The sequence below is a fragment of the Bufo gargarizans genome, chromosome 6 (genome assembly GCF_014858855.1).
Source record: "Bufo gargarizans isolate SCDJY-AF-19 chromosome 6, ASM1485885v1, whole genome shotgun sequence".
NCBI classification, from domain to species: Eukaryota; Metazoa; Chordata; class Amphibia; order Anura; family Bufonidae; genus Bufo; species Bufo gargarizans.
Window position 1 is genome coordinate 63787287 of NC_058085.1, and position 144179 is coordinate 63931465.

At 46.3% G+C, this 144179-nt stretch overlaps 1 protein-coding gene and 1 pseudogene across 2 annotated transcripts; both read right to left on the reverse strand.

Moving 5' to 3' along the window:
* Positions 1-39729: 39729 nt before the first annotated feature.
* SLC16A5 (solute carrier family 16 member 5) lies at positions 39730-72876 on the reverse strand. 2 transcript variants are annotated; one of them, XM_044297809.1, is made up of 6 exons: positions 72671-72876; positions 62840-63107; positions 58500-58723; positions 47787-47930; positions 44007-44807; positions 39730-40340 (listed from the first exon to the last, which is right to left on the reverse strand). In XM_044297809.1, the coding sequence occupies exons 3-6, from the start codon at positions 58684-58686 to the stop codon at positions 40117-40119; spliced, it is 1356 nt and encodes a 451-aa protein (XP_044153744.1). In that variant the 5' UTR covers positions 58687-58723; positions 62840-63107; positions 72671-72876; the 3' UTR covers positions 39730-40116. The 2 variants fall into 2 exon arrangements, with proteins under 2 accessions (XP_044153744.1, XP_044153745.1); XM_044297810.1 differs by lacking the exon at positions 62840-63107.
* Positions 72877-86916: 14040 nt separating this feature from the next.
* LOC122942904 lies at positions 86917-87118 on the reverse strand (annotated as a pseudogene).
* Between the last annotated feature and the right edge of the window lie 57061 nt (positions 87119-144179).

Consider the following 144179-nt stretch of genomic DNA (forward strand, 5'->3'; position numbering starts at 1 on the left):
ACCAATGCCCCTGCTGTCTTCCAACATTTCGTTAATGATATTTTTAGTCATCTCATCGGCAGGTTTGTAGTCATATACCTAGATGATATCTTAATTTATTCGGCTGATCTGAAAACACATGAAGTACATGTCAGGCAAGTACTGCAGGTCCTACGGACGAATAAATTATATGCGAAAATTGAAAAATGTGTCTTCGCCGTTCAGGAAATACAATTCCTGGGATATCTATTATCTGCTTCAGGTTTCCGTATGGATCCTGGGAAGGTCCAGGCAATTTTAGATTGGGATCTTCCTGAGAACCTTAAAGCTCTACAACGGTTTTTGGGTTTCGCAAATTTCTACAGAAAGTTTATTAAAAATTATTCAGTGATCGTTAAACCCCTTACTGACATGACTAGGAAGGGGACTGATTTTTCTAAATGGTCTGACGCCGCTAAAATTGCATTTTCCTCTCTAAAAGAGAGATTTACCTCGGCACCTGTTCTAATTCAACCTGATGTCTCCCAGCCTTTTATTGTTGAAGTTGATGCGTCGGAGGTGGGAGTGGGGGCTGTATTGTCTCAGGGTCCGTCTCCTGGCAAATGGCGTCCTTGCGCTTTCTTTTCCAAAAAATTATCTGCAGCAGAAAAGAACTATGATATTGGAAATAGGGAACTGTTGGCGATTAAACTGGCGTTTGAAGAGTGGCGTCACTTCTTAGAGGGAGCAATCCACCCCGTCACGGTAATTACGGATCACAAAAACCTTCTGTACCTAGAATCGGCTAAGCGTCTCACCCCTAGACAAGCTAGGTGGTCGCTATTCTTTACCAGATTTAACTTTGTAATCACCTATCGTCCTGGGGCAAAAAATACCAAGGCAGACGCATTGTCTCGTAGTTTCCCTGGAGGGGGTAATGTTAGTGATCCGGTACCTATTTTACAAAGAGGAGTGGTTGTCTCGGCTGTACACTCTGTTCTAGAGGGAAAGGTGTTAGAGGCCCAGGGGGACGCCCCGGCCTCTTGCCCCTCAGAGAAATTGTTTGTACCGTTAAACCTGCGTCTTGAGTTATTGAAGGAACATCATAATTCGGCACTTGCTGGGCACCCAGGTAGTAAAGCAACCTTGGAGCTATTGTCTCGTCGTTTTTGGTGGCCAAGGTTGCGTCAGGATGTAATAGATTTTGTGTCTACTTGTTCTACTTGTGCACGCGCGAAAGTCTCTCATACACGTCCAGCAGGGTCTTTATTGCCACTTTTCATCCCCAATAGACCATGGACACATCTATCAATGGATTTCATCACTGACTTACCTTTGTCTGCGGGTAAAACAGTTATCTTGGTAGTAGTAGACAGGTTTAGCAAAATGGTACACTTTATTGCGCTACCCGCACTTCCTAATGCTAAGACTCTTGCTCAGGTGTTTATCAGTGAAATCGTGAAGCTTCACGGGGTCCCTTCCGATGTGGTTTCGGATCGGGGAACCCAGTTTATTTCTAAGTTTTGGAAAGCTTTTTGTACCCGTTTAGGGGTACACTTATCCTTTTCCTCAGCTTTCCATCCTCAGTCGAATGGACAGACTGAGCGTACCAACCAAAACCTAGAAACATATTTAAGGTGTTTTGCGTCTGAAAACCAAGAGGTGTGGTCATCATATTTACCGTTAGCCGAGTTTGCCATAAATAATCGCCGTCAGGAATCCACTGGCAAGTCACCATTTCTTGGTGCATACGGTTTTCATCCCCAATTTTGTACTTTCAAAGAGGGGGGGTCTTCTGGGGTTCCCGAAGAGGAACGGTTTTCTTCATCTCTTTCATCGGTATGGCAGAAGGTGCAAGCTAACTTGAAAAATATGAGTGGTAAATACAAATGCATGGCCGATAAGAAACGGTCGCCAGGTCCGGACCTAGGAGTGAATGACTATGTGTGGTTGTCTACTAGGAATATTAAGTTGAAGGTTCCCTCTTGGAAACTGGGTCCTAGGTTCATTGGTCCTTATAAAATTGTAGCCGTCATTAACCCTGTGGCTTTTCGCCTGGAGCTACCTCAGACTTTTAAGATCCATAACGTCTTCCATAAGTCGTTGCTCAAGAAGTATGTTCCACCTCTAGAACCATTACCGCTGCCACCTCCTCCTGTTGTTGTGGATGGTAATCTGGAGTTTCAAATATCCAGAATTGTTGATTCTCGTCGGGTCCGCCGCTCTCTTCAGTATCTGGTGCATTGGAGGGGGTACGGTCCCGAGGAAAGAATGTGGGTTCCAGCGTCAGAGGTAAACGCCAACAGGTTGATTCAGGCTTTCCATGTCTCTCATCCGGAGAGACCTGGTCCTGAGTGTCCGGAGGCCCCTCGTGAAAGGGGGGGTACTGTCACGAGGGTGTCAAGAGCCACGTCTGACTCCGTTATACCCGGGGTCAGGAAGTCGCAGCGGGTGGCTGCGCGCTCTATGTCTAAAGATCACTGTGTTTCATAGTGTTTGTTTTCTGTGTTTGCCTTGCTATCCTTTTTGTCTCGCTCAGGGATCCGTAGCTTCTCCTCCTCAGCTGTTTCTTGTCTGCCACTCCCAAACTCCTTATATTCTCCTCTCACACTTCTCTTGTTGCCAGTTATAGAGCTTCCTGCCTGGACATCTATGCTGACCCACTGGAGCTGAGAATCTGGTTGTTGTTCCAGAGTGCTACCCTCCGGATCCCTGTTGGGCTTTTGTTGTCTCCTGTTGTTGCCCACCTGGGATTATATGTTTAGTTTGTATTGTCTGTCCTCCCCTTGGTGTTTTCCTCTAGAGCTAGTGGTGCGGACTAGTGTTCCCACCGCCCTGTTCACTATCTAGGGCTCATCCTAGGGAAAGCCAGGGTTTTAGGCACGTGATCGGCGTACGGGTGAGGAACCCGTCTAGGGACGACAGGGCAGCCAGGTGCCAGACGCAAGGTGAGTCAGGGGTCACCACCTTCCCTCTCACTAGGGCAGGGCCTCCCTCTTTTCCTCCCTCCGTGTTACGTATGTGACAGTTACGCCGATCGTGATAGAGGCAGATCATATATATCTGAGATGAGACCTCTAAATGATGGGCCACAGACGCACAATTTCTCAAAAAAGGTGAGGGGGGATATTGATCCGGAGGTGGTGAATGAGAGGCAGAAATTTGCTATTTGGTTGTAGTGATAGTTGGAGGAGGAGGGTAGGCTATATTTAGTTTGTAAATCTGCAAAGGATAAAAGGCGGTTTGTTAGGGGATTACGTAAATCATGAATACGGAAGAGTCCAATAGGTCTTGAAACACGGACACTGGTGAACCCCTGAAGTCCAAGCTGCGAATTGAGCGGGCTTTAGACATTATATCTTCTTTCAGAGTATAGTCATTGACGTAGCATATTATGTCTCGTGGGAGTCCATTCAAAGATTTAGGGCGAAGGGCCCTATGTGCCCGGTCCATCTTGATGGGGTGGATTAATGGGCGGTCCAGGATAGTGTTGAAGATATGATGCAGTATTACAGGAGCATCTTTACTTTCTTTGGTTTCAGGAATCCCTCTCACCCTTATATTATGACGTCTACCCCTGTTATCCAGGTCCTCTACATGTCGCTGTAGGTCCCGTAGAAGGAGAGACTGTATGGAAGTGCGGTCTTGAAGATGGCAGATCACTGACCTAGCAGTATTGTGGTCTTCTTCCGGCTGATTGAGGCAGAGACCAAAATTCTGGATGTCTTTTCGGACAGCCTGCACTTCGGCTTTAATGGCGTCTTTAACTTCTAATATTAGGGCTTTAAAGTTCTGCTTTGTCGGAAGCTGTTGTATATGTGACCACCAATCAGGAGGGGGTGATCTGGGGGTATTTGGATCTGCAGAACTTGAGGATGAGGCTGATCGGTGCTAGGAAGGGGATCTCAAGATCCGCGGAATGTCTGAGCCCTCTGCTGGCAAGAGCATAGGCATTTCCTCAGGTGTCTGGTCTGTGATCTCTCTAGACCTAGGAGCCCTCTTAGATAGCGGGTTGAGCTGCTGATGAGATAGTTCAGAACTGTCAGCAGTATAAGGTAGCGAAACCCCAGAGGGGGGTGGGGGGGTCAGCGCGTGCATCCCTGCTTGAGAGGCTATGTGTCTGTTATCTTCAATAGAGCACAATGTCTGTTCTGGAGCAGGAGGAAGTCCAGTGTCTGCAGCACTGCAGCCCTCAGCTGGGTAAAAACATGTCGGTTGAGAAGTTGACCCTGCATATGACCTCGGGTGGAATGTGAAGAAATGTGCGGTGGACTGGCAGCTCTTTGAAACTGCGCTCCTCCCCCATCTTCTCCTGCCCGGAAAACCCCCAATGCCCTCTTACCTCTGCTCCGGATGAAATGGAGTCTTCTTCTCCGTAGGGGGCTCCCGATTGAGAATCGTTCATTTCTAACGATAATTTGTTTTCCCTTAGTCCTAACAGTGGCACAGATGGGGTATTCTGCCTCTGTGGACTGGTTAGGACAGGTGGAAGTTTTAATGAAATAAAAAAACAGAACATCTACACGCCCTCCCTGCCCCCAATAAAGAGGGGTGTGACCCTCAGGACATCGTGTAATTACAAGTAGACAAAAAATAACCACAATTACGATAAAAAAAAGGGGGGGGGGGAATTTGTGTGCCACTGTTAGGACTAAGGGAAAACAAATTATCGTTAGAAATTAACGATTCCCTTACGTCCTAACCAGTGGCACAGATGGGGATTTAGCAAGTAGAAACCCCCGTGGGAGGGTCCTCATGCCTGGCGGAAGATAACACTGTCTGGCCAAATAAGGAATAACTATGTATTCTGGTATCCACTCTATAGTGTGAGATAAAAGTGGAGTGAGAACTCCAAGAAGCTGACTTACAAATCACGTCCAATGGGATTGAGCTTCTCTCTGCAAAAAAAGTGGCCACTGCTCGAGTAGAGTGGGCCCTTACAAATTCAGGGGGCTCTGAGCCCTGAGACATATAAGACTCCCGAATTGCCTCTTTGATCCAACGACTGATGGAGGGCTTAGAGGCTTTCCTCCCCTTATGGGTACCGGAAAAAAGGATAAGGATGTTTTCATCCTTCCTAAATACCTTGGAGCGTTCCAGGTAAATCCTAAGACATCTCGAAATGTTGAGGGTATGGAGCCCTTATTCCTTAGAGGAGTGGGGTGGAGCCAAAGTTGGCAGGGAGATCACCTGGTTGATATTGTCAAAGGAAGGAACCTTTAGAATGAAGGTAGGCAGAAATTTGAGAAGTACCCGATCCTGCAGGAACTTTGTATAAGGCTCAAAGGCAGAAAAAGCCTGGAGTTCCCCAACTCGCTTTGCAGAGGTAACAGCCAACAAGAAGGTGATCTTCTAGGTCAGGAACTTGAATCCCGCCTCCTCTAGGGGCTCAAAGGGGGGAGATGATAACCCCCTGAGCACGACCGATAAATCCCAAACAGGGATAGGTCTGATTACTGTAGGCTTTAATCTTGAGGTTCCCTTCAGGAATCTCTTGATAAGGGGGTCTTGAGAAACAGCTCTGTTGAGACAAGCAGAGATTGCTGAAATCTGCACTTTAAAGGTAGCGGGTCATAGCCCCTTGTCCAGACCGTCTTGTAGAAATTAGAGAATTATTGTGATGGAAGCTTCAGCGGATGTTTGCTGATGCCTAGTACACCAGGATGAAAAAATCTTCTAGATTCTGGAGAAGGCCTTATTGGTAGCTTCTGATCTGGAGTGCTCCAAGGTTCTCAAGACAGACCCTGAAAGCCCTTCTATCCTTGGAAGGGACTGATCAACCTCCAGGCCGTCAGGTTGAACATTTGAAGATTTGAGGAGATCTGGGTGTCCCCCGACACCAGTACTCTCTCCGGGGGAAGCCTCAGAAATTGACCCCGACTTATCTGTAAGAGTTGGGTAAACCAAGCTCTTTTCGGCCAGTATGGGATAATGGCGATAACTGACGCTTGGTCCTGCCTGATTTTCATCAAGACCCTTGGTATCAAGGAAATTGGAGGGAAGATGTAGGCCAGCCTGAACCTCCATGGGATTGACAGAGCATCTATAGCCACCGGGTTGTCCTCCCTGTAAAGGGAGCAATACCTCTCCACCTTCGTGTTGAACCTCGTTGCCATGAGATCGATCTCTGGCATGCCCCACCTGAGCATTATCTCATTGAAGACCTCTGGATGAAGTGACCATTCTCCGGTTGGAAGACCTCGGCTCAGGCATTCCGCAATCACATTGTGAACTCCGCGAATGTGAACGGCTGATAAGTGGGTGAGGTTCAGTTCTGCCCAATCCAATATCACCCCTATCTCTCTCAGGAGACTTTGTGACCTCGTGCCTCCCTGCTTGTTGATATACAGTACAGCGGTCATGCTGTCTGACTGTACCTTCACTGCCTTCCCTCGAATGACAGGAGCAAAATGAAAAAGAGATTCTGATTGCTCTGATCTCCAGGATATTCGATGACAATAACCTCTCCTGAGGTGTCCAAGTTCCCTGGACTGTCTTGTCCTGAAGATGCGCACCCCAGCCTACTAGGGATGCGTCTGAAGTAAGTATGATCCAAGAGGGCTGGATCAGGGACTTTCTGTCCTTGAGGTGGGACCACCACCTTAGAGGGGATCAGACTTTGTAAGGCAGGGAGAGCATGGAATTGAGTCCCACTAGACTGTGATTCCACTTGGCTAGTACTTCCGACTGGAGCGGACGTAGATTCAATAATGCCCAAGGTACCGCCTCTGCGGTTGAAGACATTAGTCCCAACATCTTCATCCATGTTCGAATCGTTACCTGTTTTGGTACAGAGAGAGAACGGGCTGTCTGTTGCATGGATTGCCTTCTTTCGGGAGTGAGATGAATCGTCATAATGATTGAATCCACCATGAACCCCAGGAACCTTACCGAGGTGGCTGGTTGAAGTTGCGATTTGTCCCAATTGATTATCCATCCCAACTGATGCAGGAATGTAACAGCCTGTTGGATGTGTTGGGACAGGATCACTTGGGAAGGAGCTCTGAGGAGCCAGTCGTCCAGGTATGGAACTATACTCAGGCCCTGGAGCCTTAGCGCGGCCACCACAGAGACCACCACCTTGGTAAAAGTGTGTGGGGCTGAAGAAATCCCAAACGGGAGGGCCACAAACTGAAAATGTCTTAGGACCCCCCGATGTTTACTGCAATCCTTAAGAATCTTCTGGATGGGAATATGGAGATAAGCATCCTTGAGGTCTAAGGTTGCCAAAAAATCTCCCGGCAAAAGAAGATTGGTCACCGACTGGATAGTTTCCATACGGAACTTCTTTTGTTTTATGAAACGGTTGAAGAACCTCAAATCTATGATCATCCTCCAACCTCCGGTATTCTTGGGTACCAGGAAGACTGGGGAGTAGATACCTGTTCCCCTCTCTTGGAGAGGAACCTCTTCTAAGGCCCCCTTCTGAAAGTATTCTAGCACGTAGTTCTCTCGAATCTCCTGCTTGTTGCTGGGAAGAAGCCTTGTTTGGACGAACTTGTCCGGAGGTGGACTGTTCAGGTCCACAAGGTAGCCCTGAGAAATTATGCGCAGGACCCAACTGTCCTGGATATGGTCCTGCCAACAAGGCAGAAAATGCTGTAGGCGACCGCCTACGGCAGGGGTGGCCAACCTTACAGACACAAAGAGCCCAAAAAAAAATCTTATGACTGCCAAGAGCCACAAGCTATCCGTTTACACAAATATGCGTGCACACGACAGTATTACTGCAATTGAGTTATCAAACATTTAAAAGTGCATTTAAACCACCTTTCCTACCTGTAGTGTAGACAGCTTTAGTGAGACTTCTGGCAATCTTTGTTTTTCACAATGTGTTTCAAGATTTCTCAGATGACACCCTCATGCTCAGATGACCGCCCATGCTGAGATGACCGCCCATGCTGAGATGACCGCCCATGCTCAGATGACCGCCTTATGCTCAGATGACCGCCCATGCTCAGATGACCGCCTTATGCTCAGATGACCGCCCATGCTCAGATGACCGCCTTATTATCAGATGACGCCCCATGCTCAGATGACTGCCTTATTATCAGATGACCGCCCCATGCTCAGATGACCGCCCATGCTCAGATGACCGCCCATGCTCAGATGACCGCCTTATTTCAGATGATGCCCCATGCTCAGATGACACCCCATGCTCAGATGACCTCCTTATTATGAGATGGACGCCCCATGCTCAGATGACGCCCCATGCTCAGATGACGCCCCGTGCTCAGATGACGCCCCATGCTCAGATGACGCCCATGCTCAGATGACTGCCTTATTATCAGATGACCGCCTTATTATCAGATGACGCCCCATGCTCAGATGACGCCCCATGCTCAGATGACGCCCATGCTCAGATGACGCCCATGCTCAGATGACTGCCTTATTATAAGATGACCGCCTTATTATCAGATGACCGCCTTATTATCAGATGACGCCCCATGCTCAGATGACACCCCATGCTCAGATGACGCCCCATGCTCAGATGACGCCCCATGCTCAGATGACGCCCCGTGCTCAGATGACGCCCCATGCTCAGATGACGCCCATGCTCAGATGACTGCCTTATTATCAGATGACCGCCTTATTATCAGATGACCGCCTTATTATCAGATGACCACCTTATTATCAGATGACGCCCCATGCTCAGATGACACCCCATGCTCAGATGACGCCCCATGCTCAGATGAAACCCATGCTCAGATGACGCCCATGCTCAGATGACTGCCTTATTATCAGATGACCGCCTTATTATCAGATGACGCCCCATGCTCAGATGACACCCCATGCTCAGATGACGCCCCATGCTCAGATGGCCGCCCCATGCTCAGATGCTCAGGGGTGATTTGACATAGGGGAGATGTGAGCATGGGGTGTCTGATATTTAGTGTCTTATGTGAGCACTGGAGAGGCTTATTTTGTGGGTCTGATGAGGATTTGGGGGTCTTATCTGAGCTCATACTACCCCCATGTCAGATAAGACCCCCAGATCAGTACTTTAATAAAATAAAACTGTGGAGGCTTATCCTACCTCTGCTGCCGCTGCTCTGATGACTGTGGCGACCTCTCCATAGTGACCTGACGTGCAGGTCAGAGCGAGGGCCTGCATGGTATTAAGGGGGGGGGGCACTACGCCACCAATGACAACCTTTAATACAGATACAGGGGGCGGGTGCCGGCAGAATCTCATAGCCGACACCTGGCCTCTATGCTGCGTTCCCCAGTGGAAACAGCCCCTCCCCTCCTCTTCCTCTCTTAATTCTCATTGGTGGCAGCAGCACAGGGAGGAGGGGACTGCTTTCTTCTTCCTTCTCCCGTGCTGCTAATATTTTTAAAACCTGCGACATCCCTGGCCCGCATATGTAGAGGAGACCGCGCTCCTCTGAGAGCCGCAAGTGAAGGTCCGAGGAGCCGCGGGTTGGCCACCCCTGGCCTACGGGAATGTGGGGAGAAGGGAGCCTGGGATTTCCAGTCAGACCGGCTAAATACCAAGAGCCTCGAGGAGGCCCGCAATCAGAGCGTCGAGGATTTTTTGGGGGGTCTAGAACCCTGAGAGGATTTTCCGCCTCTACGGGAGCCCCAATCCCTCTGGGCTCTGGGTTGAGGTTCCGACCTGGAACCAAACCCTTTGCCCCGACCGCGAAAGGACTGCTGGGGAAGGAACTTGCCCTTCTTGTCCGACAGTCCCTCCATTATTTGGTCAAGCTCTGCACCAAAGAGTTTGCCGGGCTCATATGCCATGGCACAAAGATTGTGCTTCGAGGTCGTATCAGACTTCCAAGGCTTCAACCAAAGCGGACGCCTGACCGCGGTTGAGAGCGCCATGGACTTAGATGTCAGCTTCAACTGTTGTGGAGCTGCGTCACACAGGAAGTCTATGGCAAGGCTGTCAGTTTAACATGAGGCCAGAATGTCATCCCTAGAGACCCCCTGTTCCAGGTCAGACTGAATTTGGTTAAATCTTGTCCTCAGAAAATTCGCCACTTCAGACGAAGAAATCGCGACCGAGGCGGAGGCCGAGGCTGAGGAACAAGCGCGCCTAAGGGCGCAATCCGCCTTCCGATCCATTGGGTCTTGCAAACTTGACCTGTCGTCTGATGGGATTAGGGTCCTTCTCGATAGCTTTGCAATCGCCATGTCCACTTTGGGGACAGGCCCCCAGGAAGACACTTGATCTTCTTTGACCGGAAATACTGCCTTGAATCTTTTGGTCAACATTGGACCCTTCTCCAGCTTTCTCCATTCCGTCTTCATCAGAGATAGGAGAGAGCTGTCTGCTTTAAAGGCCCTAGGCCCCTTAGAGGCAGAAGATGAGGCTTCCCCCGGATCAACGTCCTGGTCCCCCGACTGGATGGATCTTAGTAGCCGCTGAGCTTTCTCCAGCGGAAAAAAATACGAAAACCCGTCCTCCTCATCCGAGGAGGAAGAGGCTGAACCGTCTCTCGCATCCTGAACCCCCGATACCTCCATTGCCCGATGGGGGGAGGAGGGACGACGGCGTTTAGAAACCAGGGCATTCTTCAACTCTTCAATGGAAGCGTTCACCTGGTTCATATTGGTCTCCATATAGCCCTTTACCCAATCGACAACGTCGTGGACCGATGGCTCCAGCTGAGGGAGTGTCTTGGCCCTACAGGGTGGGCACCGGGAAAAATCGTAGGAGCCCTCCAATACGATCGGGCAGTCATGGCACTGCAGGTGGTGTCTCTTGCCAGAGGACTTCCTGCTGGGCTCTCGCTCACCGTCCCCGGTAGAAGACATGGCTGAAAAATAGAAGAGATATGAATTAAGCATAATTCAAGAAAAAAAAAAAGACCTTTAACAGCAAGCTTCAGGATCTTTACCCAGAAGATCCTAGCAAGTTCTATTATAAAGGAAAAAGTTTTTTTCAGCAATACAGAGGTTTTGCAAGCAAACCGCTCCAGCAAACCAACACACACGGACTGAAGGTTAACAGAAAACTGCGCTCCAGGAAACAGAACCTGGAGCCTCACCAAGTTTAAATAGGGTGTTTGGCGCCAAAAACCAAAGCTCTGCCCACTAAAGGGGCGGGGTAACCTCTTAAAACCTAATCCTTAGATTTATGTACAAAAAAACCCCTCTGGAGCCCATGAATCAGATAAAGGTACCCAACAGCCCTAACCAGAGAAAATACTCCCCGGCCGACGCTGCTGAGATCGGCCGGAGGAAAACCGGAAGTGACGTCACCTGACGTCACTTCCGCAAGATGGTGGCGCCCAGCAGAGCATGCGGGACGCCGCTACCGCTGCTAAGGGAGCCCTAGATCTCAGGCGGCATAGGAGGAGTGGAAGAAAACTCTCCCAACAGGAAAATAAAAAACACTCTCTCCACCACAAAAGGTGGAGGAGTGGACCACCCGTCCTGTCCTGTCCGCAGGACAGAAAAAAACATGATGTCCTGAGGGTCATGCCCCTTTTTATTGGGGGCAGGGAAGGCGTGTAGATGTTCTGTTTTTTTATTTCATTAAAACTTCCACCTGTCCTAACCAGTCCACAGGGGCAGAATACCCCATCTGTGCCACTGGTTAGGACGTAAGGGAAACAGCTTGTGCTCCGCAGAGCGCAGGGAGTGACAAGGGAGGTAAGCTATTCTGGTGGACCTTATCAAGATGTGATTCTCCTCTAGCTACTTTCACACTCCTGGAAATCCACCAATCAGCAACCTCACACATAGTGACACGCCTCTTCAAATCCTCCAATCACTATCCGGAAACTTTTTACTATTTGCATGTCCTGACACATCTATATTAAAATACGAGGAGACGCCCAGGACGTCTAGGACCCGCCTACATTTGCATAATCCTCAGTGTCCTGTGTGTGGAAAACTGCTGTATCAAGCTAGTAGTCCTAGGTGAGAGAGAGAGACGAGGGGGAGGGGCTCTGTGCTTATGTGATAGGGGAGCTCTGTGTTTAGGGGGGGCTGTGTGTTCATGTGATGGGGGGCTCTGTGCACTTATGTGGATAGGGGGGCAATGTGTTTAGGGGGGCTGTGCGCTCATGTGATGGGGGCTCTGTGTTTAGGAGGGCTGTGCACTCGTGATGGGGGCTCTGTGCGCTTATGTGATAGGGGAGCTCTGTGTTTAGGGGGGCTGTGCACTCATGTGATGGGGGGCTCTGTGTGCTTATGTGATAGGGGGCTATGTGCTTAGGGGGGCTGTGCGCTTATTTGGATAGGGGGGCTGTGCGCTTATGTGATAGGAAGGCTCTGTGTTTAGGAGGGCTGTGCGCTCATGTGATAGGGGGGCTTATGTGATAAGGGGGGCTCTGTGCTTAATGGGGCAGTGCGCTCATGTGATAGGGGGGCAGTGTGTTTAGGGGGGCAGTGTGCTCATGTGGATAGGGGGCTCTGTGCGTAGGGGAGCTGTGCGCTTATTTGATAGGGGGCTCTGTGTTTAGGGGGGCTGTGCGCTTATGTGGATAGGGGGGCTCTGTGCTTAAGGGTGCTGTGCGCTCATGTGATGGGGGCTCTGTACTTAGGGGGGCTGTGCGCTTATGTGATGGGGGCTCTGTGTTTAGGGGGTTGTGCGCTCATGTGGATAGGGGGGCTCTGTGCTTAGGGGCGCTGTACGCTTATGTGATAGGGGGGCTCTGTGTTTAGGGGGCTGTGCACTTATGTAGATAGGGGGCTCTGTGCTTAGGGGCGCTGTGCGCTTATGTGATAGAGGGGCTTATGTGATAGGGGGCTCTGTGCTTATGTGAATAGGGGGGCTCTTTGCTTAGGGGGGCTGTGCGCTTATGTGATAGGGGGGCTCTGTGCTTAGGGGTGCTGTGCACTCATGCGATGGGGGCTCTGTGCTTAGGGGCGCTGTGCGCTTATGTGATAGGGGGCTCTGTGCTTAGGGGCGCTGTGAGCTGTTGTGATAGGGGGCGCTGTGCGCTTATGTGGATAGGAGGTCTCTGTGCTTTGGGGGGCTGTGCGCTTATGTGGATAGGGGAGCTGTGCTCTCAAGTGATAGGGGGGCTCTGTGGGGCCCCCTGCCGTGCTAAACACACGTTCAGATAATACACTGGCTGCAGGGCAGACCAGCACCTCCAAGGCGTAAAGGGCAAGCTCAGGCCATGTGCCCAATTTGGAGACCCAGAAGTTAAAGGGGGCAGACCCGTCAGTCAGTGCAACACGCCAGACCTGCAGGGTATTAGCGACAGTGAGGTCACGGTATGGGCAATCGAGGGTTACTCACTTTTCTGAGGAGAACCCTGGGCAGACATGCAACAGTGAAGGAGAGGTAGACACTAGTTCCTCTGGGGCACACTCTGTAGATAGGGACCAGGCCTGATGGTGTGTGAGGTGCCCTGGATGTTGTAGGTGTTTTGAGTGCCTTAGGTACGGTCCCTTTAAGGATCGTGACGCCAGTGCCTGTAACGGTGGCACACCGGTTTGCAGGAGGATTAAATGAGTACACAGTTGGTGAACCAAACGTTGCTTTACTTGATGAAACAGTCCAACTTTATACATGCAGTTACAGTAGATGATAATGCAGTCCTTTACAGTTCATATGCACAGCAGGTTTACGTCACAGCAGGTTTCAAATCTTGCAAGATACTTGGAGGGTATATAGTTAATGCTTTGCAGTGCAATGCTGCTCTATCCCCACAGCTATTCTAGCTGGCTGGATCCCAAGGCCCGGATGCCTAATTGCTGGCTTTAATCCTTGGTGTATAAATTCCTTCCTCCATTATTGGCACTTGCTTAGGTTACAATACCTTCTTTTCCTAGCTGTCTCACTGCTTGATGTGAAAGGTGGCTGCAGGTTTCTCCCAGGAGGTGCTTTCCTACTACTGGGGTATCTCAACTGAGCTATCCTTAGCCTCAGGAGCTTCAGGCTGACAAGGTGACTCCTCTAGTCCCCTGGAATACACTCGGTCTCCAAACAGGCTGTACTCCATCTAGCCTCCTGGTGCAGCTAGGAACCAGGACTATGTAGCTGCATGTCAGGAGGAGGCCCTCAGCATATCCTGGGCTGGTGCCTCCTCACTTCTGTCTCCACAGACTCCTGACTATGACCTAACCCCTCCCTGTCTGGGCCTGGACATTTATACTAGGGGCTCCCTATCTCCCTCTAGTGTCTGGAATGTCTAATTACACCCAACTAGGCCTGATACGCATGTAACAGTGAAACCATACATGTAAAAACACATGAAAAATACATTAAGTGCATAGATTAATATAATATCACTGTCCCTTGTGAGCAGAAGTAACACGTTACCCAATTGACCCTTGTGTAGTGCCCACTCCTACCTAGTGGGACACTACATCAGTACGTGTAGACGTGTGCACACATACTGCTCCACCATGTTGCTGAAATGCTGCCTCCTGCTAAGACGTTCCATATCAGCTGGTGGTGCTGGTTGCTGTGGCGTGCTGACAAAGCTTTTCCACATTTCGGCCATGCTAACCCTGCCCCTAAGTTGCTGGCGGTGCCCCGGCTGCGTTGGCGACCTCTTCCTCCTCCTCTGCCTTCGCCTTATGCTTCCACTGTGCCCCAGTTGTCAGGTGGGAATGTCATCAGCAGCGCGTCTACCAGCGTGCGCTTGTACTCGCGCATCTTACGATCATGCTCTAGTGAGGGAATTAAGGATGGTACATTGCCCGTGTAACGGGGATCCAGCAGCGTGGCCACCCAGTAATCAGCACAAGTTAGAATGTGGGCAACTCGGCGGTCATTGCAGAGACACTGCAGCATGTAAACGCTCATGTGTGCCAGGCTGCCCGGAGGCAACGACAAGCTGTCCTCTGTGGGAGGTGTATCGTCTGTGTCCTCTGTATCCCCCCAGCCACGCACCACTGATGGCCATGAGCTGGTCTGGGTGCCACCCTGCTGTGAACACAGTTCCTCCTCCTCCATCTCATCCTCCACCTCATCATCCTCCAGAACTGTGCCCTGGCTGGACAATTGTGTACCTGGCGTTTTTGGATGCAGGAACCCACCCTCGGAGCCACTTGGGAATGACTGGCCGGAAACCCTACTGAAATGATCCCTCTTCTTCCTCCTCCTCCTGTGCCACATCCTCTTCCATCATCGCCCGAAGTGTTTTTTCAAGGAGGCATAAAGTGGGATAGTAACGCTGAGAACGGTGTCATCGGCACTGGCCATGTTGGTGGAGTACTCGAAACAGCGCAACAAGGCACACAGGTCTTGCATGGAGGCCCTGTCATTGGTGGTGAAGTGGTGCTGTTCCGCAGAGCAACTCACCCGTGCGTGCTGCAGCTGAAACTCCACTATCGCCTGCGGCTGCTCGCGCAGTCTGGCCAGCCGAAAGCGAGCACAGACGGCCTGCACTTTCTGCAGCAGCTCTGACATATCAGGGTAATTTTTAAGAAACCTCTGCACCACCAAATTCTGCACATGCGCCAGAGCTGCTACGAGATTTAGCCCCTTAATCGCACACCACCGGGCCGGGTTTGAGGCTCACTGGCACCAACCACTCATCAGTCTGTTGTTCCATGCCTGTCCACAGCTCCTGCGCGGTGTGGGGTTTGTCCCCCAAACAGATTAGTTTGAAAACTGCCTGCTGTCGTTTACCCCTGGCTGTGCTGAAGTTGGTGGTGAAGGTGTTATGCTGACCGGATGAGGAGGCGGTAGAGGATGAGGAAGCGGAGTAGGAAGTGGATGCAACAGGGGGCAAAGAGAAACACCCTGCAATCCTCGGTGGTGGAAGGACATGCGCCAAACTGCTATCCGCCTCAGACCCAGCCACCACTGCATTTACCCAGTGTGCTATTAAAGGGCTTCTACCACCAGAAATACTGTTATGTAGCTGACTGACAATAGCGATGCGCTAATGTCAGCACTACATAACAGTATGTTTCTAACATTTGTCTCTGCAGCCGTTTTTCTAAAATAAGCACTTTTATAATATGCTAATGAGCCTCTAGGTGCTATGTGGGCGTAAAATCAGCACCTAGAGGCTCTGTCCACTCACGCTTTATCCCACCCAGGTCCCCTGTTCTGCCCGCCCTGCTCCTCTTGATTGATGCCACGGTCCACCGCATCGTTGACAAATTCCCGTGCCTGCGCAGTTCAATTCTGTCTTCGGTGCAGGCGCAGTGAGTAAAGGCCGCTCTCCTGATGCCTGGAGCGCCTCATTCACTCACTGCGCCTGCGCCAAATACAGAAGTGAATGGCGCGGGCACGGGATTTCGTCAACGATGCAGGGAAGTGTGACATCAATCAAGAGGAACGGGGCTGGCAGAACAGGGGACCTGGGCGGGATAAAGCATGAGTAGACAGAGCCTCTAGGTGCTGATTTTACACCCACATAGCACCTAGAGGCTCATTAGCATATAATAAAAGTGCTTATTTTACAAAAACGGCTGCAGGGACAAATGTTAGAATCGCTAATCTCAGTCAGCTACAGAACTGTATTTCTGGTGGTAGAAACCCTTTAAGGAGATATAACGTCCCTGACCGTGCTTACTGGTCCACGTATCTGTAGTCAGGTGCACCTTGCCACAGATGGCATTGCGCAGTGAACACCTGATTTTGTCCCCCACTTGGTTGTGCAGGGAAGGGATGGCTCGCCTGGAAAAGTTGTGGCGGCTGGGCACGAAGTACTGTGGGACAGCCACCACTATAAGGCTTTTAAAACTGTCCATCTCTACCAGAAGGAATGACAGCATTTTAAAGGCCAGTAATTTTTAAATGCTGGCATTCAGGGCCAGGGATCGCGGGTGGGTAGGGGGGTACTACCTCTTCCGCTCCAGTGTTCGGGAGATGGAGAGCTGAACGCTTCCATGGGACATTGTGGAGATGCTTGGTGACCCAGGTGGTGGTGTTGCTGGCAGATCCTCTGTTTGCGGGGTGGCAGGTGCCACTGTCACTCCAGAGGTGTATAATGAGGCCAAGACTGCAGCAAAAGAGGAAGCAGGAGGAGCCAGAGACCTTTCTTGGATTTTGAGGTGTCTACTCCACTGCAGCTCGTGCTTTGCTCTTAAATGCCTGGTCATGCAGGTTGTGCTCAGTTTGAGAATGTTTATGCCTCGCTTCAGGCTCTGATTGCACAGCGTGCAGACCACTTGTGTCTTGTCGTCAGCACATTGTCTGAATAACTGCCATGCCAGGGAACTCCTTGGGGCTTGATTTGGTGTGCTCGGTCCCTTGCTGCGGTGGTCAGTAGCAGGCGTACTGTCTAGGGGACGGCCGCTCCGCTTTTGCACCCTGCTCCCTCTTCTGCTGTGCTAGTGGCTCTGTGCGACCACTGCCTCTTCCTCCGAACTAGACAGGTCACTCGAATGACCTTGATTCCATGTGGGGTCGAGGACCTCATCGTCCTTCACATCATCTTCCACCCAGTCTTCACCCCTGCCCTCCTTGCCGGTCTGCACACTGCAGAAAGCGACAGCGGTTGGCACCTGTGTTTCGTCATCATCCGAGACGTGCTGCGGTGGTCTTCCCATGTACTCATCTTGAAACATAAGTGGTTCGGCATCGGTGCACTCAATATCTTCCACTTCTGGGGCAGGGCTAGGTGGATGGCCCTGGGAAACCGTGCTAGCAGAGTCATCAAAAAGCAGAAGCGACTGCTCCATGACTTGGGGCTCAGACTGCTTGGCTGATTTGCAAGGGGGTGAGGTGAAAGACTGATGGACATCGGCTGCAGGTGCCAACTCTGATCTTTCAGCAGGAGACTGTGTGGGAGACAATGTGAAGGAACTGGATCCACTGTCAGCAACCCAATCTACTATCGCCTGTACTTGTTCAGGCCTCACCATTCATAGAGCCGCATTAGGCCCGACCAAATACAGTTGCAGGTTCTGTCGCCTACTCGCACCTGAGGAAGGGGTTTCACTTGTGCGTGTAGCTGGAACAGATCAACCACGTCCTCTCCCTGCAACAGGAGCTCCACCAGCAGCACCACGACCAGGGCCACGGCCCTTATTTGAAGCTCTCCTCATTCTCTGCAAATTTAGGATCTTGCCTAAAATGAGTGTTTTTATAAGAACAGAATATAACAGCAGTATCTAACGTGTATATCTCACACTGACAGATGCAGCAAAGGCTGCATGTTGAGTATTTTGCCCAAAATGGGTGCTTTTTTTTAAAACCCTGAAAATTATTGCAGTATTTCAAGCTTAAATTTCACACTTACAAATGCTGCATAGGCCCCAGATGGAGGGTATTGCCAAAATGGGTGCTTTTTTTTTTAAACCCAGAAAATTATTGCAATATTTCAAGCTTGTATTTAACAATGACAAATGCTGCAAAGGCCACAGATCTTGGGTCTTGCCAAAAATTGGTGATTTTTTTAAACCCAGAATATAATTGCAGTATTTCAAGCTTATATTTGACTGTCACAAATGCACATATGCTGTGCTGGTGCACTGAAATGTCAGTCGCCGCCCACCTAACTAACAGACGGATAAAAGTTATTTTTCTGGGTCACTGGGCTCAGGGCAGAGTAAAAAGATTGTGCACTGCACCCACAAAGCAAAATCTAGGTAGATTGCTAAGTTAACAAGCACTTCAGATTAAAGATTCTGTCCTATTCTCTCCCTCACAGCAGCAGCATCCTATCCCTACACTGATCAGAGCAGAGTGATGTGCAGCGCTACGTGACTCCAGCTTATATAGAGGCTGGGTCACATGCTGCACTGGCCAATCACAGCCATGCCATTAGTAGGCATGGCTGTAATGGCTTGTAAGGGCACACAAGTTAAATGTTAGTTGACTGGCTACTCTGCAGCCTTTCAAAAAGCGCCATTAACTCGCCGAACCCCAACCACGAACTTACTAAAAATTTCGGGTTCAGGGTCCAAAAATCATAAAGTTCAGTACAAACCCGAACTTTACAGTTCGGGTTTGCTCAACCCTACTCAGAATAGTATATTCAAATATAAAACAAGAAATATCATATAGTGAAGTATGTTCTGAGTGTAAAAGAAAATTAGCGCACGCCTGCCTTGCGCCTAGGGAACTGCGTGTAATGATGTCCGATCCGTCAAACTATATATGTCGCCATCAGACCATCCACATGGAAGACCACCACATCTCAGTCGTCAAGCATATGTATAAAAGCAATCACAGGTAAGTAAAATTATTTGATTCAAGAGAAATGTCGCACCAAAATGAGAAGGGGATCCAAGAAGAGGTGCACCCACTAACAGACAGCACCCAGTCTGATAGAGATAAATAGATAAAAGAGTAGAAGTGGGGCACTCACTAAAAGTATAGGGATCTTGAATTTATTAGGGTAATGACATGGTAAAAGTACAATAAAGTAATAAAATATAGTAATAAAATATCACGTATCAATATTGCATTGAAATATCAAAATAACAATAAAAGTGGAGCGAATAAAGTACTATCAACAATGAGCAATAAAATATAACTATAATAAAATGCAGTAAATAAGGGTTGAATACAGTACTATATAGATATATAAATTAATATGGATCCCGATAAATATGGTTAAAAGTAGTGAGTTCATATGTCAGCCATAGGGACATTCACTGATTAAATCCTGAGGAGTATTCCATGTAAGGTGATCCGTTCCAACAACCAGTCTTTAAATGGTTCTCTCAAGCAAGTAAGGTCAGAGTCCCAAGCGTATGCAGCTAAAGAAGTTTTACTGAATGTCAGTTTGGCTGCTAATACGCACAGCGGCGTCCCGCTGTAATAATGCGATCGCTTATGAGTGGGGTATACAAGTGCTTACCCGAGGCTTCTGGATAACGATTCCTCGACACGGTGCGTTGGTGTACCGTGTCGAGGAATCGTTATCCAGAAGCCTCGGGTAAGCACTTGTATACCCCACTCATAAGCGATCGCATTATTACAGCGGGACGCCGCTGTGCGTATTAGCAGCCAAACTGACATTCAGTAAAACTTCTTCAGCTGCATACGCTTGGGACTCTGACCTTACTTGCTTGAGAGAACCATTTAAAGACTGGTTGTTGGAACGGATCACCTTACATGGAATACTCCTCAGGATTTAATCAGTGAATGTCCCTATGGCTGACATATGAACTCACTACTTTTAACCATATTTATCGGGATCCATATTAATTTATATATCTATATAGTACTGTATTCAACCCTTATTTACTGCATTTTATTATAGTTATATTTTATTGCTCATTGTTGATAGTACTTTATTCGCTCCACTTTTATTGTTATTTTGATATTTCAATGCAATATTGATACGTGATATTTTATTACTATATTTTATTACTTTATTGTACTTTTACCATGTCATTACCCTAATAAATTCAAGATCCCTATACTTTTAGTGAGTGCCCCACTTCTACTCTTTTAAGTAAAATTATTTACTAAAAAAACTAACATAAAAAACGTACATTTGAGTTATCATATGTCCAGTGTACATCCGTTCACAATGGCCCAGTGTGATGTTACAAAGTCAGCTTGAAGGGAAGTGTAGCCTTTTGGGGTTTCTGTGGTCCGGGCAGACTTTGGAACAGCACACTGGGCCATTTTTAATTAAATATTTTTTTAGTAACCCCTATCACATAAGCGCACAGCCCCCCTAAACACAGAGCCCCCTATCACATAAGCCCACAGTGACCCTAAGCACAGAGCCCCCCTATCCACATAAGCGCACATCCCCCCCTAAACACAGAGTCCCCCTATCACATGAGTGCCTCTAAGCACAGAGCCCACCTATCACATAAGCGCACAGCCCCCCTAAGCACAGAGCCCCCCTATCCACATAAGCGCACATCCCCCTAAACACAGAGCCCCCCTATCCACATAAGCTCACAGTGACCCTAAGCACAGAGCCCCCCTATCAACATAAGCGCACAGCCCCTCTAAGCACAGAGCCCCCCTATCACATAAGCACACAGCGCTCCTCGTATTTTAATATAGATGTGTCAGGACATGCAAATAGTAAAAAGTTTCCGGATAGTGAGTGGAGGATTTGAAGAGGCGTGTCACTATGTGTGAGGCTGCTGATTTGTGTGGGGCAGGCATCCTCAAACTGCGGCCCCCCAGCTGTTGCAAAACTACAACTCCCAGCATGCCCGAACAGTCTACAGGTATCAGCCTACAGCAGGGCATTGTGGGAGTTGTAGTTTTACAGCTGGAGGGCCGCAGTTTGAGGATGTGGGGGCACAAATGGGGCTTAACAAGAAGCTCAGGCAAATAAAGGTAGGTGTACTGAAATGTGAGAAAGTGAAGTGTGTACATTTGTGCCATCACTCCTCCTTGAGCTAACATTCACAGATCTTCCTTCAACGTGACTTCCAGTGGCATTCCTCATTGTTCTCACAGTCACACTCCTCCTAGAGAAGACAACCTGACCTTCAGTCAAAGAAGCCTGCACTTTATACACATATACTGTATACTTCTCACTGAGAAGATCCAGCTGGGGTTTCAAGGGCTACTTACAAGCAATTCTGCATGGGAGAAAAAAAGTATGCAAATAATCTCTCCTCCAGAAGGAAGAAAACTACCTCTAATATGAGTTTACTTCTCATGTCAATGGGGCCTTAGCCTCAGCATTCCGCCGCGGATTTCACAGGCAAAGTACGGATCATATTTTTCCTGAACTGTATTTTGCCCATTATTTTCAGACTACTGAAATCCTGACAAGTCTTGTGTTTCAGAGTAAAGTGGTTTGGAAGCAGAAATGTGGCCTTCAGGGTCGGACTGGCCCACCAGAGGACCTGAGGATCCTCCGGTTGGCCCCAGTTCTGACAATAATGGAAGGTCCTATGTACACAGATGGTGGACCCTCAGAATCATTTACACTGAGTGCCCAAGGGATTTCAGTCTGACGCCAAAGAAAAATGTCTCTCACCGTGTCATCAGGTTAGCCCCGCAGGGGGTCAGTAGACAGGTCTTAAGAGACAGGTGGAGTTTGAAGCAGGGGTGAAGCTATAGTGGAAGCAGCTGCTGTGGGGCCTGAACTCAGAAGGGACCCGCCCAGGAGGAGGACTGTAAGATTTTATTGTCAGGGCCTCCTTAACAGTATTGTATACAGTGACATGACATACAGTATATACGTGTAGGAAACGGATGGAGCAGTTGGCGGGCCTGGTCTGAGAGAGTGATCTTGAGTAGCCGCAGGAGTGATGGTTGCACGAGGAGGGGGGTTGCAGGGAAAAGAAGGTCCATTGAAAAATTTGCTCTGGGGCCTTAGTCAATTCTAGCTACGCCACTGGTTTGAAGTGTGGAAGGCTCTGAAGGACATGTGTCTTCTGCTATTATCTGAACTATTGACCTCTGTACTAAGTGTTAACAAGGGTGGAATCTGAAGTAGGCGCTGTGGTAGTGGACAAAGATTGGAGGCCTCAAGAAAGGAACCTGTCCACAAGAGAATGAAATAAAAAAATGGTATCCTTTTGGCCTCCTTCAGGAGAGAATATTTCTGTATACTGCAAAAAAAAAAGGTATATAACAGTGTAGTAGAGGACGTTATTCCAAATAACAGTGTCCAGTAAAAGAAAAAAAGAAACATGCACATCTGTTTTTTAACATGGAAGCCTATGGCTGACAGAAGCCACTGTATGTCACCTGTCACAACAGGCCTCCATCGGATGTATGCAACCAGAGCCTATGGTGATGTAGACCAGGCCATATACTACTAAACCATTGGTGGCACTCCAGAGCCCTCTCTCTGGGCACCCGCACCCTGGAAAAAGTCTATGGTGTACCAATATGCCTTAGATTTTTCCTGCCATTCATTAGTGCAGGGCGCTCTATAAACGGCCTAGGCAGCTCACTGAATGTAGGCAGGTTATTATTCAGGTGAAATTACAGTGTTGGCACTTTGCGATAAATAAGTGGGTTTTGGGTTGCAGTTTGGGCACTCTGTCCCTAAAAGGTTCACCATCACCGTACTAAGCCTACGTGTGATTATTTCCACTTTAAAGGGAAATACCATTTAAATTTACATTTTGGGGGGCATTATAGGGGTTGGATAACTCCTTTAAGGCCCCTTTATAGTGCCCCCAGTATTTATAATGTCCCATATAGGACCCCTAGTGGTTACTGTATAATGCCCCCTATAGTGCCCCCGGTAGTCAAAATTCCCCATACAGTGCTCCCTGTAGTTAAAATTTCCCCTATAGTAATTATAGTGGTCCCAGTAGTGCCCCGATATCTACAATGCCCCTGTAGTGCCCCTGTAGTTATAATGATCCCCACAGTGCTCTAATAGTTATAATTTCTTTCTGTAGTTCTCCAGTAGTTATAATTCTCTCCTGTAGTGTCCCAGTAGTTATAATTCCCTCCTGTAGTGCCCCAGTAGTTATAATTCCCTCACGTACTGCCCCAGTAGTTATAATGCCCTCCTGTAGTGCCTCAGTAATTATGCCCCCTGTAGTACCCCAGTAGTTATAATGCCCTTCTGTAATGCCTCAGTAATTATGCCTTCCTGTATTCCCCAGTAGGTATAATTCCCTCCTGTAGTGCCCCAGTAGTTATAATTTCCTCCTGTAATGCCTCAGTAATTATGCCTTCCTGTAGTGCTCCTGTAGTGCCCCAGTAGTTATAATGCCCTCCTGTAGTGCCCCAGTAGTTATAATTCCCTCACGTACTGCCCCAGTAGTTATAATGCCCTCCTGTAGTGCCTCAGTAATTATGCCCCCTGTAGTACCCCAGTAGTTATAATGCCCTTCTGTAATGCCTCAGTAATTATGCCTTCCTGTATTCCCCAGTAGGTATAATTCCCTCCTGTAGTGCCCCAGTAGTTATAATTTCCTCCTGTAATGCCTCAGTAATTATGCCTTCCTGTAGTGCCCCAGTAGTTATAATGCCCTCCTGCAGTGCCTCAGTAATTATGCCCTCCTGTAGTGCCCCAGTAGTTATAATTTCCTCCTGTAATGCCTCAGTAATTATGCCTTCCTGTAGTGCCCCAGTAGTTATAATGCCTTCCTGTAGTGCCCCAGTAGTTATAATGCCCTCCTGTAGTGCCCCAGTAGTTATAATGCCCTCCTGTAGTGCCTCAGTAATTATGCCTTCCTGTAGTGCCCCAGTAGTTATAATGCCCTCTTCTAGTGCCTCAGTAATTATGCCCTCTTGTAGTGCCCCAGTAGTTATGATTCCCTCCTGTAGTGCCCCAGTAGGACGGCGATACAGTTGTATAGTCAACGGACACAGCATTCAGTGCCCTGTACAAAACATTCAGGGCTCATGACCTGGAGACGCCCCCGACTTCAGGTACCTATTTTGCTAGGAAAAAAATTAAAAATAATAAAGTATATTACAAATATTATTTTTATCACAGTATATTAGGTTTTAATAAAGTTTATGTAAAAGTTTAGGCACACTTTAATTTAACAGCAGAGGCTGCTTTAAGACGTTGTCCTTGGTTGGTCATTGGGGACATAGAAGAATATCCCCTGTCACTGTTATTACATCATTACCTAAGCAAACTGGTTTCTGCCACTCAATACCAGTAAGCATAATAGGCTAGTGTGTTTGGCAACGCACATAATTAACTCTTGCCTGTGTTTCTCTATGACTGACTAAATCTAATTGATAAGTCTAAATGAGAAGGAGAAGTGCAGACGCTCAGTTATTTCATTAGTGTCTTCAGGGGCGGACTGCCATAGACCCTACATGTAATCTTTCAGGTGGGCCAATGCCCACAGGGCCACCCAAGCCTTCCTCGCTGCTGCTGGCCGGTTCATACTACAAGGGGAGCTATATGGGTCATTATTAGAGGAAGCATGGTTAAGGTAAGGTTGGCTTGGTGTTGTGGTCTCCTAAGCCCCTGCTCCCTAGATAGAGACAATTGGAGGAGGAGGACAGAACATGGTGGCTTCTGTCCACAGAGGGTCAGCTCCTGGGGAGGTATCTTGTGCTGCATTGTAGTATTTGGTTTTGTGGGATGGTATTCTGTGCTGCACTATGGTATTACTGACCCTGCCAACTTGTATTGGCCCCATCTACTTGTGTTTTCCCACCTTCTGTCAATGTGGTTCCACCTACGACATTGGGGCCACTTTTAGTTTTTTTTCCAGGACCACTTTAAGTTCTCAGTCCGCTCCTGAGAGTCACTTTAGGTTACATGTACATGGGCAGGATTTTGCGTGTTTAATGGTAGGTTCATACCCTAATTATACACTGTGGATTTTCCAGAGTAGAAAATCCATAGCGTATTACAGTGGCGCCAAAATTGATGGGATTTTAACACATTTCATTCATATGTCCTGGAGCAAAAATGTTACCATGGGTTTCACCCTAGGCAGGGCATAGGTTAAAATCTGCATCAGAATTTGTGTCAAAATCCACAACCAAGTTTTTACGTATATTAGCGCATTGGCATGATGTTACAGTGTAGTAAAGGAGGAGTTAAGGGTTTTCCAAGAGGGATAGACCTTTCTACTGGTGATCTATCCTCTGGATAATCTGTGACGGAATTAAAGTGCAATACATGCAGATTTTTGTAGTAGATTTGGTGTAGGATTTGCTGCAAAATTTTACGGGTGTGGACTTCACCCTAAAGGAGTTTTCCAGTTTGCATCAACATCCTGTAAAATAATCATTTATGAAGGTAGAGTAAGATGGACATGAGGTAAGCAACTACATGAGATTATGTTATAAACCATGTTAATCCCAGAGAAGCGCTTTAAATGCATTCTTTTGCCATATTTTTGGGCATGCAAAAGTGGTGCAGCACTTCTTATATGTGTTAACGTATCCTTATAGGTCTGTAATGCATACACTGCAGTTGGTAAATTAGGGACATGTTCCCGCCGCAGGAACGTCCACAAACCCAGTGTGACCATCAGTTTATGGGTGGGGCTCATATAAACCACCCCCATTGGAGTATATAGGAGCATTTTATACTGGCACACATTATGGGGGCACTATATAGGGTATTTTATATGGGCACATTATCGGGGGCACTATGGGGAAGGGGGAGAGGAGCACTATGGGGGCATTTACTGGGGGCACTATATAGGGGCATTTTATACTGGCACACATTATGGGGGCACTATATAGGGTATTTTATATTGGCACATTATCGGGGGCACTATGTGGATGGGGGAGAGGAGCACTATGGGGGCATTTACTGGGGGCACTATGGGGAAATTATACATTTTATACTGGCACACGTTATGGGTGCACTATGGGGAAATTAGCTCAACTGGGGGCACTAAAAGGGGTATTTTTTGGACTGGGACACAGAACGGGGCATTTTTGTACTAGCTCACATTATCAGGGGGCATTTTTTGCACTGGCACACATTATAAGGGGAAATTTTCTTACTGGCGCCTATTTTAAGGGGTCATTTTTCTACTGTCACATTATCAGGAGAATTATTACTACTGGGGGGCATTATGGAGAGCGTTCTTGAATAAAAAGTGATGAAAAAGGTGTATGTATGGACAAATGGTAAAAACTACAGCTCGTCCCGTTTTGTTTTTTGAATATATATAATAATAATAATACCTGCAGCTTTATTGCTTCATGTTGTGTAAAATGTCACAAGGCTATGGGATTACTGAATGTGATGGAAACAGAAGACCCAACAGACATATATTAATTACAAAGCAAGGAGAGGGACAAAAGAGAGACAATATGCATCAAACTTTTTAATTCAAAAAATTTAATAATTGTGCAATACCTAATACCCTATTATGTCAAGAATGAAATTAGATAGGCTTCTGCACTTTGCCCTGCAAATCTTATAATCTACTTTCCTCTGCACCGTAAAGGTGCATTTACACTGCGTTTGCAGTGTACCTGTGGCGTAACTAGAACTGACTGGGCCCCACAGCAAATTTTTGAACAGGTCCTCCACCCCAGAAAATCCCTCATCCTATGTAACCCTCACTCCTGCGGCTAGTCAACATCGCTCTCTCAGACCAGGCAGCCGTTCTGTCCGTTTCCTACATGTATATAGTTGTCACTGTATAGAATGTCATTGTATAACACTGTTGAGGGGTCCCTGACAATAAAATCCTTTAGTCCTCCTCCTGGATGGGCCCCTTTTTAGTTCGGGCCCCAAAGCTGCCGCTTCCCCTGCTTTCACTATAGCTACCCTCCTGCAGGGTACAAACAGGAAAGCTCCCGCTGTATATGTCTAATATATCATAGGCACCCATTTACCTGATGGAGGCCTGTTTTGACTTCCATTAGGTCGATATACAGTACTTTGCAAAAGTTTTAGTCAGGAAAAATTCAGCAGAGTAAGAATGCTCTAAGAAATAGAAGTGGTGATTTTTATCAATTTAAATGCAGAGTGAATGAAGAAAAGAGAAATCTAAACCCAATCAGTATTTGGTGTGACCTTTGTCTTCAGAACAGCATCACTTCTTCTAGGTACACTTGCACACAGTTTTTGAAGGCAGGGGTGCACCTAGCCTTTCAGCTACATGAGGCGAAAAATTAAACCCCCCCCCCCCCCCACTTCCCGCCAATGCTAATTTGGCTAAAACAGCACACCTAGTAAGACAGTGGTGGGTACACGTCTCCAGGCAAAGTGGTCAGCTTTCCCGTATTCGGTAGGGTAATCCACATATGAAGCAAAAGAAGGCGATGGAGACAGCACGTCCTTGTGTTGGAATTTATTCCAGATGCAACGTTTTGTCTTGCTTGACAAAGGCTCCTAAGCCGAAACGTTGCATCTGGAATAAATCCCAAGACAAGGACGTCCTGGTTCCATCTCCTTCTTTTGCTTCACATGTGACGTGTGAATAAGGCCTTACACTGAAACTTGTAAGGAACCTCCACCGTGTTGCCTGCAGACATTCATTATTGTTCCACTCTCGTCTAGTCCTTTGGAGAACAAACTGCCTTAAGTTACAGCCACATTTTTCAGATTTTGACTTATCAGTCCAGAGCCCCTGCTGCCACTTTTTTTGCACCCAAGTTCCTATGTTTCTAAGCAAAGCCAAAAACTTAGGCATGGTGAAATTTCCACATCTTTTCCAACATTTTTGACATCTTCTCTGTAGGGAAAAAACCCAGGGGTCCACTGTCTTTTAGAAAAAAAAAATGGCATAAAAAACACATGAAAAAAAAAACCTGCGGATACTGCGTAGATGTTTTAAGCGTGTTTTTCAAAATGCACATGACAGTATGTTTGGTTGCTTTTTTGTGAGTCGGATGGGGACCCATTCATTTTATTGGGGCCGCAAAAGATGCGGACAACACACCGTGTGTCAGTTCCACGCCCCCACAAAAAGATAGTGTAGTGTACGGGAGAGTAATACCCCGTCACTACAGAAGGGTCACTTGGGTATTGTCGTTCCCCCTGTATTTATGGGGAGGTTGGTATGGAATATCTTGTAAATGTAATGCTATGTACTTCCTGTTACTGTGAAATGTGCATGTGCAGGCCGGCTAGGGTGTCATTCCAGCTCTGAGTCACTAGAGGGAGCTAGGGAACCCTAGTTTATATAAGGCCCAGTCAGGAAGTAGTAGTAGGACAGACAGTGGGAGCAGAGGTCAGAGATGATCCTGTGTCTGAGTCAAGGCCAGGCTATGGGCCTGTGAGAGTAGCGCAGGCCTGAAGCCTGCCGACTAGGAGAGGGTGGTAAAGGCCCTGTAACCGGGTTCCGGATCCAAGGAAAAGGTTCCCCTCCTGAGTCATCATCCGTTTAGCTGAAACAGCATAAGCAAGCCACAGCCAAGACACAGAATACCACAGAGGCCGATCAGATAAAGCAAGAGGTACTCAAGATAACAGAGGAGGTACTAGATAAGGACAGCTTCAAGGGTACGCCAGATAAAGGGCATTAGACCTTGGAGAGAAAGTCACATGTTTCAGGACCAGTCAGGAATAGTGCATGTGCAAGCCGCCTGTACTGCATCTCCTGTAATCAACACTCTGTATAAAACATTGCTAAGACCGGCCATTCTGTACTTCCAAGAACCAGCTGTATTCCAATAGTCACCAACTGTCTTTCATGGAACTGCGCTTCCAACTGCGTCCATGTATTATACTCACTGATATTCAGTAAAAGTTCCAGTTTTTGTTGGCTATCCTATGCTTGCTTCATTCTTCTACAATACCATACACGGCGTGTCACCGTTTAATTGACACTGGCGTCACGAACTCTTAAATACCTGCCTGTTCCAGTATTTGCCCCAATTGAAGACGACAGTGGATCCCAGGTTAGTGAGTCAATCTGCACTACAAAGCCCAGCATACACTACTGACCCCCTGGGACACTGCATCGCTCTTTTTGGCGTCACGAACAGGATCCGCATACTTCTGAAGTGCAGAGAAGTGTGAACTGTGTGCTTTAACTATTCCACCACCATATTGCAAAGACTGTAACCTTTATTCCCAAATCTGTGGATTACAATTGTGCCTGGGAGGAATCAGAGACGCTGTACTGTGTTGCGCTACCCCCAGAGAGAAAATCGCATTTGTGGACTGTGTTTTATTGGACTTTTCATCATCCTGCTTGCTGTCAGTGAATTGCAGCATCAGGACATCTAAAATGGCCGCCGACGCCATGAGGCTTTTTACTGCGCCATCACGATGTGCAGAGGCGCGAATATTTGGCGCCAACATCCCCCAAGAAGGAGGAGGAGATTGCCCTGGAGCGCCACCCACCTTGAGGAGTGATGACGTGGCTGAGTTCCTTGGTGAGTTACGCCTGGGAGGCGGGCCTCGGATGGAGGTAGACCGGCCCAGTCAGAAGGAGGAGCCAGTGTCGACTCTGCACCCAGTGAGAGGAGAGATAGTGGAGTATACCCCCGCCGAATGTTTACGGGGCCCCTACGCTACCGCAGTCACTCGCCCGAAGGCACCGGCTGAGACCTGGGACCCAGAGAAAGAGGGGACAGATCTGGGTGAGACAGAGGGAGTGAAAGTTGAATCGGCCCGAACCACCCACCTGCATAGCCAGGTTTACTTAAGTCCTGATGTCTTCTGGGAGCCCATCGTTTTGCAGGGGCTGGAGGAACGATATCCCCCTCCTGATGCGGTGAGGCGAGAAGAGGAGAAAGAGCGGCAGGACAGCTGCCGGCGGGCGGACGAATGTGCAGAGGCCCGACGTCAAGCAGCAGCTGCCACCGTTACTCCAGAGGCCACTGTCACCGGACCTCCGGTAGCTCCGACGACCTGCACCAAGGCTGACCTAGCGGCCCTACGCAAGAGAGTGTATTGGGTGGTGGACCTCGGGTGCGCAGGAGGCGTGCGGTGGTTCCCGTTTCCTAGGACGGATGCCGAAATGGAGGCAATGAAGGACAAGCCTCCCCCTCTAAAGATTGTCAGAGGAGATGGTTTCCAGATGTGGCCGGCCTTGCCAGAACAGTTGCTGCAAGTTCCGTTCATCGACTCTTCATCAGAGGAAGAATATGACACTCGCCTGTGAGTACGCCTTTCCTCATGTCCGTCTCCCTAATGGCCGTTTTGTCCCTCCGGTTGGCAGAGCTGGTGAAGCTCGCTGCCAGTTACACACGGCCGGTGGCATTCTAACTGAATAATAGTGCCACTGCATACCACTGCTTCCAGCTGCCCTTGTTATGTTTGGGACATCCGGTCTGCTGCTAATATCCCAGTTGTGCCTTAAAGTTTGCACCAATTTCCCTTTTTACCCCCATTTCAGGTTGAAAAGACATTTTTATGTCAGCACTATTTTAAAGGGTAAGCAGGACTTGCCAGGATAACATGGCCCTGGTATTGTCAGAGACCTGTATTGTCATTTTATATATGTGCTGCTGACAGTATTTAATAACCGTTTTTTTTTATTCACGCCTATGTGCCCAGAGATGGACTTCCTATGTGCAAGCCTCTGAGATGTTAATTTTATTATGGACTTATTTATTGTCATGGACTATCCTGGTTTTTAAACATCCGCTGTGCCAGGTCAGCGCCCCCGTTCCACTCACTATCCTGAGAAGAAGAGAACGACGCCCCTTGTCACCACACTTCACCTTTGCCAATTGGGTCTGATATGAGTGTAATTGACATATATGTATGCATGCATGTGTCTTTCTCTATTTCAGGTCATGATTCCAGTTGGGCGGGCCCTGATGGAGTACGAGGTCGTACTCAGCTTAAAGCAGCGGGGTATGTAGTGTACGGGAGAGTAATACCCCGTCACTACAGAAGGGTCACTTGGGTATTGTCGTTCCCCCTGTATTTATGGGGAGGTTGGTATGGAATATCTTGTAAATGTAATGCTATGTACTTCCTGTTACTGTGAAATGTGCATGTGCAGGCCGGCTAGGGTGTCATTCCAGCTCTGAGTCACTAGAGGGAGCTAGGGAACCCTAGTTTATATAAGGCCCAGTCAGGAAGTAGTAGTAGGACAGACAGTGGGAGCAGAGGTCAGAGATGATCCTGTGTCTGAGTCAAGGCCAGGCTATGGGCCTGTGAGAGTAGCGCAGGCCTGAAGCCTGCTGACTAGGAGAGGGTGGTAAAGGCCCTGTAACCGGGTTCCGGATCCAAGGAAAAGGTTCCCCTCCTGAGTCATCATCCGTTTAGCTGAAACAGCATAAGCAAGCCACCAGCCAAGACACAGAATACCACAGAGGCCGATCAGATAAAGCAAGAGGTACTCAAGATAACAGAGGAGGTACTAGATAAGGACAGCTTCAAGGGTACGCCAGATAAAGGGCATTAGACCTTGGAGAGAAAGTCACATGTTTCAGGACCAGTCAGGAATAGTGTGCAAGCCGCCTGTACTGCATCTCCTGTAATCAACACTCTGTATAAAACATTGCTAAGACCGGCCATTCTGTACTTCCAAGAACCAGCTGTATTCCAATAGTCACCAACTGTCTTTCATGGAACTGCGCTTCCAACTGCGTCCATGTATTATACTCACTGATATTCAGTAAAAGTTCCAGTTTTTGTTGGCTATCCTATGCTTGCTTCATTCTTCTACAATACCATACACGGCGTGTCACCGTTTAATTGACACTGGCGTCACGAACTCTTAAATACCTGCCTGTTCCAGTATTTGCCCCAATTGAAGACGACAGTGGATCCCAGGTTAGTGAGTCAATCTGCACTACATAGCCCAGCATACACTACTGACCCCCTGGGACACTGCAATAGAACATGTCCTATTCTTGTCTGTTTTGCAGACACGGATAGGACATTTCTAGAAGAGGTTGAAAAAAAATGGTGGCATGCACAGGGCCGGGATCCGTGTTTTGCAGATCTGCAATTTGCAGACCGCAGAACGGATATGGTCATGTGCATGAGCCCCTATGATTTCGGTGATTGTGTCCCTCCGTCTGGTTATAGTCTTTTCCCCTTCATCTTTTCTGAAGGATATTGAGGAGAAGATCAAAACTGGTGTAAAGGAAAACTGGCTTAGTTGCCCATAGCAACCTATCAGATTGATCCTTTTATTTTCCAAAGGAGCTCTGAAAAATGAAAGGTGGAATCTGATTGGTTGCTATCAGTTTCCCCTTTGCACCAGTTTTGATAAATCTCCCCCACTGCCTTTTCTAATGCATTTGGTTTCCTCATCATGCATCCATAATCATCCTGGCATAGGAGGAAAGTTACAGTCTGAAAATTTGAAACAGTCAATGATTTACCCGCTCTTCCTGTTTTCTACATTATTTTCAAAAGCAATAAAGGGGTATTCCCATCTGAGACACTGATGGGATATCGCTAGGAGACGCCATCAATGTCAGATAGGAGCAGATCCTAAGTCTGGAACCCACTCCTATTCCCAGAACTGCACTCCAGAAGTAAACAGAGAGAAGCTGCGCATGCGTGTCCACCCTCTGTTCACCACCATGGATGTCCCGAAAATATCCAAGCTCTGGCTTAGTTATTTTCTGTAGTCCCAGAGCGGTGAATGGAGAGGTGGCCGTGTGTGAGCAATTCATCTTTATGGGAATCCCATAATGCTAAATGGAGAGCACTCCCTTTAATTCAGGGGCTCCGTTCTCTAGATAGGAGTGGTTCTCAGAGGTGGGACCTGAACCTATCTGACATTTGTGCCATATCCTAGCCTTCAGCACTCCAACTGTGGTGAAACTACGACTCCCAGCATTCACACTTGCTTAGCTGTTTTTAGAACTCCTATAGAAGTGAATGGAGAATGCTTGGAGTTGTAGTTTCACCACATCTGAAGTGTCGAAAGTTGCTGACCGCTTTCCTAGCATGCTATCAATGTCCAGACTTAGCAATGTTCCAGTGGCATATAAACCCTGCTCCGGGAACACCCCGAACCCACCCAGAAACACCCACTCAGGGACAGTCCAGACAAATTTGGGACAGTTGGCAACCAGGAATATCCCAGATGGGCAAGCGCCTTTAATTATTTTCTTGTGATGCTTGATTGACCCACATTTCTCATCCTCAATGGTCTTGTTCACACATGGTCAAGATGGTCAGTGTTTCATCCATGAAGATGTCTGTGAAGGTTACATTGGTGGCCCGTCTTTTTTGCCCTTCATGTGTCATCCGTGTCCAACATGAACTGCCAGGCTGGAAAAGGGGTTTTCAGAATATCTCTTACCGATGGTCAGTGAAAACCACTGACAGGACACAGATGCCATCAGTGGACCCACAGACTTCAGTGGGCATATTTGGTCAGCATCATGGACAACAGTACTGCTGGTCACTCCTGATCAGTTGAAAAAACAAGGATCTGTGAACCAACAGAATAAAATCAATCAATGGATCTGTGCGCTGTGTGTAGAGAACACGGACAGTCCATGTCCAGGATTCACTGACGTGTGAACGAGGCCTCAGACATCTTGATATAGACATCGATAAATCTGAAGATTTTTCATCATTTCTCTTGGGCCATTCTGTGCTGTATTTCCTGGTTGGAATATCTTACTAATGCTATGTCATTAGCATAAATCCTGGAATTAGCCAGGTCTCACGGAGAGGAATTTCCACTGCGGCAAAATCTGAGACAAACCCCTTTAACGTTGAAGTTCCTGCTTGGTGGTGATTAGGGTTCCCTTGATGTTAGGTGTATGGCAGGATGTAAAGCAGGAGGTCCAGAGTTGAGGGGAATGGATGATGCAATGACCAGTTTTAGTTTAGTGGAAACAGATAATGGTCTATTTACTGGCAGAATGGAGATACCCATACCCATTGCTTCCGAGAGAAATGCATCTAGCTGTGCAGCTAAAACAAGGAATAATATACCTCAGCCGTGTTAGCCCCCCCAGAATAATATGGCTGAAAGAGACTTTATGGAAGTCCCCCAAAAAACACCAGTTCCTTCACAGTTATGATTGTGCAAAGGAGTACAGCCATTATGCTAACTTTTTTTTTATGTATTGCCCCGTTTGCTTTTTTTTTTTTCTTATTCCTTTGTCCAACTCACAAAATTATTTCTGATTTTCATTTTTACATTAATCAGGAGATAACCCCTTTAAAAAAAGGGCCATCTAAAATACGGTGCATTTTTTAAAAATCAGAGCAGACCAATGAACAATTAGTCTTTTCTGTCTACGTAGGTTACACAATGTATTCAGACCCAGAAAGGTGTTGGTGATAGATAGATAGATAGATAGATAGATAGGTGCACCTAGCCTTTTTGCTGCCTGAGGCGAAAAACTGAAACAGGACCCCCCCCCCCCCCCTTCCTAATGCCAATATCTTAACCAAACCCTTCACTTCAGCCCGTGGCTCTTAGACTGACCCCCCTTTGCCCCCTACATGGTGCTGCCTCAGGCTATCGCCTCACCTGGCCTCATTGGTGGTGCTCCCCTGGATAGATAGACAGACAGATAGGAAAAATATATTTTTATATGTAATGCTTTTTACACACAGAAACATGTTACAGTCATAGAAGGAAATATGAAGCGTTGATAACGTCTTATTAATCTCATATTTTAATGTTCGTTGTTCCAGTTCTTCCCATTAAGAAGGCGACAAAATAAAGTGCATTATAATCATATTCATTACATGAACAGGTATAAAATTCTTTGTCTGCATTCATATCTTTGGAAATGATTGTAAAGCTACAGCAGCAATATATTATAGAAAATCAGGAGAATGTGATGATAATTGAACACAACCTTCAAGTGCAATCTCTAACTGGGAATTGGCAAATAAATAAATAGCTCTCACTCACAGCTCTATCTGTCTGGTCTTATATCATAAATTATTACATGTTCCACTATCCAGCACCATCAAAAAGAATGCCGCTGCTCTAGATGTAGAGGCAGATGGGGGGGTTTATGGGGACAAAATGATGACACACAGACCAAGAGAATCTGAGAACATCTACACCCTGCACCCCTGCTAATCGGCAGTAGTGTCGGTGTGAGAACAGCACAGCGCCATCCATTGTGTAGTGGTCAGAGCTGGTAACTGAAGTGCTGCTCCCACTGAATCGAATATACAGTACTTCTATGTCATTGAGCTTTTAAAGAGGACCTCTCCCCTCTCCTGACAGGTCTGGTTTAGTAACTACTTGCATCCCCATGTAATAACAATTCTGGAGCATCTATTCTTATGGCTCTATGTTGTCATTCCTTTATTATTCCTGCTAGAAGTCATGAATGAATTCCTAGGAGTTTGCAATAAAGGTCCAGATGGGTGTTACCAGTTGGAGGTGTGTCCCTGCACCGTCTGATATTGGCAACACTGAGTCATAGGAACAGATGTTCCAGAATTGTTATTACAGGGGGAATGCAAGTATTTACTAAAACAGACATGTCTGGTCCTCTTTAAAAGCTCAGTTATATAGAAGTACTGTATATTCGATTCAGTGGGAGCAGCACTTAAGTTATCAGATCCGACCACTACACAATGGAGGATGGCGCTGTGCTGTTATCACACCGACGTCACTCTGAAACGGCTGATTGGCAGGAGTGTGGGGTGTTGGACCCCTGGCAATCAGATACCGAGGATAGGTCATCAATAGTAAAATCCTAGAAAAACCCTTTAAACTGCATCTGTCAGCAGATTTGTCCCTATTACACTGGCTGACCTGTTACATGTGCACTTGGCAGCTGAAGGCATCTGTGTTGGTGCCATGTTCTTATGTGCTCACATTGCTGAGAAACATGATGTTTTAATATATGCAAATGAGCGACTAGGAGCAAAGGGGGCGTTACCGTTACACCTAGAGGCTCTGCTCTCTCTGCACTTTAATTGATAGGGCCAGGCAGGCATGATCACATTTTCACTGCCTCGTCCTGTCGATCAATGCGGAAAGGGCACGACAATTGCAGAGAGAGCAGAGCCTCTAGGTGTAACGGCAATGCCCCCATTGCTCCTAGAGGCTCATTTGCATATATTAAAACATCATTTTTCTCAGCAATGCGGGCACATATGGACATGGCACCAACACCGATGTCTTCAGATGCCAAGCGCACATGGAACAGGTCATAGGTACAAATCTGCTGACAGATGCCCTTTAATCTTTACCATAAATATACACTCTGGGGTACTGCTGTGTGACGGTTAATATAGACCGGGAGAGAAGTCCGTTATCAGTGTTATGGAGTCCCCATTACTTCTTTCTTACCCCAGCTTATATGAAGAACATCTCCAGGAAATGTACCGATGTCCTATGTCCTTTGATCGCATTGTGTTCCATGTTCCCAATGTCTTTGTTCTTGCATTATATTGCGTTATAATAATATAATCACTTAGAAAACTCATGGCCATGTGAATGTTTCCATGCTCAGTGTTAGGCTACATGCACACGATGGCCGTTTTTTTTTTACGGCCGTTTTCAGGACGATTGCAGTCTATGGGGCTATCTACATAGCTGTTTTGTCCTATTTTTGGCTGTTTTCAAGGCCAGATGGACCCCATTGAAATCAGAAGGGCACTGCTGGGGGGATTTCATATATAATGTGTCACTATTTGGGGGGGATTTTTCATACAGGGTGGCATTGTTGGGGACCTTATATATACTGGGCCTACTATGGGAGGCATTATAGACCCTGGGAGTATTACAAGGGGGTCATTATAGATACTTGGGGGCACTGTGGGGTGTACTGAGGGCACTGCAGGGGTTGGGATGCTAAAAATAATAAGCCAATGAAATTCATCCGTTTTTCATGTCCGTTAAGAATGTGCATCCACTTTCTTGCTGTTTGTTCATTTTTCATGGCAAAACAACCATTAAAAACGGACAAACAACCAGAAAATGAATGCATATACAGATGCAGAATGGCCATGAATAACTGCTTTTAATGGCCGTGTGCATGCTTTTACACGTGCTGACTGAGGAGGCAATTATTGGAAAGGGACCAGCCCAGAAACAATGATTTCGGTGTGCGCATAAAAGATGATTTCACCCAATGAACAAGCATTTCCACGGGCTAATTATCAGGAACGAGCATTCGTACTAATCCTCCTTCCCAATCATTGGCCTTGTATAAATCCGCAATAGCTTACTGAACTGCTTACTACAGGAGCACATTGCTGTAGGCCCAGTTCACACATCAGTTATTTGATCAGTTATTTCCATCAGTTTTTGTGAGCCAAAACAAGGAGTGGAGGCTACACAGAGATCAGGTATAATGAAAAGATCTGCAACTGTTCTGTGTTTTTGACCAGCACCTGGTTTTGGCTTACAATAACTGCTGGAAATCACTGATCAAATAACTGAAGTGTGAACAAGGTCTAAGCCCTTTAAAGAGGTAACACCCATCTGGACCTTCATTGCAAACTTCTAGTAAGTCATTTATACCTTCTAGCAGGAATATAAAAAGGAATAACACAACACGGAGTCATAAGAATAGACGCTCCAAAATTGTAATTACATGGTGTAGGAAGGCGCAAGGGTCCGTCATTGACGGAAGGTATGTGTCACTGAGATTCCTGGCCTCAGTGAGGTAAGAGCCGGTAATTTCATGTGTCCGCGGCAGCTAGTGCTGGCTGACATGGTTTTGCTATTTAGTATGGCTGCAAAGCCGGCTCTTACTGGGAGCAGCCAAAGTACAGGGTGGGTGGCTTATCCCCATGTTTCTGGCCAGGTCTTGCTTTGGGCTATAAAACACAGGCAGCACTGTCAGGTGGTAGGAATTTACTCCTCTCTGACAGTGAAGCTCTGTTAGTCTCAGTGTTGGGACCTGGGTAAATACCTGCTACCTTGTTGGCGTGAAAGCAGGTGTTTTCTGCTATGTCCAAGGACATCTGCATTGCTGCCGGGTGTGAACAAACACCTGACTCAAGGTGACTGTTTTCCTTGAAACTGACTTTTTGTTTTCTTATGCTTTTGTGTGATTAAACACCGAACTATTTAAGTTAAAGACGTTGTCGTTGCCTCTATACTGTGTCCACAAGTCTGTCTACCAGAGCTAATCCCCACAATGGGTAAACAAGTAGTTACTAAAACAGACATGTGAGGAGAGGGGACAGCTTTTATTATTTTTATTTTTTATTTTTTTACATAAATTCCTGGCTGTAAGTAAGTTATTGCCCTCAGTGCTTTGTCTATTGTATAAGATCCTGTTTTGCAGTATTATTTAAAGCGACCTGCACCTATTCCTAGAATGGAGCGCCCAAATGAAGGAGAGCACATTTACGGCCGTCCTCCAATAACATCTATAGGATCGCTAAAAATAAGCGAGCGGCGCGCTCAGCTATTTTCAGAATTCCCATAGAAATGAATGGAGAGCGCACAGCGCAAGCGCGGCCTCTGCTCCATTCACTTCTATGGTGCTAATTACCTTATAATAACAGCTTTCATTAATGTCCTCTGTCCCTTTCCACTGCTCCCTTAAGAGACAGTTGCTATGGCTTGTCTGTCTCTGCCTAAGACAGGAAGACAGAGGGGCGGTCTATCACACTGCATGCCTGCATTAGGCTTCAGAGTGAGGAGGCGTGTCTCTCAGTAATCCAATCTGATTGGCTGGCAGGGAGCTGCTGGCTACAGCAAGTGTGTATGGGAAGTGAGGGAAAGCAGTTTTGGCCTCAGAGAACTGGTAGAGGAGCCATCTTGAGAAGGTCCTCATATTGTAAATGTTTAAACAGCCATAACTAAGGGAAAAACTGAAGGAAAACAGTGGTATGTGAAGAAACTAGAGATTGCTTTATGCATAATGCTGCTGCAGCAGTAACGTATGCTAATATTGTTTATTTTTTTTAAATGAAAACATGACAGTTACACTTTAAGGGTACTTTCACTAGCGTTTTTCTTTTGCGGTATTGAGTTCCGTCCTAGGGGCTCAATACCGGAAAAAAAATGATCAGTTTTATCCTAATGCATTCTGAATGGAGAGCATTCCGTTCAGGATGCATCAGTTCAGTCCCTCTTATGTTTATTGGCCGGAGAAAATATTGCAGCATGCTGCAGTTTTCTCTCCGGCCAAAAATCCTGAACACTTGACAGAATGCCGGATTTGGCATTAATTTCCATTGAAATGTATTAATGCCGGATCTGGAATTAAGTGTTCCGGAAAACCGGATCCAGTTTCCCGATCTGTGCATGTGCAGAACTTTAAAAATTAGAAAAAATAAATACCGGATACGTTTTTCCGGATGACAACCGTGAAGACGGATCCGGTATTGCAATGCATTTGTCAGATGGATCCGCACCCGGATCTGTCTCACAAATGCATCCATTTGTGTCCGGATCGCCGGAACTGCCTGCTGGAATCCTCTGCCACAAGTGTGAAAGTAACCCAAGTATGGGGTTATTCACACAGCGTTTTTTTTTTTTACATGTCCTATTTTGTCCGTTTTCATGGACCAACAGCCGCCATACAATTAAAGGGGACCGTTTTTTTAACATCAATTTCTCAGTGAACGAAAATGGCCATTACAAACATGTGAATGTAGCCTAAAAGGGATTTCATGTTATAGTATAACAGGTAATTTGTGTAGGATTTCCATTGACACTTAGCGAGACCTAGCCAAGTCAGACTTAATTAGACGATTCCAGACAGCGGCTGCTCAAGACATAACAAGTTGCACAGGCTTCAGATTTACAGTACTTTGCAGCACTTTCTTTATAGGATAGTAACAGTTTAACACTGTGTTGTAGTGAAAATTTGTAACATTAGCTAAAACTGGCCACACTTTTTTGAGCAAAGCTCCACAAATTTTTTTTGCTTGTGTGTAAATTTGCACTTTATGGTATCCGTTACAGGCGCCTGATACCCTTCTTCTTCCTCTTGACCTTCAGTTGCATAGGTTTGGTTCTCCACGTCTAATTTTGGTAAAATCAAACATGTTGACTCCCTGAGAGAAGAACATCACCTCGTAGACCTGTGAGCTAAGGTGCGGTGCATAGATTTCACGAAAACGTCTGACCCTCACAGACGTCAATGTCCATATTGTCCCGGCGGATCCTATCAGTGGTCACTCATATTACAAAATCCTCTTGTTTTGTCGCTGGGCGATAAATAACATTGGGGTGCTCGGTAGTCCCGGATGTGTCATTTTGGGCAAAGAGATTATTTTTAGTCTCTCTTTCTTTTTTGTCGACTATATAAGATGCCACAAATATAAAAAGTCCAGATAAGGTCACAGCAAGGCAGGTGAAGTAGAAAACCAGCTTATATTCACCAGTGATATCTACCAGCAGACCTGAGGGATGAAAACAGAAAGGCCCATTAATAAATGTACTAATGGATATATATTTGGGGAGAAGGGCAGTGGGGCAGATATGCTACATTTTTTTCCCATCTAGATTGTGCAGGTGTAACATCTACAGAATATGAGAGTTTATATATAACTTACATTTATTAACCACTTCAACCCCCCTAGCTGAAACACCCTTAATGACCAGGCCACTTTTTACACTTCTGCACTACACTACTTTCACCGTTTATTGCTCGGTCATGCAACTTACCACCCAAATGAATTTTACCTCCTTTTCTTCTCACTAATAGAGCTTTCATTTGGTGGTATTTCATTGCTGCTGACATTTTTTCTTTTTTTGTTATTAATCGAAATTTAATGATTTTTTTGCAAAAAAAATGACATTTTTCACTTTTCAGTTGTAAAATTTTGCAAAAAAACGACATCCATATATAAATGTATTGTTCTACATGTCTTTAATAAAAAAAAAATGTTTGGGTAAAAAAAAAAAATGGTTTGGGTAAAAGTTAGATAGCGTTTACAAACTATGGTACAAAAATGTGAATTTCCGCTGTTTGAAGCAGCTCTGACTTTCTGAGCACCTGTCATGTTTCCTGAGGTTCTACAATGCACAGACAGTACAAACACCCCACAAATGACCCGATTTAGGAAAGTTGACACCCTAAGGTATTCACTGATGGGCATAGTGAGTTATAGAACTTTTTATTTTTTGTCACAAGTTAGCGGAAAATGATGATTTATTTTTTTATTTTTATTTTTCTTACAAAGTCTCATATTCCACTAACTTGTGACAAAAAATAAAAACTTCCATGAACTCACCATGCCCCTCACGGAATACCTTGGGATGTCTTCTTTCCAAAATGGGGTCACTTGTGGGGTAGTTATACTGCCCTGGCATTCTAGGGGCCCTAATGTGTGGTAAGTAGTTTGAAATCAAAATGTGTAAAAAATGACCTGTGAAATCCTAAAGGTGCTCTTTGGAATGTGTGCCCCTTTGCCCACCTAGGCGGCAAAAAAGTGTCACACATGTGGTATCGCCGTACTCAGGAGAAGTTGGGGAATGTGTTTTGGGGTGTCATTTTACATATACCCATGCTGGGTGAGAGAAATATCTTGGCAAAAGACAACTTTTCCCATTTTTTTATACAAAGTTGGCATTTGACCAAGATATTTCTCTCACCCAGCATGGGTATATGTAAAATGACACCCCAAAACACATTCCCCAACTTCTCCTGAGTACGGCGATACCACATGTGTGACACTTTTTTGCAGCCTAGATGCGCAAAGCGGCCCAAATTCCTTTTAGGAGGGCATTTTTAGACATTTGGATCCCAGACTTCTTCTCACGCTTTCAGGCCCCTAAAATGCCAGGGCAGTATAAATACCCCACATGTGACCCCATTTTGGAAAGAAGACACCCCAAGGTATTCAATGAGGGGCATGGCGAGTTCATAGAGATTATTTTTTTTTGGCACAAGTTAGTGGAAATTGATTTTTTAAAATATTTTCTCACAAAGTCTCCCTTTCCGCTAACTTGGGACAAAAATTTAAATCTTTCATGGACTCAATATGCCGCTCACGGAATACCTTGGGGTGTCTTCTTTCCGAAATGGGGTCACATGTGGGGTATTTATACTGCCCTGGCATTTTAGGGGCCCTAAAGCGTGAGAAGAAGTCTGGAATATAAATGTCTAAAAAATGTTACGCATTTGGATTCCGTGAGGGGTATGGTGAGTTCATGTGAGATTTTATTTTTTGACACAAGTTAGTGGAATATGAGACTTTGTAAGAAAAAAATAAAAATAAATTTCCGCTAACTTGGGCCAAAAAAATGTCTGAATGGAGCCTTACAGGGGGTGATCAATGACAGGGGGGTGATCAATGACAGGGGGGTGATCAGGGAGTCTATATGGGGTGATCACCCCCCTGTAAGGCTCCATTCAGACGTCCGTATGTGTTTTGCGGATCCGATCCATGTATCCGTGGATCCGTAAAAATCATACGGACGTCTGAATGGAGCCTTACAGGGGGGTGATCAATGACAAGGGGGTGATCAATGACAGGGGGGTGATCAGGGAGTCTATATGGGTGATCACCCCCCTGTCATTGATCACCCCCCTGTAAGGCTCCATTCAGACGTCCGTATGTGTTTTGCGGATCCGATCCGTGGATCCGTAAAAATCATACGGACGTCTGAATGGAGCCTTACAGGGGGGTGATCAATGACAGGGGGGTGATCAGGTAGTCTATATGGGTGATCACCCCCCTGTCATTGATCACCCCCCTGTAAGGCTCCATTCAGACGTCTGTATGTGTTTTGCGGATCCGATCCATGTATCCGTAAAAATAATACGGACGTCTGAATGGAGCCTTACAGGGGGGTGATCAGCGACAGGGGGGTGATCAGGGAGTCTATATGGGGTGATCACCCCCCTGTCATTGATCACCCCCCTGTAAGGCTCCATTTAGACGTCCGTATGTGTTTTGCGGATCCGATCCATGTATCCGTGTATCCGTAAAAATCATACGGACGTCTGAATGGAGCCTTACAGGGGGTGATCAATGACAGGGGGGGGTGATCAATGACAGGGGGTGATCAGGGAGTCTATATGGGTGATCAGGGGTTCATAAGGGGTTAATAAGTGACAGGGGGGGGGTGTAGTGTAGTGGTGTTTGGTGCTACTTTACAGAGCTACCTGTGTCCTCTGGTGGTCGATCCAAGCAAAAGGGACCACCAGAGGACCAGGTAGAAGATATATTAGACGCTGTTATCAAAACAGCATCTAATATACCTGTTAGGGGTTAAAAAAATCGCATCTCCAGCCTGCCAGCGAACGATCGCCGCTGGCAGGCTGGAGATCCACTCGCTTACCTTCCGTTCCTGTGTGCGCGCGTTCACAGGAAATCTCGCCTCTCGCGAGATGATGCACGGATGCGTCCAGGAGGAATGAATCGACCGCCTCCCGACCATGTAACGCATGGATGCGTCCGGGAGGCGGTCGATTAAAGAGGTTGTCCCATGAAAAATATTCTACAGATTTTAAACTAGCACCTGGATCTGAATACTTTTGTAATTATATGTAATTAAAAATTTAGCATAGCCACAGAGTTATTCAATAAAATGTATCTGTATAGCGCCACCTGCTGTTTGTTCTTTTCCTTATTTGTTTGTCCTGCTCACTGAGATTGCCGCACATGCTCAGTTTCATCCTTCACCTGCCTCCTGAGCTGTGATAGGGAGAGCATGGACACGCCCCCTGAGCTGTGATAGGGAGAGCATGGACACACCCCTTAGCTTCAGCAGAAAAGACACTCCCCTTGAGCGGTCAGCTTGCTATAAATCTAGCAGAGCAATGAATGTGGAGATCTCTGGATCCATGTGAGGTACAGGGCTGGTTCTAGCTTTATTAGAAAGACATTGTCATGTTCTATATCAGGGCTGGCCAACCTGCAGCTCTCCAGCTGTTGTAAAACTACAACTCTCACCATTCCCTGCTGTAGGCAGACTGGGCATGCTGGGAGTTGTAGTTTTGAAACAGCTGGAGAGCCGCAGGTTGGCCAGCCCTGTTCTATATGATGTCTGAGATTAATTTTTTACGTTAATCATGGGAAAACCCTTTTACATGATATTGACAGTCACTTTTTACCTACCTGCCAGTGGTGGTCCCAACAGGATTGTAACACTTTCCATGATGGTAAAAAGTCCAAAAGCTCCAGGAAATCGCTTCATGCCAACTATATCCATCAGCACTTGGAATAAAAGCGATCCAATGACACTCATAGAGATGCCATACATGACACAATAAACAATAAGGACGGGGAAGGAGGCAGAAGATGCACAAATCAGGTTGCAAAGTCCATTCACAATTACTGCCCCACTAAATAGGTAAATCAGCTTCCCAGAAAATATCCGCTGCTGGGACACCAGTCCGGACAGTGGACGTGTAAATATATTGATGAAGCCAATGAGGGAGAGCAGGAGGGCAGCGGTCGAGTGATCTATGCCATTGCTGGTAGCGTACGGTACCAAGTAGAAAAGAGGCAAGACAAAGCCCATAACCATCCCGCTGACACCTATTGTATAAATCTGATATCGTCTGTGCCGAAGCAGTAGGTCAAAAGCTATGTATCTTTGTAGACCTTTACCCTGTTCCAATTCTTCAACGCCTTTTGTGACCCCGTTGGCTCCATCTTTACTAGGGGCAGGTGGTGGAGCTTTCACCGGCCTCATGATAGCACCACATACGCAACAGTTGAGCAACACGCCGCCAAAGATCATAAAGGAACCTCTCCAACCCATTGACTCCAAGAGATGCTGGGATGCGATGGGCCAGAGAGCCATGCCTATTGATGCTCCTGTGGAGGCCAGAGAATTGGCCAAAGTCCGACGCTTGATAAAGTAGTAACCAAGCACCGTGATTGCTCCTTGGAAGGAGAAACATAGTCCTAAGCCTGTGGGTGGAAAAAAGATGGAGATTATTTGGGTCATTTAAAAAAGGTGGAAACAACATGCCCAGTTGGAAAAAAAAAATGCAAATTGTAAGTGGAAACCAAAAATATGAAGGTGCAGTCACCGTATATGGAGGGGAATTGACATTAGTGTCAGTTCTTCTATCATCTCAACTTACATAGACCAGGGGCACTCAATTTGTGGACTGTAAACCAAATCCAGACCGTGGTTGACAACTGTCTGGACTTCTGCATGCCCTACTTTGAACTATATAGGGTTATTCACTTTAGAAAAAAGACAACTGAGGGGCGATCTAATAACTATGTATAAATATATCAGGGGTCAGTACAGAGCTCTCTCCCATCATCTATTCATTCCCAGGACTGTGACTGTGACGAGGGGACATCCTCTGCGTCTGGAGGAAAGAAGATTTGTACACAAACATAGAAGAGGATTCTTTACGGTAAGAGCAGTGAGACTATGGAGCTCTCTGCCTGAGGAGGTGGTGATGGTGAGTACAATAAAGGAATTCAAGAGGGGCCTGGAGGGGCTAGGGAGTTATTCTGATTGGAGTCAGGAAGGAATTTTTTCCCCTAAAGTGAGGAAAATTGGCTTCTACCTCACAGTTTTATTTTGCCTTCCTCTGGATCAACTTTTAGGATGACAGGCCGAACTGGATGGACAAATGTCTTTTTTCAGCCTTATAAACTATGTTACTATGTTATAGCTGCATCCTCAGGATGCAAATACAAGAGCTCCCTGCTCCACCATTCCCCTGCCATCAGTGATTCAGCGCTGACGGGTGCAGTGATGTCATCAGACTGCTCCGTTCTGTGCTGTCTGTGGCTCAGCATGGCACCTGCCACGCATTGAATCACCAATGGAGAATGGAGAAGCAGGGAGCTGATGGCAGGGAGAATGTGGCGTAGGTGAGCATTTGAACTGTAGGAAATGCAGAGCATCACTCAGTGAGCGGCTCTTAAAGGGGGCACCAAGCGGGGGGCACTTGAGGGAACATCACTCTGAGGAAAACAATAGGAGTGAACATGAAATATCCAACTTCTTTGACCAATGAAGAGCTGAGATGTAAGTTGCAGCTCATGGGCCCTAAACCAAAATCTGTATTAGGGCCCCACCTACGATGTGCCATGTACAACACTAGTTCTTTTATGTGGCGCCTGGGCCAGAAGTGACGGCTCCCTTGGCACCTGCTACACTGCTGCCTGCCAGGCCCTGTACCCATGATACTGCCTACGTGGGCAGCTAGACATATGAATTGCCATCTTGTCTCACCTCTTCATGTGGCTTAACATATGTACCGGTTCAGTTGACGGCGTGTAGCTCTGACAGCTTACTGAAGTGCCATGAATACAAGCTCACGGGAGTACTGACTCTCCTTAGGGGGAAAAGCAGGTAAGTGGAAACACCGCTCTCTGGAAAAATACGCAAGTGGCTTTCTTACTGTCTCCAGAGTGCAATTTACAGGACTATCTGGTAAGTCAGTGCTGAGGTGTGCAGACGCTCTAGACTGAATGTCTCCCTTTATTGCATTCACAGTGTGCAGGAAATCTTTTAAATACATATAATGACCTTCAAATGGTTGTCTGACCTGGACTTTTTTGTTATTAAGGGTCCATTCACACGTCCGTTGTTTATTTCCTGATCTGTTCCGTTTTTGCGGAACAGATCTGGACCAGATCTGGACCCATTCATTTTCAATGGGTCCTGAAAAAAATCGGACAGCACAATGTCTGATTTTTTTTCAGGACCCATTGAAAATGAATGGGTACAGATCTGGTCCAGATCTGTTCCGCAAAAAACGGAACAGATCAGGAAAGAAACAACAGACGTCTGAATGGACCCTAAAAGGCTCAGAATGGCATAAAAAATAAAGAAGTGATACTTACTCACCGCTCCCCCTCTGATCCCGTTCGGACACTTCCCAGTTCCCACAGGATGACCACATAGCCAATCAGTGGCGGGTCAACTTCATTTTTTGTGCATCAGGAAGGACCAGAAAGTAAAGAGAAGCGGGAAGGCATTGGTACGGGAGCAACGTGGGACTGGTGAACATCACTTCTTTCATTTTTTTTTTTTTATGTCATTCTGACCCTTTTGAAAATGTGCAGCCAGATAACCCCTATCATTTTTTGACCTGGATTTTCCAGGAATACTGGATATTTTTTTAGGAAGTTTCCACAGCCTGCCTTGGTAAAAAGAAAATTCCTACCTGCTTCCTGCCTCTTTGCTGCTCCACTCTGCCTCCACTGTGTCCCCGACTTGTTGCATGGGCATAGTCACATGCTCCACTGCAGCAAATGGCTAGGTTCAATGGTGACATGACAAGGTTGCTGAAGCCAGTCCTTGGCTGCAGTGGAGCATGTGACCGTGCCCATGCAGAGCCTGAAGAAAAACACACAACGTGGACTGGAACATGGTCACAGTAGAGGCAGTGTAGAGGACCACAGTGGTGGGGAGCAGGTAAGTATGAATCTTCTGTTTACGGGGCAGGGTTCAGGTGCTTACAAAAAAAAAATCTGTATTCCTGAAGAACCCCTTTAAAAATAAAATTAAGTTGAATATTTATTAGAAAGATCTAAGTCTCTGAATATAGTAAGCTGTACTAGATACAGGGGCGTAGCTATAGGGGGTGCAGAGGTTGCAGTCACTACTGGGCCCATGAGCCTGAGGGGGCCCAAAGACCCTTGTGCCGCATAAGAAAACACCAGTAGTATAGAAAGTGCATGCTAGTCAGGTTACACCTCTGGCTGGAGGGAAGGGGTTAGGTCAAGAATTTGGCAGGGACGGGGGGGTTCAATTTTTGCCTCAGGCAGCATGAAGGCTATGTGCTTCCCTGCCCCTGGCCACAAAGCACTGAGGGAAGGGGGGCCCAGCTGAACTCTTGTACCAGGGCCCATGAGCCTTTAGCTACGCCCCTGACTAGATACGTCATGGTGACAGTATGTATTATATGAACTCACCTCCGATAATTCCAGCGCTTAAGTACAGGTGAATTATAGTCTGAGAGAAGGAGCTGGTGACCATCCCAATCCCACACAGGAGACCACCGGCCATCACTGCCACTCTGCAGCCAAATTTCTCCACTATAAAGCTGCATAATGGACCTAAAAACATGAAGAAAAAAACATTTAAAAAGATGTTATATTGGTGATAGAGAGTGACGTCTCGAATCTTATTCCATCTGTGTGCAAGACATATGTTTGAAAAGGGGATTGGAATGTCTGGTTTAATATCCTAATTAAAAGATTTCTTATACCACCAGGTGTAATCCTCAAGGAATGTGTTCATGTACTTGTATTTTCTTGTCCATAAAATGGCATGCTTGCTATAAGCTCAGCATTAAAGGGGTTGTCCAGGACTGATATTGTAGACCTATCCTCAGGAACACTGGCCACCGGAACTAGCATAGTGTACGGCACTGAAATCAGACATCTTTGTGCACTGTGTAGTGGATGTCCTGGATGCACCTCAGTGCCCATTCACTAGAATGACTGGCCTCAGCGGTGATGTGTCCCCAAGAAGAACATGACCCAACAGTGGTGTGCCGCTTATAGACACGTCACTGCTGAGGCCAGTCATTGGCTGCAACGGCGGAGAGCAAATGAGTATGGATTTCGCAACAGTTACTGCGGGCTGGGTGCAAATAAAAAAAAAATATCCTGGACAAAGGGCTTTAACCTGCAGGAAAAACATTTTGGCACAGAGTGGGTCAAAAATGCAAGTGATGCTCGCCTCCACAATTCCCACAGCTCACGTTCTGATTCTTAGGGGGTACTTACTGGTCCTATCTCGACACACAGGAATTGCCAGCTCGGCTAATCACTGTCCACAGACTGGTGCGAACTATTGGCTGAGTGGGCATTTTCTGGCATTTCCTGTGTTGAGATGGGAGAGTTAGGGACCATAGCGTTGGGACGAAAGTGGAGGAGGCCCTTTGCCCAAAATTAGGCCTCATGCAGACAGCCGTTGCCGGCTGTGGCTTGTATTGCAGCCCGCAGCATGCCGTCAACGGCCGTGTGCACCGTGGGTGTCATGGTCTTACCTCCTTGCTGTTCTCCTTCGTTTGACATGTGCTGGCGGCCATCTTGGTTTCTGGGTTTCTTGTAGCCTCCCACCCTGCGGCTCCTCCTTCCCACTGGGAGGAGCTGGATGCCTAGCTCATATATATAGGAGGTCTGTGGCTTCAGTTCCCTGCTTGGTCCTCCTGTGCTCACATGCTTCTAAGACTGCTGCTGCTTCTGGTTCCTGATCCTGGCTTCATCTGACTACCCTGCTGATTCCTGATCCTGGCTTCGTCTGACTACCCTGCTGATTCCTGATCCTGGCTTCGTCTGACTACCCTGTTGGTTCCTGATCCTGGCTTCATCTGACTACCCTTCTGGTTCCTGATCTCTGGTTTCGCAAGACCCTGCTTCGGTTTAGCCACTTTTGCCTTACAGCTTTATTTTCAATAAAGCCTTCTTATTTCCACTCATCTCTTGTTGTACGTCTGGTTCATGGTTCCATGACAGTGGGTCTGGAACCGTTGTGGCAAATAGCGGTCTCCAATGCACGAAACGGCGGTGTGCATGAGGCCTTTACTCCCCATTGGACAACTCCTTTAAAGCTGAACCCGGACATACCCATAATTTCACCCAGGCAGCCCACCTGACAAGAGCATTGAAGCATTTCTTGCTCCGATACTCTAGTTTGCCCTGCGTTGAATCGTGCAGGGCAAAGGCATTTTGTGGAGTTCCGGTGACGTACCGGGCTCTTCTTTGGGCTGCCAGGCAGAGGCTTCCACCCAGCAGTGAGCCCGGTGACGTCATCGGCACTAATGGGCGGGCTTTAGCTCTGCCCTAGCCTGTAAAACGGCTAGGGCAGCGCTAAAGCCTGCCCATCAGAGCTGGTGACGTCACCAAAAACACTGCTGGGCGGAAGCCTCCGCCCAGCAGTGTGTTATAGTAAATAAAAGAGCCCTTGCCCTGCGCAATCCTGCATGAATTGCTCCAATGCTCAAGTCAGGGGGGCTACCTGGGTGAAATTATGGGTATGTCTGAGGACATATTGCTAGCTGGATTTTGTAGTACAAGCAGTACTTTTTTTTCTATCTAAAAAAATCGGATCTCAGATGCCAAATGTGCATAACTGGTGCACGAGATCCGTTTTTCTTTTTTTTTTTTTTACAAGATCCTGGTTTTTTTTTTTCTTCTGACGAATCAGAAGAATGGTAATGTGACTTCTAAGGGCTCATGCATATGACCATATGTACTTTGCGGTCCGCAAAAATATTTGTGTTACATCCGTTTTTGTTTTTTTTGCAGATATACTTTAACAACGCCTGTCCTTGTCCACAAAACAGACAAGAAAAGAACATGTTTTTGGCAGAACGGACTTGCGGACATACGGATACGGATTCATTTCCTTTTTCTATTAAAATGAATGGTTCCGCATACGGGCCGCAAAGAAAACAGAACGGACACGGACAAAAAAAATACGTTTGTGTGCATGAGCCCAAAAAACCACAGACTTAACCTGCTGGGAAAAAGCTGATTTATCGGATGTACCTCTGTTTCTGGTTAACAGTGGATTCTTTATACCATTGTAGCTGCAGAAGACGTGATTATTGAAAGGGCCTAGTGTGGGTTATGGCTTACATCGTGCCAAGGGGAAGAGTAAATGCAACGTGTGCCTGCCTGCTCCTGGCAGCTGTTATAATCTATCAGCAACAGGATCAAGCCTTTCTACGTAGTTTTACTTTTTTTAACCCCTTGAAGAACAAGCCAATTTAGGCCTTAAAGGGGTATTCTGGATTCTTAACGTTATCCTCTGTCCACGTAAGTGTAAGGATGTGGGGCAAGGGACCTTAAATGTAATACTCTGCTATGTTGTCAATTGTATAATTACTGTAACATCTCACTTTGGTCAGTAGAAGGCAGCAATGGATAAGATGATAAAAGTCTACATTGGAGCTGTCTATCAGAGGAATACTAATAACCTATTTAGTTAGCAAAGTTGGAAAATAGCCAATTTATGGGCTGTTTTGGACCCTTACAAGTGTGTTAGCAAACTGAATATGCAGGTTTGACACTGGTAAGGAGGTTCCTCTCGAAGCAGGAAGTGAGCAGATGGAGGCTGTGCTTGGTGCTGCTACAAACCACAAGGGATCATCTCTGCTAAATCTGGAAGGGAATGGACCGGCTCACGGTGGAGACTGGCGACGGCACGAAGAAAAGGTTTGCAGCGACGACCCCAGGAGTGTCGTGTCTGTAGGATCCAGTTCTGGAGTGGACCAGAAAATAAAAAAAAAGCACCAAGAACCTGCTCAAGGAACTGTAAGTGCGGCTTTGCTGCGTCACATTGCACCACACTCTTGAAGTGACATTTGGACATACAATAACGTTCCAAGTACAGTTACATTGCGGTGCACGGGCTGAAAGTTAATGCATAGCCCTAAGGGACTCATACGCCGACACCTTACTATCTCACTGGCGGCTCATAGGGTGTTATATACTGTGAGCTGGAGTAAGGATTAAAGTTACAAGAGACAGACATCATTTCCCTGTGGATTACAAATAGCATTGTGCAATACTTAGGCTGCACCCCAACGAGGAACTTGTCCAGGAACATACAAGTGCAGCTAGGCCGCTACTGGTTTATTGTTAGACAGTGTTACATTTACTGTTGGTTTATTCTCTGTGTTCCAATCTGTTTTATATATTCTCAGCTTCTTGTTCACTACATTGTTCAGTAAACTCGACTGCTGGGAAAGAACCGTTGTCTCTATCTGTGTGGCATTGTGTACCCTCTATACCTGTGGGCCCAGGCCTCGGTCTTCTTTCATAAGCATGTAAGTTGAGTTAGGGCTCATGCACACAAACTTATTTTCTTTCCGTGTCTGTTCCGTTTGGTTTTTTTTGCAGACCATATGCGGAACCATTTATTTCAATGGGTCTGCAAAAAAAAACGGGAGTTACTCCATGTGCATTCTGTTTCCGGATGTCCGTTCCACAATTTTTTTAATATGTCTCATTATTGTCCGCATTACGGACAAGGATAGGACTATTCTATTAGGGGCCAGGTGTTTCCGTTTCGCAAAATACGGAATGCACGCGGACGTCATCCGTATTTTTTGCAGATCCATTTTTGCGGACAGCAAAGTACATATGATCATGTGCATGAGCCCTTAAAGGGGTTTTACCATCAACATCTGATCAGTGGGGGTCCGACTCCCGATATCTCAGCCTATCAGCTATATGAAGAGGCTGCGACCACAAGTGACTTGCAAGTTAATAGGACTCAGCTGAAATACCAAGGACAGCCACTATACAATGTAGGGCGCTGTGCTAGGTATACTGTGAGTAGGCCGCAGTGCTTAGCGGAGCGCCACAGCCTCATCAAACAGCTGATCGATGGTGATGAGACCCACTGGGCAGATATTGATGACCTATCCTGAGGGTAGATCTTCAACATGGTACTCCTGGAAAACCGCTTAACGTTTCATGCACCCATTATTTGCGGATCGCGCACAGATCCATTCATTGCTTTGGTACCACAAAGAAAACGGACAGCACACAGACGTCTTCCGTGTGCTGTCCTCATCCGTCTGGCCATTCGGCAAAATATAGAACATGTCCTATTTTTGTCCATTATGCGGACAAGAATAGCTAGTTCTAGTGAAGGAATAGAGAAAATTGCCCCAGGCACGCAGCAGGTGTCCGTATTTTGCAGATCTGTGGTTTGCGGACCATAAAATGGATATATGGTGCCTTAAAGTGTAACTATTATTTTTGCCCAAAAACTTTTTTTTTCAAATATGAGAAGTTGTAATCAATGGGGGTCCCTCACCAAGCACTTGAACGAAGAGGTTGAAGCACGCAGCTGACATTGTGCTCTGTTTTTATAATTGGCTTCACCCAGCTTTCCTCGATGGGGGGAAATTTATAGGCCAGTCTCAATAAAGAATGCATTAAGAGCTCCTGCATATGACCTTTCCCAGTTCCGCATTTTGCGGAATGGAACATCCAGGCCATAATAGAACTGTCCTATCCTTGTCCGTAATACGGCCAAGAATAGGACATGTTCTATATTTTTGCAGACAGCATCCGACCCTCAAAGTGAAGTGAATGGGTCCACATCCGACCCACAGAAAATGTAAATTAGATGTGGAAAATAAATATGTTCATGTGCATGAACCCTAAGGGAGTATTTTAACATAGTGTGAAACAATATGGGGATCATTTATTATGCCCCCCCCCCATGGCGAAAAAACTGGAGTAAAAAAAACTATAATAATCACAAACCGTGACTAATTAATTTAGTTGCAGTTTGCCTTTCTATGCGGCTCTCACCACAGTTATCATCATTTATGCCAGTTTTCTGGTGTAAATTGTGACTGAAATCCAAGCTAGCTATGAGCTGATAAAAATAAAATAAAAATCTTACATCATTTAGTACATGACAATACCTTTCTAACAAAGCTAGAACCAGCCCTGCACCTCACATGGACCCAGAGATCTCCCCATTCATTGCTCCAATTGCTCTGCTAGATTATCTTCAGCCTGGCAGCTCAGGGGGCATGTCCTTTCTGCTGCAGCTCTCCCTGTAACCGCCACAGCTTCTAACAGAAAACAGAATGGCTGGTGGTGGCAGAAGAAGATTTAAACTGAGCACGTGCGACCAACTCAATGAGACGGACAAAGAATAAGGAAAAAAAACAAACTGCAGGTGGCGCTATAACAGATACATTTTAATCGGATAGCTCACTGGCTATGCTACATTTTTAATTACATGCGATTACAAAAGTATTCAGATGCAGGTGCTGTTTGAAAAATGTAGAATATGCTTTGTGACACGGCCCCTTTAAAGAGAATCTGTCACCTATTTCTACAATTTGTAACCCATACCAACACACCGTAGTTCTCTCAAATATCATTCAAACCATACCATATCTTTTTCCAGGTTTCTCAGCCCTTAGAAAATGCGAATAAGGCACAAAGGGGGACATTTATTAAAACCGGCGTTTTAGCCGCCAGTCTTAATAAGCCCCTGCGCTGACTTTGGTTCTGCGGGAGTTATGTAGAGGCACCGGCCTCTTCATAACTGTAGAGGAACCACTGCCGCTTCTAAATCTACGCCAGCTCCCTTGCTAGCGTAGATTTAGACCAGTTTCTACACCTAAAACAGATGAAGAAAATTATGAATGAGACGGGCCTTCCAGCCCGTCCCCGCTCACGCCATGCCTACTTTTTTAGACCTGGCGTGAGTGGGGACAAGTTGCAGCACAACGAATGTCTGAGCCGCAATCTGCGACACAAAATACGCCTCATATAGATGTATTTCTGCTAGTAAATAACCCCCAAAGTGTCCAGCAGGGCATCTCCTCAAAGACCTCAAGCCCACCTCCTGCAAGAACCCAAGACTGCTACTCATAGACCGCAAACATCGCCTTTGGAGGAAAGCTGAGACAACCAGGAATAAAGGGTCACGCCGCTCGCTAGTAATAATTAGGGGTCTGAGCGCCTGGATCCCCACTGACAACATGTCCAAAGCTTTAAAAAGTTATGAGTGGAATTGAGTGGGTTTCAAATAGGTGCATGTTTTTTTTAAACAGTTTAGCAACTCTTTATTTCATAAAAATTATCTATCTATATATCTAAATATCTATATCTATCTAGCCATCCATCTGTAACAGGGGCTGCTGTGCGCCGCTGTTCCCCTGCTTACTGCCGCGGTCCCGGGCGCCGTGTTTAGCAGTGATCTGCGGCCGGTGCTTCCCATTCACCGCTGCAGTCCTCGGCTCTGTCTGTGTGGGTGCTGTTGTTCTGGGATTCGCTACACACTTTGCTCTCAGCCCTGGCTACAGCATGCTTGCTGCTTGTTTTCTGCAGCACTTCCTTAAGGGCCGGTGTGCGTCACTTCCTGGGCTTTATGGGTTAGGTCATGTGACCTCGCTGACCTATCCTAGCCCTCATGTGCATATATAAGTGGCTCATCCACCCCCCTTCCGAGATGCAACAGTGTCAAGGTCCTTGTGTTCTGCTAAGGTTGTTGGTTTCCGCTAGTGTTCCTGACTTGTATTTGTATTCCTGGACTCTGCTACCTGTTAGATCCCTGCCTGTTTGACTCTCCTGTTGCCGAGCCGGATTGCCTGACCTGTACCTGTGCCACCTGCCCTGACCTTTTGCCTGTCTGACTACGCCTCTGTCTCATCTTTCGGTCCTGCACCTCTAGTACCTTTCTCAGGTACCTCCTGGTCCGCCTGGACCAGCTGCCTTGTGTGCCTATCCTCCTCAAGAGGTAGCGACCTGGTGTTCCCTTTGGGAAAGTCTATCCCCACCATCAGGGGTACTGTGAAGATCCAGGGGTTCACTTAGACAACGCTCTTAGAGGAGGTAGGACACGTGGCACAGTGGGTTCACACCTGCTGGTTCGTGACACTATCTACAGTATCTCTCCATCTTCTATCTATATTTTATGTTTTTAGGCTACTTTCACACTTGCGTTCGGGGTTCCGCTTGTGAGTTCCGTTTGAAGGCTCTCACAAGCGGCCCCCGAACGCATCCGTACAGCCCTAATGCATTCTGAGGGGATGCGGATCCGCTCAGAATGCATCAGTCTGGCACCGTTTGTCCTCCGCTCCGCTCAGCAGACGGACACCTGAACGCAGATGGCAGCGTTCGGGTGTCCGCCTGGCCGTGCGGAGGCAAACGGATCCGTCCAGACTTACAATGTAAGTCAATGAGGACGGATCCGTTTGGAGTTGACACAATGGTGCAATTTCAAACGGATCCGTCCCCCATTGACTTTCAATGTAAAGTCTGGACGGAGCCGTCTGAGCAACTTTCAGACTTAGTATTTTTTCTGAAATATAATGCAGCCGGATCTGTTCTGAACGGATCCCAACTTCTGCATTGTAGGAGCGGATCCGTCTGTGCAGACACCAGACAGATCCGCTCCGAACGCAAGTGTGAAAGTAGCCTTAACAATCATATATACACTCACAACTGAGTGATAATTCACATCGTGTTGATTGTATGCTTTGTTTATGATGTTATTTCTTATATCAACATGACAATATGATAGTTTTATACTATTTACTAAATCTCACTTTGTCCAACATTTTGCTGGTCAGTATTCCACCTATTTCTAAGCTGATCCTTGTTATCACTCAGAGCTGATTACACAGGGAAATAATCTTGGTTTAAGTTTCACCTAATATTGAATTTTCTTCTGGCTTGTTCTGTCAGCTATCAGTCATGTAAGGTTATGTGGAGATTGCCGCTGATCTAAATCTGCTTTTTAAAGGGCATTTTTTACTAAGAAAAAATAAAAATCCTGCCCTGGCCTCTTACATAATTGAAAAGCTCTTTCCACCTTTCCTGCGATTGTGTATGGCTTCAATGCATCTAAAATAGAAAACGACACTACTCTGCCTATAATCCTGATTAAACCTCACTAACCGGTTTGTGTCTACAGCTTCTTGCCGGTGTAGTGACGTCCACTTTAGTACATTAGCTAAAAGTAATGGACGGAAGTAAATATAATTACTGGATAAAACCACTGAATATTTGTTTGTGGTCTGTTACCATGGAGACCTAGAGGTCTGCACAGGAGCTGTAGACAAAAAAATAGTAGGGCAAGTTTAATTTTTTTGCAAAGTGGCTTCCTTTTTTTTATGTAATGAGTCGCTGTCTTCACAGAAAGAAGAAAATTAAGTTTTAATATATGCAAATGAGCCTTCGAGGAGCAATGGGGGTGTTGCCGTTGCACCTAGAGACTCTACTTTTTCTGCAAGGAAAGGGCCAGGTCTGATGACGTTTTACAAAAAGAGTCACACCTTTTCTGTGTATTTAACTATATATGAGTAGTCATTACCATCTGGGCAATAATATAGGCACTATTATTTTGTTGGGCTTATCTATTTGGCACTTTTGTTTTCAGGAGTACTGTCGGCACTTTTTGGGGCAACTATGCTTATGGCACTATTAAACATGAAGTACAGTATCTCAGGGACACTGTCGAACACAGCAGGTACATTAAAGTGGTGGTGCCATGAAAAATATTTCACACAGCACCCGGATCTGAAATTTTTTGTAATTGCATGTAATTCACTGAGGTATTCAATAAAATAGATCTGTATAGCGCCACCTGCTGTTTGACAAGGATCCAAATATTGTCTGGGCAGTAAACTCTGCAGATACAAGTCATGGCTGGAAGAAGTTGTCATGGCGGTCTGGTCCAGATTGAAAAGTCGGGAAAAGTAAATGAGTCCCATCAGAGAAAACCACAGCTGTTAAGTCACTAGATTTTACTGTAATATATTCATACGGTTTGTAGATTGCTTATGTAAAACTGGTATCTATCACTATACTGTCACAGACTTTTTTTTCCCCATTGTGTTGCAGTTGCTTACTATTTTCAAGATCTCTTCTTGCAGTCTGTGAATGGAAACATTTTTTGTTCCACTCAAAGGCTGGAAGACTATGTGACCTAGTCCTGCCCACATGGCTCAGTTGGGTAGTAGCTAGGCTTCAGTGCATCGAGCTTTGGATCATAGATCCGAAGTTGATTCGATCAAAAACTTTGTTGCTAATGCTGTTTCTGCACAGCAGTAGGCTACATTCGCACGACCGTGGTGTTTTGCGGATCCGCAAAACATGGATTCCGGCCCCTGTGCATTCCGCCGCTACCATAGAAAATGCCTATTCTTGTCCGCGATGGCAGACAAGAATAGGACATGCTCTGTTTTTTGCGGGGCAGTGGAACGGAAGTACGGATGCGGACAGCACGCGGTGTGCTGTCTGCACCTTTTGCGGCCCCATTGAAATGAATGGGTCTGCAAAATTGCGGGACGGATGTGGACTCATTCATACGGTCATGTAAATGTAGCCTTAAAAAGTATAACTTCCTATTGCCCAAAGACTTCAGTGAATTTACATTTTAAAATAGGAATACGAACTGGGCTTTGGTACCGAGGTACCAGCCAATACCAAAGTTGGCAGATAGAAATATAGTAGTAATTCACCAAAGACTCTTGCGACTTCGGACGAGACGCTACATGGAGCCAATACATTTTAATGCTGTAAGGAAACGGCATTAACAACAAAGTTTGTGAACGAATCGACTTCGGATCTATGATCTGAAGCCCGATTCGCTGAAGCCTAGGTATTCAGTTTCTGAATGTAAAAAAGATTTTCCATTTACTGACACCAGAGATCTTGGAACTAAAACATAAAAACAGTTTTTTATAACTCTTCACAGTACAGTGCAATATCTCTGCCAGTCCCATAAAAATAAATGGGGCGGTGGTCACACATGCACCCCTGCCACTCCACTCTCACAGAGAATTCTGGTGCCACCATTTTCAAAATCGCTAGTGGTTCCAGCAGTCGGACCCGTCCCCCAGTGATCAACTACTAATTCCCTATCCATTCAGGCTAATGGAACCCTATGGATATGTTTAGCGAGTACCCTGGGAGTGTACATACCTAGCGTGATATTTAAAGGGGAACTCTCATTTCAGCAGTGTATAATGTGATGGAAAAATGAATGAAGCCAGCAAAGGAGGCAATATGGACAATCACAATACATTAGTAAGTGGCTTGTATTAACATGATAAATGCTATTTGCTGAGACATCATATCGAAAAATTTCTTTCTTTTTTTTCTAACCATAACAAAGATGATACGAACCTCCGGCGTGCAGCACAGCCGTGATAATAGACGGGAACCAGGAGATCTCTGAGTTGGAGACCTGGAAGGAGTTCTGGAGGTCTTTATAAAAAACTCCAATGCAGGAAGGAAAGCCGAGAGTCAATCCATTGGTTAGCAATGCCGCAACCAGCACACCCCATGCCCAAGGCCCGTCGGGGGTCTCCATTCTGTCTCTCCTGACAGGCGGCTCCTTAGGTTGTAATCTGCACAATGAGATGAGTTACATGTAAATATTCAGTATATACCTGTTGTGAAACCACTCGCTTCCTATTTTCACAAACACACATTTAGTAACATGGGATGCTGATTGTCGTCAGATGTTGCGCGTCGTCTCCTCAACGTGTGTCCACTGAGCCTCTCTGTACAAAGAGCTGTAGAGTGACGGCTAATGTACGTCAGACCATCACAGGAGGAGGCCTCCAGACTGACCAGCATCATCAAGTTGTGTCTACATGTGCGTGAGGAATGTGGATAGCAAGACATCTAGGGCAGATACGTGAAAATGAGCTTAGCCAGGCTGAAATTCTGTAATATAATTTTTTTTAGATTCTTTTTCTATGACCCTGTAATCGGAAATCTGAGCATCGCTAAATCCCAGTGAAGCAGATTTTCACAGGTTCGTGTCTATGCTTTCAAACCTCAGCCCATGTCCTAAGACAGGACCCCATTTCTCAGGGACAGTGGAAAGCCTGAGTTGCAGACCATATAGAACAGTCAGGGGCAGACTGGCCAAAGACCCTACAGAGAAAGTTCCCGGTGGATCGATGCCTATGGGGCCGCCGGAGCCCTCCTCAGGTACACGATGATCTGATGCTCTCAGCATTAATTCATGCTAGGAGTATCAGGTACTTATGCACCTGGCCGGCATCCACAGGTGCCGTCAAGGATTTAACTATATCGCTTTCCTCAGGCTGGTAACACAGTTGAATACTACAGCAGGGGAGGCGGTATTTTGTACTGCCCTGTGGTATTTGGTTCTGCTGGGGCGGTATTATGTGCTGCGCTACAGTATTGCTGCCCCCGACACTTCTGTTGTCCCTGACTACTTGACTTCTGTCAATTTGGACCCGTCTACAACATGGAGCCACTTTAAGGGCTCATGCACACGACCGTACGTGTTTTGTGGTCCGCAAAAAACGGATCCGCAAAAGAAAACGGATGACATCCGCGTGCATTCCGTATTTTGCGGAACGGAACAGCTGGCCCCTAATAGAACAGTTCTATCCTTGTCCATAATGCGGACAATAATTGGACATGTTTTATTTTTTTGCGGAATGGAAATACGGAAACGGAATGTACACGGAGTAACTTCATTTTTTTTGCGGACCTGTTGAAATTAATGATTCCTCCTACGGTCTGCAAAAAAACCAGAACAGACACAGAAAGAAAATACGCTCGTGTGCATGAGCCCTTAGGGTTTTTTCCAGGACCACATTACGTTCCCAGTCTGCCTCTATAGGACACTGTGGGTAATCTCTATGAAGTGTCCATTGGATGTGATACATGATCATGGCGCACTTCTCTTTCTCCTAATAATGGCTAGGCACTAATGCGTTTAGATCAATCAGCACAAAACAATACAGTAATATGGTACTTCAGTGTAGTCCTGGGACTGTGAGTGCAGTGCTGAGAATCTGTGCACCTGGTGCCTATAGAAGAGTCTAGGAACGCAGAGAGTCACAGCGTAGTAGGTGATCATATGGGTATCATAATGTGCATTGTGTATCATTGTGATTGAGTACAGAACGCTTTGAGATGAGGAAAAACATGGCTGCCCTCTTCTAAAAACCAAAAACAACACCCCCCCCCCCCTCCACAGGTTGTACATGATATTACAACTCGGTTCACTTTACTTCAATGGGGCTCAGCTGCAGCACCAGACTCATCCTATTGAAAGGTGTGCTGCATTTTTAAGTAAGAAAGCCGTCACATTTGTCTTATCTTGGACAACCCCTTTAATTTTAGATGATTAAACAAAAATGATAATTGCACTTTGCTATACAATGCAAAATATTACTCTTGCCCACAGGGGTCCACCATCAATGAGGCGAGGTGAGGTTATTGCACCAGGTAGGGGCAAGAGAGGGGCAGCGGAGGGGGGATTATCTGTTTCTGCACTATAGTATTGGGAAGCACAGTATGTGTCAGTCAGTGTTGGACTGGGGGGGCCTAGGGTCCACCAGTAAAATTTATTTTGGGGGCCCACCGTATGGATACATTCAAATATTACCGGCTCACACAGCAGCAAGATGCTACCAGATGATTGAATATGGGGGTCCCTGCAGTGACTTTGAGAAGGTAGGTCCTGGGGAGAGGAGGACACTGGCAGCTTTCCTCTATACCTAGAAGTCATCTCAGCTCTGATCGTGTCTAGAATAATAAACTTGGGAGTTTCTGGTTGAGGTTCTGTACATTGAATATACTGTATGTATGTAGTGCAGTAAGTCTACTGTGTTATGTGCCACTTGTGCAGGGGGTGGGAGACTAGGGGCCCACCTTGCTCAGGGGCACACCGGGGGATTCACCTGTACCCCTGTGGGCCAGTCCGAGCCTGGTGGCAGTGTATTACCCTGTATGTTTTGTAGCTCCGTATGTAATGTTTTTCGAAGTATGTCTTTAACAGTAGGGCTGGAGGGAAGGGGTTAGGTTACGAAATTGGCATTGGGGGGTTGGCGTGCCATTTCAGTTTTCGCCTCAGGCAGCAGAAAGGCTAGGTGCCCCCCCTCCTAGCCTGCAAAACAGTATAGCAGACTAAGCATCATAAGTTATTGATTTTGTATAGACATTCAACACAACCTTACACATACAGCCTATGCAACCACATACAGCTCTATGGGAAGAAGCCTACACAATTACTATCTGAATAATTCCTATGGTGTATTTCTAAAGTTAGAACAAGTTGCTTTACAGAGTATATGTATATATATATATATATATATATATATATATATATATATGTGTGTGTATACTGTATATACATTAAAACCACTTGCATAATATTGCCTTATTGTGTAGGGCCCCTTGTTCCACCAAAACAGCACTGACCCATCAAGCTAAGGATGCCACAAGGATGTCCTAGGGTTTCTGAACTTAGATGTTACTAGCAGATCCTATAGGTAGCAAATGTAGCCTCCATGGATCAATTTTATTTTAGCTGCACATGTCACAAATTCTCAATAGGATTGAGATCTTGGAATTTAGTTCCTCAAACCATTCCTGGACAATATTTGCAGCGTGGCCGGAGCATTATCCCGCTGAAAGATGCCATCACCATTAGGGAATACCACCAATGAAGGGGCGATTTCTTATCTGTGCAGTGTTTAGGTAGGTAGAACGTGTTGCATCCGCATGAATGGCAGGACACAAGGTTTCTCATTAGAACGTTGCCCAAAGCCTCACTGCCTGCTGGTGTAGTGCAGCCTGGTCCCATCACCTCTCTAGGTAAGTGACGCACATGCACCCAGCTGTCCACGTGACATAAAAGAAAAAGTGATTCATCAAATGGGGCCACCTTCTTCCATTTCTCCATGGTCCAAGTTCAGGTGATCACATGCCCACTGTAGGGACTGTCAGCAGTGGACAGGAGTCAGCATGGGCAGTCTGCAGCTACACAGTCCGATACACAGCAAGCCGTGATGTCCAGTGTGGACACCTGTCCAGCAATTTGTGTTACAGTAGATCTTCTGTGGGACCAGACCAGATGAGCTAGCTAACCCATGCATATCAAGGAGCCTTGGAAGCCAATGACAATGTTAATGGTTGACTGGTTGTCCTTCCTTACTGGGAACACTGCGCAAGACCTGCAGTTTTGGAGATGCTGTGACCCAGCTGTATAGCAATCACAATTTGGCCCATGTCAAAGTCACTCAGATCTTTACGCTTGCCCATTTTTCCTGCTTCCGACACATCAAGTTCAAGAGCTGACCATTGTATAAACATAACTATACACACACACACACACTAATAAACCATTCATACCCAGACATACCCATATCCACCCACCTTAAAAAAAATCTAAAAAATGCGTCAGAAACAGGAACTTGCATAAACTTTAGATTTGCTTCCACCTACAGTTTATCCTTCACACAAAAGCTGAAGAACATGACTAATTCACATTCTTGCAAGTTCTTCCTGGCTACGGTGTATAGAACAGTTATCTGAAGAACACATTGTGATCACTTAGAAATTCACACAGTCTTTCCTGCTGGATCCCTCTCGTTCTCTGTCCCTTCTTCGCCCTCGCTCTCTGTCGTTTAAAGCTCCGCATTGCACACAACACACACAACACTCCCTCATTCGAGAGGCTTTCGTAGCAGTACCTGTTGTGTCATCCCCAGGTCACCTGTAGCTATGCAGCTAGGTCTGAAGCTTTCTTCTTCTGTGTTACCGGTGTAATTTGTCATGGCTGTTCTCCTCCCTCAGCAGGACACACCTGCGGTGCCTGGCCCAACGTTTCCTCCCCCTTTCACCTGAATCCCATGGACACCTGGCGTCAGGTAACGGTGACACAGCATCTGCACAGCTCACCCATATCATAGGTTATGTGGGTTATAGGGCAGGGCATCACCTCTCACACACTGCAATCAACTGGAAGGAGAAACAGTCATTTATTTTATGTGCTGCAGTTATACCTGTTATTTGCGCACACAAGGGTTGTACAAGTCCATGTAACTAGGCCAAAAAAATTTCCATGCACTTTATATGTTTTTTTTCTCAGTAGAAGGTTTACGAATCAGTTCAGATTCTCAGATGTAGATTTTACTGATATACAGTAAAAGTAAGTGCACGCGCCAACATCAAACCCAACTGTGAGGCTTGAAGGAAGGAGAAGCATGGTTTGGGGCTACTTTGGGGCATGGGCATCATGAGATCATTGAGGGATCAATTCTAAGGTGTATGAAAACATGTAAGGGCAGCGGCTATAGCAACACGCTAAAGAGACGTTGGGTGGTGCAACAAGACAATGACCCATATACAGGCTCGCAGGGGTACAGGGGAATCCCCCGGTGGGCCCCTGAGCAAGGTGGGCCCCTAGTCTCCCACCCCCTGCACAAGTGGCACATAACACATTAGATTTAGTACACTACATACATATATTCAATGTACAGCACCTCAACAGCTTATGTTCATATAAAAAAAAATGTTAGATTATTTATTATATTTAAATGTATCCGTATGGTGGGCCCCCAAAATAAATTTTACTGGTGGTCCCTATTTTACTGGTGGTTCCTAGGTACCCCAGTCCGACACTGCCCATATAACATAACATAAAAGTAGATCGAAGAAAGAATGACTGAAAAGATTTGTGTTTTGGATGGAACAAGTCATAGTCCTGACCCTTATCCTATAGAGATGCTGTGTCATGACCTCAAGAAGGCTGTGGACGCAAAGCATCCCAGAAATGTTGATGAACTGAAACATATTTGGAGGGAGGAATGGTCCACAATTCCTCCTCAACCTTGCGCAAATCTTATTCGAAGCTACAGGAAACATTTGGTGGAGGTGATTTCTGCTAAAAGTGATCTACGGGTTATTAATGGGCATCTGTCAGCAGACTTGTACCTATGACGCTGACTGACCTGTTCCATGTGCGCTTGGCAGCTGAAGGCATCTGTGTTGGTCCCATGTTCATATGTGACCACATTACTGAGAAAAATTATGTTTTATTATATGCCTATGATCCTCTAGGAGCAACGGGGGCGTTGCCATTACACCTAGAGGCTCTGCTTTCTTTGCAACTGCCATGTCCTTTGCACTTTGACCTGCCAGGCAGTGTAAATGTCATCACACCTGGTCCTGTCAATCAAAGTGCACAAGGCGCGGCAGTTGCAGGCAACGCCCCATTGCTCCTAGAGGATCATTTGCATATAATAAAACATCATTTTCCTCAGCAATGCGGGCACATATGAACATGGGACCAACACAGATGTCTTCAGCTGCCAAGTGCACATGTAACAGGTCAGTCAGTGTCATAGGTACAAATCTGCTGACAGATGCCCTTTAATTAGATTGAGTTTGTCAATAGTTTTTAGTAATCAATGCAGAAATCCCATTAAAGGGGTTCTCCCATGACTAGTGTAAAAAATGAAAATCAGACATATAGGACATGACAACCTCTTTCTAACAAAGCTAGAACCAGCCCTGTACCTCATATGGATCCAGAGATCTCCCCATTCATCGCTCTGCTAGATTTATATCCAGCGGACAGCTCAAGGGGAGTGTCTTCTCTGCTGCAGCTACGAGGGCGTGTCCATGCTCTCGCTATCACAGCTCAGGAGGTGTGTCCATGCTCTCCCTATCACAGCTTAGGAGGTGTGTCCATGCGCTCCCTATCACCGCTCAGGAGGTGTGTTCATGCTCTCCCTATCACCGCTCAGGAGGCAGTTGAAGGATGGAACTGAGTATGTGCGGCCATCTTAGAGAGCAGGTCAAAGAAATGAGAAATAAATCCAAACAACAGGTGGCGCTATACAGATACTTTTTATTGGATAACTCAGTGGTTATGCTAAATTTTTATTGACATGCAATTACAAAAGAATTTAGCTCCAGTTGCTGGTTTCAAAACCGTTGAATATTTTTCATGGGACAACCATTTTAAATTCAACAGGATTTACTTCCTTTTTTCGACACCTGCATGTTATGCTCTGAATAAACTACTTAGGAGAACCCCTGAAGTTTGCTCTATTTAAGACGTTGGGAATGACAGAATTCATCAGGAGCAAATGCAAAGAAACACAAGTATGTTTTTCTTTTTTACAAGGGTAAGATGAGTGATGCCAGTTTGACCAACCCCCCCAACAAGCAAGCTTGTTGCCTTCATAGCCTTAAATGACCAGTATAGAGTTACAAGTGACACTACTAAAATAGGAGCACATTTCTAGCTGATACAGATGGACAGGTGTCCGAATCATTTAACTGTGGAAATAGGCAGTAGATTTGTCTCCTCAGCAGGACTTCACCTGTGCGGTGTTGTCTCCGCAAGTAAAGAAGTGCCTCAATTTGACGGACATTTAGCCCGGCCCTGGCAATTTCCTGCCTACCCTGCTGCTCCAATTAGAGGAACTGGATTCAGGGGGGCACCTGTGGCCACTGGCCAGGTGCATAAACACCTGATGCTCCTACATTAACTAATGCTGAAAGTATCAGATCTTTATGTACCTTCCTGGTGGTATGAGGAGGGCTTGGGCAGCCCCCTGGGCATCGGCCCACCAGGAAATTTCCCTGTAGGATCTATGGCCAATCTGCCCCTGTACATGCTAATACAATGGGCTGTGTATGGATGCACTGGAGGTGGTAGATCAGAAAATCAATGAATGGACTGTGATTTTATATTTTTCAAATTAACCTTTTTTCCCCATAGTGTTTCAATGCAGAATGAGCAAACATAATGCTGCAATAACATTACGATAATCACATCCCTACAAATATGACCTAATAGGAAATATGGATATCATTACGAGGGGGTCATCATTCCATGATGGAAAGCAGTGACTCTCAAACGGTATTACATATATGGTCGTACATCTAAAAATGCAGTATGACATACTTTGGGGGCCCCCATTTTAAAGAGTCTGCCTGTGATGAGATCCTGGTGTGTAGAAAGACGGTATTCATCTAGTTGTCTTCCTTCAGACCTCATTCAGAAGATCTGCTCTGCCACGCATAAAAAATGGAAATGGAGCTGAGTATCAAAAAGAAGGGAACAATTCCCGAATAAATATTTAAAGAATATTCCCTTCTCCTTTTTACTAGGTTCGGTTCCCACTTTTCTATAAAAAGACTTATAGGAGAGCAGATTTCAAGGACATAAGAACATTTGGATGAACAGTGGAACTAAATCAAAAATGAGGAGAAACGGTGGGAAACGACTATTGTAAACTTTGTATAGGACTGTTCTAGAGTTTGGCTTCTTTGATCGAACCTTGTAGAAGTGCATGACTATAATGGTACATGCCAAAATCTATTTGTATATTTCTTTGGTCTTTAGAATCAGACATCACCCCCAGGTTCTAACATGTGGCCTCCAAACTAAGAGAGTCCTGCAGGTGAACTATGTTCAATAACAACATCTTGTTTAGTCAGAAACAGGAGAGCTCTAGGTCTTACAAAATCTAGGGATTGCCACATAGCAGTGCGCTGTGATGTAAATGACCTTGGCAACCAGTAAAGGAGGGACTATTGGACTTGGGTTTGTAAAGTAGTACGTAGGCCAAATAGAACATGGGTTAAATACAGCTCTCTCTCAGCAGAACCTTCAGTTTTAAAATTGTAATTTTTTTTTAACCTTGTAAATGAAATCCAACTTTTATCAAATTGAGTTTGCGTGGCATGGAAAACCACTTTAGCACCAAATAGTATTCAGTGCTACGTGAGCTGCATGTCTCGAAAGAGGTTTTCTGGTACTTGATTGCCGATCCTCGGGATAAGTCATCAATATCAGATTGTTAGGGGTCGTACACCCGGAACCCCTATCGATCAGATGCTTCGGGCAGTCATGGAAATTATACAGTGATTGGAGCTGGAGGCAGAAGGTTACATCCTTCGAAGCCGGAGGCAGAAGGTTACATGTGTAGTGGCCCTGCCAGGGTCAATGGCAGCTAAGCTGCAGTACACCGGTGCCAGAAACTTCACTTCATCATTCACAGTATGATTTCTAGCGCAGGCAGCTGCCCAAAACAGCTGATCAGTAGGGGTTCTGGATCCCCCCCACCGACCTGATATTAATGACCTATCCTGAGGACAGGCCATCAATATCTAAGTCATAAAAAATACTTGGAACATTTAGCAGCCTGGAAAATCCTATGTCCTGCATTTCATGAATTCTGGACAAGAATTAAACAAATGGCACCCCACAGTATTAATAGAGTGAAACCTTACCAAAAGACCATGTCTTTAAGAAGACCACCCCATTTGTCAAGACCAGACTTTCTTTTCGCCTATATCGTATGTAGAGGAGTGGACATGTCTTTGAGTAGATTACTCCTTTTGAAGACCGCTTTTGAATGTGTGATTTATGGTGGCTGTATTAAAGAGGTTTTGGTGTACACAGTTGAGGCTAGTTTTCATTGAAAATAGAGAAACTTATTTTGTGTCAACATTGCCTGTACCGTATTAAGCAAATCTTATTTTGTGTCTCATTATAACCACTTATCAAGATCTGACATGTAGCCATGCTGAAGGAGACGTATGCAGGAACACTAGGGCTCTCTGGAACAATGGTCACCAGGAAAGTGTACATTTATGGGTGAGATGGGCTCCTTCCCTCCTAATTATTTTTAAAGGAATTTGACACAGGGCATTAGGGAATTGGGGCACTCATTTTGGACAATAAGACCTTGTTTGGTATTTATCATTAACCCCTACCTTTAGCTCCAGACCCAGACCTTCATTTCTCCTCCAGCTAACCTTACATTTGTAACTAGTCATGTAGGAAACGTTCTCCTGGTGTTTGTCAGAGCCCTTGTTCATCTAGCCCACTACGAGATAGTGAATATGAAGAAAGAATGCGTTTCCAATGCTCTGTAATGGAAACCCAATACATGAAGCTCCCTCAGAACAGTTTTTATGCTGATGCTAATTAAAGAGATAGCTTGGAACCCAGAAGTGAGTGTTGCAACCAAGACCATACCGTTTTTACATACAATCCATTCAGAGGATGTCTGTGGTTCTTTGCCACAGAAAAAGATGTTTGATCCAATAGGCTAATAAAGCACAAGTGCCCATTTGGGAGTCAAGAGTCCAGACCTTTTCTAACAAAGTCCTGCTGCTCCTGATTGACATGTCCCTCTCCTCCCAAGGGCAGTCAGGCCCCACGTTACCAACTGAGGAGGTCAGGCATGACATTAGGAGGAGAGGAAAATGTCAAGCAGTAAGGCCTCATGCACACGACCGTTTTTCGGGTCCGCATCCTAGCCGAAGTTTTTGCGGCTCGAGTGCGGAGCTATTCACTTCAATGGGGCCTCAAAAGATGCGGACAGCACTCCGTGTGCTGTCCGCATCTGTTGCTTCGTTCCAAGGCCCCCGTTTTGCGGACAAGAATAGGCATGTCTACAATGGGCAGCCCGTTCAGTTCCGCAAATTGCGGAAGGCACACGGGTGGCTTCAGTTTTTTGCGGACCGATATGCATGTCGTGTGCATGAGGCCTAAGGGGGAGGTACGGCGCTTGGTTAGGAGAGGGCCTGTGCTCTTGCAATGTTATGGACCTCCCAACTAGGGGGTCAAACTGCATTTTTGGGCATGGAACCATGGAAAAAGTTGTTGTGCCATACAAGCTGTTTATGTAGCTACAGTCTTCTGGTAATTTATTAGGTGACTATGAGCTTAGAGACTCCATTTACCATGGTGTTTGGGCCCCTGAGGTACCAGGGCCTTGGTGCGCCTGCTAACTCTGCTCCTCCTATAGCTTCATCTCGGTTGGAAAGTCATTTAGTGTCAAACACAACCTATTCTTATTACTAATGTTTGTCTATAGAGATTACATGGTTGTATGTATCATGGGTGTGGGTAAAATCGCCAAACACACTAATTAAAAAAGGTGTACCCATACTTCTATCCATGCAGCATGTGTGTGTATTGTAAAAAGCCTCTTCTACAGTGTATGCCCATTCAGGGGTCATGCCCCATAGACGGATGGATATATACAGGTGAAACTAGAAAAATTAGAATATCGTGCAAAGTTTATTTATTTCAGTAATGCAACTTAAAAGGTGAAACTAACCTATGAGACTCATTACATGCAAAGCGAGAGATTTCAAGCCTTTATTTGTTATAGTTTGGATGATTATGGCTTACAGCTTATGAAACCCCAAAGTCACAATCTCAGGTCCCCTTTGCTCAGGGGGTATGGAGTAATTAGCTGACTAGAGGGTGACACTTTGATCCTAGAATATTGAACCTTTTCACAAAATTCTAATTTTAAGCTGCATTAATTCAATTCCTTTTAATTTGCATTACTGAAATAAAAGGACTTTTACACGATATTCAAATTTTTCGAGTTTCACCTGTACATACATCTCAAGAAAGATATTTTAATATCTTTGAATTAGAAGAAAAAGTCTGGTGCAATCTTTTTGTTAAAGGAGTTTTCCAACTTTGTGGGCCTTTCAGGCAATTCCCCACCCTCCCCATGGCCAGACCTGCAGAGGGAAGCATACTTACCTGCCCGCCAACGCTGGGTTCAGCCTGCTTCGCAACTGCAGCACTCTGGCTGCAGCGGCTGTCAAGCTGGATTTTGACACGCAGGGACTAATCACTGGCTGAAGCGGTGATGCGTCCCACTTGCATCACACCAATAGGTTGCATGATGCAAAGGGGAGGGAAGTGTCACCCCTGAGGTCAGTGATTGGCTGCAGCAACTGTCAAAACGGATGTTGACACGTTGGGATCGAAGTGCTGCAGCTGTGGCAGAGAAGCAAAAGAGCTGGATGGAACCCAGCTGCGGGGAGCAAGTAAGAATGCGTTCCTCTGGGTGTAGGTCTGCCTGAAAAGCCCCCGAAGATGGAAAATGCTTTTAAGGATGTAACATAGAAGCATCAACTTAACCTGCTAAATACCTTCCATTAAAGGGAGACTACCATTATATTTTTTACTTACATTTTAACAACCTATATGTGAATATTACATGGAATTTTTCACCAAAAAAAAAAACAAGTGGATGGTGGTCTGGATATAATTTTGTGTAGTCACTCCATATATTCTGCTTTCTGTCTTGGCTCTTCAGTGTTTGCCTTGCTTAAGGGCTCATGCACACGACCGTATGCCCTCCGAGACATTCGGTCCGTGAGCAGGCCATATGTCCCGGAGCGGCCTACATCATGCGCACGGGGGCGCACACAATCATAGGTTACAATGATGTTGTGTGTATCGGTCCACCTGCGGGGCTATTGTCCCACACTCATATGATCTTATAAATGCAGGACAATAGTCCCGGGGGCAGGCCTGATGCGCACCGCATCATAGTAACCTATGATGCTGTGCGCTCCTGTGCGCACGATGTATGCCGATTCCGGATATATGGCCTGCTCATGGACCGAATGTCTCAGAGGGCATACGGTCGTGTGCATGAGCCCTAACTCTCAGCCAGACCATCACTGAGGCCAGAGAGGAAAGGAACTCAATTAGATCATCATACATTACACTGAGTCAGGGGGGCAACTAACTCTCCTTAGGTAGAGAGCACCTTAATCAGTGTGAGGAGACTTATAGGCCACACATGCTCCTCTGGAATTCTGGGAGGGAAGGGAATAAGCTCTTAACAAGCTCTGCCTCGGGTGCCACCAGATGTAAGGCAGCTATCCTATAAGTCAAGGTTCAGATCTTAAAATAAGCCTTGAGACATGACTTGGATAATAAATAAGCCAGCACCTCATCTGCAGACAGCTGTTTCAGGGTGATTGCCTCTCATCAGTGCAGAGCAGAGAGTACTGGCTTAACTGGGTGAGAGGCCTGTGTCCGGGTCAGGGGGGAACTAACTCTCCTTAGGGAGAGAGCACCTTAATCAGTGTGAGGTGCTGGCTTATTTTATATCCAAGTCATGTCTCAAGGCTTATTAAGAGCTCATTTGCATCCCTTCCCTCCCAGAATTCCAGAGGAGCATGTATGGCCTATAAGTCTCCTCACACTGGGCATTCTCTCCCTAAGGAGAGTTAGTTCCCCCCTTGCTTGGACACAGGCCTCTCAACCAGTTAAGGCTACTTTCACACTAGCGTTTGATCGGATCTGTTCTGAACGGATCCGCTCATATTAATGCAGACGGTGGCTCCGTTCAGAACGGATCCGTCTGCATTATAACTTAGAAAAATTTTCTAAGTGTGAAATTAGCCTGAGCGGATCTGTTCAGACTTTACATTGAAAGTCAATGGGGGACGGATCCGCTTGAAGATTGAGCCATATGGTGTCATCTTCAAGCGGATCCGTCCCCCATTGACTTCCATTATAAGTCGGAACGGATCTGCTCGCCTCCGCTCGCGGAGTGGAGGCTGAGCGCGGGCAGGCGGATGCATTCTCAGTGGATCTGCCTCCACTGAGAATGCATTAGGGCCAGACGGCTGCATTCAGGGTCGCTTGTGAGCCCCTTCAAACGGAGCTCACGAGCGGACACTTGAACGCAGGTGTGAAAGTAGCCTAACGCTGGGTTCAGACCTGAGCGTTCTGAAACGAGCGCTCTGTATGCGCGATTGTACGGGCATTTACAATCGCGCATACAGAGACAGGGGTGCACACATTGTCGCGCATTCCCGAATATCTATGTGCGGGAACGCGCGACAAATGCCCAAAAAAAAGCTCAAGCACTTGTTTGAGCGTCGGGCGTTTTACAGCGCGATCGTACGCGCTGTAAAACGCCCAGGTGAGAACCATTCCCATAGGGAATCATTGGTTCTTGCCTGTTGTGCGTTTTACAGCGCGTAGGAACGCGCTGTAAAACGCTCAGGTGTGAACCCAGCGTAAGCGAGTACTCTTTGCTCTGCACTGATGAGGGGGCAATCACCCTGAAACAGCTGTCTGCAGATGAGACTCTGGCTTATTTAATATCCAAGTCATGTCTCAAGGCGTATTTTAAGAGCTGAACATATATATTTATTATAGGATAGCTGCCTTACATCTGGTGGTGTTAGAGGCAGAGCTTGTTAAGAGCTCATTTGCATCCCTTCCCTCCCACATTTCACTGATAAATGCAGAGCTCTTCTGTGGGCATCTTTATCTAGGCCTATCAAGAAGGCAATAGAGCCTTCATACTGTTATCCCAATTCTATACATACCATCTTTCTCTCACAGTAGCAGCAAACAATAGATTATCTATCCATATAGGCATTTTATCTATCTGGGCTCACTGCTACAGAAGGATTTGGTTTGTATAGAATTTTCAAAAATAAAATGAAAACATGAAAAATGCTTAAAGGTTTTCTACGAACATTGAGTTAAAAAAAATACCCCCTTTCTAATAGAAGTGCCCCTTTAAACAAGGGTATTTAGTCAGCAGGACCATCCGCTCACATTACATGCAGTAAACTGATACTTTCCACCCTGTCTTAGGAGAACGCTATTAGGAATCGGAAGGCAGGTATGGTGCACGTGCAAGGATTAGAGCATGATTACAGAGCAGGATTTAGGGGAATAGCAGGATCGAAGCTGAGCAATGGCATAAACTTACAATTTATATGGGATAGGGTCCCATTTTACTTCTTGTCCTCTGAGCTTCTCATCTGCCCTCTTTACCCCTCTCAGTAGGTTCTGTTTTTGACTCTGTCCCGCGGGTCAGCAGCGCAGGATGCAGATCTCTGGAAGAGAGACAAAATTTAGCAGGGAGTCATAAGTAGGAAAGAGGAGGAGGCATGAGGGGAAAGTGTAGAAAGAGGCAGGAAAAGGGCGCTTGAAAGAGGTAAGCTAAAAGTTTCTGAGGGAGGGGGAATGGGCACAGGCAGGACTTGGAAGAGAGACATAGGAAACAAATGTAGAGAAAATGCGGAACTTGAATTTCAGTCTGAGCAGATACAGAGATAGGAAGTAACGATGCAAAACGGCATGAAGAATGATGTCAGATGGACCATGAGCTTCTCAAATCAACCACAAAAGAGAGATTTGCATAAAAAACGGTACAAAGTCCGTATCGGATTGTATTTTGCATGTATCTGAATGTGCTTTGACATTGTATTTCCATGCTCTCAGTAATCAGGAGTACTTTTCCAAGGACAGACATTTCTGATAGGACTTATGGATCGCATCAGTGAGAGAACAGTTGCTGGGTGGGGTCCCCATCAATATGAAAAACAAAAGGTCTGGACTCTGAAGATGCAGATCCTCCTCTCAATATTGAATCGATAGATCATGAAAAAAACAACAAAACCTGCTTTTACTTATGCATTTACATGCTCGATGGCAAAAACATCAAGAATCCACAGACTTGTACAATCCAGGGAAAGAAAAAAGGGTTTCTTCCATGTGTAAGTCCCCTTACCTCCTCATACGTTGTGCAGGGCCGGACAGGGACTTAAAATCCGCCCTGGCATTTTTAAGCACACAGGCCCAACAGAGGCTATAAGCAGCCACGTCGCATTATTATAGTATATGACTAGAGATGAGCGAATTTCCGGTTATGAAATTCGTTCACACTTCGTTTACTGGTAAAAGGTGAATTGCGTTATGGATTCCGTTACCACGGACCACCTGCATAACGGATCCGTCCCATAGACTTCTATTATGACGGAATGAATAAAGGAATGCCTCTAAAGGCATACCATTATGCATTCCGTCATAGAATTGCGTTATAGTCCGTGGTGATGGAATCCATAACGCAATTCACCTTTTACCAGTAAACAAAGCGTGAAAGAATTTCAAAATATGAAATTCGCTCATCTCTATATATGACGCTTATCCTGATAGAACGTCTAACACACTGGACACATAATACACAACATAATGGACACATGCAGCACATGCACAGACACACTGGACACATATCACACAACATACTGGACACATGCAGCACATACACTGGACACATGCAGCACATGCACAGACACACTGGACACATATCACACAACATACTGGACACATGCAGCACATGCACAGACACATGCAGCACATGCACAGACACACTGGACACATGCAGCACATGCAGACACATGCAGCACATGCACAGACACAATGGACACATATCACACAACATACTGGACACATGCAGCACATGCACATGGACACATAACACACAACATACTGGACACATGCAGCACATGCACAGACACAACGGACACATGCAGCACATGCATGGACACAATGGACACATATCACACAACATACTGGACACATGCAGCACATACACAGACACAATAGACACATAACACACAACATACTGGACACATGCACAGATACAATGGACACATGCAGCACATACACTGGACACATGCAGCACATACACAGACACAATGGACACAACACACAACATACTGGACACATGCAGCAAATACACAGAGACAATGGACGCATAACACACAACATACTGGACACATGCACAGATACAATGGACACATGAGGCTACTTTCACACTAGCGTTCGGGCGGATCCGTTCTGAACGGATCCGCTCATATTAATGCAGACGGAGGCTCCGTTCAGTACGGATCCGTCTGCATTAATAACTTTAAAAAAATTCGCAAGTGCGCAAGTGCGAAAGTAGCCTGCGCGGATCCGTTCAGACTTTCAATGTAAAGTCAATGGGGGACGGATCCGCTTGAAGATTGAGCCACATTGTGGCATCTTCAAACGGATCCGTCCCCATTGACTTACATTGAAAGTCTGGACGGATCCGCACGGATCCGCACTACTCCGAACGGCCAGGCGGACACCCGAACGCTGCAAGCAGCGTTCAGCTGTCCGCCTGTCCGTGCGGAGGCGAGCGGAGCGGAGGCTGAACGCCGCCAGACTGATGCAGTCTGAGCGGATCCGCCTCCATTCAGACTGCATCAGGGCTGGACGGCTGCGTTCGGGTCCGCTCGTGAGCTCCTTCAAACGGAGCTCACGAACGGAAACCCGAACGCTAGTGTGAAAGTAGCCTTACACACAACATACTGGACACATGCACAGATACAATGGACACATGCAGCACATACACTGGACACATATCACACAACATACTGGACACATGCAGCACATACACTGGACACATGCAGCAAATACACAGAGACAATGGACACATAACACACAACATACTGGACACATGCACAGATACAATGGACACATGCAGCACATACACTGGACACATATCACACAACATACTGGACACATGCAGCACATACACTGGACACATGCAGCAAATACACAGAGACAATGGACACATAACACACAACATACTGGACACATGCACAGATACAATGGACACATGCAGCACATGCACAGACACAATGGACACATAACACACAACATACTGGACACATGCACAGACACAATGGACATATGCAGCACATACACTGGACACATGCAGAACATGCACCGACACATGCAGCACATGCACAGACACAATGGACACATGCAGCACATACCCTGGACACATGCAGCAAATACACAGAGACAATGGACACATAACACACAACATACTGGACACATGCAGCACATACACTGGACACATGCAGCACATGCACAGACACACTGGACAAATGCAGCACATACACAGACACAATGTACACATGTAGCATATACACTGGACACATGCAGCACATGCACAGACACACTGGACAAATGCAGCACATACACAGACACAATGTACACATGTAGCATATACACTGGACACATGCAGCACATGCACAGACACACTTTACACATACAAAACTGAAACCCTGGACACATGCTGCACATGCCACTGACATGGTCACATAACTTACACAGATGCCATTAATTTGCATGATTTTCACATAATTTCACACAAATTGCGTGTTTCACTCATATGCTGTACCGTTAACCATACACCAAATTGCTACAAAAATCAATTACACACATCACTTCGATCTCATTTGTAGTTACCTGCTTCACTTTGTACCTGGTGGCAAGCAGGATGCTGGTAGAGAATAGACCTGAGGCGCCCCTGTAATACTAATCCTATGCACCCATTTGGCCATGCCCCTTTTCATAAAGCTCCACCCACTAAATAAACTTAAACCTTCTCAACTCTTAATTTCCAGCTCCTGCTATGTACATAGGATGCCTCCACCTTCCCCCCACCCCAGCATGCACCACCTGCTGGTGACATAGCCACCAGTATCATACTTTGCATGGACTGGTTGATGAATTTCATGTCCACCATTTTTTTTTTTTTTATTGAAACACCTTTATTACAATCAGTCATCATACATACTTTAGTACTGTGACGCAGCACACGCCACGAGTCAGCACTTAATAAATTACTTACAGTCGTCTTTGCGAGCATGGCATTGTTATGTAACGCACAGGCTAACCTACACCATACATCACAATGAATGCTACCCTAGCATACCTATTCAATCACAAAACCTTCCAACAAAGCATTCAGACAGTGATGAGGGAAGGGGAGGTGGGAAGGAGGGGGTAGGGAGGGGGAATCACATGTCCTCAGCTTTATTGAGAAGACAGAAACAAACGGGGAGGGAGAGGGGGAAGGAGAGGGGTTTAGTCCTCTTCATCGTTGACGTCCAAGATGTTATAGTCCTGCAGCATACTATGGATAAGTCTGCGGCAGTCCAGGATGGACTTGTTCTCCCTCCTGAGAATGAGCCGGTTCCTAGCAAACTAAATAGCGTCCTTAAAACAGTTCATAAGGTGCCAGGCCTCCTGGATGGCTCCAACAGTATGAGTCCCAGGAAATAGTCCGTACATCACCGAAGTGTTTTGCAGGCTGTTCCTGGGTACAGAGTCTTTGAGTTCATGTTCCAGGGCATCCAACAGGCGCTGCGCAAAGCGGCACTCCCAAAACAGGTGGTACGATGTTTCCTCCACGAAGGGGCACCTGGGGCAGTACCGGGTTTTGCACAGGTTGCGGGCGTGCATGAATGACCTAATTGGCAGTCCTCCCTGTGTGGCCATCCATGACAAGTCCTTATGCCCGTTGTTTAACCTGTCTGACGACACATTAGTCCAAACTGTCTCTGCGGTGTCATCATGGATCCCGGGAATTGACTCCACCACATCCTTTGCTCTGATGAGTTTGTGGATAGTTTTTGGCTTCCACAAGTCGGGCTTGAGGCCCTCCAGCTAATGTTCCCTCACAAACCTGACGACGTCACTGTAGAACCAGGGAGCGTGCCAGTTGTAGGGGACGGAGTGTGACGCTTTGCGATCCACAGCGATACTAGGAAATCGCAAATGCGCCATATTTCGCAATCACAGACACCAGAGCCTTCACTAAAAATCTTCTCTTTTCACTAAAGGAGTAATTCACAGAGCAGAGGTGCCATTATCACCTCCGTGTGCCAAACCTTTCCTGCCCCCATGCCAAGTTGAGTAGCCATCAATCTAGTTCTCTTATGACAGAACCTCCTAAACCTGGTCTTTCTGCAGCCATAGTGTCTCCAATACCAGCAGGGTTCTCACACCTTCAGTCTTGCCAGTGCGCTTCAAAGAGAGCAGGACAGATGCTTATCAGACAGCTGTTTGAGACACAAAAAGAGGTCACCGGGCAGCCACCTCTAATACATAGCTTTCATATTTGCGTCCATATTTCCTCATATTTCATGGGTTCGGAACCAATGCACTCAACCATCTCTTCAGGGATTATTCCGGCCCCAATAATACACCTTTCAGGAAATCGGCCAGTCAATCAGAGATTCTCTCTCTGATATCAAAGCTCTCAGGGAATCCAAATGGTAATTCTATCCTGTTTGGTATCAGAGGATCTGTAAAATTGTGCTTATTCTCAATATGACCTCTATGTCCAAATTTGACCCACGGGTACGGAGAAACTGGCACAGCAAAGATTCAGCAAGATTTCCTCTGTCCAGGGCAGGAACTGCCCCTCTTCCAATTACCCAAGGCTGGACTTGTGCGGGTCACAACCCCTCCCCACTACAGAGTGGGTAAAACCCTGTGACACATTCAGCCCTGGGTCCTTCTTCTACCATCTGACGTCGACTAACATCACGACCGCCCGCTGGACACAGGCACACCCCACCATCTTGGATTATTCTACAAAGACTTTGCATTTTACTGGACTTTACCACTGTAATTCTGAACTTACAGACATTCTATTCCCTTCCACCTCTTACCTATTTCTATCCAAAACAATCTGTTCAAATGGCAGGTATATTTATCTGTATGTATATATTTTTGTGTGTAGTTTTAGAATAAAAACTAACGATTTCATCGTTCCAGTTTTGCCCTTGTTACTTGATGACCTGATCTATGCTAAGAACTCTGTCCTCAGAAGACATACTACCAAATAGTTTTATTTTTATAAATTGTTAATTTACTAGCTAGGTTGCAAATAACTGTTTCGTCCCTTTAGGATTAGCTAGCCGGGGTCTCTTCGCCCCGATTCAATACGAAGAGTGGTGGCAGCAAAATAATTTGATTTCCGGCGTGAAATCAGTAATTTTATTTTTACCGATTGTACATACAATCGTGATTGTATCCTGTCTGTGCCCACCAACCAATCTTAAACGTCTTCTGTAGTCACAGTGGATTCGCCTCCAGAAGTCTCTAGTGGAGACCTGTACGGCAACTGTGGCTTAGTACGACGGGATTGGCGGATGGTTGTCACAACGCTGTCCCACTTGTCCCAGCCCAGGCCCCTCCAGAGGGGCAGGAGAAAAAAGCAAGACATAGCCTTGCCCGCAGAGCCGTTAGCTGTTCACAGAGTCCGACGAACGCTGTCACAAACAAAGGTTATCCGCAGTAAAGTGGGCAGGTCCGGTATGCCCTTTCTGCCCTTGCGGGGTCTTTGTACATGATGGCTCGCTTCACTCTGTCCATCTTAGATCCCAAGATGAAGCAAAACACTGTCTTGGTGATGGCCCTGGAAATGGTGGCAAGAGGGGGCCATGCCTGTGCAGTGTATTGGAGAACAGGCAAAACTTCATTACGCAGGACGAGTGCTTTGCCTTCAATCGTGAGGTGTCCGAGGCTCCACAGTCCGATTCTCTGATTGACTTTGACCAAGAGTTCTTCCCAAGACTTGAGGGCTGCACCTTCCTTCCCGAACCAGACTTCCAGAATTTTGATGAAGCCTGATTTTAAGGTAAATGGGAAGGGGGCAGAAGAGGCCAGTTGCCAGTCCCCGAAGAGCATGGCTTCTGACTTGCCGCAGTGGACTTTGGCCCCTGAAGCTTGTCCGAACTCCAGTCAGCGCAGAAGACGGTCACGTCATCCATGTACAGCGAGCACTTGTCCTCGCAGTTTCCAGGTCCTGGTGCGGTGATCCCTCTGATCTCTCCATTCTGCCGGAGAGATTCCGCAAAGGCTTCTATAACACAAACAAAAAGGAGAGATGAAAGAGGGCAGCCTTGTCTGACCTCGGAGCGTATCGAAAAGGGGTCAGTCTGCCAGCCGTTCACAAACACCGTGCTGCAAATGTCAAGATACATCAGGTCAACAAACGAACAGAACCTCCTGCCTAGACCCAGCTTGTGCAAAGCCCTGCCCAAAAAATTCATGAGACACTCGGTCAAATGCCTTCTCCTGGTCAAGGCTGAACAGGGCTGCAGGTACATGGCGGTCTTTGATATATTGCACCGTGTGTCTCATGAGAGCGAGGCTGTCTGTGATCCTGCAGCTAAGAATGCCGCAGGTCTGATCCGGGTGGACGATTCTGCCGATGACGACCTTCAGCCGATTGGCTAGCACCTTTGCGAGGATCTTGTAGTCTACGTTCAGGAGAGAGATGGGACGGCAGTTTTTCAAGTCACATCTCTCCCCCTTCTGCTTATACAGGATCGTGATCATTCCTTCCCTCAACGATGGGGGCATCCTACCCTCCACCACCATCTCCTCATAGAGTTCCCGCAGGTCCGGACAGATCAGATCCCCCAGTGCTACATAGAGCTCTGGTGGGAGGCCGTCACTGCCCGGGGTCCTGCTGGACCTAAAGGATCTAGCGGCAGAGAGCACCTCCCCCACCGTCAGAGGGTCATCCATTGCCTCCGTACCTGCAGGGTCAAGGTGGTTAGTGATACCTGACAGGAATTTATCGGCGGCCGTCTGGTCGGTGTTCTTCAGGGAGTAGAGGTCGCTGTAGTAGTCTGTGACAACTCCCATTACTTCCTCCTTCCCCGAACACATGTTGCCGTCTTTGTCTCGAAGTTCGTTCAGGGGCGTGTGGCTGGCGTGGAGTTTCCTGAAAAAGACGGAGTTACACTTCTCACCCGTCTCCAGGTTTTCCACTTTGGAACGGAAGACGATTCCTCCTCGAAGTGCCTTTTCAGGCTCTTTTTGGCCTCCTCTAGCTCCTGTCTAACGTTCCAGCCGCACCGGTGAAGGTCTTTCAGGGACCGCAACTCACGCTGCAGCGCTCTGAAGGCCCTCTTCTTCTCACACGCCTGATGTTGCTTGGCCTGAAAGAAACAATGAAACTGGATTTTAACATACTCCCACCAGTCACTAGCCTGTTTAAACAAGCATTTGTCATTCCGCCAGGCTATGTAGACCTCTCTAAGTGTTAGGGTGGTAGTGTCAATTGAGGCTCACCTGAGTCAGAGGACACCCGAGCTGGAAGAATGGAGTCCAGTGGCAAAGGCCCGCAGAAGCAGGAGGCAGGTAGCGTGGTCGATCAGTCCGGGTCGGCAGCAGAGAGGGCAGCGAGGTAACAGCAGGAGTAGACGGAGGCGTGGTCGGTGGTAAGCAGTGAGTCAATGCAGGCGGCAAATCAGCGAGGTCAAAACGGTCCGGGTTGGCAACGAGGGTAAAACAGCAATAGTGGTGGAGGAGCAGAGAGGAAGCTTGCTACAGGCTTGGAGGCACAATAACCAGCAAAGGGCTGGGTTCAAGGGCTGGGTTTTATAGGGAAGTAGCAGGTGCAAGAGATTGGAATAATCAGCAGGTCAAGGCAAGGACAAGAGAAGTTAGCAAGAGAATAGTCCAAGGAGAGACGGTAGCCTAGTGGGTAGAGCTACCGCCTGGGACATGACTGGCCACGGGTTCGAGTCCTGACAGTACTCCCCCCCTTCCAAGGTGACCTCCGGGCACCGCAGGGGAAGGTTTGTCTGGGTGACTCAGATGGAACTCCCTGACAAGTCTGGGGGCATGAATGTTCTCCTCCAGTTCCCAGGAGTTGTCTTCTGGAGGATAGCCTTTCCAGGAAATCAAGTATTGGTTTGTGCCCCGGTGGAGTCTGGAGTCAAGGATCTTAGAGACAATGTACTCCTCTTCGCCTTGTACCCTTACTGGTGGTGGGGGGGGGAGGATGGCAGCCAGGGAAGGTGTTCTCTACAAACGGCTTGAGAAGAGAGCAATGGAAGACTGGGTGCACCCTGATGGAATGTGGGAGGTCCAGTCGGAAGGTGACTTCATTAATCCGACCAGAGATCCGGAAAGGCCCCAAGTATTTTTGGCCCAGTTTCTTGTGGAGAGCCACACTTGATCTCCTATCTGAAAGTCCGGAGCGGGTCTACGATGTTTGTCTGTCGCCCGCTTAAAGCGTCTCTGAGCCTCAAGGAGATTATTGGAAATGTTCTCTTGTGCCTCTTGTAAATTTGCCAGGCGTTCGGCCACAGCTGGAAGCGTGGAGGTGATGGGCAGGCGTGGGATGAAAGCTGGATGCAGGCCAGTGTTGGCGTAGAAAGGACTGTAATGAGTGGAACTGTGTTCCGCATTATTGTAGGAAAACTCGGCCGTAGGAAGGTGGTCCAACCAGTCATCCTGCAAATAAGTGATGAAACAACGTAGGTACTGCTCGAGGGTCTGGTTCGTTCTCTCTGTCTGCCCATTAGACTGGGGATGGAAGGCGGAGGACAGGTTTACAGGCAGAAGTCTTTCCAGAATTTAGAGGTGAATTGCACTCCTCGGTCAGAGACCACATCATCCGGAACCCCGTGTAACCTAAAGATTTCACGCAATACCAGGTCAGCCGTCTGTTTGGCGGTGGGTAGGCCCTTGCAGGGGATGAAATGCGCCATCTTGGTAAGGCGGTCCACGACAACCAAGATGGTGTTCATCCCTTTTGAAGGGGGTAGGTCAACTACAAAGTCCATAGAAATTGAACCCCAAGGGCGGGAGGGGATGGGGAGTGGTCGCAGCAGCCCCACGGGTGAAGAGCGGGGAGTCTTGTTGTGGGCACAGACCGTGCATGAGGAGACAAACCTTTTAGTATCTTCCTTATATGACGGCCACCAGAAGGAGCGGGACAGGAGTTCCTGGGTCTTTCTTGTACCTGGATGGCCAGCCAACTTGGTATCGTGGTTATATTTTAGTACCTCGAGCCGTGCCATTTCTGGTACGTACAGTTGTCGATCCAGGTATACCCAGAAGCCACCCTTGAGGGTGAGGTTGACGTCTTCTGCTGGGTGGGTGAGGAAGGGGTCCTTTTCATAAGCCTTCTTGATTGACCCCAGGAGTTCCTTTGGGTAGGTAGCTCCCAAGACCTTTTTCTTGGGTAGAATGCTGGCTTGGCCCTTGTTGTCCTGTGAAGGTTCAGAGAACATCCTGGAAAGGGCATCTGCTTTGCCATTCTTCGACCCCGGGCGATATGTGATAATGAAATTGAATCGAGAAAAAAAAAGGCTCCATCTGGCTTGTCTGGCGGAAAGCCTCTTGGCAGAACGGATGAATTCGAGGTTTCGGTGGTCAGTAAACACAGTTATGGGATTAATGGCCCCCTCCAATAGATGTCTCCACTCCGAGAAGGCATCTTTGATTGCCAGCAATTCCTTATTCCCGATGTCATAGTTCCTTTCTGCGGGGGACATTTGGCGAGAGAAGAAGGCGCAAGGGTGTAAAAGCATCTTTTCTCCCGTACGTTGTGATAGGACAGCGCCTACTGCGGTGTCGGAAGCGTCCACTTCGACTGTGAATGGCAGTTCGGGATTAGGATGGATCAGGATTGGAGCAGACGTGAAGAGGGATTTGAGCTTGGTGAAGGCTTCCTGTGCTTCGGGTGTCCAGGAAAAGGGCACAGTCTTTTTGGTTAACTGGGTAATTGGAGTAACGATTTTTGAGAAGTTCCGAATGAATTTTCGGTAAAAGTTGGCGAAGCCGACAAACCTCTGTATTTCCTTTTCATTCTTAGGGGGAGGCCAATCTATTACAGCCTGAATTTTCCGAGGATCCATACTCAGCCCTTCCGGGGAGATGATGTAACCGAGAAACTGGGTGGTGGTCTGTTCGAACTCGCATTTCTCGAGCTTGATGTAAAGAGACTGCTCGCGGAGTCTTTGTAACACCCTGCGGACATGTTCGCGATGTTCGAGTTTTTCCGAGAAAATTAAAATATCGTCCAGGTATACCACTACGAACAGATCTAGCATGTCCCTAAGGACGTCATTAATGAAATGTTGGAAAGTGGCTGGGGCATTGCAAAGTCCGAAGGGCATAACTAGGTATTCAAAATGTCCGTATCGTGTGCGAAAGGCGGTCTTCCATTCATCCCCAGGGTGAATGCGAACCAGATTATAGGCCCCTCGAAGATCGAGCTTCGTAAACACCTTCGCTGCCCGGAGTCTCTCGAGAAGTTCTGAAATCAGGGGGAGAGGGTAACGGTTTTTTACCGTAACATCATTCAGCTTGCGGTAGTCAATGCAAGGGCGTAGAGAGGAGTCTTTTTTTCTCCACGAAGAAGAAGGGTGCTCCCGCAGGGGAGGTGGAGGGTCGAATGAAGCCCTTCTTTAGGTCCTTGTCCAAGTAGTCCTTCAGGGCCTTGAGTTCAGGCTCTGAGAGGGAGTAGATGCTGCCGAAGGGTATTTCAGCCCCAGGTAATAATTCAATTGGGCAGTCGTATGGTCGATGCGGGGGCAGCTTGTCTGCGTTTTTTTGTCGCAGACATCCTGAAACTCGTTATATTGTGGAGGCAACAGCTCCTTGACAGTTGGTTCCGAGATGAAAGATTCTTTGGGCATTGGGGAAGCAGGTTCATGCAGACAGTTCGAAGAGCAGAACTCGGATGTGAACTGTAGACAGCGGGTTTCCCAGTCCACCGACGGGTTGTGAGTGGCTAACCACGGGATGCCCAAGATCACCGGAAACTTGGGGGAGGCAATCAAAGAGAAGTGGATCGTCTCGTGGTGGTCGGTTTTAATGTGGAGCTGTAAATCTGCGGTCTGATGTGTAACTGGTCCCGAGGAGAGTGGAGACCCATCCACCGTTTCCAGATCGATGGGGGCTGTCTTGGTTACAAGCGGAATGTTGTTCTCGTGAGCAAAAGTTAGATCCATAAAATTGTCGCCAGCTCCGGAGTCGAGCATTGCAGAACAGAGAAGCTCAATGATCTCCCCCTGTTGACTCTGTACCTGGCCTTGGAGTAGTGAAAATTTCTCCTGGTAGGTGGTGCCGAACTCTTGCAGCTCAGACACCTGCTTGCGCAGGGTGGCCATTACGGACTCCATTTTTTTTTTGGGCTGGTTATTCTGTTAGGGTGGTAGTGTCAATTGAGGCTCACCTGAGTCAGAGGACACCCGAGCTGGAAGTATGGAGTCCAGTGGCAAAGGCCCGCAGAAGCAGGAGGCAGGTAGCGTGGTCGATCAGTCCGGGTCGGCAGCAGAGAGGGCAGCGAGGTAACAGCAGGAGTAGACGGAGGCGTGGTCGGTGGTAAGCAGTGAGTCAATGCAGGCGGCAAATCAGCGAGGTCAAAACGGTCCGGGTTGGCAACGAGGGTAAAACAGCAATAGTGGTGGAGGAGCAGAGAGGAAGCTTGCTACAGGCTTGGAGGCACAATAACCAGCAAAGGGCTGGGTTCAAGGGCTGGGTTTTATAGGGAAGTAGCAGGTGCAAGAGATTGGAATAATCAGCAGGTCAAGGCAAGGACAAGAGAGGTAGTTAGAAGTTAGCAAGAGAATAGTCCAAGGAGAGACGGTAGCCTAGTGGGTAGAGCTACCGCCTGGGACATGACTGGCCATGGGTTTGAGGCCTGACACTAAGTTCCGCAAGCACGTCCTCGCGATTCAGCAGGGCGCAGTTCAGTTTCCAGGACCCGTGGCCGGGGGGAAACCCGGTGCCTAGTTTGCACTGGACCTGAACAGAGAAGACGCAAGGGACCATAGAGTGTCTACACCACCTGACTGCCCGGGAGGTAAACACAAAGTCGATCCGAGAACGGAGTGAGCCATTGGGTCGGCTCCACGTAGAATTAATGGAGCCTTTCCCCATGGAGCCCACAATGTCCTGCAGGGACGCTTCAGTCACCATCTCAATGAGCAGTTTGTCAGTGACATCAAGCTTGCTTGACGTCCCGGTGCTGCGTCTGTCCTCCTCGATCGGGCAGTTGAAATCCCCGGCCATCACTACGGTCCTAGTGGTAGCGAGTTGCAGTCGGAGGGCCTGAAAGAGCTCCAGTCGCTCACCCTTGTCAGGGGGGGGGCGTACACATTGATGAGCCTAACTGGCTCTCCCGCCCAGGAGCCGTCTACGACAAGAGGTCTGCCGCAGATGAGCTCCTAGACGGAGTCAAGTGTGAACGCGTTTCCACTGAGGAGGATGGCCTAGGGCGGGTGTCTGCTTACCCTCTTTCTTTTTGGACTCCTTCACTTTGGGTCTTGTTGCTGCCGGAGGTGTGGCTGCGGTGGGGTTCCCGCTGGCCAGTGCTCTGGTTGCGACCGCTGCCCAGGTGCGTTCTCTTTGTGGGCAGTCCTTGTAGATGTGTGAAGCCAGTCCGCACAGGTTGCATGCCGTCTTCTTAGGGCAGTCCCGGGTTTCGTGCCCTGCCACGTGTCAGATCCAGCAGGCCGCCTCCTTGCAGTTGCTCAGCCTGTGCCCCTTCTTGCCACACTTCCTGCAGGTCTGTGGCATGTCGGAGTAATAGATGAGCGCTTGAGGTTGCCCAATGAGAAGGTCGGGGGCAGGTGTTGCATGCCATCCGGGTCTGTGAGGTCCCTGTTCAGGCGGACAATGACTGACCACTTGCCTGTCCAGAAGATTTTCCGTCCAAGATGTGGGTGGGGTCCCTCATCACGGTGCAGAAACGCTTCAGGTGGGTGACGATATCCTTGCCTGGGATGTGTGGGTTCCGCATGGCGACGGTCACTCTCCTTTCTTCTGCCTGGACTGGGCAGCTGCCCACGAAGCGTCGGAAAGGGGAGTCTGGTTGTGCGGCTTTCACCATCTCCCAGTACCTCTTTCAGATGGCCACGGAGGCGAAGGTGATCCAGAACATCCCAGCGAAGAGGGAGTGGATGCTCGTCACCTCCGGCTTGGCGAATCCCTGGTCCAGGACCATCTTCTTGCCAAACACATCCTGGCTTATGTCCGGCGCTCTCCCGTCCACTTTCTTTAGCTTCAGAACAACGGTCTGCCTCATCCATGGCTCCAAGGGTGGGGAGCTGGGGCTGGGCTTCTGGCCTTCCTGTTGCTTCGGGGGAACGGGCGCTGCCGGATCAGTAGCCGATGAAGTGGAGGCTAAAGGGTCCTGGAGGGCCTCTTCCGTGGCCTTTCTTCCTTCTGTAGCAATCTTCTTATTCTTGGTCTGGAGAGGCTTGGAGGTTGAGGCCATGGCTTCTTCCTTCATCCTGCCTTCCTCTCCCTGGAAAATCTTTGCAAAGTGTCCCTTTTGCCACAGGGGGTGGGGCTATGCAGATTCCTTCTTGCTGGGCGGAGCTTCTTCCGGGGAAGGTCTTCACCGAGCTTCTTTTCCTCGTCGGAGTCCCCTGAGGCCGGAGTCTTCAGTCCTCATCGTTGGGGTTCCTCGTCGAGTCTTCGCAAAGTCTTCTCCTCAATCGCCGTCGGGGAAGATCTTCCAGTAGTCGAGATCCAAGTAAGCACTGTCTAACGTTGTACACCAAGACTATTAAGCCACAGGCCAAGAGGAGGTCGGAGACCAGAGCACTCTTGTTCCCTGGGGAATAGCCCTACACCCAATAACAGCAGTGAGCTGAAGCTGAATTTAATCAACTATGCTCAAAGGCAGAGTGCAGGGGGTACCCACAAGGACCTGGGCCGGCAAGTCAAGGCAGACTGATAAGAACAGATACTACACTACATCTTAGCCAAAAGGCCGAGAAGTTCATGTCCACCAGTATCATACCTTTCAGGGACTGGTTCATGAGCCTCCTTCTCTGTACTCAGCTTCAGCTGTCTTCTTGTCCAAGTGAGGAAAGCAAGCCTAGCCCTGACTGGGTGAAGCTCAGCCAACCAGTGCTAGGCTTGATTTATGCAGGAGAGACAGGGACTGGTTCTCCTCTGCACTCATTGGTAATTTTTAACACCCAATGATAGGCAAACAAGCATCAGACCAGTATCATACCTTTCAGGGACTGGTTGATGAGCCTCCTTCTCTGTACTCAGCTTCAGCTGTCTTCTTGTCCAAGTGAGGAAAGCAAGCCTAGCCCTGACTGGGTGAAGCTCAGCCAACCAGTGCTAGGCTTGATTTATGCAGGAGAGACAGGGACTGGTTCTCCTCTGCACTCAAGAGGTGATTTTTAACACCCGATGATAGGCAAACGAGCATCAGAACTGGAAGCGAATGAAGAAACTGGACCTAAGGCTGCCAGTACTGGTCGTTTCTCCATAGATAAACTTGAGAATAGGGTTCAGTGTCTTCCTTTCCACTTTCGTTTCTTTCCAATCATTCAGTGTATTCCTTTCCACTTCTGGACGTAGCATTACAGTGCGTCTAGCATCCCCTTCCAAGGCGTTCAGTGCCACATCTGATTGTAACTCAGGAGCCAAGTTTAACAGGATAATGCACCAGCCACCCTGCATATATTGCTCAGGAATGGTTTGAGCAAGAGTCCAATTTCCTCAGACCTCAATCCAATCAATGGCGGTCAGACCTCACAACTTACAGGACATAAAGGATCTGCTGCTCATGTCTTGGTGTCAGATACCACAGGACACTTTAAGAAGTCTTGTGGGGTCCATGTGTCGCCAGATCAGAGCTGTTTTGGATGCAAGAGAAGAAAATACAAGATATTAGGCAGGTGGTGTTAATGTTACGGATAATTGATGTATGGTTCTTGGTGCTGGCCTTTACACCGTACATGCACAGCATTAAAGCTCCTGCAGTCTACAAGGAGAAGACAGAAGTGGTTTATTAGAGATTCTGCCTTCTCCTTTCCTCTGTACAAAGCGATGAATGAGCGCTACGCAGTGAATAGAGGAAGCAGCTATGCGGTTTATTTTACTGGACCTGACGATCATATGACTGCCAGGTGTCTCCAGCATAGCAGAGCTGCAGGGTCTTAGCAGACCCTGATCAAATATGTTCATGTGCATGAGTTCTAAGACTCACGTTTAGGTTTTCTGATGCAGTTTTAAAGTCAAAACCAGGAGTGTATTAAAAAAAGAGACGTTGTCTCTGTCCTTTATACTTTATTTCCTTTCATAATCCCCTCCTGGTTTTGGCTTCCAAAACCGCATGCAGAAACCTGACTGTGAGGCAGTACCCTATGAGAGGGAGGGGTGTTGCATGCAGTAAGGGCAACGCCACACGGAGCAGCCATGATACGGTCGGTTTGTGGCCATGCTGCAGTCAAGAAACATGCGGCCAATTAGCCGCAGCTGCCTTTCATTTAATTAATAAAGACCACACTGTATGAGTCTGCATCCATCAGTGCAGGCCACACGCACAGTGACCGTGCATTTGGGACCGCAATTTGCAGTCCCCAATGCACAGCACAAGCGGCACACGTTCGTGTGCATGAGCCCTAACACAGCACCCCTCATTCACCGCCCTCCCCACCCTCGGGGAACAGTAATTCTTTATCCATGAATATTGAGATAAGAAGGTTTTCAAATGTAAATGACATCCCGTGGAGCCTGAGACACACACCTGTTGTAACAAGATGCCTTTACCTTGTGAATAGTAATATGAACGCCTTCTGGGCATAAAACATTACCACCCGAAGACATTTGTGTATACTAGCCATTGGCAGAGCGGTAAAATGGGGCTGTAGGCTCTCCGTGCTGTATTAACTCATAGGGTGTGGTGGACCTCAGTATAAACAGGTTAGCAAGATAAGGTAATGTAAAAGAGCAGGACTGCATACAGTGCAAACGACTAGGTGAATGGTCCAGCTCACATTACCAGTAAAGGTGGTACACGATGTGGCTGTTTATACTCTTAGTTGTGTATTATATCCATTATAACGTGCAGAATACCAGAACTTCTCACACCAATTCAGTTACTGTATGGAGGTAGGTTATGCGTGTAGGCCGTGGAGACAGGGGTGCACCACCAATGAGGCCAAGTGAGGCAATCGCCTCAGGCAGCACCAGGTAAGGGCAAGAGGGGGGCAGCGGGGGGGCCATGGGCAATGAGCGCTTTTTATTGTGGCCAAGGGTTTAGGTTAAGAAATTGCCGTTTCAGTTTTTGCTAGGCTAGGTGCACCCCTGCGTGGAGAGGTTTTCAAGTCAAGGCCTCATAAATACATAGAGGCAGCTTTGTGTAGCATATCTCCAATTTTTTTTTGAAAAGACCATGGAGGGACAAGAGCAGCGGCAAATTCTTTACACTAAGCTGAGCCTCTAACTCCTATGCATGCCCCATCTTGCCCAGTTCCCTTACTACCCCCACACAGTAGTTATGCCCCCTTAGTGCCCTCACACAGTAGAATCTCCTTTAGTATATACACATACTAGTGATGCCCCCTTTAGTGCCTCCCACACAATAGTTATGCCCCCTTAAATTAGTGACTCCACACAATGGAATTCCCCCTTAGTTCCCCCACACAGTAGTTATGCCCATTTATCTTAGTACTCCCACACAGTAGAATTCCCTCTTAGTGCATCCACACATTAGTTATGCCCCTTTAGTGCCTCCCAATAATGTTACCCGCTTTGTGCCCCCCTTAACCTAGTGTTAATAAAATAAAAAAGTATTACTCACCTAGTAAATCTCCCCCTATTTTTCTGGAAATCGTAGCTCCAACCCCTATAAAGATTTTGTGATGAGAATATCTATTACAACATTTTTGGGCATAAGAAAAAAAAAAAAAGGAATGGTAGGCATCAACTTCTATTAAAAAAAATATATATGGCGCACCACATTTCCGTAGCGCTGCAAATCAACAGTCCCATATGAACATACCTTAAGTATTTCACTTTATATCTCTTAAGACCCTTTTACTCAGTACAACAAAGTAGACAATTATCGGGAACAAAACGTTCGCTTCTGATAAATACCTGTTACAGGAGGTGAGAGCTGCATTTACATGCAGCGATTATCTCCGCTGTACGGGGACAAACGATCCCTGGAGTGATCATTCATCCCTATATGCATTCATTGTTTCTGGGCAGCAGATCGCTTTTTACAGAGGGCGATCATCTCCCCACTCATGATGATTTAGGTGTTGCCTTCTCCCGGGCGATCACTGGCACCTTTCGACAGGGCAGTTATCAGGAACGAATGTTCCTAAGGACCCTCCTTCCTGATAATTGCCCCAATCCTTGGCTCCAGTAAATGAGCCTGTACAAACTGCAGCTGAGGTCATTTATGGGGGCAAGCAAACTTTGTTAGAAGCATTTTCTGTGTATTTCTGGGTGAACCTAGCTTTACTGATCCTTATGTTTATGCATGAGTTCCAAATTTTGTGATAAAACATTTATGGGAAAATATATTAGAAAGTTCCTCTCTGAAGACCAATATACGTTGTCTATTATATTACTGCACTGACATGAGGAAAGGCTTCTCCTTGTGCCAGAAGTTACTATGTACATGCCGACCTCAGGCTGAATTTCTGCACTTACATTTTTCATAAACAAATGTTGTCTTCTAGTTTCCTTTTAATGAAATACCTGATGTCATATTTACATGTCATTGTTTTTTCATGTAATATGACTATGCAATGTGGCTACAACTTTATGAAGTTCCCTTTTATCTGGAACCATTGTCTCATAAAAGCTTGATTGATGCAAACTGAAAAGCTCCATCTGTTCAATCTCATGCAAATGTAACAGAGCACCAGAGTCGTAACCACCATAGCGGCAGACCATGCGACTGCTATGGGGCCCAGGGCAAGAGGGGGCCCAGTTGGGATCATCCCCTCTTCTACTTGACACATAAACCGATTTGAAACTTATGATAACGCAAAGTTCGAAAAAACCCAAATGAAAATAAAGGACCCCTAAAATGCAAAGTTATTACATTCCTTTAAAATAGACTCAATAAGTCTTACTGCACGCACATGCTGTACTGAACCGTAGGTTTTGCAGTTTGTTTAAACTGATGATCATCAGCATCATCTGATCGGCGGGGGTTCGACACCCGGGACCCCCGCCAATCAGGTGTTTGAGAAAGCCACGGCGCTCCAGGAGTGCCGCGGCCTTCTCACTATTTACCGCAGGCCCAGTGACGTCATGACTTGTATCAACTGGCCTGGGCGCGGCTAAGCTCTGTTCACTTGAATGGAACTTAACCGCACCCAGGCCAGTTGATACAAGTCGTGACATCACTGGGCCCGCGGTAAACAGCTCCTGGAGGGCCGCTACCTTCTCAAACAGCTGATTGGCCGGGTGTCGGACCCCCTCCTATCAGATGCTGATGATCTATCCAGAGGATAGATCATCAGTTTAAACAAACTGCAGAACACCTTTAAGGCCTAAGGGAGACTCCTGTTCGTCCTTCCTTTTGGAGGAACAGGTTGTCTCAGTCCTGACATTAGTACCAGCAGGGGCGTAATGATCGCTGTCACAGAGGGTGCGACCATGACCGGCAGGGGAGGGGGCCCGCTGCACTCACATGTAATGGAAGCGCTCTGATTGGGCCCGGCATGAAGTACAGTGACAATGCCGGGCCCTGTTAGAGCGCTCTTTAAACATGTATAATATGTGCCCCGGGTGCAGAGGCAAGGGGGAAGGGGGGGCGCAGAAGCAGGGGGGGCGCGCGCACTCACCCGGCAGTTCTTGTCACTGCCGGGCTGTTGTCTCCAGAGTGAAGCAAGGAGCCCTCTCTGGTCCCTGCTTCACTTTTCTTCTGAGCTCCGACACTCCCCCTACAGGCTGCACATGGAGCTGCTGGCTGTGGGAGGAGCGCTGAAAGCCCGGGAATCGGCCCAGCACAGCCAGCAGCGCGATGTGAGTGTGGGAGTACGTCATCAGGGAAGAAGGTAAGTATGTGTTGTTGTTGTTTTTCTTTCATAAAGCTGTCGACTGGAGGCAAAAGGGGGGCCACAACTAGAGTGAGGAGGCACAATTTTATTTTTTTACTGTGGGGGCACCTAATCTAGAGTAACTACTGTGAGGGGGCACCTAATCTGCCATAACTACTTTGAGGGGACACATATGTGGGCATAACTAATGTGAGGGGGCACATATGTGGGCATAACTACTATGAGGGGGCACATATCTGGGCAGAACTATTTTGATGGGGCACATATCTGGGCAGAACTATTTTGATGGGGCACATATCTGGGCATATCTACTGTGAGGTGGCACATCTCCGGCCATAACTACTGTGAGGGGGCACAATCTGGCATAACTACTGTAAGGGGGGGCACATATCTGGCCATATCGACTGTGAGGGGGCACATATCTGGCATGACTACTGTTAGGGGGCACATATCTGGCATGACTACTGTTAGAGGCCACATATCTGGGCATAACTACTTTGAGGGGGGCACATATCTGGGCATAACTACTGTGAGGGGGCACATATGTGGGCATAACTACTATGAAGGGGCACATATCTGGGCATAACTACTTTGAGGGGGCACATATCTGGGCATATCTACTGTGAGGGGGTACATATCTGGCCATAACTACAGTGAGAGGGCATAATCTGGAATAACTACTGTGAGGGGGCACATATCTGGCCATATCTACTGTGAGGGGGCACATATCTGGCATGACTACTGTGAGGGGCCATATATCTGGGCATAACTACTTTGAGGGGGCACATATCTGGGCATATCTACTGTGAGGGGGCACATATCTGGCCATTACTACTGTGATGGGGCAGATATCTGTTCATAACTACTGTGAGGGGGAACATATCTAGGCATTACTACTGTGAGAGGGCACATGTCTGGGCAGTACTACTGTGAGGGGGGAACATATCTTCTATAACTACTGTGAGGGGCAACAAAAGTGGGCATAACTACTGTGACAGGAACAAAGGTGGGTATAGCTGCTGTGACAAAAGGACAAGGAGGACATAACTTTTGTGAAGGGGCCACAAGGTGGGCTAAATTACTGTGTGGTAGCACTTAGGGGAAATGTCATAGATTACCCTGCTATACATTGGCATGGCTCCGTCTTACAGGACCAGCATAGCGCCCCCTGCTGGTTATTTCACAGGGGCAGTCACCATCCCTTCCTTATGTGATTAATCTTTTTTTCTCTATCACTACAGGGACCTTATTCCGTATCCAGTGGACGTCACGCCAACGCCAGCAACACTCTGGATGTGGTAGGACCAGATTTTATTAGTTAGGACTGGGTGAGTGTAGCCATGCATTGGGTTTAGTGTAAAAATAATTGCCGCCTCTTTGTATAAAATGGAGGTGGGGGGAAATCCAATGTTTGCACTGGGGCCCATAACACTCTAGTTAGAGTACCAGGGTCCTTTAGGGTGAGTTAGGACATTAGGTATTCCTGTGTAGGAACTCACCTACCTCTGGGGTCTGTTCATACTGGTAGTTAGTCAGGACTTTGATTAGGGTTTTACTAGGAGGTGTCCATCTCTATTCCCTAGTTTCCAGGCCTTATTCCTTCAGTCCTTTCCCTCCTATGTTCGGTGTGATGTTTTCGGTGTGGTGTTTCCCTCCCACACCGGAAGGTGACAGCCGCGCTGTGCACCCTTGCTTCTCCTGCTTCCTCTGCCAGCCTCTCAGGGGTACACCACGAATGAGGCCAGGTGAGGTGATCGCCTCAGGCAGCACCAGGTAGGGGCAAGAGGGTGGGGGGGACCAAATGGGCATGAGCTGAAGGGAAGCGGTTAGGTTAAGAAATTGGCATTGGGGTGGGGGGGGGGGGGCACTGTTTCAGTTTTCTCCTCAGACAGCAGGAAGGCTTGGTGCACCCCTGCAGCCTCTCCCTCTTGATTGACAGGGCCAGGCAAGATAACTATACTGGAACATGGACCTGTCAATCAAGAAGGAGAAGGAGAGGCTGGCAGAGGAAGCAAAAGAGGAGCAAGGGTACACAGAGAGGCTTGGGCCCGCCCTCGGTGCACTTAACACTTCATTTGTGTATGGGTTAAAAGTCATTTTTCTACAGAATGAAGCAACAAATCGCTAAGTGAAAGGTATCATTACATTCAGCTGAGCCAGCCCTACAAGGCACTGGGACTGGTTTATGAGTGAATTTGCTGCAGACAGACTACCTTTATAGAAAACCTACCACCACAAAATTTTATAGAGCAGGAGGAGCTGAGCAGATTCATATATAGTTTTACGAGAAACGTTTCAGTAGAACTTTTATGAATTATATTCTCTGCTCTATCTGATCTTAGGAGCCCAAATAGAGCATCTTCTCAGCGACAGCTTTCCTTACATGAGTGTATATACATAAATAGCTGTCAATCACTCGTAGGACCACCTACTTGGGCTCCTGAATTCAGAAAGAGAGATATAGATGTATAAGTTATAAGCTTTACTGAATCCTTTACTGCTCAGCTCCTCCTGCTCTACAACATGCTTACTGCAGATTGCACTGCATTTCATGGTGACTGGTTCCCTTTAAGTACTAGGAAACACATGAACTTGGTTCTTGGAAAGCTTGCTCGGATAAAGCAGCGTAGTTATAAAGGTCGGCCATGCGCTTGGCCACCATAGGTTGAAAGTCCATGAAAGATTAGATATAGTAACGTTAAAATCTCGTGGCATTTAGTGAATAGGGAATTTTATTTCTTGCTATGTTCATTTACTCTTTATAAGAGCCCTTTTGTCTTATGGAGAGCTCCTGACTCTCCCCCGACCCCCTGTACTCCTGGGAGATAGGCGGTGTGCTTGAAATGAATGGGTCCACATCTTATCTGCAAAAAATATGGTCGTGTGAATGGGTCAATGGACATTCAGAAAACAATCTACTGACTACAGGAGTATTGTGGGCATGCTGCTTGTATGGGTGACCGTGCAGAGAGGGGAGGAAGTGAGCTTTGTCAAAAGAGTGATCTTGTGTTATCTCATAGCTTTATTATAGAGGTGTTACCTATCAATGTAATCCTGGCTGAATGCAAAGACTACTGAGAAGTAATTTCTACAGAAGAGGAAGCGTCTATCTATTTTTAGGTTCAGTAGACAGTTTGTCATGGATATGAAAAATCTAAATATGTTTAACTTAAAAAGTTGATTTGTTGCTACGGCAATTTTAATGCTTTTGACAAACCAAGAATGCACAAAGTATTCAGCAAAAGAACACATAATATAACATCAGATGCCATATGCAATATAAATCAGACAAAAAACAATAAAGGTTATGTGATAACCCAGCGTCTTGTCGTCTTTGGTTAGTTGAAAGAAAAGAAAAAAAAGTGACTATAATCAACGGTATGCCACCGGAGGACGTTCCTGAGGAAGTAGCTACACAGATCTGTTTTTAGGGTGGGTATGATCCACGCTGAATCCTATCAGAACATCACTGTCATAAAGAATGTAACAACAGAGAAAAGAAAGACTTAGACAATACAGAACAAGACACATCGGGGGGGGGGGGGGGTTACATTATTCTCTTGGGCTCTTCTCAGGGTTGCCTAGTAGCCTAATAATTGTCCCAAACATCCCAAATGGCATGAAATAGATCTACTTTATCCTGAAACATAGCAGTCGTGTATTCCAGGGTCCGGACTTCGTCACCTTAGCATTTAGGTCGGAGATTATTTGGGGGTCAGATTGTTTCCAGAAGCGGGCAATAAGGCAGCGAGCTGCGGTCAGTACTAGTATTAACAGAATAGTTATTGTTTCCTTATATGTACTGGAGTGATATTAAGTAGGAAGGATATGGGGTCAGGAGGTATACTGCAGCCAAAAATATCACTCAAACGAGTACTGACTCTGGACCAGAAGGTGAGTATTAAGAGGCAGTCCCAGAAAATGTGGTGCAGCGTTCCCCCAGTTGTCCCGCATCTCCAACAAACCTCTGCAACTGCTGGATTCAATCTATGGAGGAGATCAGGAGTGTGGTACCAATACATTAGTATCTTATACTGGCTCTCTTGACAGAGAACTGACACTGAAGACTATCTGACACTGAAGACTATCCCTAAATATTCTTTCCATCGGACCATATAAGAGTGTCTATGAATCCGTTCCGGGGAGGGGATCAACAAAATGGATTACATCTCAGATATTAACCCCTTCATACGTACCCCTCTTCTATAAAGGCGCTCAAATGCCGTCGGGAGACATTGAGCCCCGGGAAGATATATTGGGCAAAATGTCTAATCTGAACATAGAAGTAATTGGTCAAATAGGGAAGACTATATTTGTTCTGGACAGCTGAGAAAGGTAATAGGTCCCTAGTGAATGGGTCTACAATGTCTGTGTAGCGAAAGACACCACGCTGAAACCATAGTCTCGTTGCTGAAGTGGTGAGACTAGCTAAGAGGTGGGTGATATAAAAAAGAAGTCATGGAAGAGTGGTGGGAGACCAGAGGGAATCTACTACTACAGGTCAGCCATATGGATTTAGTGCAAGCCATGGTCCCTAAAAGTAATATGGAGTGGTGGTTTGGGAGGGAGGTATGGAGATTAAGTGAGGGTGAGGAGGACATCGTCCGCATATAGTGACAACCTAAACTCTTTATCCCTGAGCATAACTCCCCTGACATCCGGGCAAGCCCTGATTTTAGCCGCTATGGGTTCAATACACATTGCGAATAATAAGGGGGATAAGGGACATCAGTGTCTTGTCCCATTGGCTATGCGTATTGGTCGAGACTCAGCATGTGAAAGCTTGATTGTCGCCGTGGGGGAGGAGTATAAGCCTCGGATGGCCTGAACAAAAGGGCCAGAGAAACCGTATGCTTTCAAGTTCGCAAATAGAAACAGCCAGCTTAGGCGGTCAAACGCTTTTTAAGCGTCCAAACTAAGAAGCAATGCCTCCTCCCCCTCGCGGCCAAAAACCTCCAGCAAGTCAATGTTCCGTCTAGTGTTGTCACTGCCCTGTCGACATGAAACAAAACCTACCTGATCTTTATGGATCAATGAGGGGAGAAAAGCATTTAAGCGAGAGGCCAGTATTGTAGTAAAAATCTTGAGGTCCGAATTAAGTAATACAATAGGCCTATAATTTTGACAATCGAGGAGGTCTTTTCCGGACTCAGTTGCCCCCTCACACACAACAAAACCCGAAAAATCAACAAACAACCTTGGCACACCAACCTGACCAAAAAACTCAGACAAATTTCCAGGGCTGCTGAGCGGCAATGGAAGAAATCCCATTCTAAAGATCAATTCACTGCATACAAGCAATTCCTCCTCATATTCAAATCCCCACTTTCTGATGCAAAACAGGCCAACTTTTCATCTCTCATATCTTTCCTAGCCCACAGCCCTAAACAAGTTTTTAACACTTTTAACTGCCTTCTCTGTCCCCCAGTACCTCCACCCTCTCCTCTCATCTCAACTGAGGACTCTGCCGCATATTTCAAACAAAAGATAGTCAACATCAAAGAAAACTTCAGTACACAGTCCCCACAGACCCTCTACACAACTGCTCAGTCCTCTTCTCCCAAAACCCGCTTCTCCACCATTACAGAAGAAAAACTCTCCACTCTACTCCCCAGATCACATCTCACCACCTGTGCACTTGACCCAATTCCATCTCACCTCATCCCTAACCTCACCACAGTGTTTATCCCAGACCTAACTCATCTCTTCAACCGATCACTAACCTCTGGTGTCTTCTGCTCTGGTTTTAAACATGCTACCATTACACCCATCCTCAAAAAGCCTTCACTTGACCCATCTTCTTTGTCCAGTTATCGCCCCATATCACTTCTTCGATATGCCTCAAAGCTACTTGAACAACATGTCCATTCTTTACTGTCCTCTCACCTCTCCTTCTGCTCCCTCTTTGACCGGCTACAATCTGGCTTCCGACCCCACCACTTCACTGAGACTACCCTTACCAAAGTCACCAATGACCTACTAACAGCCAAAAGCAAAAAACATTACTCTGTCCTCCTTCTCCTTGACCTGTCCTCTGCCTTTGACACTGTCGATCACTCCCTTCTTTTGCAAACTCTCTCATCTCTTGGCATCACTGACCTGGCCCTCTCCTGGATACCTCACAGTCCGGACGTTTAGTGTCTCCCACTCTCACACCACCTCCTCGTCTCATTCCCTCTCTGTTGGTGTCCCGCAAGGCTCTGTCCTAGGACCCCTGCTCTTCTCTCTAGACACATTTGGCCTGAGACATCTCATAGAGTGCCATGGCTTTCAGTATCACTTTTATGCTGACAACACACAAATCTACCTCTCTGGTCCAGACATAACCACCTTATTATCCAGAATCCCACAATGCCTATCTTCCATATCATTCTTCTTCTCTCGCTTTCTAAAACTTAACATGGATAAAACAGAATTCATCATCTCTCCCCCATCTTGCTCAAACCCCCCCAACAGACCTATCTATCACGATCAATGACTGCACACTCTCCCCAGTCAACCAAGCCCGCTGCCTTGAAGTGACCTTGGATTCTGCCCTCTCCTTTGGACCACACATCCAAGCCCTTTCCCCCACCTGCCGCCTCCAACTCAAAAACATCTCCCGCATCCGCTCTTTCCTCAACTTTGAATCTGCGAAAATGCTTGTATATCCCCTCATCATCTCCCGTCTAGACTACTGCAACACTCTCCTCTGTAGCCTTCCATCTAGCACTCTCGCACCTCTCCAATCTATCCTCCACTCTGCTGCCCGACTAATACACCTCTCACCCTGTTACTCCTCTACCTCTCCCCTCTGCCAATCCCTTAACTGGCTCCCCATTGCCCAGCAAATTCAGTTCAAAATACTAACAAATACATACAAGGCGGTCCATAACCTTTCCCCCCCCCCCCCTACATCTCTGAGCTACTTTCCCGATACATCCCCACATGCAATCTCCGATCCTCACAAGACCTCCTTCTCTCCTCTCCTCTTATTGCCTCTTCCTACAATCGCCTCCAAGATTTCTCACGTGCATCCCCCATACTCTGGAACTCACTACCCCAACATATCAGACTCTGACCTACAGTGGAATCCTTCAAAAGAAACCTAAAAACTCACATCTTCAGACAAGCCTACAACCAGTGACCATGCTGCCTCTACACTGCCATAACCAGCTTCACCCTGTGCCGGCATGCATACATAATTCCTCTGGGCAGCCATCTTATATGCTTCTGGCCTATGTAAAAAAAACAGTGAACTCTCATCTTCTTGAAGCCTGGGTTACCTATGATATAGATGGACACTTTTATTACCACTACTCTGTAAGGCCAGCAATAAAAGGTCATAAAGGCTATACCAGGCCCAGCTCATCCTGTCCCTTAAGATAAGATCAGCTCCATGTCAAGCCTGGCTGGAGCGTGACGTCATTAATTTCCAGGTCTGGTTTGAGGAGAGCTAATAGCCCCTTAATTAGCTCTGGGCATAAAACCAGTCTACTTTCATATTTCATTTATGAATCAACTTATGCCCTTTCTGACACCAGATCCAGGCTCTACAGAGTATTGTGGTTAATTGGGTATCAAATATGACTAGAGGATGTGATTCTGTAGCTGACCTATGGGTGGTAGAAGAACTACAGGTCCCAGCATTGCCGTGTGTGGTCTCATTCTGTAGGTAAATAAATAAGGATCGCAAATATGTATTCTGTATAAAAATATGCCGATGTATCAAGGAGAGACGGGCTTAAGTATAATCCTCATTGTAGGAACTGAACTTTGATGGGGTCATAAAACACTTGGGGGCCATTCTCTAGGCTTCACAGTCACTCTGCTGCCATTGGCTGACAGGAGTAAGTCTCCTGCCCATGGGAGAGTTCATAAAAATCCATGCACAAGGACAGAGGAGAGAGACCCATGGAACATCACCAGACACTGAATTGGACATTGACGGAATATCCCTGTATCAGAAGAACTTTGAGGGTCTCCCCTGATACATACTGAAAAGGGGTTTGCAAGGATTCAAAAAGGACATATGAACAACCATCTGAAACCCTCCAGAGAAACTAAGTATTCTTTCATCTTTTTCCCTTTCATTTGAACTGTCGTGATTATTTATATTGCTATTATTATTCTGTAGATTTATAGTCATTTTCATTAGACTTGTATGCACTGCTTTTTACCGCTTATTAAAGATTATAAAATCTAAATAGCCAAGTCTTCCATATTCTAAGCTGCTGAACAACGTACCTTGCCTTTGAGGAGACGTTACCAGGTAGTTAGTTAAATTGCATTTAGGAATTGTAGCTGGGGGTGATTGACTGCGGTTGGTCAGTAAGTGATATCCGGTTCATCCACTGATCTGTGTGATAGTGAATGACCCGGATAGTCGGCTCGTGGACCGGGAACCCACGTGGTGGCAGTTACCGAAGTGTAGTGGGGGGTGTTAGCCGAATGGTAATACCCCGGTCACGTGAGGTCTCTGTGTGTGCGCAGACTCCGTCATAGACCACTACATCACAGCTGTGGGATCCGGAGCGATCGGATTCATAGTTCGTGACAACCCTCACCTACCTATACCATGTAGATTGTAAGCCCTCACGGGCAGGGCCCTCTCTCCTTCTGTACCAGTTTGTAACTCGTCTTATTTATGCTTAGTGCAATTGTATTATGTATGTATACCCCTTTTCATATGTACAGCGCTATGGAATGAATGGCGCTTTAATAATAAATAATAATAATATAGGGGATCAGTTCCGTTTTAAAAATCTTGTAATATTTATAGGAAAAGCCGTCGGGTCCTAGGGACTTGTCCTCCAGTAAATGGTCAATTACCTCCTCTATCTCTTCCACAGTTACAGGTCTATTAAGGGCATTAATATCTGCAGTTGACAGAGTGGGGAGGTTAAATGAGGCCAAGTATGTCTGCAATGAGCGCTCTCTGGTCCCTTCATTTGTGGGGAGGTCACTAGGCAGATTATAGAGGGCGGTATAGTAGGTCGAGAATTACTCCGAAATTTCCCTGGGGTCATAGTGGATCGTCCCGTCCGTTCCCTTGACTGCACATGGGCCTGCTTGTTGGGGGCGATTTCTAAGTTGTTGGCCAACAACGTATGAGGCTTATACCCCCATGCATAATACCGTTGTCGAGTATATAGCATTAGTTTATTAGTTTATCGACCCTACCCAGAGCTATCCTATGTAAGTGGGCTCGGGCTTCTACAATGCGCTTAAGTGTGCGGCGGGTAGGATGGACAGACATCGCCTCCTCCAAGTTATGCAAACGGGATTTCAGGGACCATACTGTAGCTATTGAGTCCTTTTTTAGTCTTGTGCCCAAGGCGATACACTGCCTTCTCATTACCGCCTTATGGGCCTCCCATAAGCAACGAACATCCCTCACCGACCCTTCATTAAGCTCAAAGTAAGATTTAAGGTGGCTGCGCAATTCATCCCGTAGTAGTGGCCTCTTAAGGAGGGTATCATTAAGACGCCAATGACATTGGCGGGTATGTCCTAAACCAAGGTCTATTCTGACCATTACTGGGGCATGGTCAGACCAAGTGATTTGACCAATATTAGCTCCCTTCAGCACACGTAGGGTGGAAATAGTAAAAAAATAAAAAATAACCAATTCGGGTGTGGGTACCATGGGGAGCAGAGTAGAAGGAGAAGGACCTATCAGTATGGTGGTTAAGTCACCAAAGGTCATATAAGGAGTATCGCCTGATCAATTTACGAAAGTTAATCGCTGCTGTGTTAAGTGTAAGGGCCTGTCTGATAGGGCCAATCTGTCCACAGAGTCAGAGAAAATAATGTTAAAATCGCCTCCCAGTAGGACTAATGGATCAGGACATCTGAAAACTTTGTGGAATACTCTGCTAAGGAAATGAATCTGAGATGTATTCAGGGCATACAAATTACAAATCATAATTGACTGACCTGCAAGTTTACCTCTCAAAATAATATAGCACCCCTGCGGATCTAATATTGAAGATTCTATTCTGATCATAGGCGTGCACAGCCTATTGCATTAGGGTGTGCAAGCACAAACACACACACACACTCTATGTGTGCGTGTATATATATATATATATATATATATATATAAAACACAGATAGTGCAGCAGCACAGTCAGAGTTGGTGAATTGGGTGCAAATCCCCACAGAGGTAGGCCACTCCTCCACGATATACAAAGATGAAATAACGAGGCAGCACTTCCAGCTTTTGGTGTACGGGTGAAGACCCCAAACTTTAATCCAAGCGACGTTTCGGCCTGCTCAATGAGGCCTTTATCAAGCTACATAACAGTGCAAATAACTGGGTATATATACCCACACTCCAATACAAATGAATGACAATCAGTGATTACACCTGTTTTCAATCTAGTCACATGACCTAGGACTACATCGTCACATGGTGTTCGTGCATAATAAACATTATAATTTTACTCTTACTAGAGCACATCAATGTGTTCATATTACTATCACAACAAGAGCAATGTGCAAAGCTATTCAAGTGCATATATAATATATAGAGGATTCATGCCCCTCATGTACAGTGAAAAGTTATACAGTGCTGAGTGCATAAAGGGTTAAAATCATCTGCTGCCCTTGCAGCTGTACCTTATTAAAAATCGGACGGAGCTCACCACGTATAGACATTACATATCGACATCCCCATGCTGCCAGAGTTGGCGTCCCCCCGTCGGCGGTGCGCATGCGCCGGACCAGACGCCTCTGACCACGCCCCCGACGGCGCCGCGCACCCACGTCACGCTCCAATGGACCGCAGCGTCATCCACCGGAACGCACGTAGGAGTCGCAGCAGCGAGGGGAGGGAGGCCAGACCATGTGGTTCAGCGCACGTCACACCACAGGCGGGACCAAACTGTAACCATGGGGATGTAAACATGTTTGTACAAGCGGACGAGCCCAACGCGGCCAGAGCGAATACATGTGCACAAATCCAAAAGGAAAAACGTACCAGAGGTTATTTGGAAACAGCCAGGGGGGAGGAAAATCTAGCTTAGCCTATAGCCCAAGCGATTATATCGTCCCCCTTGGCCATCACCATCCACCTCATGAAGTGTGGCTATAATGGGACACACTCCTCCCATCAACCTACACGTATTAAGATATCGTGTATGTCAAGTCACTGACCCCCAGGTGTGTGGTCAGTAAAACGCATACACCATCAATACATTTGTACACTTATAAGACAATATTGGACATAATGTGCAACCATGTAACAGTCCCAGGCCGTCTGACGTCGTCCCGCATGTCTCCACACGTCGTTCATTGTCATATTCATATCCAAAATAATAGGGCGGCTCCATCCAATACATAGACAAAGGTTCATCAAGCTAATCAAAACATCCTGAGAAAGAAGAAATACAGTGTCAATATATAATGGTAGTAATTTCAAGAAAGCGTGCACTGTTATGTCTCTCCTATAACAAACCTAATGGTCGAGAACCCCCCACGTTAATAGGCACTACACATATCCCTTATCCATACAGTTCCCACCTACATTCAGCATTGAGGCCATCCGGCTTCAGTGTGTGTAATCTGTGTATCCACATGATCTCACGTTGTTTCAACAATCTTTCCCTATTACCTCCCCTTTTGAGTGGGGGGATATGGTCAATCACCCTAAATTTAAGGTCCCTTTCTTTGTGCCCTGCCTCAACAAAGTGCTTCGGCACCGGGAGGTCTCTCCTCTTCTGACGGATCGAGTACCTATGATAGTTCATTCTGGTCTTGACCTCACAAATGGTTTCCCCTACATACAGGAGATTGCAGGGGCAAGACAAAAGATATATCACAAATGAACTATCACAGGTCAGGAAATGTCCTGATTTCAAATTGGGTCTTCAATACCGGATGCATGAATTTCTCCCCTTTTAGCATATAACTATATAGGCCGTAAGAAAAATGGATGTTATCCGTGTTTAGGCTGTGTCAATTGTAGTTATATGCTAAAAGGGGAGAAATTCATGCATCCGGTATTGAAGACCCAATTTGAAATCAGACATTTCCTGACCTGTGATAGTTCATTTGTGATATATCTTTTGTCTTGCCCCTGCAATCTCCTGTATGTAGGGGAAACCATTTGTGAGGTCAAGACCAGAATGAACTATCATAGGTACTCGATCCAAATGTATTTATGGTGTATGCGTTTTACTGACCACACACCTGAGGGTCAGTGACTTGACATACACGATATCTTAATACGTGTAGGTTGATGGGAGGAGTGTGTCCCATTATAGCCACACTTCATGAGGTGGATGGTGATGGCCAAGGGGGACGATATAATCGCTTGGGCTATAGGCTAAGCTTGATTTTCCTCCCCCCTGGCTTTTTCCAAATACGTTTTTCCTTTTGGATTTGTGCACATGTATTCGCTTTGGCCGCGTTGGGCTCGTCCGCTTGTACAAACATGTTTACATCCCCATGGTTACAGTTTGGTCCCGCCTGTGGTGTGACGTGCGCTGAACCACATGGTCTGGCCTCCCTCCCCTCGCTGCTGCGACTCCTACGTGCGTTCCGGTGGATGACGCTGCGGTCCATTGGAGCGTGACGTGGGTGCGCGGCGCTGTCGGGGGCGTGGCCAGAGGCGTCTGGTCCGGCGCGTGCGCACCGCCGACGGGGGGACGCCAACTCTGGCAGCATGGGGATGTCGATATGTAATGTCTATACGTGGTGAGCTCCGTCCGATTTTTAATAAGGTACAGCTGCAAGGGCAGCAGATGATTTTAACCCTTTATGCACTCAGCACTGTATAACTTTTCACTGTACATGAGGGGCATGAATCCTCTATATATTATATATGCACTTGAATAGCTTTGCACATTGCTCTTGTTGTGATAGTAATATGAACACATTGATGTGCTCTAGTAAGAGTAAAATTATAATGTTTATTATGCACTGAACACCATGTGACGATGTAGTCCTAGGTCATGTGACTAGATTGAAAACAGGTGTAATCACTGATTGTCATTCATTTGTATTGGAGTGTGGGTATATATACCCAGTTATTTGCACTGTTATGTAGCTTGATAAAGGCCTTATTGAGCAGGCCGAAACGTCGCTTGGATTAAAGTTTGGGGTCTTCACCCGTACACCAAAAGCTGGAAGTGCTGCCTCGTTATTTCATCTATATATATATATATATATATATATATATACATACATACATACATACACACACAGTACAGACCAAAAGTTTGGACACACCTTCTCATTCAAAGAGTTTTCTTTATTTTCATGACTATGAAAATTGTAGATTCACACTGAAGGCATCAAAACTATGAATTAACACATGTGGAATTATATACATAACAAAAAAGTGTGAAACAACTGAAAATACGTCATATTCTAGGTTCTTCAAAGTAGCCACCTTTTGCTTTGATTACTGCTTTGCACACTCTTGGCATTCTCTTGATGAGCTTTAACCCCTTAGGGACACAGCCTTTTTACACCTTAGGACCAGGCCATTTTTTGCAAATCTGACAAGTGTCACTTTAAGTGATGATAACTTTAAAACGCTTTGACTTATACAGGCCATTCTGAGATTGTTTTTTCGTCACATATTGTACTTCATGACACTGGTAAAAAAAAGTTAAAAAATATATATTTTTTTTGCATAAAAAAATGTCAAATTTACCAAAAATTGGGAAAAATTAGCCAATTTCAAAGTTTCAGTTTCTCTACTTCTGTAATACATAGTAATACCCCTAAAAATTGTGATGACTTTACATTCCCCATATGTCTACTTCATGTTTGAATTATTTTGGGAATGATATTTTATTTTTTGGGGATGTTACAAGGCTTAGAAGTTTAGAAGCAAATCTTGAAATTTTTCAGAAATTTACAAAAACCCAATTTTTAGGGACCACTACAGCTCTGAAGTCACTTTGCGAGGCTTACATAATAGAAACCACCCAAAAATGACCCCATTCTATAAACTACACCCCTCAAGGTATTCAAAACTGATTTTACAAACTTTGTTAACCCTTTAGGTGTTGCACAAGAGTTATTGGCAAATGGGGATGAAATTTGAGAATTTCATTTTATTGCCTAATTTTCCATTTTAACCCATTTTTTCCACTAACAAAGCAAGGGTTAACAGCCAAACAAGACTGTATCTTTATTGCCCTGACTCTGCCGTTTACAGAAACACCCCATATGTGGCCGTAAACTACTGTACGGCCACACAGCGGGGCGTAGAGTGAAAGGTGCGCCGTTTGGTTTTTGGAAGGCAGGTTTTGCTGGACTGGTTTTTTGACACCATGTCCCATTTGAAGCCCCCTGATGCACCCCTAGAGTAGAAACTCCATAAAAGTGACCCCATCTAAGAAACTACACCCCTCAAGGTATTCAAAACTGATTTTACAAACTTTTTTAACCCTTTAGGTGTTGCACAAGAGTTATTGGCAAATGGGGATGAAATTTGAGAATTTCATTTTTTTGCCTAATTTTCCATTTTAACCCATTTTTTCCACTAACAAAGCAAGGGTTAACAGCCAAACAAGACTGTATCTTTATTGCCCTGACTCTGCCGTTTACAGAAACACCCCATATGTGGCCGTAAACTACTGTACGGCCACACAGCGGGGCGTAGAGTGAAAGGTGCGCCGTTTGGTTTTTGGAAGGCAGGTTTTGCTGGACTGGTTTTTTGACACCATGTCCCATTTGAAGCCCCCCTGATGCACCCCTAGAGTAGAAACTCCATAAAAGTTACCCCATCTAAGAAACTACACCCCTCAAGGTATACAAAACTGATTTAATAAACTTTGTTAACCCTTTAGGTGTTGCACAAGATTTAATGGAAAATAGAGATACAATTTCAAAATTTCACTTTTTTGACAGATTTTCCATTTTTATATTTTTTTTCCAGTTACAAAGCAAGGGTTAACAGCCAAACAAAACTCATTATTTATGGCCCTGATTCTGTAGTTTACAGAAACATCCCATATGTGGTCGTAAACCGCTGTACGGTCACACGGCAGGGCGCAGAAGGAAAGGAATGCCATACGGTTTTTGGAAGGCAGATTTTGCTGGACTGGTTTTTTGACACCATGTCCCATTTGAAGCCCCCCTGATGCACCCCTAGAGTAGAAACTCCATAAAAGTTACCCCATCTAAGAAACTACACCCCTCAAGGTATACAAAACTGATTTTATAAACTTTGTTAACCCTTTAGGTGTTGCACAAGATTTAATGGAAAATAGAGATACAATTTCAAAATTTCACTTTTTTGACAGATTTTCCATTTTTATATTTTTTTTTCCAGTTACAAAGCAAGGGTTAACAGCCAAACAAAACTCTCTATTTATGGCCCTGATTCTGTAGTTTACAGAAACATCCCATATGTGGTCGTAAACCGCTGTACGGTCACACGGCAGGGCGCAGAAGGAAAGGAATGTCATATGGTTTTTGGAAGGCAGATTTTGCTGGACTGTTTTTTTTGACACCATGTCCTATTTGAAGCCCCCCTGATGCACCCCTAGAGTAGAAACTCCAAAAAAGTGACCCCATTTTAGAAACTACGGGATAGGGTGGCAGTTTTGTTGGTACAAGTTTAGGGTACATATGATTTTTGGTTGCTCTATATTACACTTTTTGTGCGGCAAGGTAACAAGAAATTGCTTTTTTGGCACAGTTTTTTTTGTTGTTATTTACACTAGTCATCTGACAGGTTAGATCATGTGGTAATTTTATAGAGCAGGTTGTCACGGACGCGGTGATACCCAATATGTATACAATTTTTTTTATTTATGTACGTTTTACACAATAATTTCATTTTTAAAACAAAAAAAATGTTTTAGTGTCTCCATAGTCTAAGAGCCATAGTTTTTTCAATTTTTGGGCGATTATCTTAAGTAGGGTCTCATTTTTTGTGGGATGAGATGACTGTTTGATTGGCACTATTTTGGGGTGCACATGACTTTTTGATTGCTTGCTATTACACTTTTTGTGACGGAAGATGACAAAAAATGGCATTTTTTACACCGTTTTTATTTTTATTTTTTTACGGTGGTCATCTGAGGGGTTAGGTCATGTGATATTTTTATAGAGCCGGTCAATACGGACGCGGCGATACCTAATATGTATACTTTTTTTTATTTATGTAAGTTTTACACAATGATTTCATTTTTGAAACAAAAGAAATCATGTTTTAGTGTTTCCATAGTCTAAGAGCCATAACTTTTTCAGTTTTTGGGCGATTATCTTGGGTAGGGTATGATTTTTGCGGGATGAGATAACAGTTTGATTGTTACAATTTTGGCGTAGATGCGACTTTTTTGATCACTTTTATTACCTTTTTTGGGAAGTAAGGTGGGCAAAATTCCAATTTCATCATAGTTTTTAATTTTTAATTTTTATGGCGTTCACCGTTCGGGTAAAGTAACATTACCGTTTTATAGATCAGGTCGTTACGGACGCGGCGATACCAAACATGTGTAGGGAATTTTATTTTTTTCATTTTTAATCAGTGATAAATGTGTTTTTTGATTTTTACTTTATTTTCACTTTTTTCACTTTTTTTTGGGCCCAGACCCACTTGGTTCTTGAAGATCCAGTGGGTCTGATGTCTGCATAATACAGTACAATATATATTGTACTGTACTGTATTTTACTTACACTTTGTCTGAACAGATCTATGCTTTCAGCACAGATCTGTTCAGAACCATGGACAGCAGGACGCCTGAGAAGGCGTCCTGTTGCCATGGGAACCTTCCCCGTCTGCTCAGTAGTGTTCAGAACTGCGCAGACGGGGAAGGGTAAGGACGGGGCTTGGGGGGCTGCCTGAAAGCTCTCTCCCTCTCCATTCGGGGGACTGCAAAGGCACAGCAGCCCCCCGATGGGAGAGGGAGGGAGCTCCCTGAGCTGTTAACCTTTTCCATACAGCGGTCCGTACGGACCGCTGTATGGAAAGGGTTAAACGGCTGACATCGCATCACCGATGTCAGCCGTTTATACCAGGGTGCCAGCAATGTGCTGGCACCCTGGTATACCCACTAGACGCCAACGATTACGCAATGGGAGGCGGGCGGGGGATCGCGATCCCGCCTACCGCACCGCCCGCCTCCCGCACCGCCCGCACCGCCCGCAACCCTCCCCCTGCACCTCCCACCGTGCCCAAATAACTCAGGGGTGCAGGGGGGAGGGATACTGGACAAAGTTTTGAATCCTAAAGTTTCTGATCCCCGCGGTCAGGGACCGCGGGGATCATAAACTGCAGAAATCGCAGCAAACCGCAGGTCTGAATTGACCTGCGGTTTGCCGCGATCGCTGACATGGGGGGGTCACAGGACCCCCCCGCGCATTTAGCCTAGGTGCCTGCTCAATGATTTGAGCAGGCACCGGGTTCCGATCACTGCCAGCCGCACGGCAGTGATCGAAAATGCACAGGGCGTACATGTACGCCCTGTGTCCTTAAGTACCAGGGCACAAGGGCGTACCTGTACGCCCTGTGTCCTTAAGGGGTTAAGAGGTAGTCACCTGAAATGGTTTTCACTTCACAGGTGTGCCCTGTCAGGTTTAATAAGTGGGATTTCTTGCCTTATAAATGGGGTTGGGACCATCAGTTGCGTTGTGGAGAAGTCAGGTGGATACACAGCTAATAGTCCTACTGAATAGACTGTTAGAATTTGTATTATGGCAAGAAAAAAGCAGCCAAGTAAAGAAAAACGAGTGGCCATCATTACTTTAAGAAATAAAGGTCAGTCAGTCCGAAAAATTGGGAAAACTTTGAAAGTGTCCCCAAGTGCAGTCACAAAAACCATCAAGCGCTACAAAGAAACTGGCTCACATGCAGACCGCCCCAGGAAAGGAAGACCAAGAGTCACCTCTGCTGCGGAGGATAAGTTCATCCGAGTCACCAGCCTCAGAAATCGCAGGTTAACAGCAGCTCAGATTAGAGACCAGGTCAATGCCACACAGAGTTCTAGCAGCAGACACATCTCTAGAACAACTGTTAAGAGGAGACTGTGTGAATCAGGCCTTCATGGTACAAACCGGATTCCAAAAAAGTTGGGAGACTAAACAAATTGTGAATAAAAACTGAATGCAATGATGTGGAGAAGGCAAATGTCAATATTTTATTTGTAATAGAACGTAGATGACAGATCAAACATTTAATCCGAGTAAATGTATCATTTTAAAGGAAAAATACGTTGATTCAAATTTTCACGGTGTCAACAAATCCCCAAAAAGTTGGGACAAGTAGCAATAAGAAGGCTGGAAAAAGTAAATTTGAGCATAACGAAGAGCTGGAAGACCAATTAACACTAATTAGGTCAATTGGCAACATGATTGGGTATAAAAAGAGCTTCTCAGAGTGGCAGTGTCTCTCAGAAGCCAAGATGGGTAGAGGATCACCAATTCCCACAATGTTGCGCAGAAAGATAGTGGAGCAATATCAGAAAGGTGTTACCCAGCGAAAAATTGCAGCGAAATCATCAACTGTGCATAACATCATCCGAAGTTTCAGAGAATCTGAAACAATCTCTGTGCGTAAGGGTCAAGGCCATGAAACCATACTGGATGCCCGTGATCTCCGGGCCCTTAAACGACACTGCACCACAAACAGGAATGCTACTGTAAAGGAAATCACAGAATGGGCTCAGGAATACTTCCAGAAACCATTGTCAGTGAACACAATCCACCGTGCCATCCGCCGTTGCCAGCTGAAACTCTACAGTGCAAAGAAGAAGCCATTTCTAAGCAAGATCCACAAGCTCAGGCGTTTTCACTGGGCCAGGGATCATTTAAAATGGAGTGTGGCAAAATGGAAGACTGTTCTGTGGTCAGACGAGTCACGATTCAAAGTTCTTTTTGGAAATCTGGGACGCCATGTCATCCGGACCAAAGAGGACAAGGACAACCCAAGTTGTTATCAACGCTCAGTTCAGAAGCCTGCATCTCTGATGGTATGGGGTTGCATGAGTGCGTGTGGCATGGGCAGCTTGCATGTCTAGAAAGGCACCATCAATGCAGAAAAATATATTCAGGTTCTAGAACAACATATGCTCCCATCCAGACGTCATCTCTTTCAGGGAAGAACCTGCATTTTTCAACAAGATAATGCCAGACCACATTCTGCATCAATCACAACATCATGGCTGCGTAGGAGAAGGATCCGGGTACTGAAATGGCCAGTCTGCAGTCCAGATCTTTCACCTATAGAGAACATTTGGCGCATCATAAAGAGGAAGGTGCAACAAAGAAGGCCCAAGACGATTGAACAGTTAGAGGCCTGTATTAGACAAGAATGGGAGAGCATTCCTATTTCTAAATTTGAGAAACTGGTCTCCTCGGTCCCCAGACGTCTGTTGAGTGTTGTAAGAAGAATGGGAGATGCCACACAGTGGTGAAAATGGCCTTGTCCCAACTTTTTGGGGATTTGTTGACACCATGAAATTCTGATTCAACATATTTTTCCCTTAAAATGGTACATTTTCTCAGTTTAAACTTTTGTTCCGTGATTTATATTCTATTCTGAATAAAATATTAGAAGTTGGCACCTCCACATCATTGCATTCAGTTTTTATTCACGATTTGTATATGTGTCCCAACTTTTTTGGAATCCGGTTTGTATAATATCTGCTAGGAAACCACTGCTAAGGACAGGCAACAAGCAGAAAAGACTTGTTTGGGCTAAAGAACACAAGGAATGGACATTAGACCAGTGGAAATCTGTGCTTTGGTCTGATGAGTCCAAATTTGAGATCTTCGGTTCCAACCACCGTGTCTTTGTGCGACGCAGAAAAGGTAAACGGATGGACTCTACATGCCTGGTTCCCACCGTGAAGCATGGACGAGGAGGTGTGATGGTGTGGGGGTGCTTTGCTGGTGACACTGTTGGGGATTTATTCAAAATTGAAGGCATACTGAACCAGCATGGCTACCACAGCATCTTGCAGCGGCATGCTATTCCATCTGGTTTGCATTTACTTGGACCATCATTTATTTTTCAACAGGACAATGACCCCAAACACACCTCCAGGCTGTGTAAGGGCTATTTGACCATGAAGGAGAGTGATGGGGTGCTGCACCAGATGATCTGGCCTCCACAGTCACCGGACCTGAACCCAATCAAGATGGTTTGGGGTGAGCTTGACCGCAGAGTGAAGGCAAAAGGGCCAACAAGTGCTAAGCATCTCTGGGAACTCCTTCAAGACTGTTGGAAGCCCATTTCAGGTGACTACCTCTTGAAGCTCATCAAGAGAATGCCAAGAGTGTGCAAAGCAGTAATCAAAGCAAAAGGTGGCTACTTTGAAGAACCTAGAATATGACATATTTTCAGTGGTTTCACACTTTTTGTTATGTATATAATTCCACATGTGTTAATTCATAGTTTTGATGCCTTCAGTGTGAATCTACAATTTTCATAATCATGAAAATAAAGAAAACTCTTTGAATGAGAAGGTGTGTCCAAACTTTTGTTCTGCACTGTAGATTATATATATATATATATATATATATATATAATCTATACACACATACAGTGGGATGCGAAAGTTTGGACAACCTTGTTAATCGTCATGATTTTCCTGTATAAATCGTTGGTTGTTACGATAAAAAATGTCAGTTAAATATATCATATAGGAGACACACACAGTGATATTTAAGAAGTGAAATGAAGTTTATTGGATTTACAGAAAGTGTGCTATAATTGTTTAAACAAAATTAGGCAGGTGCATAAATTTGGGCACCACAAAAAAGAAATGAAATCAATATTTAGTAGATCCTCCTTTTGCAGAAATTACAGCCTCTAAACGCTTCCTGTAGGATCCAATGAGAGTCTGGATTCTGGTTGAAGGTATTTTGGACCATTCCTCTTTACAAAACATATTTAGTTCATTCAGGTTTGATGGCTTCCGAGCATGGACAGCTCTCTTTAAGTCAAACCACAGATTTTCAATTATATTCAGGTCTGGGGACTGAGATGGCCATTCCAGAACGTTGTACTTGTTCCTCTACATAAATGCCTTAGTGGATTTTGAGCAGTGTTTAGGGTCGTTGTCTTGTTGAAAGATCCAGCCCCGGCGCAGCTTCAGCTTCGTCACTGATTCCTGCACATTGGTCTCCAGAATCTGCTGATACTGAGTGGAATCCATGCGTCCCTCAACTTTGACAAGATTCCCAGTCCCTGCACTGGCCACACAGCCCCACAGCATGATGGAACCACCACCATATTTTACTGTAGGTAGCAGGTGTTTTTCTTGGAATGCTGTGTTCTTTTTCCTCCATGCATAACGCCCCTTGTTATGGCCAAATAACTCCATTTTAGTTTCATCAGTCCACAGCACCTTATTCCAAAATGAAGCTGGCTTGTCCAAATGTGCTTTAGCCCACCTCAAGCGGCACTTTTTGTGCTGTTGGCGGAGAAAAGGCTTCCTCTGCATCACTCTCGCATACAGCATCTCCTTGTGTAAAGTGTGCCGAATGGTTGAACGATGCACAGTGACTCCATCTGCAGCAAGATGATGTTGTAGGTCTTTGGTGCTGGTCTCTGGGTTGACTCTGACTGTTCTCACCATTTGTCGCTTCTGTCTATCCGAGATTTTTCTTGGTCTGCCACTTCGAGCCTTAACTTGAACTGAGCCTGTGGTCTTCCATTTCCTCAATATGTTCCTAACTGAGGAAACAGACAGCTGAAATCTCTGAGACAGCTTTCTGTATCCTTCCCCTAAACCATGATGGTGAACAATCTTTGTCTTCAGGTCATTTGAGAGTTGTTTTGAGACCCCCATGTTGCTACTCTTCAGAGAAAATTAAAAGAGGAGGGAAACTTACAATTGACCCCCTTAAATACTCTCTCATAATTGGATTCACCTGTGTATGTAGGTCAGGGGTCACTGAGCTTACCAAGCCAATTTGAGTTTCAATAATTAGTTCTAAAGGTTTTGGAATCAATAAAATGAGAACAGTGCCCAAATGTATGCACCTGCCTAATTGTGAGAATATAAAGAAAACGGTGGCTCACCCTCTTCCTATATGGATAAGGTGCACACCCCCTGGTCCCACCCTTAGGACCAAATGTAAAAATTTGTCTAGAGAAAACAGGTGTGGGGGGGCACACTTCAAAGGACAACACTCAAAGGGATGGTGGTAATACAATTTAATATAAAATTTAAATTAAGAACATACCCCTAAAACATACATAAAATGTGGTACATCAATAAGTATGTCCCAATCAATTGCAATGCACACTCAGTTTTAGGATATTAATATACTCTATCCGCAGAATGGCTCTATATAGCAATGTAAACTATTGTCCACAATCAGCAATGCTGTCCCAATGGTTTGCAGCAAAAGTCCAGCAACTACAAGCTTGAGATGATAATGTCCCGCAAGTAGGTAGAGCCGATATATGTGTTTGCATCCACTGACAGCCGAACTATTAATCGGCCTATTCACTCCAGTGCACTTCCAATATAATGCCCGCAGTTGGGAGCTCACAGTCAAGAACTTGAAAATGCTTTAATGCAATAAAGTTTGTGCTCCAAAACGAGCCCGGTCTTACTCTTCACCGCTGTAGTAGCGTTGCTCCAGGAGGCCGCACACCCGCAGCGTCCCACGTGGTGTGCTACTGCCTGTACGCGGCGTCCCACGTGACCTGGTATCCAAGGGGACCGGATGCAAGCTCGTATGACGTGTAACTTGTGCGTCAGCTTCCACTCTATGCTCTTAATTCCGTATCTCTTTCTTTTCTTTGCCGGCTTTCTTGCTTTTCTTTGCTCCTGTGTAGATCAACGCTTACTCTAGACACCGCCAGACGCGTTTCGGGGTCTCAAGGGGCTTGAGACCCCTAAAACGCGTCTGGCGGTGTCTAGAGTAAGGGTTGATCTACACAGGAGCAAAGAAAAGCAAGAAAGCCGGCAAAGAAAAGAAAGAGATACGGAATTAAGAGCATAGAGTGGAAGCTGACGCACAAGTTACACGTCATACGAGCTTGCATCCGGTCCCCTTGGATACCAGGTCACGTGGGACGCCGCGTACAGGCAGTAGCACACCACGTGGGACGCTGCGGGTGTGCGGCCTCCTTGAGCAACGCTACTACAGCGGTGAAGGGTAAGACCGGGCTCGTTTTGGAGCACAAACTTTATTGCATTAAAGCATTTTCAAGTTCTTGACTGTGAGCTCCCAACTGCGGGCATTATATTGGAAGTGCACTGGAGTGAATAGGCCGATTAATAGTTCGGCTGTCAGTGGATGCAAACACATATATCGGCTCTACCTACTTGCGGGACATTATCATCTCAAGCTTGTAGTTGCTGGACTTTTGCTGCAAACCATTGGGACAGCATTGCTGATTGTGGACAATAGTTTACATTGCTATATAGAGCCATTCTGCGGATAGAGTATATTAATATCCTAAAACTGAGTGTGCATTGCAATTGATTGGGACATACTTATTGATGTACCACATTTTATGTATGTTTTAGGGGTATGTTCTTAATTTAAATTTTATATTGAATTGTATTAACACCATCCCTTTGAGTGTTGTCCTTTGAAGTGTGCCCCCCCACACCTGTTTTCTCTAGACAAACCTGCCTAATTGTGTTTAAACAATTATAGCACACTTTCTGTAAATCCAATAAACTTCATTTCACTTCTCAAATATCACTGTGAGTGTCTCCTATATGATAGATTTAACAACCAACGATTTATACAGGAAAATCATGACGATTAACAAGGTTGCTCAAACTTTCGCATCCCACTGTATATACCTGAGTGTCCAGGAACTGCACCCTGTCTTCTGATGCCGTTAATGTAAATTGGATCTCCTTGTCAATGGAGTTCAAAAATACATGAAAGTCCATCAGTGCATTCATGCACCATGAATGCACTGATGGACTTTCATGTATTTCAGATGAGGAAAATGTCGTCTATGTATCTCCACCACGTCAAAACCTGGTTGAAGTGGGGAGATACATAGACAAGATGTTCCTCAAATGACCGCACAAATATATTTGCATAGGTAGGCGCGGCGTTGGATCCCATTGCCGCGCCTACCAACTGCAAAAAGAACTGTCCCTGGAACACAAAATAGTTGTTCCTGAGCGACAAGTCCAATAGCGACAAAATGAATTGGCGGGTTGGAGCAGGATACTCCGAATCTTGTAACATCTCCTCTACCGCCAATAAGCCCTTTTCATGGTTGATCGAAGTATACAATGATACAATGTCAAAAGATGCTAAAATTGCCCCTTTCGGGATCTGTATCCCTCTTATTTTGCTAATGAAGTCCCCAGTATCCCTAATGTATGTTTTGGCACCAGTGGCATATTCTCTCAATATTTTATCAAGAAAGATATTAATATTTGAGAAAACACAGTTCCGGCCTGATATTATAGGCCGTCCAGGGGGTGTATCAACCTCTTGTGTATCTTGGGTAGTATATATATAGTTGGAGTAACTGGAGACTTCATTACCAAAAACTCTTTAAGTTGTTTGTTTATAATGCCCTTTTCCTCCGCTGTGTTTAATTGTCCCTCAATTTTTCTGCCAATATCAAGCTTGGGGTCCTTCCCTAGTTGTCTATAAATGCCTGGTTCTCCTAGTTGTCTGTAAATCTCTTTCACATATCGAGAGGTGTCCATAACCTTAATTCCACCGCCCTTATCGGCAGGTTTTATGGTGAGATCGGGGTTTCTGGACAAACTCTCCAAGGCATTCATTTCCTGTGCAGTAATATTTGGTTTAACAAGTGCATCTGATGTAGTTTTTTCTCTCAATAGTGCTATATCCCTTTTCACCGCTTCAATAAAACCTTCTAGGGCATGTGAATTAACAATAGGAAAATCACTTTTTAAATGTAAATCAAATTGTTTCAATATTAACATGGTATTTAATGAGGAAACCTCATTTGCAGTCTGAGTTTCAGAGGAACTGGAGTCGAACCACACACTCAGTCTCAGATTCCTGAAGAGGCGGTTCAAGTCCAGTTCCAACTGAAACCAATCAGGCTTAGCCTGTGGACAAAAGGACAGTCCTTTATTCAATACCTTATATTCATACTCAGTCAAACTGTGAGAAGAGATGTTCACCACAACATTCGTCTCTATTTCTTCTTTGTTGCATTCATCTGTCTGGAATTGTTGGTCCTCGTGGATCTTTGTGCTCTGGTTTTTCCTAGATCTTCGGTGTCTTCGACCTCCCTTTCTTGTGGGCCGTCTCCCATAGTATTGTGTACTCCTAAAAAAGTTCCTGGTGGGTGCACACAATGCCCCTCTATCATGGGGTGCAGGTCCCCACAATGCCCCTCTATCATGGGGTGCAGGTCCCCACAATGCCCCTCTATCATGGGGTGCAGGTCCCCACAAAGCCCCTCAATCAGGGGGTAGGGGTCCCCACAAAGCCTCTCTTTTAGGGGGTGCAGATCCCCACAAAGCCCCTCTATCACTGCCACTTTATCAGAGGGTTGGGGTCACCCACTTCAGCAAAGCAAGTCACCATCTCCACATGACTACCCTCCAGACTATAAGAACAGCCTGGCTGCAAGGTGAACCCCAACTTCAGCGCTCACTCCGCTCCCACTCAGCTCCGCTTAAGCTCCCACTCATTGCAGTCAGAGGGGTGTACGCCGTGCACTTACCTGCCGGGGACACACCTTCTCTGGGCTCCCTCTCACTCCACAACTAGAAAGTTTGCCGGACACCTATGCTGCCGGCCCTGTCTGTAGCGTCACTCACTCAAGGGGCTGAAGGCGGAGACTGGATGCTGCCTGTGACTCCCGCTAGCTTAGCTCCTCCTGGTCTGTGTAAAGATGGCGGACGAGGATGAGATCCACTCTAGTCAACGGAACAGGGGCGGGCGGCCAGTGGCACAACGCAAGTGATTTATAAAAAATAAAAAAAAGTTTCACAGTCTCCGGGCCTGATAAGGTTGTGCCCAGGCACACCCGGCACACCCCGTGTGCACCCCTATGATTCTGATGGGACAGTGGGCTGAGCCTTCCAGCGAGAATGGGTAGCCGAGTATGCAGTAGGATATAGGTGATTTGCAAAGCGAAAGGAGGAATTTTCGTCTAAGTTATTTTCCTAGAGGAACACTATGTCCACCTTGAGGGACTTCAACTCCAAAAGCAAAAGTTTCCTCTTTGCATTGAAGTTGAGTCCCTTGACATTTAGGGTCACACACTGCACCATGGTGATGTAAGAAAAAGCGGATTGTAGGGAGAATACAGCTCACCAATACTCACATGATGTAATTCTGCGTATTCCTGCCGAATAACCCCACGCCTGGTAAATTCTTGTCCTGTACCGGGATCAGGGTTCAAAAGAGCTTTGACTCAAGAGTGTGAGGTAGCTAGAAAGGGAGATGGAAACAAGTGGGAGAGGCAGACAACACAAAACAAGACGAAACTCAAAAACATAAAAGATAACAATGAAAGGCGATTCCCAGGGATGTATATCCCTGCTAGAGGCAACAACCAGAGCCTCTTCCAGGGTCGCGGTGTCAGAGGTCATCTGACAGAGGCTCCTTGCGGAGCAAATACTGACTAACCAGTGCTCGGGTAAGCCCGCTCCATTAAAGCGACAACAGGATAGAACTATATAAGTAACTGGCTAAATAGCAGAGAGGAGGGGTCAGGAAAAAGCTGTACGGGGGAGGCCCCATCAAATTCAAAATTGCGTAGGGGTCAGACCTTTACCATAATGGCCTCTTTGAGAGTATAATCGTGGACACAACAAATTATGTCCCTGGGAAGAGTGGTGGTGCCCTTGGGTTTGAGCGCTCTGTGGGTTCTATCCAATTTAATCTTATGCGAGGGCAGCTCTCCAAGGATCATAATAAAAATAGCCTCCAAGGTGACAAAAAGGTCTTCATCTCCAGTTGCCTCTGGGATATTATTTCTACGACTCCTATTGTCAAGGTTCTCCAGATAGTAACATACCCACAGACGAAGGTTTGCCAAAACGCGCGTCGGGGTTGGCACCATCCCGGAGGAACACAGCATGGGTAATATGTCCTGCCTTTAATATTTATATTATTTGTATATTTGCACTTGCACTTTACCTACTTATTAACTTGTGGAGCAGTAAGGATATTACCAGCGTGTTCTTCCTCTGCGATGTCACCTTGTCCCTGCACTTGTTTTTGTGAGGTGGTGTATCTAGGTTCCAGCTTAATTGTATAGGAATGATGACCTTACTTGTACTTGGTTCCTTATCTTGCTCTGTTACTCAGCCTTTCAATAATAGTTTGGATCCTCTGTATGTTCTATTTTCCATTTAGCAATTCAGCAATATTCAGTGCTTCAGAAATTCAGTAATTCAGCAATCCAAGGGTGGTCTCCCTCATGGCAGGCAAACTCTCTGCTTCATTCTTTGAAAAGGTTGCACAAGATACAGCAATTATTCTCTTAATCCCCGGAAGGGTCCCTGGAAGGGGTATTACAGTAAAGGATCAATCAGTCCTAGTCTTGTACTACAAAGGTTGAAGTAGCTTCACTCCGTGGGCTAGGCCCAGGAGGACAGAGCCAAGTCTGGCTCCTCTCCTCGCCTCACTTCTCACTCCTAATCTCTTCCTCCTAAACTCTCTAACTTCCTGTGTCTGACCTATATAAATGGTGTTAAAGTGACACCTAGAGGTGGATATGTGTAGGGCATTGAACCAGTCTGAAATGGGAATTTAACAGCATTGACAAAGGAAAATACAATAAATAGTTCAAAATGACATGAAATGACATATAGCAATTTGGAGTGTTCGCATTCACCTGGAGTGGGACACTCCACACATGGTCGACAATGTGCTTAATATCGGTGCGGACAGCAGCGATCTCCGCCCTGCAGGCTCCCTTAACTGCATATATGAGCATCCGAAAGTCCTCCTTTGAAGGGAATTGGCTGAGGTACACTTCCCAGGGGAGCAGCAGAGGAAGATATATCAGCCAGCGGAGTAGGGCTTGGTGAGCTTGGTTGGCTAGCCCAGGCATCTGTAAGGAATGGGAAGCTACTGTTTTCAGTGGCTAGGGCAGTTGAGATACCCTCTAGAGGGGCAGACCAGGGGTCCCCAGAAAGGGCCATATGTGGTCTCCTAGGAGAGCATGAGGAGACTGGGATCTGTGAGGTGGGTAAGGTCACAGTACCTGGATCCTCGGTCATCTGCTTTGCACTACTCTCCAGGACTGCCATGTTATCCCCTGACTGCATTGGAAGTGGCAGGCAGAAATTCCCTTGCTGCAGAGGAGAGCTCTAGTCCGGTCTGCTGGGATACAAGGTCTCAGGATGATGGGGCTGCTTCTGTGATGGGGGATTGCTGGTCTCTCCCCTCCGGTGGGTCTTCCCGCGCTCCTTGTCGGGTGCTATGTCGGGGTGGTGGGAGGGAGCAATGGTGGAAGGCTCCTTTCTGTGTGGAGCGCCTCACAGGGAGAGCAGTCCTGGGGGACCGTGTCCAGCACTCCTCCAGAGTCCTGGATTGTGAGGGAGATCGGGGAGGAGGAGAGGACCTGCGGGGAGCAGTTTTCTTTCCTATGTGGCCGGTATTATGGGTGTTGCTGGCCAGTATGCGGTGGTGCAGGCGTGAGCTAAGCTTTCAAGCGGCCATCTTGGTTGGCATCCAGACATGCCCCCACAAATTCTCTTTTATACCCACATCTTTTCTGAAAAGTAAAACCTAGAAAAAAGGGAAAATGACTGCCAGACCTACTGTATACAATCATGATGTTATTTTCATCAAAGTGTGACGTTTAGTGAAAAAAAATGCATAACAATTCATGTTTGGGGCTAAAAGAGAGCCTAAGACACACAACGCCTCCTAAAAATACAATAAAATGAACAGTGTGTCTACATACACATATCTTCGCATAGACCATAAATTTAAATGATGCAGGCAGGGGCCTAGCTATAGGGGAAGTGGCTGCTTTGGGGCCCAAACTCGGAAGGGGCCCACCCAGGAGCAGGACTAAAAGATTGTATTGTCGGGGCGCCCTCAACAGTGACGATATATACAGTGAAACTGTAGGAAACGGACAGAGCAGCTACTGGGCCTGGTCTGAGAGCGATCTTGACTAGCCACAGGAGTGGGGGTTGCACAGGAGGAGGGGATTGCGAAGACGTTTCGAATTTCTAATCTCATTTCTAGTTACGCCACTGGACGGTGGTGATCATTTTAGGTCTGATTAGATGTGTATCTGCTGTATCTGCATATACTCTCTTGTTGAGATGGGTGATAACATGAAGAAAAGTTCCTGTGGTCTCTCTGGGGTCTTCGGAGTCTGTACAGGTCTTCCCCTCAATTAGAACATGGAGGTAAAACTTTTCATGCTGCTCCCTGACTTTAAATGAGTTCTGTGCCCTGAATGTTGCACCTAAAATAATGAGCCTGGTATCACTTGAAAGCTAATATATGATGTGATATTGCTGGAGTAATTAAACATCATTAAATCTTGGCTATCTATTCACTTTGGACACTGAACATATTATTTTCTGAATCATATAAATACAGGATATACAAATATACCTAGGTTGCAATATCTGGTTTGAGGTGTCTCCTCATTTCAGACAAAGGAAGACATTTGCTTTGCCACCTGAAAGCTATCATTATTGTTTCCACATCGTGAAGACATATAGATCTGTGTGGCAGTATCCTATTGGCTCATTTGTATATTTAGGCTGTAAGGGTGACTCCCAGGTGTTTGCTAATAAAAGGAATCTTCTATCATTTGGAGTCAGAAGAAGAAGACGACTCAAATACCACCATGAGTCATATCTTCTCATTCTTTTGCCCCTAGACTGAATTTTAAGATCTGGAGCATTGCAGACAACATGGTTAGACCCTTGTTTAGGGATCTACCATGACAGATCTAAGCTCAAGCTCTTATATTCTAGCCATGGAAAGTGTTTCAAGTCATGACGTATATACCCCCGTATCAGTGAAAAGGTTACGCAACAGACTTTCTAATGAAAGGTTGCCTTTTACCGACTTGGTCCTTCTGGTGAAATATTAACTTTAAAAGGAAGTTTTTAAGAACACAGGAAATATTATCACAGTAGGGTAGGACAGCTTTGTAGAAGAAAGAATTCGTAGTAGTCCGAGATTGTAGAAAGTCTCGGGTCTCTTAGATATGGTTATACTATCACTTTTACGGCTATGTAATGGCGACTATCAGTGACATTAACTAGAAGGCAAGGAGACAATTGAAATAGTTCGACTCTTCGTGTACGGGGTGTCGGACCATACAGAAAAGGATCTTCTTGTCCCTGACTAGTAAGTGTGGCACCCAACTGTGGGATGGCGGAAGAAATCAGGCGAACACAGTTGTAACCTAAATGACTGCTCAGTCAATAAGGGTCCAGTCACACATCCGTACGTGTTTTGTAGATCCGCACATGGCTGGCACTCTCATAGAAAATGCCTTTTCTTGTCTGCTATTGCACTATTTGGACTATTTTTTTCGCGGAACGGAAGTGTGAATCTGCAAATGCGGATGCGGACAGCACATCCCGGCCCCATTGAAAATGAATGGTTCCGCACCTGTTCCTCAAAATTATGAAACGGATGCGGACCCATTAAGCGGACGTGTGAATGGACCCTAACAGGCGCTCCCAGCTAGTGATATGTCACCTCACAACCAAAGCAAACACTCTTATCAGTTGCAGCATGGCCCTTCAGTATTATGCACCGCCTCCCATACAATATTGCTGACAAGTAGCACGATGGTCTTTGTTGGGGGCCTGCCACATGTTAGGGCGCCATCACACACAGCAGAATATTTCCATAGTTGAAAATTGGCAGGAATCTCTTGGATTTCTCCAAGCCTCATTCAAACAAATGAGGCCTGCAAAAGTGCTCAAGGACGCAGATACTAAGTTAAAGGGTTAAACCATGATCTGCATTATAGTCCCCATATTGGAATGCTACTTACCGTATAGCTGTCCGTCGCTTATTTTTGCTAAAAAAAACACTTTTATTCAATGTTAATTAGGTTCTGAAGGTGCCCAGGGGCGGCGTTCAAGAGGCCGGTGCCCAGGCCCTTCGTCGCTTTTCTTATGAAACCCCTCCCCTTTCACCCCTCTGGCCCACCCTAGGTTCTTCAGGAATCCAGCACCAGCGCCGTTCTCAAGATTCGCCGCGCCTGCGCACTTCATTCCCCATTATGGGCAGAGGCACAAGACCGTTTAATGTGCATGTGCCGGCCCGTATATATAGCCGGCCGTGTGCCTCTGCCCATAATGGGAAATGAAGTGCGCCGGCACGGTGAAATCTTGTGAAAGGCGTTGGCACTGGATTTCTGAAGAACCTAGGGCGGGCCAGAGGGGTGAAAGGGGAGGGGTTTCATATGAAAAGCGACAAGGGGCCTGGGCATCGGCCACTTGAACGCCGCCCCTGGGCACCTTCAGAACCTAATTAACATATTTAATAAAAGTGTTTTTTAGCGAAAATAAGCAATGGACAGCTATACGGTAAGTAGCATTCCAATATGGGGACTATAATGGGGTCATGGGGTTAGTGTTCTATAATGGACAGCTTAGGTGAAAGACTCCCTTTAAAAAAAATGGTGGGCCTCAAGGCAAACTTTTAGGGCTTTTTCACATGAGCGGATGCCGTGCGGTAATCTGCTGCGTGAAAGAGAGCCAAGCCCCGTTCCGGACAGCAGAGACACGGAGAATTAACATGATTAATAATGCACTGTGGCTCTCGGCTTCACCGGGTGAGTGTCACGGCTGGCGGTGGGGGAAACCCCCAGCCGAGCGGTACCCGTAGATGTTGGGTCGCTGCAAGGCCAGGACCACAGGATCAGGGAGCAGGTCACCTCCTAAAGTCTCCCTGATCTGACCCTAACTCCTAACCTGCATGGGCCGACCTTTAGGGTAGGAGGACCCATGCGCAGGAACCTCGGGTCCCTACTATCCCTCCGCAGGTCCCTAGGCTAGGAGCTGGATAGACTACCTGTTCCTCCAGAACACGGAGGAACAGGAGCCTAGAAAGGCCAAGCTGGTAATAAGGGGAATCCAATACCACTTATGGCAGTGGCAGGTATGTGGAACTGCAACCTCACCTACCTGCCACAAACACACCGCCCGGAACCCATGCAAAAGTGCTGTCTGTCTACCACAACAGAAAAGACAACAGCACACACCATACATCACACAGGGAACCATAAGGTGCAACAAGCCAGCAACCACATACACATAAACATAACATCAGACAAGGTAACAAAGGTTTTACTAACAAGGTTTTATGACCAGAAGGATGGTCCTCACCAGGCAGATGGAGGAGACAGGAGGCTGCTCCAGCCAGCATGGCTGAGAGCAACCTACTGAAGCCTGCAAGAGACTCAGGCTATGTAGGCCAAAAGGCCACACCCACCAGTCAACCACACCCAGTGACAACACACACACTGGGAAGGGAGTTAACCCTTCCTACACCACAGAAGGGAAAACACCAACTTAAAGGGGAATAGCACACACACTCACCTGTCACCGCTGGCAACGGCATGCGTGGCCACCGTGTCCTGCAGAACAACCAGCAGGCAGAGACCCTGCCACCACATGCACAACACCAGACGTTGCCGCGGACAACCGCAGGTGAAGGGAGGTGTCCAAGTGCATACAACCTCGTGCACAACAAACAGACCAGGAAGTGCACACAAACACAGACGAAGGACGTGCACACCAAAACACGTTGCCAAGGGCAACCGCACGCATGCCTGTTATTCGCGGCAACCGCACCTGAGGCAAACCACTAAGTGCCCCCAGCTGCGGTTGCGACAACACCAGACCGCGGATAACTGCATGCGGCTCCCAAGGAGTCACGACCATGACCAGGGGTCGTGACAGTGAGATGCGCTGTCAGGCCACGCAATGCTCTGTTTCTCCCCACAGTGCGTGTGTGCTGGAGACTAGCAATGGGCTGACTGCTCAGCTGCTCTACTCCTATGTGCTAGTGTTCTGACTAATGGAGCGCCGAGTCATGACCAGGTTCTGATCCTGGGACACAGTGCTCTATTTAAAGGGAGTCTGTCAGCAGATTTACCCCTTTTTAACAGTTGCCATTATGCTGTAGCCGCAAAATAGACGATTAACACGGTACCTTTAAACGCTTTGGTGGACTTTTAAATCTGCCAAAAACGAACTTTGATGAGGGCTCGCAAGTGCCCAGGGCGGAGTCCACCGTGTTGGAGCCCAGGCAGCTCTGCCTCTTCGGCTCTTATCCCCGCCCAGCCTCCTCCTCTGCTCGCCTATCTGTTGTCTCTCCCCCTCAGCGAGATCCCGCGCCGACGCGATGACTTCCTTGGTCGGGGCATGCGCATAAGCTACTGCGATGCCGTGTCAGCAATGGGCATTGCAGTGCGCATGCCCCGGCCAAGGAAGTTATCGCATCGGCGCGGGATCTCGCTGAGGGGGAGAGACAACAGATAGGCGAGCAGAGGAGGAGGCTGGGCGGGGATAAGAGCCGAAGAGGCAGAGCTGCCTGGGCTCCAACACGGTGGACTCCGCCCTGGGCACTTGCGAGCCCTCATCAAAGTTCGTTTTTGGCAGATTTAAAAGTCCACCAAAGCGTTTAAAGGTACCGTGTTAATCGTCTGTTTTGCGGCTACAGCATAATGGCAACTGTTAAAAAGGGGTAAATCTGCTGACAGACTCCCTTTAAGACCCTTCCTGGCCTTATACCAGTGCCAGTGATTGTCTCTGACTCCCTAGCTGTGCTCCCGGTTCCAGTTCTGTCGTGTATCCCGTCTGGTTCTGATCTCAGCTTGGCTATTTGACTAACCTCTGTCACTAGATTTGGTACTGTATAATCCTCCTGGTTCTGACCCAATCCTGTGTGGTTTTGTCTCTGTGTTTCGTCTGTCTTGCACCTTAGTAGGATAGGGAACGGACTTGCCACCTAGAGCTTGCACTGCAAGTAGGCAGGGAAACTGGGCAGGGTTCCAGTTTGGGCTCACTGTCTGTATCTTCCCTACCAACTGCTGTAACACCCCCAGACCTCAAAATTGATACAGACACAGATCAGACCCCAAATTCATGAACACCCCAGATCAGCCAACAAATTCATACAATCTCCAGATCAGTCTCCTTATTTGTACAATACGCAGAGCAACCCCCACATTCATACAGACCCCATTTCAGACATCTCTGTTGCCCCCAAATACATCCACACTACTTCATCCCCTAAATACTGACCTCAGACCAAACGAAAAAAGGAAAATAGTCACCTCTCCTCATTTCTCTTCTGCTCTGGGCACTGCCGCCACCACCCCGGGTCCAGCATGCTCTTGGTGCAGCACTGTGTCCTGGTATCCACACTACGTCCTGACGCTGTACGGACGCGAGGCAGTGGTGAGTAAGGGCTGTATTACACCAACAGATTATCTGACAGATTTTCTGACCAATCATTGGTCAGATGGCCGTTTAAGCCTCAACTATTGGTCTGATTGGACAGATATTGGTCAGATAGTCTGTTGGTGTAATACAGCATTAAAGTACCAGGGAGCAGTGAGTAATGCCAGTGGCTCCCAGGATCTCCTGTACTAATGGGCGTTTCCATCACCCGTGGAAACGCCTGTTAGTTACTATTAGAAAGATAAGAAATTGAGTTTTTATCTAAAATAAAATTGTGCCCTTCCCTTAAGTGAGGTGGTGCCCTAGGAAGTCGCCTACCTCTCATCCCAGCCCTGCTCCTGGGTACTTGCAAGAGCAGAACCTGGCAGAACAAGACTTCCTATTCTCACCACTCCTGATAAGGCTCCACAAAAGGTATGTTAGTACTGCTCTCCCCAGATCCTACAGAGTGCTGTCTACAGTTTAGCATGGTCAAGACTGCTGACAGATTCCCTCTAACTAGAATTCTCCTTTGACAAATATATATGTTGTATAGCATCAAGGAGTTCACACAACTGCCCTTAGTATGAAATAACACAAAATAGCTATACATTTACAAACAATTCAGATCTGTTCGTTCTTTTGGGTCATTAAAGAGGACTTTTCATGGGTTTGTAGTAAGTGAGATAAATATCTGTACCTGCGAGGTAAACCCCCCCCCCTCCCCCACCACCTTGCCTGTCTTTTATAAAATGGCGCTCCTGCGCCCTGTTATGGCCCCCCACGAATTTTGCGCTCAGTCCCTGGCTGTGATGCTCTCTGCTGCGATTGGACAGCGCTACAGCCAGGGAGAAGGAGACGCCCACAGAGAAAGACTGCGTCTCCTCCTCATTGCTACGATGCTCAGTATTAGCATACTGAGCGCAAAATTTACGGGGGAAGGGGTCATAACGGGATTTAAAAAAACCAGGCAGGGTGGCAGCATCAGCGGGGGGTACCCCGCAGGTACAGATATTGATCTCACTTACTACAAACCCATGAAAGGTCCTCTTTATAGCACAGAAATAAACTGTAAACTGTATGAGAATATTACAAATGAAGCACAAAGGTAGATTTCACAAGCGTTTGGCAGATCAAATATATAAACCACAGAGAGGCGAAGGTACCTGCTGTCACCGGCAGTCCATTGTTCAACCTTCAGGCGCCCTCAGTGAAATATTACTTTGGAAAGAACAGAAAACAAAGCCTTCATTTTGACCACTGATGTACTTTGCAGCCAGCGCACGTGAATTTCAGAGAGTGCTTTTACATGAGCCGATGTCGATTGTCGAGAAAGAGATTTGTATGAACGCCCATTTCCGATAATTCGTGTTGCCAATATCGCTTGTTTTTCTAGAGATTATTTTTTTATGAGCCACCAAAAATCCTTGCTGGCATGCTGCAAAAAATACACAAAATGAATGGGGGACAAATGATCGTAATAATGATTGTTTGTCTTCCATTCAATTTGTATCGGGCCATGTGAAATGCCCTTTAAATTAGCACCGATTGACTTTTTTTCAGGAACCTTACATACAGTGAAACTTAAGGCCCTGATGCCATGCCAATGTACAAGTCGATTGACGCTTGTTTAAAAGAGCCTTTGCAAAGTGAATGGAGGATGAACAATCGGTATTGTGATTGTTTGTCCCCCTTTCAGTTTACATATTGTCAGGAGCACATGCCCTGGTTAAACAGGTCAATGTGCTGCCAGCGCATCTAAGATGTGATCACCCGAGATATGAGTGTTTGCTCATTTGTCAGCGGCACCATCACATTGGCCAGATATTGGGAATAAGTGATTGTATGACCCCCTGCAAAAGGGCCATTAGACTTATAGGGACACAACATAAATTCACTTAAAGGGTTTTTCCCAAAAATCTTTTATTCGTTTATATAATAGAATTTTTTTTATAAATCTTAACACACATGTATTTTTTATTCTGTTTACACAGGTGATCTCTATTTGCACAGTAGAAAGGTATAACCCATGGACCAGTCCTGTGTAATGCATCCGTGGCCTAACTGAAACATGGCATATTTTAGGGGAATCTGTCAGCAGGAAATTCACTGATAAACCGGACACAAGGCCTTGCAGGGCTAGCTCACCTCAATGTAATGATGCCTTTCACTTAGCGATCCGTTGCTTCATTCTGATAAAAAGTACATATGCAAAAGTGTAGTTAAGTGCACCGAGGGCGGGTCAAAGCCACTCTGTGCACCCTTGCTCCTCCTACCTTCTCGCTGGACAGATGAAAATGCAGGAATTTAGCCCTATCAATCAAGGAGAGGAAGGGGCGACAGAGGAAGCTTTTTGTCCCACGACGCAGATTATCGATCAACGCGCGGGGAAAATAAATCACTCCATATTAACTGCAGCACGGATTTCTAATTGAAAACAGGTGGATTGAGATTGGATTCAGCATAAAAAAACACATCAAAATATATACTTGTCTCCTTCCATATGTTTTTAAACTTTTTGGTTGTAATTTTATTTATTTTTTACCCATTTTGAGTTATGGTCACAATTGAATGATATTAGGATATGTGTGTGAGTTCCTAATGTTCCTTGAACAAGACATAATGTACGAACAGCCCGGTTAATTATACAGTATCAACCAATGGTTATTGCTTCACCGAACCTCATGAAGCTCAGGACGCTTTACGCTGCGGCAGGCAAAACAGGACATAACGGCTGCGGAGTCGTTCTACTGCATTCTTTTCAGCGAGGGTTTAGTTTTCGAGTTTGATGGTGATATGACCCTTAGCAGACATTCATATCATGCTGATTTACGGCTATATTCACTCACCGCAGATTTGTTGCAGAAATTTCTGTCCCATTCAAGTGTGATGTACAGATCTGTTCCATGGGCCCTCCAAAGAAAATGGTTCTGAGCGCCCTACCACTATGGGCATGTCCCCGCAGGGCGGCTTGCCACGTGCAGCCAAGCCACTCCCGTCCATGGCAACCAAAGGTTACATAATTTTACTGCAAACTGATGTAGCCATTGGTTGTTGCTGGCGAGTATGGCTTGGCCATATGCAACCAGCCGCACCATGAGGTCGTATCCTTAGGATCCTCCGGTACACCAGTCCGTGCTTGTGCAAACGTTTTTTCTTATTTAGTAACTTAAAGGGTTTGTCCCATGAAAAACCTTCTACAGGTTTCAAACCAGCACCTGGATCTGAATACTTTTGTAACTGCATGTAATTAGAAAATGTAGGACAGCCACTGAGCTATTCAATAAATATGTCTGTATAGCGCCACCTGCAGTTTGTTCTATTCCTTTCCCTGCCCATCTCGCTGAAGTGGTCGCACATGCTCAGTTCCAAACTGTCACCAGCCAGATCTACTGCTAGAAGCTGTGACAGTTAGGCCTCATGCACACCAACATATTTTTGGTCCACATCCAATCTGCATTTTTGGTGGGTTGAATGTGGACCTATTCACTTTAATGGGGCTGCAAAAGATGCGGACAGAACACTTTGTGCTGTCCGCATCCGTATGTCTAGTCCGCGGCCCTGCTAAAAATTGAATATGTCCTATTGTTGTCCGTTTTACGGACAAGGATAGGACTGTTCTATTATGGGCCGGAACGTCCGTCCCACAAAATGCGGTATGCACGCAGCCGGTAACCGTTGTTTTGCGTATCCGCGATTTGCAGACTGCAAAAACGGCAACAGCAGTGTGCATGAGCCCTTAGAGGGGGAGAGCTGCAGCAGAAAGGACGCCTATCTTTTGGATAGGTGATCCTGTTTTCAGGCAGGAACACCCCTTCTCACCTTCCTTGATAACAAACTGCACCTTGCACTTGAGAACATATTCTGCGGCAGATACTTCACTATCATTTAAAACGCCGACATATCGTAAAACACACACCATCGGAGCAATAAGATACGTCTCCAGTCATCCATTATAACACATATGGTAAAGTAAATGGCCGCAAAGTACTTAGGAATCGCCCTTTCATTTTGCCTCCTCTTATCTAACATTGGATTTTGTACATGTGGCTGAATCATTATGTCTGGGTAAAATCAGATGTTATGCCATCTACTTGGCCAAGTGGTGGACAGATATCACCCATTTTATCAAGAAATGAACTCCAGCAGAATGGACTTTGACCTCATAGATGACTTATTACATGTTGGATATACCCACATTTTCATCTAGGTAGCACCGATCAAACTTTATATTATGTGATTACATGCAACTTTTTTCTGAATTGACAGGGGTATAAGACAACCTTAACAAGCAATATCGGATTAGTTGGGCTCCTCGCCCAGCACCTCGCCCTATCGGTTGTTGGAAGGGGCCTGACCGTGACAGTTCCCTCCTCATCACGTCCATCAGGGACAAGGCCTTTCTGCAGCTCAGTCTCATGCAAGTGAATGAGACTCAGTTGTAATACCAAGCACAGCCACTTACAATGTATGGTGCTGTGCTTGGTATGAAGAAGCTGAGCATTTTTGCCCCTTCAAACAGCTGATTGATGGGGGGTGCCGAGAGTAAGACCCCACCAAACTGATAATGATGATCTACCCTGAGGAGGTTGTGCTAAGTTTTGAAGGGGATAACTCAGTCACTGAGGGGTCTGACCGCTTGGACCCCCACTGATTCCAAGAACAGGGGTCTCATTCCCCTGATCTGATGGAGCGGCAGGTCTTGTATGCACCCTGCGGCTCCATTCATTCTCTATGACGGTGCCAGAAGTAGCCATGTGCTGTACTCCGCTATCTCCAGCGCTCCTATAGAGAATGAATGGAGTGACAGGGTGTATGCACGACCTGCCGCTCCATCAAATCTGAGGAATGGGACCTTGGTTTTTGGGATTGTGGGGGTCCCAGCATTCAGTTTGTTATCCCCTATCCTGTGGATAGGGAATAACTTCAAAACTTAGGGCAACACCTTTAAATCAGAATCACCTAATAGACTATCTAAAATAGGTTTTATTAGGGTACGGCTACACGGCAACACTGGTCGCGGCAAGGATAGCAAAGTAGTGGTGATCCCATGGAAATGAATTCCCGAGTTGCAAAAAAATCTAGCAGTATTGGATTTTCGCCAACATTTAATCCTGTTTCCAGACGTAAATGTTAGTAAATTTGCTGGGGCCGATATCCTGGCCCCCACCACTCCCCAGTGGTGAGCATGTTGCTGAAACATAGGCTTTTAAAAAGTTGCAAAACGGGGTCTTGCATCTTTTTTAGGACAAAAATTTATTGTACGTGTTTGTTGATAATTGTGAGAACAATCAGACCACGTTATTAGTAATCAATACAGAAATCCAAGTCCAAAGGATTCACTTACTTTTGGCTATTTTACCATTTTGGTAAATTTCAAGCCCGGGCCGTGTTTATGTCTCAGTCACAGTTTATCACCGGTGACTGACACCATGATGTCTGCATTAGCACGCGCTCAAAGTTTGTGTCCTTGCAGATGTTCTTATGGTTTCCTTGGAAATCTATTAAACTTTTCTTGCTGTTTTTGCCTGACGAAGGGGTCATAAGCGAAAAAGAACAGAGAGGGAGTATTAAGACGTAGCAGTTTTTGATGCAGTTCTTGCTACATGGAAAAAAAAGTATGCATTTTTAATGCTAATTGCAGTGGTTTGAATACATTAGGCCTATGTCTGTACTGCAGTCTGCAATCCACGGGCACCTTGTGTGCAATCAGGATTTTTCCCACTCCTGTTACTAGAAATGACTGTTCTTGTCAGCAATATGGACAAAAATAGGACATGTTCTATCATTTACAGAAGGACACACGGATGCGGACAACACATGGATGACATACAGTATGTGTGCTGTCATTTTTGTGGACCGATATGTGTGCTGTTTTTTTTTGTGGACCGATAGAAACAAATGGGTCCATCTGCAATCCGTAAAAAAATGTATATCGGACATGAAAGCAAACTACGGTTGTGCGCCTGAGGCCTGGGTTGTGGACCTGCAGTAATTAGCTGTAAAATGCATGCTATCTTTGCCACCTGGATCCCACCGCAACCGCTACATGTGAATATACACTTATGAAGGAGAGTGGACGTCCCAGATTTTGTATTACTGATGCACAGCTTGAAACATTGGACCACAGAGGAAACCCACAAAGGGCTGCCCATCTGTACTAGTCGCTTTGCAAGTAACGCTGGCAATTCACATTCAATATCTGTTCGGTTGAATGTATATGTGTATTCAATGGGGAGAGAGCCGCTCCCTGACACCTTTCTGGTGGTGACTTAAAACCTGGAAGAACATAAGGATCGAGAAAAAAGCAAAACAAAAATGTCTGATCCTTCTCTGCCCCGACATTATGATGTCAAATTTGAGCTCCAAATGTGAATGAGGGCCATAACACTAAGGCCCCTTGTAGACGAGCGTGAGCGGATGAGGTCCGGATACGTTTAGTGAAAAATGCGCGATTTCGCAAGTAAGTTCATTCAGTTTTGTCTGCGATCGCATTCAGTTGTTCAGTTTTTATCGATTGGGTGAAATGCGTTTTAATGCGTTTTGCACGCGTGTGATAAAAAATGTGAATGTTTACAAACAACATCTTTTAGCAACCATCCGTGAAAAACGCATCGCATCCGCACTTACTTGCAGATGCGATTTTCACGCAGCAACATTCACTTCTATGGGGCCAGCGTTGCGTAAAAATCGCAGAATATAGAACATGCTGCCATTTCCACGCAATGCAAAAGTGATGTGTGAAAACCAACGCTCATGTGCACAGACCCACTGAAATGAATGGGTCCGGATTCCGCGCAGGCTCAATGCGTTCGCATCACGCATTGCACCCGCGCGGAATACTCGCTCGTGTGAAAGGGGCCTAAGTGAACTGTAAGGCCCCTTTCACATGAGCGAGTTTTCCACGTGGGTGCAATGCGTGACGTGAACGCATAGCCCCCGAACAATCCTGACCCATTTATTTCAATGAGTCCGTGTACATGAGCGTTGGTTTTCATGCATCTGTTCTGTGTTGCGTGAAAAAAGCAGCCCTGGCCCCATAGAAGTGAATGGGGCTTCAGTGAAAAACGCATTGCATCAGGAAGCATGTGCGGATGCAATGCGTTTTTCACTGATGGTTGCTAGGAGATGTTGTTTGCAAACCTTCAATTTTTTTTATCACGCGCGTGAAAAATGCATTGTACATACGCAGAAAAAAACTAAACAACTGAACACATATGCAGTCAAAACTGACTGAACTGGATTGCAAAATAGTGCGGGTTTCACTGAACGCACCCTGAGCCAATCCGTATTGTTGGCGTGAAAGAGGCCTAAATGCCGCACAGTAAGGGCTCATGAACACGACCGTATGTATTTTGTGGTCCACAAAAAAAAACTAATGACGTCCGTGTGCATTCCGTATTTTGCAGATAAGAACAGCTGGCCCCTAATAGAACAGTACTATCCTTAAGGCCCCTTGCAGACGAGCGTGTCCGGATTAGGTCCTGATTCGTCCCGGTGCATTGCGGCAAACCCGAGAGAGTAGGTACGCAATTTCAGTCAGTTTCGACTGCGATTGCGTTCCGTTGTTCAGTTTTTAGCACGCGTGATAAAAAACAGACTGTGGTACCCAGACCCGGACTTTTTAACAGAAGTTCAGGTTTGGGTTCAAGGTTGTGTAGATTGTATTATTTTCCCTTATAACATGGTTATAAGGGAAAATAATAGCACACTGAATACAGAATGCATAGTAAAATAGGGCTGGAGGGGTTAAAAAAAATAAAAATAATTTAACTCACCTTAATCCACTTGTTCGCACAGCCCGGCTTCTCTTCTGTGTTGTTCTGTGAGGAATAGGACCTATGATAACGTCACTGCGCTCATCACATGGTCCGTCACATGATCTTTTATCATAGTGATGGATCATGTGACGGACAATGTGATGAACGTAGTGACGTCATCAATGGTCCTATTCCTCACAAAAGAAGACAGAAGAGATGCCGGCTGCGCGAACAAGTGGATTAAGGTGAGTTAAATTATTATTATTATTTTTTAACCCCTCCAGCCCTATTGTACTAAGCATTCTGTATTCAGAATGCTATTATTTTCCCTTATAACCATGTTATAAGGGAAAATAATAATGATCGGGTCCCCATACCGATCGTCACCTAGCAACCGTGCGTGAAAATCGCACCGCATCCGCACTTGCGATTTTCACGCAGCCCTATTCACTTCTATGGGGCCTGCGTTACTTGAAAAACGCACAAAGAGGAGCATGCTGCAATTTTCACGCAACGCACAAGTGATGCGTGAAAATCACCGCTCGTCTGCACAGCCCCATAGAAATGAATGGGTCCAGATTCAGTGCGCTTGCAATGCGTTCACCTCACGCATTACACCCGCGCGGAAATCTCGCCTGTGTGAAAGGGGCCTAAATGTAATGCGGACTATAATAGGACATCTATTTTTTTGCGGAACAGACATACGGAAATTGTGAATGCACACAGAGTTACTTACGTTTTTTTTTTTGCGGACCCATTGAAATGTATCATTCCCCATACAGTCCACAAAAAAAAAAACGAAAGACGGAAATAATATATCTTCGTGTGCATGTGCCCTAATTTGCAGTTAAATTGTGTTTTTTCACAGTGCAGCCAATTGCTTTCACTTTTTTTTTTTATTTAGGCCTCATGCACAGAACCATATGTATATTGCTGCCCGCAAAACACTGATGATGTCTGTGTTGTGCGATTTTTTTTTTTTTTTGCGGACCCATTGACTTCAATAGGTCTGTGATCTGCATTTTGCAGCTGAGAATAGGGCATGTTCTGTTTTTTTTTTTGCGGAATAGACAGCACACGGATGACATCTATTTGGGGTTCTATTTTTTTTTATTTGCGGACCCATAGAAATGAATGGATTTCTGAAAATTGCAGATTGGACGCAGATACAAAAGACGGTCGTGTGCAAAAGGCCTTAAGTGGAGATGATACTCGTAGATACCCCTGATAGGGACATCACTGGTTGCCTTGTCTTTACTGTACTATACTGCACAGTAGTTTCCTGTACAGATAACACTGAAGTCATAAGATACTGATAACTGTGCGGCTTACTGGAAGAGCTATCTCCAAACTTCATGGACCTGTTACTCATGTTTCGCATTGCAGAATGCTGAGTCAGAGTGATTTCTCTATTTGGAGAAAATAACCTGGTTCACTGCAATATCTGGCTGCGGCTCAGACTTATCTGTGATGCGAGGACATTCAATGACGGAATTCACATTATTTACATAATTTAAAGGGAACCTGGGATGAAGATTTAGGCTGACCAGTGCAGTTCAGATGCCACTGGGAGATGCCTTGTGTTGATGGACCCTGCCTGGGGAACATCACTCGAGCACAGTTTTATGGCGGTTTTGTGGGTCTAAATTCTTAGGACAGGTTCACTTTAACGAAGAAAAAAAAAGGTGGGCAAATGATAGTAGATGAGTAAGAACCAAATGGGTTTGAAACGTGTAAGAAACGCCTCATAATGGATGTCCGTTTTTAACATGTTTGAATAAAAAAAAAAAAACGTTTAAGCCCCTAAACACCTAATCACGTACATGTGAGTCATTATGCATAACGGGTTGCATGGAGCAAGCCCGCTCCATACGTGGCAGGTGCCAGCCATATAATACAGCAGGGACCCGGCCGCAATGACAGGGATCAGCAGTAACGCAGAACCCGGTTACTTAAACCCTCCCTCAGATACCACGGTCAATAGTGATCAAGGCATCTGTGGGGTTACGCAGAGGAAGGGGACTGCCTTCCGATCAGAGACACCGCGATTAAACTAGTTACCATGACAGCCTGGGGCCTGCTGAAGGGTCCCAGGCTTGTCATAGTAAACTGCCTCTAAAGCCGTGCACGAGGCACAGCTCAGAAGGCAGAGTGTCAGAATCTGATAGACCACAATAGTATTCTATTGTGGAATATGGGACAAGCAATCAAAAGATCACAAGTTCTAGAGGCCTCACTTCTTGCTCTGTACAATAAAAACATAAAATATAAAAATAAAAATAAATGACCCCCCTTTCCCAATTTTACTTATAAAAATAGACCTGAAAAACAAACAAACATTGTTTCTGGGCAGCAGATTGTGTGGTCTAAATAGCGATTTGCTAATCAGAAACCATGATTCTCTATGAGGAAGAGGGATCACTATAGCAATCCCTAGTCCTTATACAGCGAAGGAGATGGCAGCATGTAAATGCAGCAGACTCCTTTACTGAATGAGCAGCTGACGGTCAGGAGGAAGGAACACTTTCTTCCCAACAATTGGCTGCAGAATCGTGCAAATCCACCTTAATAATAGGCGCCACTTCATGGTCTGTACAGTTCACTTTACTGCAGTTATCTGTTTATCTGTCATTCTGATCCTGCCTGTAATGATATCACCTTTGTGTATCCACCATTCACAATAGGTGATTGTCAGAGCTAATCTATTATTTTCTTGTACAATGATCTCTACACAGGTCACAGGGCATTCCTAGAGAACTCTACCATAGAAGTCAATGAGGTCCCCTCCTGACCGTTGTGTCTATGGCCCATGGGGCTGCCGTAAAGCAATTTTCCTAATGCTTTCTAAATGCTGTTAACAGCGGCTCAGAAAAGATGGCTGCCCCCATAATTATGTTTAGGAAATAGAATTAAAAAATCTGCAATCCAAAAATAGACAGATTAGAAAAAAAGAATATGGTTTTAACTGGGAGGTAAAAAAAAATTAGGTGACACATTTCCTTTAAAGGGTTTCTGTCATCAGAAAAATGGGTATTAACCTGGCTGACATTAGTGATGTGCTAATTTCAGCTGAACATAACTATACTAGTTCGGAAGTCAACGAGAGCGGCTGGATTTCCACAGTGCTCTGACTGGAGAATTATATCCATCGCCATCTATCCTCTAGATGAGCTCTGGTGACTCACAAACACCGCAAGCCATCTCTCCCTACATTTGTTAGCTACATTTTGACCACGATATCTAGCAGATCAGTCCACCCGGCCCAGAGTTACAGCTTGGGCCTAGCGCACACGAGAGACCGTGACCTGGAGTACCCCGCATGGCTCAGTCATTCTGCCCTTGGTGAGGTGCGGCCCGGCTATCCGTGCCTGGCGACGAGGGGACACTCTGCACTTATCATCCAGACTGCCGTCGGCCTAGCGAGGTACCATAAGGGGCCTACAGCACAACCATCTTGGTTACTCTGGCCTCAGAGGGACACGATGGTCAGACATCACAGTTGCACATAGCCACCCAGAATCCCTGCAAGGTGAAGCCACTGTGCGCTTATACTTCCTGAAGCACGTCCTACCCCGGCCGCAATAAAGACCAGACAGGCTGAAAGGAGGATCCCCACAAGGCCGGGCCTCGGTTTACTCCAGCTCACGCCTGCTGCAGTTGGAGACATCATCGCTGCATCTTTCCTGCCGACATCACTGTGGGTGCTTTCTAGCTATCTCCACATCTCCTGGGGATTCAGATTTCTGAAGAATCGGGCCTGTGAAGGTAAAAGTACGTCATCAACCTATTCACCATATCATAGTGATTGCCTCCCGGCCTGATACTCACTTAGGCCTCATGTACACGACCGTAGTTATGGTCCGCATCCGAGCCGCAGTTTTTGCGGCTTGGATGCAGAGCCATTCACTTCAAAGGGGCCGCAAAAGATGCGGACAGCACTCCGTGTGCTGTCTGCATCCATTGCTCCGTTCCGAAGCCCCGCCCAAAAAATATAATATGTCTTATTCTTGTCCGTTTTGCGGACAAGAAAAGGCATTTCTACAATGGGCTGCCTGTTCCGCAAATTGCGGAAGGCACATGGGCGGCTTCCCTTTTTTGCGGATCCGAGGTTTGCGGACTGCAAAAAACGTAACGGTCGTGTGCATTAGGCCTTAGGGTGAGACTTTGGAATCTCACTTTCCACCCCCTTATCCCCTACTAACTGTGGGAGCACAGCTCCAATTTTTGCAGATTGAAGTAATACTCAATCTACTGCCTATACCTCAGAGTTACATTATCCCCAATTCCAGGACCTAGTCCTAATTTTTCCAGTGGCACTCCTCTGCTAATACTCTTATCAGCTGTGTGTGCTCCTAAGTAGGGATGAGCGAACTCGAACTGTATAGTTCGGGTTCGTACCGAATTTTGGGGTGTCCGTGACACGGACCCGAACCCGGACATTTTCGTAAAAGTCCGGGTTCGGGTTCGGTGTTCGTCGCTTTCTTCGCGCTTTTGTGACGCTTTCTTGGCGCTTTTTGAAAGGCTGCAAAGCAGCCAATCAACAAGCGTCATACTACTTGCCCCAAGAGGCCATCACAGCCATGCCTACTATTGGCATGGCTGTGATTGGCCAGAGCACCATGTGACCCAGCCTCTATTTAAGCTGGAGTCACATAGCGCCGCCCGTCACTCTGCTCTGATTAGCGTAGGGAGAGGTTGCGGCTGCGACAGTAGGGCGAGATTAGGCAGATTAACTCCTCCAAAGGACTTGATTAACTGATCGATCTGCAGCTGTGGATCATTGAGCTGCTGATCCTCAATTGCTCACTGTTTTTAGGCTGCCCAGACCGTTTGTCAGTCACATTTTTCTGGGGTGATCGGCGGCCATTTTGTGTCTTGTGGTGCGCCAGCACAAGCTGCGACCAAGTGCATTTAACCCTCAATGGTGTGGTTGTTTTTTGGCTAAAGCCTACATCAGGGTGAAGCTGTCACACCAAGTGCATTTAACCAGCAATAGTCTGTTCATTTTTTGGCCATATACAAAATCAGGGGCAAGCTGCGCCTGTCACCAAGTGCATTTAACCCTCAATGGTGTGGTTGTTTTTTGGCTAAAGCCTACATCAGGGTGAAGCTGTCACACCAAGTGCATTTAACCAGCAATAGTCTGTTCATTTTTTGGCCATATACTAAATCAGGGGCAAGCTGCGCCTGTCACCAAGTGCATTTAACCCTCAATGGTGTGGTTGTTTTTTGGCTAAAGCCTACATCAGGGTGAAGCTGTCACACCAAGTGCATTTAACCAGCAATAGTCTGTTTATAATTCTGTCACTAAATCCATACCGGTCACCCAGCGCCTAAATACTAGGCCTCAAATTTATATCCCGCTAAATCTGTCCTTAGTGCTGTAGCTGGGCGAGTTATTTAGTGTCCGTTCAAGCACATTTCTTGTTCTGGGTTGAAATACAATTCCCAATTTAGCAATTTCATAATTTAGTGGTTTCTGCTATATCAGAGCTATTTGAAATCTATCCCTAAAAGGGTATATAATATTCAAGGTGCACATTGGGTCATTCAGAATAACTTCACACACACCCGCTACTGTGTATTTCCAAGTCTAATTCTGGCACTAAACCCATACCTGTCACCCAGCGCCTAAATACTAGGCCTCAAATTTATATCCAGCTAAATCTGTCCCTAGGGCTGTAGCTGGGCGAGTTATTTAGTGTCCGTTCAAGCACATTTCTTGTTCTGGGTTGAAATACAATTCCCAATTTAGCAATTTCATAATTTAGTGGTTTCTGCTATATCAGAGCTATTTGAAATCTATCCCTAAAAGGGTATATAATATTCAAGGTGCACATTGGGTCATTCAGAATAACTTCACACACACCCGCTACTGTGTATTTCCAAGTCTAATTCTGGCACTAAACCCATACCTGTCACCCAGCGCCTAAATACTAGGCCTCAAATTTATATCCCGCTAAATCTGTCCTTAGTGCTGTAGCTGGGCGAGTTATTTAGTGTCCGTTCAAGCACATTTCTTGTTCTGGGTTGAAATACAATTCCCAATTTAGCAATTTCATAATTTAGTGGTTTCTGCTATATCAGAGCTATTTGAAATCTATCCCTAAAAGGGTATATAATATTCAAGGTGCACATTGGGTCATTCAGAATAACTTCACACACACCCGCTACTGTGTATTTCCAAGTCTAATTCTGGCACTAAACCCATACCTGTCACCCAGCGCCTAAATACTAGGCCTCAAATTTATATCCCGCTAAATCTGTCCTTAGTGCTGTAGCTGGGCGAGTTATTTAGTGTCCGTTCAAGCACATTTCTTGTTCTGGGTTGAAATACAATTCCCAATTTAGCAATTTCATAATTTAGTGGTTTCTGCTATATCAGAGCTATTTGAAATCTATCCCTAAAAGGGTATATAATATTCAAGGTGCACATTGGGTCATTCAGAATAACTTCACACACACCCGCTACTGTGTATTTCCAAGTCTAATTCTGGCACTAAACCCATACCTGTCACCCAGCGCCTAAATACTAGGCCTCAAATTTATATCCAGCTAAATCTGTCCCTAGTGCTGTAGCTGGGCGAGTTATTTAGTGTCCGTTCAAGCACATTTCTTGTTCTGGGTTGAAATACAATTCCCAATTTAGCAATTTCATAATTTAGTGGTTTCTGCTATATCAGAGCTATTTGAAATCTATCCCTAAAAGGGTATATAATATTCAAGGTGCACATTGGGTCATTCAGAATAACTTCACACACACCCGCTACTGTGTATTTCCAAGTCTAATTCTGGCACTAAACCCATACCTGTCACCCAGCGCCTAAATACTAGGCCTCAAATTTATATCCCGCTAAATCTGTCCTTAGTGCTGTAGCTGGGCGAGTTATTTAGTGTCCGTTCAAGCACATTTCTTGTTCTGGGTTGAAATACAATTCCCAATTTAGCAATTTCATAATTTAGTGGTTTCTGCTATATCAGAGCTATTTGAAATCTATCCCTAAAAGGGTATATAATATTCAAGGTGCACATAGGGTCATTCAGAATAACTTCACACACCCGCTACTGTGCATTTCCAAATCTAATTCTGTCACTAAACCCATACCTGTCACCCAGCGCCTAAATACTAGGCCTCAAATTTATATCCCGCTAAATCTCTCGTTACCGCTGTCCTGTTGTGGCTGGGAAAGTTATTTAGTGTCCGTCAAAGCACATTTTTTGTTCTGGGTTGAAATACAATTCCCAATTTAGCAATTTCATAATTTAGTCGTTTCTGCTATATCAGAGCTATTTGAAATCTATCCCTAAAAGGGTAGATCATATTGAAGGTGCACATAGGGTCATTCAGAATAACTTCACACACACGCTTCTGTGCATTTCCAAGTCTAATTCTGTCACTAAATCCATACCGGTCACCCAGCGCCTAAATACTAGGCCTCAAATTTATATCCCGCTGAATTTGAATACAATACATTGGGCCAAATAATATATTTGTTGTTGTGGTGAACCATAACAATGAGAAAAACATCTAGTAAGGGACGCGGACGTGGACATGGTCGTGGTGGTGTTAGTGGACCCTCTGGTGCTGGGAGAGGACGTGGCCGTTCTGCCACATCCACACGTCCTAGTGTACCAACTACCTCAGGTCCCAGTAGCCGCCAGAATTTACAGCGATATATGGTGGGGCCCAATGCCGTTCTAAGGATGGTAAGGCCTGAGCAGGTACAGGCATTAGTCAATTGGGTGGCCGACAGTGGATCCAGCACGTTCACATTATCTCCCACCCAGTCTTCTGCAGAAAGCGCACAGATGGCGCCTGAAAACCAACCCCATCAGTCTGTCACATCACCCCCATGCATACCAGGGAAACTGTCTCAGCCTCAAGTTATGCAGCAGTCTCTTATGCTGTTTGAAGACTCCGCTGGCAGGGTTTCCCAAGGGCATCCACCTAGCCCTTCCCCAGCGGTGAAAGACATAGAATGCACTGACGCACAACCACTTATGTTTCCTGATGATGAGGACATGGGAATACCACCTCAGCATGTCTCTGATGATGACGAAACACAGGTGCCAACTGCTGCGTCTTTCTGCAGTGTGCAGACTGAACAGGAGGTCAGGGATCAAGACTGGGTGGAAGACGATGCAGGGGACGATGAGGTCCTAGACCCCACATGGAATGAAGGTCGTGCCACTGACTTTCACAGTTCGGAGGAAGAGGCAGTGGTGAGACCGAGCCAACAGCGTAGCAAAAGAGGGAGCAGTGGGCAAAAGCAGAACACCCGCCGCCAAGAGACTCCGCCTGCTACTGACCGCCGCCATCTGGGACCGAGCACCCCAAAGGCAGCTTCAAGGAGTTCCCTGGCATGGCACTTCTTCAAACAATGTGCTGACGACAAGACCCGAGTGGTTTGCACGCTGTGCCATCAGAGCCTGAAGCGAGGCATTAACGTTCTGAACCTGAGCACAACCTGCATGACCAGGCACCTGCATGCAAAGCATGAACTGCAGTGGAGTAAACACCTTAAAACCAAGGAAGTCACTCAGGCTCCCCCTGCTACCTCTTCTGCTGCTGCCGCCTCGGCCTATTCTGCTGCTGCCGCCTCGGCCTCTTCCTCCGCCTCTGGAGGAACGTTGGCACCTGCCGCCCAGCAAACAGGGGATGTACCACCAACACCACCACCACCACCTCCGTCACCAAGCGTCTCAACCATGTCACACGCCAGCGTTCAGCTCTCCATCTCACAAACATTTGATAGAAAGCGTAAATTCCCACCTAGCCACCCTCGATCCCTGGCCCTGAATGCCAGCATTTCTAAACTACTGGCCTATGAAATGCTGTCATTTAGGCTGGTGGACACAGACAGCTTCAAACAGCTCATGTCGCTTGCTGTCCCACAGTATGTTGTTCCCAGCCGGCACTACTTCTCCAAGAGAGCCGTGCCTTCCCTGCACAACCAAGTATCCGATAAAATCAAGTGTGCACTGCGCAACGCCATCTGTGGCAAGGTCCACCTAACCACAGATACGTGGACCAGTAAGCACGGCCAGGGACGCTATATCTCCCTAACTGCACACTGGGTAAATGTAGTGGCAGCTGGGCCCCAGGCGGAGAGCTGTTTGGCGCACGTCCTTCCGCCGCCAAGGATCGCAGGGCAACATTCTTTGCCTCCTGTTGCCACCTCCTCCTTCTCGGCTTCCTCCTCCTCTTCTTCCACCTGCTCATCCAGTCAGCCACACACCTTCACCACCAACTTCAGCACAGCCCGGGGTAAACGTCAGCAGGCCATTCTGAAACTCATATGTTTGGGGGACAGGCCCCACACCGCACAGGAGTTGTGGCGGGGTATAGAACAACAGACCGACGAGTGGTTGCTGCCGGTGAGCCTCAAGCCCGGCCTGGTGGTGTGTGATAATGGGCGAAATCTCGTTGCAGCTCTGGGACTAGCCAATTTGACGCACATCCCTTGCTTGGCGCATGTGCTGAATTTGGTGGTGCAGAAGTTCATTCACAACTACCCCGACATGTCAGAGCTGCTGCATAAAGTGCGGGCCGTCTGTTCGCGCTTCCGGCGTTCACATCCTGCTGCTGCTCGCCTGTCTGCGCTACAGCGTAACTTCGGCCTTCCCGCTCACCGCCTCATATGCGACGTGCCCACCAGGTGGAACTCCACCTTGCACATGCTGGACAGACTGTGCGAGCAGCAGCAGGCCATAGTGGAGTTTCAGCTGCAGCACGCACGGGTCAGTCGCACTACAGAACAGCACCACTTCACCACCAATGACTGGGCCTCCATGCGAGACCTGTGTGCCCTGTTGCGCTGTTTCGAGTACTCCACCAACATGGCCAGTGGCGATGACACCGTTATCAGCGTTACAATACCACTTCTATGTCTCCTTGAGAAAACACTTAGGGCGATGATGGAAGAGGAGGTGGCCCAGGAGGAGGAGGAGGAGGAGGAGGAAGAGGGGTCATTTTTAGCACTTTCAGGCCAGTC

Excerpts from the sequence above, each read along its gene's own strand:
- SLC16A5 (XM_044297810.1), bottom strand. The coding sequence starts at position 58,686 with ATGGAGACCCCCGACGGGCCTTGGGCATGGGGTGTGCTGGTTGCGGCA. Across the intron at positions 44,808-47,786 it reads AAGCGCTGGAATTATCGGAG|GCTTAGGACTATGTTTCTCC; the intron begins GTGAGTTCATAT and ends TTCCACCCACAG. Across the intron at positions 40,341-44,006 it reads GTTGGGACCACCACTGGCAG|GTCTGCTGGTAGATATCACT; the intron begins GTAGGTAAAAAG and ends TTCATCCCTCAG.